This window comes from Xenopus laevis, chromosome 3L (genome assembly GCF_017654675.1).
Source record: "Xenopus laevis strain J_2021 chromosome 3L, Xenopus_laevis_v10.1, whole genome shotgun sequence".
Lineage (NCBI taxonomy): Eukaryota > Metazoa > Chordata > Amphibia > Anura > Pipidae > Xenopus > Xenopus laevis.
The window spans coordinates 148284468-148389627 of NC_054375.1; the positions used below are offsets into that span (position 1 = coordinate 148284468).

General features: G+C 41.6%; 2 protein-coding genes across 6 annotated transcripts; one reads left to right on the forward strand and one right to left on the reverse strand.

Moving 5' to 3' along the window:
* Positions 1–9684: 9684 nt before the first annotated feature.
* dnm2.L (dynamin 2 L homeolog) lies at positions 9685–82284 on the forward strand. 5 transcript variants are annotated; one of them, XM_041584790.1, is made up of 22 exons: positions 9685–9992; positions 27537–27610; positions 30871–31020; positions 38618–38821; positions 39924–40022; positions 43621–43781; positions 45385–45527; positions 46487–46622; positions 47837–47904; positions 49056–49194; positions 55184–55270; positions 56175–56245; positions 59001–59030; positions 60446–60497; positions 63142–63153; positions 66957–67070; positions 69038–69147; positions 70214–70325; positions 71713–71874; positions 71961–72196; positions 72790–73044; positions 81592–82284. In XM_041584790.1, the coding sequence occupies exons 1-22, from the start codon at positions 9832–9834 to the stop codon at positions 81632–81634; spliced, it is 2619 nt and encodes an 872-aa protein (XP_041440724.1). In that variant the 5' UTR covers positions 9685–9831; the 3' UTR covers positions 81635–82284.
* Positions 82285–88557: 6273 nt separating this feature from the next.
* On the reverse strand, positions 88558–96572 carry tmed1.L (transmembrane p24 trafficking protein 1 L homeolog). The gene is made up of 4 exons (XM_018251322.2): positions 96204–96572; positions 90233–90330; positions 89936–90119; positions 88558–89829 (listed from the first exon to the last, which is right to left on the reverse strand). The coding sequence occupies exons 1-4, from the start codon at positions 96555–96557 to the stop codon at positions 89611–89613; spliced, it is 855 nt and encodes a 284-aa protein (XP_018106811.1). The 5' UTR covers positions 96558–96572; the 3' UTR covers positions 88558–89610.
* Between the last annotated feature and the right edge of the window lie 8588 nt (positions 96573–105160).

Sequence of the window (105160 nt, forward strand, 5' to 3'; positions counted from 1 at the left end):
GCAAATGGGTGCAGGCCGAGGGCTTTTTTTAAAGGATATTACAAATTACCGGCAACTGCATTGCCGGTAAATTTGTAATACCGGCCGGGTGGCAACCCTGTGTACATAGGTCTGGCTCAATATTCCTTCCTATTACTGCTTAGTTTGGATCTGTGAAACTGAATGTAAAGTAGCAGGGATGGTTTTCAGCAGTTCATTCAGGGTTGCTGATCCTCCAAAACAGCCCAGACCATTAAATAACCATTGTCTATAGGCACGTGTATGAAATGTGACCCAGTGCCTAATAAATTAGAGAATTATTCCTGGATAATAGTTTTATGACTCATTTTTTTATCTCATTCAGCCCTAGAGCATTAATAACGGACTGGCCCAAGCGGGTCTATTTATTCATTGTAATTGTAAAACAACAATCACCGTTGTCCGCCTTAAAGGAAAAGCTGTACCAATTGTTCACAATTAATGTCTTACTGCAGCCTTTTGTCTAATGTACCGCTACTTAATGCTCAGTGAGCTACTGCTATAGTTACGGTTCAACATTTAGGAAAAAAACAAAAAAAGAAAGAAAAAAAGAAAATCCAAGTTACAGTTGTCCATTCGTACATTTACTGCAGAAGGAAATCTAGTTTTGGTCATGGGAATAACATAGTGAGTAGAAATTTAAAAAGCTGTATAGTGGAACCTCAATTTTACATCCCTTGATTTTAAGGGGCACATTTACTAAGGGTCGAATTTCGAAGTTAAAAAACTATGAAATTCGACCATCGAATTTGATACTTCGTTAGTCGAAGTATTTTTTGATCGAAAACGGCCGTTTTCGATCGAAGTAAAAACCGTTCGATCGATTAAATTGTTGGAATGAACGATTCTACAAAAAAATACTTTGACTACTTAAAACTTAGCCTAACACTCAGAAAGGTTATAGGAGGTCCCCCATAGGCTAAACAGCAATTCGGCAGGTTTAAGGTAGCGAAGTGTGGAATTCAAGGTTTTTAAAGAGACAGAACTCTATTTTCGAATGGTAGAAGTTTTAAAAAAAAATATCTAACTTTGGCCTATTCGATGGTCGAAGTACCCAACAATTGCTTTGAAATTCTGAGTTTTTGCATTTGAAAATTGACTTCGACCCTTAGTAAATGGGCCCCTAAGTTTTCCCTCATTTTACATTGTTGTTTAATGGTCCCACCTATATAATATGCATAACACATTTCCCTGATTTTACATTTTCCTGGATTTAACACCATTTTTGCTGGTCCCCTGAAAAACATAAAATGGGGGTTCTACTGTATTTATAAACAATAGCAACCCGCCAGCTTTCATTGGCCATCGAGAATATATGTTTTTGTACCTTTTTCATCAATGTCTAGGTACCCGTTTGGGCGGCGCAGCTCAGACACAACTTGCTCATCGGAACTTCAAAGGAAAGTATCAAATTTTATCACCAAGGTGGAAAGATTCAATAGTTGTGACTCAGTCGGACTCTCAACAGACGATGAGAAAGAGATCACAGGAGAAAAACAAGACTTGCGGGTTACGGGGAAGGCCCGTGCTGAGATCACTTTAGAAGACGTTAAGAGTTGCAGGTACATCCGTCACAGACACTCAATCCCAAGATTTGAACGGGAGCTGAGTCTGGAAGAAATATTTAGCAAAGATGAATTAGGCTTGGACTAACAAAGCTGCATCATGTTGCTTCTTGATTTCTATTCAGGAACATAACATTGCACCCCTGGGTCCTTCCACCACCTCAGGGTGGAGCAACGGGAATGTGTATCCAGTGTGGCCATGGGGGTTTCAGGCTGGAAAGTGAATTATTACAGTAAAATTTATATTTATTTTTTAATATTGGCACTGAAAGGTAAGATACAGTAGACCAAGGGAACACCACACTTTGCCTGTAGAGGTTTATTAATGGGTATAAGGCTGCTGTACTATTTCCCCAAACATAAAGATATAACCTAAATCAGTCTGCTTCCCTCGTCTGCATGATGTCACGGTGGGATGTAAATCAGATGGAATTTACAGGACAAGGAAAGCTTAAAGGAGAAGGAAAGCAACCAAAACAGTTTATTGCCAATAGATTAGCCACAATAGTGCAATCTATAACACTATATTTATTCTGTAGAATGCTTTACCATACCTGAATAAACAGCTCTAGAAGCTTTCTGTTTGTTTAGGATAGCAGCTGCCATATTGGTGTGACATCACTTCCTGCCAAAGTCTCTCCCTGCTCACTCATAGCTCTGGGCTCAGATTACAGCAGGGAGAGGGGAAGAAGAGCAAACTAGTGATGTGCGGGTCGGGAATTCTGGGCACACGCCCGCCACCCGCGAAGTATCGGGTCAGCCCACACACCACTAGAGCAAACTGAGCATGCTCAAGTCCTAGCCATGGTGGTTTAAGCTGAAAACAGGAAGTCTGATACAGAAGCCCATGAGTACACAATAGAAGGAAAGAAATGCTGTGTTTCTTTTGACAGAGGACTCAGAGTAACTACTTTGAGGGTTTACTGGTGTATTTATATAGACCAGGCATGTCCACGTACTGGCACGTAGAGACACGCTGTTTTCAGATACTTCTTTAGGGCTGAAGGTGTCAATAGACGTACTGACGTGCCAGTACAGTAATCTAAAGAAGTATGGCGTCACTACGTTCCAGTACGTGTCTATTAATAACACCTTCAGCACACAGGCAGCAGTATAGATCAAGCGGCAGATCATTTCACTAATGTGCCCAAATATTACGGCTACGCGATTTCTTGTTTAAATGAGTTAAATGTTAATGGTTCAAAGAATGTCAGGCTGAATGGTCGGCCCCCCACACATTTTCACCTCACCAAATCTGGCCCTCGTTGCAAAAAGGTTGGCCACCCCTGATATAGACCTTTCTGATAAAACGTACTTAATTTTAGCCTTTCCTTCTCCTTTAAATCAGTGCCAATAAATTAGACACACACACACCAGTGACTATAGCCACTAGACTTCTGCCCTGGGCTGGAGCACATCGTCTATGCACGTGGAACATTGCCTGGTGAGTGCACTGATGGCCATCTTTTTTCATCTCCCAGGTAGTCCTAGGGGGGTCATTTATCAACACTGGGCAAATTTGCCCATGGGCAGTAACCCATGGCAACCAATCAGATTGCTGCATTCATTGTTCTACTTGCAGCTAGCTTTAAAAAGCGAATCACTGATTGGCTGCTATAGGTAAATGGCAAATATGGGCAAATATGCCCAATGTTGATAAATGAGCCTCCTTGTGTTTGGTTGAAAGTAAGAGTGCTTAGTGGAATTTTATTGCAGACTTGAATGACGCAATGTTTTCTCAGTGCCTTTTATCTGCAATAAAGTTCCACAAAGAATCTAGTTTGCACACTTCACACTTTCTCCACACTTTATCAGTTCATGTGGTTCAAGGCAAGTGGCTCCCCTTTCTGAATAAATGATGTCTGTGTGACTGAGTGTCTATCTACTGATTCTGTTGAGTCATTGATTGGGCTTGGGAGTTGGTGCAGTACATAAGGACATACCGGTACTAAAATATCTATAATGTGCATGTGTTCAGCCCATTCCAACACAGGGGATAGCCCGGAGATGACAAAATATGGTGCCAATACACTCCTAAGCCAAGTTCCACTGGCAGGTTAGTCTTTAAAGAGGTGCACTGGCCTGGGGCAGAAGGCCCTTTAAAGAAATCTCCTGGGGGGTGAAATGTATGGACATTTAGTTACATTGGGCTGACTTACTAGGAAAGAGGCACAGACGTATTATTCACTTTAATGTATGTACTTCACCCAGTATCAGTGTCTGAGTGTAAGCTCTGCAGAGCAGGATTCCCTTCTCCCAATGGTTCCCTCTCACTGTATTGTATCCGTGTCTCTCTGTATATTAGAGTGTAAGCTCTGCAGAGCAGGATTCCCTTCTCCCAATGGTTCCCTCTCACTGTATTGTATCTGTGTCCCTCTGTATATTAGAGTGTAAGTTCTGCAGAGCAGGATTCCCAATGGTTCCTTCTCCTTTCATTGTTCTGTGTCCCACTGTGTATTAGAGTGTAAGCTCTGGAGGGCAGGATTTTCTTCTCCCAGTGGTTCCCTCTCACCCTGTACTGTATCAGTGTCTCTCTGTATATTAGATTTAAGCTCTGCAGGGCAGGATTCCCTTCTCCCAATGGTTCCCTCCCTCTCCTTGTATTGCTCTGTACATTAGAGTGTAAGATCTACATGGCAGGATTCCCTTCTCCCAATAGTTCCCTCTCCTTGTATTGTATCTGTGTTCCTCTGTACATTAGAGTGCAAGCTCTACAGGGCAGGATTCCCTTCTCCCAATGGTTCCCTCTCCTTGTATTGTATCTGTGTTCCTCTGTACATTAGAGTGCAAGCTCTACAGGGCAGGATTCCCTTCTTCCAATGGTTCCCTCTCCCTGTATTTTATCTATGTCCCTCTGTATATTAGAGTGTAAGCTCTGCAGGACAGGATTCCCTTCTCCCAATGGTTCCCTCTCCTTGTATTGTTTCTGTGTTCCTCTGTACATTAGAGTGCAAGCTCTACAGGGCAGGATTCCCTTCTTCCAATGGTTCCCTCCAGGCCCGGACTGGCAATCTGTGGGTTCTGGCAAATGCCAGAGGGGCTGCTATAAGGTCCCATAGAAAGTCAGTATTTAGTGGGCTGGTGGGGGCTAGGTGGGCCTCTGTGTCAGCTTATTGGGCCTCTGTGTACCTGAAATGCCAGGGCCTATTTTAATTCTCAGTCCGGACCTGGTTCCCTCTCCCTGTATTTTATCTATGTCCCTCTGTATATTAGAGTGTAAGCTCTGCAGGACAGGATTCCCTTCTCCCAATGGTTCCCTCTCACCCTGTATTGTATCAGTGTCTCTCTGTATATCAGTGTAAGTTCTAAAGGGTAGGAGAGCTCTCCTCTTCTTGTGTCCCTCTGTATGTTAGGGTGTAAGCTCTGCAGGACAGGATGTCTTCCTCCCAATAGTTCCCCCTCCCTGTATAGTATCTGTGTCCTTCCATATATTAGAGCGTAAACTCTGCAGGACATGATTCCCTTATCACACTGTTTCACCCTTTCACTGTAGAGTATCCTCGTCCTTCTGTATATAACTGAAACTCTCCTGGCCCAGTTGAGTAACTATAAAAAAGGAAACCCTGCAGCAGGCCTGGTGAGGAATGGTACATGAGTGGGTGAAGTGATAATTGGCTGGAGAGCAGGTGCATGGATCAGTGTTGTGATAATGGCACGGCGGAGGCTTGGAAAAATGTGTCTGCTGGGGGCCCTGTGTGCACCATGTTACACCCCTGTCAGGGCCCATCAATTTTTCTCACATATATCATTCGTTATCCTTCTGCCTTTTATCTTGAAGTGTTTCAGTACAGAGCTAAAGTTAACTGTACTCTGAATAAATATTTGTACACATGTCAAAGAAGCAAGGTTCTGCCCAGCTGACTAAAGCCTATTTGTAGAAGAGATATGGGAAAACTAAGGAAGAAAGTTTTCCAATTCTGTGTGCAAACGGGACATGTTGAAGTGGATCAGGGTGAGTAACTAAATAAATAGTAAAACACTGCTTTGGCAACAACTGCCTGCAGATGATGACATTTAACATTTTATTTTGCTTAATAATAAATAATGTAGAGGGATGGCCCCACAAACAGTTCCATGTGTCTTGTCCCCATTTTTGTAAGAACTTCCGCAAAATGATCTTCACCCTTTGTAATGAAGTTATTCATTAATAACAGTTTTGTAATGACATACCTTGGTACAAATAAACCTCTCCCTTTCCCCAGCTGCAGCCTCAGAGAAGGACAAGACCCGTGGGGGCATATTTATCATAGGTCGAAGTTAAAAAATCTTCGAATTCAAAAAGAGCAATCGAATGGAGGTCGAAGGTTTTTTTGGGGTCGAAGTGGGCCGAATTCGGCCTACTTCGAATCGTACTTCGATTCAAAGTTTTTTTAACTTCGACCTTCGATCTCCCAAACTCCCCCAATTGCCTCCATACAAGTTGTAGGAGGTCCCCCATAGGCTTAAACAGCACTTCAGCAGCTTTTAGGTGGCGAAAGGTCAAAGTCGAAGTTTTAAAGAGACAGTATTTACCTTCGAATTTCGAAGTTTTTTCAAATTCGAATCGAAGTATGACTATTCCCTAGTCGAAGTACACAAAAAATAGCTCAAATTCGAAGTTTTTCACTTCGAAACTTCACCTCGACCTTTGATAAATCTGCCCCTTGGTGTTGGGTTTTGAGATATACATATATATATATATATATATACACACACGCAAACCTCAAGCCCTATTCATTGTCCCTTTAAAAGAATTTATACAAATGCAATACAGGCATAAGACTTTTAGTTCACCTTTCAGTTCACTTTTAATATGATAGGGTAATTTGGCCCCTAGCAACCAGACTGCTGGAATTACAAACTGGAGAGCTGCTAATTAAAAAGCTAAATAACTCAAAAACCACAAATAATAAAAGATGAAAACCAATTGCAAATTATCTCAGAATATCACTCTCTACATCAGTGATCCCCAATCAGTAGCTCATAAGTAACATGTTACTCTCCAACCCCTTGGACGTTGCTCCCAGTGGCCTCAAAGCAAGAGCTTATTTTTGAATTCCAGGCTTGGATGCAAGTTTGGGTTGTATAAAAACTAGGGATGCACTGAATCCAGGAATCGGTTCGGGATTCAGCCTTTTTCAGCAGGATTCGGACTTATCCTTCTGCCCGGCCGAACCAAATCCTTATTTGCATATGCAAATTAGGGGGCGGGAGGGAAATCGTGTGACTTTTTGTCAAAAAACAAGGAAGTAAAAAATGTTTTCCCCTTCCTACCTCTAATTTGCATATGCACATTAGGATTTGGTTCAGTATTCGGCCGAATCTTTCACGAAGGATTAGGCCAAATCAAAAATAGTGGATTCGGTGCATCACTAATAAAAACCAGGTGCACTTCTAAACAGAGTCTCAATGTAGGTTGACAATCCACATAGGGGCTACCAAATGGCCAATCACAGCCCTTATTTGGCACCCCAAGAACATTTTTCATGCTTTTGTTGCTCCCCAACTCCTTTTACTTCTGAATGTTGCTCAGGGGTTCAAAGGATTTGGAATCTCTGCTCTACATCATACCAAACGGAGTTTTATTTCAGTGATCTTTAGGGATGCACCAAATCCACTATTTTGGATTCGGCCGAACCCCCTAATCCTTCACGAAAGATTCAGCCGAATACCGAACCCGAATTTGCATATACAAATTTGGGGTGGGAGGGGGAAAACATTTTTTACTTTGTTTTGTGACAAAAAGTCACGCAATTCCCCCCCTCTAATTAGCATATGCAAATTAGGAATGGGAAGGGGGAAAATGTTTTACTTCCTTGTTTTGTGACAAAAAGTCACACCATTTCCCTCCCAGACCCAAGTTTGAATATGCAAATTAGGATTCGGTTTGGCCGTGCAGAAGGATTCGGCCAAATCCTGCTGAAAAAGGCCGAATCCTGGATTCGGTGCATCCCTAGTGATCTTCTGCCCATAAATGACCTATTACTGTCTGCTGGGTCTTATTATTCTATTTATGCCAGTCAGTCGGCATCCAATCAGAATATTACAGGTAGGGATGCACCTAATCCACTATTTTGGATTCGGCAGAACCCCCGAAATCCTTCACAAAAGATATTGGCCAAATACCGAACCCAAATTTGCATATACAAATTAGGGGTGGGAAGGGGAAAACATTTTTTACTTTGTCTTGTAACAAAAAGTCACACGATTCCCCCCTCTAATAAGAATATGCAAATTTGGATTCAGTTCGGCCGGGCAGAAGGATTCAGCTGAATCCTGCTGAAAAAGGGTGAATCCTGGATTCGGTGCATCCTTAGTTACAGGCAGGCCTGGACTGGCAAGCTGTGGGTTCTGGCAAATGCCAGAGGGGCTGCTGTAAATTGCCATAGACAGTCACTATATCAGGGGTGTCCAACATGCGGCCCGAGGGCCGCATGAGGCTCAGGATGGATATGAATGCGGCCCAGTTTGAAGGAGAGAGAAAAGGAAGAGAAGTGAAAAAAAGAAATTAAGAAATAAATGTATGGAAATACAGGGAAAACGAGAGTGAAATAACACTTTGTGCTCTCTAAGTCCAGACACATTAACCACCTCAGTCTGTCGTCTAGTTAGGAACAGGCTTACTATGCCAGGTTGTAACAATGTGGGGACCTATGGAGTAGGGAGGATGGGGGACTCTGTCCATTGCCCAGTTAGTAATAATAATATAATAATAAGTCTGTTTAATATCCAGGTGTCCCATATTCCAATGTATAGCTCCATATGGTTATCCAACTGGTACTGTAGTTCTTTTCTGTGTATTTTCTTTAATTTTACAAATCAAAAGTGTTTGTGTATTTCATGTGTGGCCCCAGACAATTTCTTTTTCCAATGTGGCCCAGAGAAGCCAAAAGATTGGACACCCCTGCTCTATATATTGAGCTGGTGGGGGGGGGGGGGCTTTTTGGGCCTCTGTGTACCTGAAATGTCAGGGCCTATTTTGAATCTAAAGTTGGCCATAGATGCAAAGATCCGATCGTTCGAATCCTCGAGCGATCGGACTTCCCCATCTCCCGACCTGCCACTAACCATCCAGATCAAAGTCTTACCATTCCGATCAAATAAAGTACAAAAGAACAGATCAGCCGATGTTCTGCCCCTGACAGCAATCGTACGAAAGTTATGGCCGACCAAAGCTGGTGACAGTCTCCCTCTGAAAATCGTACGATCGGCAATACACGCAGAGATATTATCAGCAGCGCCGATTCTAATGAAGACGCCGCCTGAGGCGGCTCCTTAAATGCCGCCCCTCCCCTCGCAGAAACACTAGTGCGGAGAGCGCAACTGCGCTCTCTCGCACTAGTAAAGCCGAATTTCCGGTTTCAAAACCGGAAATTCGGCTCTTTAAAGTGACAGGAGCGACTTTTTGCCGCCCCTGGAAACTTATCTGGCGCTGCCGCCTGAGGCGAGCGCCTCAGCTCGCCTCATTGGCGGAGCGCACCTGATTATCGGCAGCCGACAGAACTTTTCTAACTGTCCGATCGACCAAATGATCGATCTCCGCCGGACGAAAAATGTCGGAACTCTCCAAACACGGTCCGAAAATTTGTACGATTCGTACGATGGGATCTTTGCGTCTATGGCCGGCTTTAGTCCAGACCTGATTACAGGTAACAAATAGGACAATTGCCCTCAGAAGAGGCCTAGGGAACGTTCTCTTTCTGCCTTGCTCTAAATGAGGAATATGATGCTCAGAGCGTCGTGTGGAGCTTCTCTAGGCTTCTAACCAGTAACTTACACCCGTTTCTGACAGACTTTTTTATAAGGTTCAAGCCCCACTTTTGGTCGTCACCTCAGAATTTACACAAATGAAACTCCACTGACGCAATTAATTAACCCTTAACCAGGACTTTCGGGGTATCTACAGGGAACAGAGGAGCCGCTTCACTTTTCAATGGCTTCTCATCAACCAGCTACCGAGTAGTGATCGAACTAAGCGACAATGTGAAACACAACCAATCACAATCCCTTCCAATTAACCCCCACCCACGTCATATAGCTGACCAATCAACAGCAAAGGCCTGCCCTTGCTTTATATCCCCGCCTCCCTGCTTCTCCGCCCTTGCCCCGAAATGACGCAACGGTGGTTTCACGCAATCAGGGAACAAGTGATATTGATTGACACGACCGGCGGCCAATGGAAGGTAGCGGGTGGCGGCTGCTGGGTTAAGCGGATGGGCAGAGGAAGCTGAGCGGTAACGGAGAGAACAAGCGGAGACCGAGTGCAGCCATGGGGAACCGGGGGATGGAGGAGCTCATTCCCCTTGTCAACAAGCTCCAGGACGCTTTTAGTTCCATAGGACAGGCCTGCAACCTCGACTTGCCTCAGATAGCCGTGGTGGGAGGACAGAGTGCCGGCAAGAGCTCAGTTCTGGAGAACTTTGTAGGCCGGTAAGTGTTTCCCTCTGGCTTCCTGACAGGCGGTGCCTGAGATCTGCTCTGCTTCTTCTTAGCTGCCCTGACTTGCTAATTGATAGGCACAGAGGCGCCTTTTTCTTCCTCTATCTCCCTTTCTCTCGCTTTATGATCAATGGGCGACGTCATGCCTCTACGTCATATGTGGCTGCACTGACGTCGTAAAGCTGCCCCTGTCGACAGGCTGGAAGTCATAAAGTGATGCCTGCGGGTTGTGCTTTATACCCAGGGCTTCATGAGCCAAACGTGCCCTCAGATACAAAGCCTTTACTGGAGGCAATTCCTACTGTAACTACCCTCAGCTACAAAGCCTTGTGGGGCAATTCCTACTGTAACTACCCTCAGATACAAAGCCTTAACTAGAGGCAATTCCGACTGTAACTACCCTCAGATACAAAGCCTTGTGGAGAAAGTCCTACTGTAACTACCCTCAGATACAAAGGTTTGTGGAGCAATTCCTACTGTAACTACCCCTTAGATACAAAGCCTTTACTGGAGGCAATTCCTACTGTAACTACCCTCAGATACAAAGCCTTTACTGGAGGCAATTCCTACTGTAACTACCCTCAGATACAAAGCCTTGGGGTGGACAGAATTCCTACTGGAGCTACCCTCAGATAAAAAGCTTTGGGAGTTACAGTTTCTAATGGGAGACCCTCAGACAGAAAGTTTATGGGGCACTTACTGATATAGTTACCCTCAGACACAAAGCCTTTGAGGAGGGGTTAATAATGTGGCTTCCCTTATATATAATGTCTTGGGGGGCAGCTTTTCATAATTTAGCTACTCTCAGAAAACATTTGGGGGGGGGGGGTTGGGAATTCATAATGTGGTTCCACTGGGATAAATGGGGTACGTTAAATTATAGTTTTCTACTGGTAATGGCACAAGTCAGGAAGGATTAGGTCAATTCAGATTGTAGTTACATATGTGTGATTTTGGGGGATATTAAGTGGTTGTTACTGCTTTGGAAAGGGTGATATCCGTGGGTAGGGGTAATTTCCTTTACACTGGCCAAAATGTGCCCTGTGCAGTCAGTGGATAGTCTGATTACCGCTAATGGCCCATTGGTTGATCTTTGTTCCTGCAATGGGGTAGATTTGCCCACTTTTAGTAAAAGACCTTAGATAAACCTTAGGCAAAGCCCTGTGGGAGCCCCTGGGAATGTAGTTCAAGGGGAAAGCCAAAATGTGTGAGGGGCAACCCATAAATATGTAGAAGGGACAGTAATGATGGGAATGCGGCCAAATGTCCTGAAGCTGTTTATATGCAGCCTTGAATATGTGTAGGTGCTTCATCAGATGAGCTGGAATTTGTAGTTCTGCAAAATCTTGAGCGTTTACGCTATAAAGGCATGGACAAAAATACAGTATTTGTCACTACTTTCAGCTCGTGAGTTTAAATTCCTGTACAAATTAAAGGCAAGGGCACCCTGCGAGCATCGTTATCTGCCCTGTGACCTCGCCCAGTTGTTGAACCGGAATTCCCGGCGTCTGACAGGAGACACTGTGAGTTGTAAGTTGAACAACAACTGCTTTAGGGCTGCACTTTGGACAGACCTGCACACTGTATAGGTGTAGTCATATTTGTGTTTGTAGGTAATTGTTTTAATTTGGAATATTCTATCTGAATAACATTCACTTAAAGGGCAACTAACGCAATTTGTGATAGGTGTTCTTTTATGAGCTGCCTACTATGAAAATATGATACAGGTATGGGACCTGTAATCCAGAATGTGCGGGACCTGGGCTTTTCCGGATAATTTATCTTTCTGTTATTTGGATCTTCTACTAGAAAATCATGTAAACATTAAATAGACCCAGTAGTATGGTTTTGCTTCCAATAAGGATTAATTATATCTTAGTTTAGATCAAGTACAAGCTACTGATTTATTATTGCAGAGAAAAAGGAAATCATCTTTATGGATAATTTGTTTATAATGGAGTCTATGGGAGCCTTTCCGTAATTCGCAACTTTCTTAATAACGAGTTTCCAGATAGCTTTTTATATAGGCATTCATGCAGTGTCTATTTTAAAATTTAAAGGGGAAGTTAACCATAAACCCAGACTGAATGTGATTCTGCTGGTAAGCAAGTTCACGGGGTGTGAAGGAAGCCTGTACTCCTGCTATCGGCGTACCTGGCTGAGGTACTGGTATGTATCTCAAACCTGAACTTGGGGGGTTCGTGTCAGGGCATACTCCATGTTCGGCCACTAATTTCATGGAACAAAGAGTAAGCATGGTGGCTGATTAGATCTATAGTTAATTACTAACTGTAATAAGTTACAGGCGAATGCCCTCGTGTTAAATCTGCCAATGGGATTAGAGTATGCTTTACCAGCCCAGCAGCCTATTACCGTACAGAATGCATACCCTGGGCGGTAGCCTGGTACTACAGGGTCTTATCCAAAACTGTACCCTCTTCTTGATAGTTGTGCAAACTTTGTGTGTACTTGGTCACAGTATAAGGCAATGCCAATGACTTCTGTAGTAAATATTGTGCATGTGCCCATAATATTGAATTTGATTTTGGGGTCAAGGGAGGGCGAGCTCTTGTTATAGGGCTGCTGCATGTTTGATCTGGCACAGCTTTAGTTGCCCTTTAACAATAAGTCACATTGCTAATGTTGGCCAATAAATATCACATTTCCGTTTGTGTTGGTTAAACTGTGGCCTGTGGTTATGATACTGGTTTGTTTTTATTTACAACAATTAATTTGGGTGTGCTGCGAAATATAGGTGAGATATCCGCTTCCCAAGAAGTGCGTGGGTCTGAAATATTATTATTATTATTTCACAATTTACTGTCCGAGGAGCTTACAGTCAAAAGCAGGCCGAATAAAAACATCTGTGTTAGTAGGGAAGCAAAGGGTCTGTTGCCATGGGTATCGTACAGCAGATCCCTGCAATTACATGGTTCATTCCAGTTCCACTCGATTGTCTTTTCGCCCACTGGCGATTTTTGTTTTTTTTCTCATATGTATATAGCACACACATAATTGTTAAACGCTCGGTAGTGAGCTATATTGCAAACAAGCTTTTCCTGCTAATGCAAAGGTATTTAAAGTGTCAACTCTTTGTTACAGATCACAAAGCTTTGTAACTAGGAGCACAAAGTAAAGGGAAATACAAACTGTGTGCATATTCTGCATATTGATACTAAGGGGCAGATTTATCAAGGTTTAAATAGTAAATTCAAATTCAAATATTCGAGTTTCAAAATTCATACATTCAAATTTGAATCCCCTATTCGAATGTAAATTGGAATGTGAGAGTTATCACACTTCGACCATGGAAATCGTCCTAATTCAAATATTCACCACCTAAAACCTGCCGAGTTCATGGACAAGTCACTGGCCGAGGTCGGTTGAGCCATTTGGAGATGTTAATTGCCTTCCTGACATTTAGGTTTCGTACGAATCAAATACGAATCGAATATGATTCAAATTTTTGGGTCTGAACCATTTAATGGAATATTAGCAATTTGATTTTTTTCTTAAATAACCTCCCAGTTGAATTGTGAGTATATTCTAGTTTAAAAAAACTCACATGAATTCAAAATTCAACCTTTGATAATTGGGCCTTCCCGGACTTAGCAGCGTTTCTCTAATGGTATCGGACATTCAAGCTATTCTGGTACCTGCTGAAATATATCTTGTGCATAAATCTCTGTATAAATAATATATGTACGTCCTGTAGTTATTTTGTCATTGGAAGAATGCTCCATGGCAACTTAATGACTAAACAGTTCTCCGTTTGCACCATGTAGACCATTTGTTAGGGGAGGACCTATGCTACTTTAGCTTGTATGCTCTGTGGCACTCCCATGGTATATGTTGTTACAGTTTGAGGTCGAAACAGGCAGATATAAGCTACCGACAGATTAAGTCGGCAGCTTATTGGGCAGTTTATGGGGGCCCTCAGATGGTCTTCCCCGGTCGATATCAGGCTGCAAGTTGAACAGATCGGGCGGGTCTAGATATCAAGGCTGATCAAGGACCACATCGGTTTGTTGATGCAGTCTTCGATCCAATCACTCATATTCTCTTCGTTGTGGTCCGATCATTGGGCCCACAATCAGATCAGCCCAATATTGCCAGATCGGATCAGCCCGAGGTCTCCAAACGAGTAGATTTCCATATGTATGGCCAGCTTTCGAGAATTATCGATCTGTCCTAGAATTCTATAAGGCAAGCCTTGTTTACCCTTTTACCATTTGTGGCAGCAATGATGTCTCTTGTTTTATTGGTAGGGCCTTCTGGTGATTATTATTATTACTACACAGGTTTTTATTACTGTTTTTTTTTTTTCTGTTCATCCACCTCTTTGAGTTCCAGCATATGATTCGGGCCCCCTACAGGGACCAGTGTCAGGACGCTAATTTAACTTGTGGTGACGTCCAAATCGAAGAACGATTAGAAACGACTGAGAGGTAAAAGATATTCACAGCCGCCCACCATAATACCGGCTGGAGGATATGGACAGTATGGAGCTGCTGCATGGTCATCACGGCTACCTGGCTGAGGTGGCCCAGGCATATTGAGAGGATGAATGAAGAATGCATTTTGATGAAGATTGTCGTGAAAGGTCTACAGTATTCATTAAGAGGTGGCTGGACGAATCTGATCTGGACCAGCGGAAGCAGAATAAGACTTGGGTAGTGGACAAGACCATGGTCATTTGAAGGCTGTAATGCCAGGAGGGGGAGTGTACTGTTTGGCCTTTATCACACGGAACAGTCTGAGCATTTTATCCACCATTTAATTTCCTTGTCCAAGCTCCCAATCTCTTTTGATGTCAAAGACAATTTCCACATAATTTAGTGAGTCGGGCACAACAAATGGAACCACTGTTTTTGCAATCGCATTTTCTCTACTGCCCTACTAGTACCGCTTTGGGGCATGGAAAATGTAGGCCACTTACGTTGCGGCCCATTCCCACCTTCCACGTTTCGTAAAGCAATACATTATTTTGCCCAGGAAACCTCACTGATCTGCATTTATTCATATGAGAACCAGAAACTTCAAGAATGGATCAGTGTTGTAGGGGGTGATACTTCATCATACTGACATATAAAAATCTGCCCATGCCAATGGCACTTTCTGATTTTCTAGTAGAGTTCTGTGCGGAACCAATTTGTTAAACCCGCAACCCGCATACTTACCCGCTTGGCCCTGCTACCCGACCCGACCCACAAGTACCTTATCTGCGACCTGCTGACAATCAAGAAACAGGAAGTACTGTCATTGTAAACCAGAAGTGACATCATTAGAAGTAGTTGCAACCAGAAAAAAAGGAGTAAAACAGGAAGTACTATCATTGTAAGCCGGAAGTGACTTAATTTGAAGTAGGTGCGATCGGGGGGAAAAAAGGAGTAAAACTCGCCATTGAGAAGACCCGCAAACCCGAAGAACTGCTGTCCCGCATGGTGGGTCCAGCTCTCTGATATGGCAATGCTGAGTTGCTCCCAGCTTTCTACTATGAGCAGGCAGCGACGTGACTAAAGCTGGCCATAGATGTTGAGATTTTTAAAAGATCAGATCCTCATCGTGAGACCACGATTTTCTCGGAACGATCGTACAAATTGACCATCAACAAAAAATACCAATTTGCCAGGTAAACAAAGGGGAGCTGCCTGCTTGGCCCTGCAAACATAGATAGATTGCACTGGGGCCGACAAAGATTTTTTGACCTGGCCGAAAAATCGTAAGATGTACGATCGTTCGAATCCCACTAACCGCACAATAATTTTTGAAGGATTGGTCTGACTTCCGTAAAATCGGTTGTTCGGCAAGAACATCGTTGCGTCTATGGGTTACTCTACAGTGTAGTTAGGTTTCAATAATTTTTATTGAAAATTTTTTCCAGGAAAATAACAATCATCATAATGACATATCATCAATATTAGTAAGATTTTTACATCAACATACAGTATAAACTTGACTGTTTTAATCAGAGACCTTAACAAATATCATTTGCTAACATATAAAGATACATAGATAAAAATATAAAGTTATCTTCTGTTGAGAGCAATCTATGTTTAACTATCTATTGTAGTTTCTTAAACTTTTCTAATGCGTATTTTGCGTATTCTTACACGTAATACTAAATTGAATCAAAGAGTGAGAGTTGAAGTAACTTACACGTTACTCGTTAATTATGCGAAACATTTTATTTTTACACGTATGTTGTTGATGCGTAATGCGTATTTATCATATGCTCCATTCTCGTATATCAATTTCTTGATTCTTTTATTTCTCTTGCGGAATTTAACTTAGTTTTAATACACATTACGTATGCTGTAATTTACGCGTTAAATCCGTTTATGCGGATGAACATGCGTATAAATCACCAAGCTGGTGCAATTGATAGAGTTGATGCAATAAACGCGGATTTCCATGCGTACTTTCAACGACATGCGCGTAAATGTCTAATTAGCTTTACAGTGTAGTTAGTTGCACAAAGGGGTTAGGCTGATGTACTGGCCAAAGTGGGTCCTGCGGATGACATGGGGAATATTTATTATTTTAAATAGGGTGTTGGTATCCTTTTAACTACCACTTGAAGTACCAGCTAACATAGTTAAGGAACAGGGCAGCTTTGTTTGTGTTGCATTTGCTACAGTTAATAATAGGCGTGTGGGCAGGTGCAGAAACCACCGTCCTTTCCTCCGTCCCATCGTCACTGTCGGCAGTGCACTCACTGTGTGTGACTAAATAGGAGCACACCCATTGCAGTTATGCACATTCTTATTCGCCTTATTGTCCGCTCGGCAAACACTCGGCTCAGGGCTAAATAAGCAGCTGTCTTAGCGAATCCTGTGTGTGGTCAAACTAAACGTCTCGCCCATAGGTCATTGTGTGCAACAAGACAGCCCTGAGCAAAGGTTACACTTAGAGACAGACACACACTTACAGTTACACATTATTCGGATTCTCCACCCCGTTAGCAACACCCAAGTGCACCTTAGAGGATCCCCTTACAGCAGTGACTCATCACATTAGCAGCCCGGCCGTGCTCCTGGGAAGACACGGGCCCTTGGGGCAGCCATGGAGTATAAACATTAGCATTGTTTATTTCTGCTCTGTGGATTTGCCTTTTACCTGCTGATGGTGAAGCTTAGCATTTATACTAGAGATGCACCGAATCTACTATTTGGGATTCGAATCCTTATTGAAAGATTCTGCCGAACACCGAAATGAAGCCGAACCCTAGTTTACAAATGCAAATTGGGGACAGGAAAGGAAAAAGTGAGGAAAAATTAGCTTCCTTGTTTTGTAACGAATAGTCACGTGATTTCCCTTCCCTGCAAATTAGGATTTGGTTCGGCGATGCTCAAGGATTTGGCAGAATCCTGCTGAAAAAGGCCAAATACCAAATCAAATCTGAATCCCAATTTGCATATGCAATTTGGAGACGGGAAAGAAAAAAGTGGGGACTTGAGTACCCGTTCAGTTTTTCCACGGGCCAATCAGTACTCTGTATTGCCAGCTTAATAGCACCCATGAGATTTCTCCTTGTGGTTGGGATATTGTATGGCCAATAAGTATGGAGACTCTCAGTGTAAAATCATTTTGATCACTTGCCTCCTTTATCACTTAGATCGGGTTGCAACGTAAACTGTTCTGATTCTTATGTACTGCAGGACTAACTGCCTGATGTTCTTAGATGGCAGGCCTCACCCAACTACCACTTTAGGTCCTAAATTCCTCCTCATCTTAGTACAGGTATGGGGGATCCCTTTTCTGGAAACCTGTTATCCTAAAAGCTCCAAAATTACGGGAAGGCCATCTCCCGTAGACTCCATTTTAATCAAACAATTACATTTTATCCCCTGTAATAATAAAACAGTACTTTGTACCTGATCCCAACCAATATTTAATGAATCCTTATTGGTGCCAAAACAACCCCATTGGTTTTAATTCATGGTAAAATAATTTACTCGACCTGCACATCACTAATTTGTAGGACTTCTCTTATACAATAGACAGATTTGTATATCCAGCGCTATGTAACTCATATTGTTATTAGAGGGTAACACTTTTGCATGTGGCACCTATGGGGAGAGCGTATTGCCCAGATCTGGGGTCTTTGCTAGACATTCTCTATATTGTCTGTCTCTATATTGTCTGACCAACAAACACTGAACCTGTGTCACATTCTCTTTCCCTGTCTCTCAGATGTCTCTTCTCAGGGAAAGCTTTTACAGGCAGGGCTACAAATAGCCTGCCGCTCATCACCCTCGCCAAATGGCATCTTCAACCTGTGCCTAATTATGTCTCCTATAGCTGCCCCTGTCAGATTAGAGCGTTCCCATTCCACGACAGCTGCACATACACATTCCTGCTATAGGAGACCGCAAGGCTTCCCTCTTCTGCCATATGTCTTCTCTTTCCTCACCAGAATACTAGCTCATTTGCACCCCTCCCGAAGCTCCCAAAAAAAAAACTTGCATACAATGGGAATATAGGTGTGGGATCTGATATCTGGAAACCCATCATCCAGAAAGTTCAGAATCAGGGATAGGCGAATTTGACCCGTTTCGTTTCGCCAAGAATTCGCCGCCGGCGAAATGTCGCAGACGCCCATTAAAGTCTATGGGCGTCAAAATAAATTTGTCGCGCGGCGAAATTATTTTGTCGCGCGTCTTTTTTTTTTTACGCACGTCTCCATACAAGTCTATGGGCGTCATTTTTTCGGCGAAATGAGGCGAAAAAATTCGCCCATCCCTATTCAGAATTAAGCAACAGTAACACCAAAAAAGCTGCTGTGGAGCAATGGTGGAAATTGAAAAAAGTCTATATGGCACAGGTTAAATAGTGGATAACAGATAACACCATTATGTTCTACAGAGCTTATCTGCTGTGTAACCTGAGCCTTTTCTCCTTTGAATGGCTGCCCCCATTGCTACACAGCAGCTTATTTATATAAACTATAGTAGTTCTTATCTGTTATCTACTGTGTATCCTGTGCTTGAATGGCTGCCCCCATTGCTACACAGCAGCTTATTTATATAAACTATAGTAGTTCTTATCTGTTATCTACTGTGTATCCTGTGCTTGAATGGCTGCCCCCTTTGCTACACAGCAGCTTATTTATATAAACAATAGTAGTACTTATCGTTATCTACTGTGTATCCTGTGCTTGAATGGCTGCCCCCATGGCTACACAGCAGCTTGTTTATATAAACTATAGTAGTACTTATCTGTTCTCTACTGTGTATCCTGTGCTTGAATGGCTGCCCCCATGGCTACACAGCAGCTTGTTTATATAAACTATAGTAGTACTTATCTGTTATCTACTGTGTATCCTGTGCTTGAATGGCTGCCCCCATGGCTACACAGCAGCTTGTTTATATAAACTATAGTAGTACTTATCTGTTATCTACTGTGTATCCTGTGCTTGAATGGCTGCCCCCATGGCTACACAGCAGCTTGTTTATATAAACTATAGTAGTACTTATATGTTATCTACTGTGTATCCTGTGCTTGAATGGCTGCCCCCATTGCTACACAGCAGCTTGTTTATATAAACTATAGTAGTACTTATCGGTTATCTACTGTGTATCCTGTGCTTGAATGGCTGCCCCCATGGCTACACAGCAGCTTGTTTATATAAACTATAGTAGTACTTATCTGTTATCTACTGTGTATCCTGTGCTTGAATGGCTGCCCCCATGGCTACACAGCAGCTTGTTTATATAAACTATAGTAGTACTTATCTGTTATCTACTGTGTATCCTGTGCTTGAATGGCTGCCCCCATGGCTACACAGCAGCTTGTTTATATAAACTATAGTAGTACTTATATGTTATCTACTGTGTATCCTGTGCTTGAATGGCTGCCCCCATTGCTACACAGCAGCTTGTTTATATAAACTATAGTAGTACTTATCGGTTATCTACTGTGTATCCTGTGCTTGAATGGCTGCCCCCATGGCTACACAGCAGCTTGTTTATATAAACTATAGTAGTACTTATCTGTTATCTACTGTGTATCCTGTGCTTGAATGGCTGCCCCCATTGCTACACAGCAGCTTGTTTATATAAACTATAGTAGTGTTTCTGAAGCAAACACACCAGTTTTACCAGTGCAGGGCAACACTGCATTATTTTTTTCATTACTCTAAAACACTAATTCTAAGGAAAAGCTTTCTCCCATAGACTCCAAGCTTTTATCCGAATACAGGTATGGGATGCATTATCTGGAAACTCGTTATCCAGAAAGTTCCTAATTACGATAAGGCTGTCTCCCATAGACTTCCCTTTTATCCAAATAATTCACGTTTTTAAAAATGATTTCCTTTTAATCTGTAATAATAAAACCGTAGCTTGTACTTGATCCCCAACTAAGATGTAATTATTATTGGAAGCAAAAACACCCTGTTGGGTTTATTTAATGTTTCCTAGTAGATTTAGGTACAAAGATCTAAATAACAGAAAGATCTGAAAAAGCCAAGCTCCCGTGCGTTTTGGATAACAGGTTCCATACCTGTACTCTAAATTTTTTAAAAATGATTTCCCTTTTCTCTCTAATAATTAGGGATTTACCGTATTCGGCCGTTTAAAGCAGGATTCGGGTGAATCCTCGTGCCTGAACCATAATTATATTATTATATACAAATTAGGGGCAGGAAAGGAAATTGCGTTACGTTTTGTCACAAAACAAGGAAGTAAAAAATGTGTTTTCCACATTTTCCCATCCCTCATTTACATTTGTAAAATAGAATTCGGATTGGTATTCGTGAATACTTTCGTGAAGGATTTGGAGATTTGGCCGAATCCCAAATAGTGTATTTGTTGCATCCCAACTAAGATATAATTAATCCTTATTGGAGGCAAAAACCTGCCTGTTGGGTTTATTTAATGTTTACATGATTTTTTAGTAGACTTAAGATATGAAGATCCAAATTACGGAAAAGCTGTTATCTGGAAACCCCAGGTCCCAAACATTCTGGATTATAGGTCTCGTACAGGTACTCTGTTTAATGAATGACGTCTGTATGTCCGAATCCTGCTGAAAAAGGCCGAATCCAGAACCGAATCCTGGATTTGGTGCATCCCTAATTCTATGGGGGTATTGCACATTGCTAATCTGACCCAAGGCCAGAAAAACAACACTGCACGAAAGGTTTCAAATGTTCGAGTCTCCAAATGTTTAACTATTACCACTTAATTTGTCACCAACTGTAAATATTTAGCTGATTCTCTTCCTACTGCTGTGGCAGATAAGGCCGACCCGAACAGGTTACAACCTGCTCACTTGCTTCTTGGGAGTGAACTGCCGTAGCGACTTCGACTCTCAATGCTTCCCGAGAAGCGCTAGCAGGAAGTGGAGACATCACCTGCATATTTCACAATGATAAACATGTGAAGTTCTCTTTTAAATCCGTTTCCTTTAGATGTGGTTCGACTGGGCACTAAGGATTGGCCAAATCCAAATTCCAGCGTGCACTTTCACCATATTGTTATTTTATGTTCCTTTACAAGGGGTGGTTCACGTTTTAAATTATCTTTTAGTATGTTATAGAATGGCCAATTCTAAGAAACTTTTTAATTGGTCATTTTTTTATAGTTTTTAATCATTTGCCTTTTTTTTTCTGACTCTTTCCAGCTTTCAAATGGGGGTCTCTGTCCCCATCTAAAACCAAATGCTCTGTAAGGCTACAAATGTATTGTTATTGCTACTTTTTATTACTCCTCTTTCTATTCAGGACCTCTCCTATTCATATTCCAGTCTCCTTTTCATATCAATGCATGGTTGCTAGGGTAGTTTTGACCCTAGCAACCTGATTGCTGAACTGGAGAGCTGCTGAATAAAAGCTAAATAACTCAAAAACCACAAATAATAAGAAATTAAAACCAATTGCAAATTGTCTCAGAATATCAGTCTCTACATCATACTAAAAGTTAATTTGTATGGAAAGCACCCCTTCAAGCCCAGGGCTTTCTTTTTTTCCTCCCACTTCTGCTCTAAAGGCTTTTGTTTTGAGGTTCCCCGCTGTTACAGGATACATCATACAAAGACACTGCCGTCATAGACTTGTGTTTTTAAGACAGGCAGGAAAGACTCTCCTACTGGTTTCATGACAGTTGTGCGACCCAATATTCTCTGCTTAAAGTGACACACAACTGAAGAACTCAAAAGAATTCTGATGAGTTAGCGAATTATTACTATTCTCCCTAAAATTTTAAGATGTTGTACCGTGTTAGCCATTGCAAAAATGCAGAAAATGTAAAGTTTGGTGATACCTTTTATTGGCTAACTGAATAAGTAACAATTGCAAGCTTTTTGAGCAAACAGGCCTAGTAGTAACCAACTTTTAAATGGGTTGTTCACTATTTTTATGTATGGTGTAGAGCGTGATATTCTGAGACAATTTGCAATTGGTTTTCATTTTTTATTATTTGTGGTTTTTTAGTTATTTTAGCTTTTTAATTAGCCGCTCTCCAGTTTGTAATTCCAGCAGTCTGGTTGCTAGGGGCCAAATTATCCTAGCAACCATACGGTGATCTGAATACGAGACTGGAATATGAATAGGAGAGGCCTGAATAGAAAGATGAGTAATAACAATACATTTGTAGCCTTACAGAGCATTTGTTTTTTAAATGGGGTCAGCGACCCCCATTTAAAAGATGAAAAGAGTCAGAAAAAGAAGGCAAATCATTTATAAACTATAAAAGGCCAATGGAAAAGTTGCTTAGAATTAGCTGTATAACATGCTAAAAGGTAACTTAAAGGTAAACCACCCCTTTAAACTTCTTTTGTTCGTGTTTGTTTCCCCTTTGGTCCCATGTCTTGCTCCAGCTTTTACTTTCTGTTCCCTGGTACACTGAGGAGTCAAGGGCAACTAGCAGGGTTTATAGGGAAAGTGGTTCCATTAATATTTCATTAGTCTGGGCTGGTTTCGGCTCTCACCAGGTATTTATATAGCACCAGTATAATTAGCAGTGCTGAGAGATGTGATTATTCATTATATAGATATATATATTAAGGTAATAAAGAATTCCCTCTCCATGTGACTTTATAGACTGTGAGACAAGGAACAGGACAAAAACAAGATGCGAGTTTGGCACAAGTATGTAGAAAACAGGAGGCCAAAACACGAGGGCCTTAAAGGGGTGGTTCGTCTTTGTAGAATGGCCAATTCTAAAGAATTTTTCAATTGGTCTTCATTATTTATTTTTTAGTTTTTTTTAATTATTTGCCACCTTCTTAAGGGGATTCTGGCGTGATTTTTATGGTGTAGTTTCTTTTGTAAATTACACTGTTTACACTGCAAATAATTCACTCTACCAGGTAAAATATTATTGCTGAACCAACAAGTGTATTTTTTTAGTTGTAATATTGGTGTGTAGGTGCATCTCAAGTAATTTTGCCTGGTCATGTGATTTCAGAAAGAGCCAGCACTTAAGGATAGAACTGCTTTCTGGCAGGCTGTTGTTTCTGTTACTCAATGTAACTGATGTGTCTCAGTGGGACCTGGATTTTACTATTGAGTGCTGTTCTTAGATCTACCAGGCAGCTGTTATCTTGTGTTATGGAGCTGCTATCTGGTTACCTTCCCATTGTTCTGTTGTTTGGCTGCTGGGGGGGGGGGGAAGGGAGGGGGTGATATCACTTCAACTTGAAGTACAGCAGTAAAGAGTGACTGAAGTTTATCAGAGCACAAGTCACATGACTGGGGACACCTGTGAAACTCACAATATGTCCAGCTCCTTGTGTCAGATTTCAAAATTAAATATTAGAAAATCAGTTTGCTCTTTTAAAAAAACATATAACAGTGCAGAATTCTGCTGGAGCAGCGCTATTAACTGATGTGTTTTGCAAAAGAAAAAAAAAAGACTCTTTCCAGCTCTGAAATGGGTCACTGACCCCATCTGAAACAAATCCTCTGTAAGGCTACCTATTTATTGTTATTGCTACTTATTGCTCTTCTTTCTATTCAGGCCTCTCCTATTCATATTCCAGTCTTATTCAAATCAATGCATGGTTGCTAGGGTACTTTGGGCCTAGCAACCAGACTGCTGAAGAGCTGCTGAATAAAAAGCTAAATAACTCAAAAACAATTGCAAACGGTCTCCAGATATCACTCTGTACATCATACTAAAAGGTGACCGACCTAACCCTTTAAGGTGCTCCCAGAGAAACAATTAGGGATAGTGCTAATGTCCTGCTCTAGAATCCTGCTCTAGAATCCTGCTCTAGAATCCTGCTCTAGAATCCTGCTCTAGAATCCTGAAGCAAAGCTATGGAGTGAGTTAAGTCAGATGACGGGGTACAAGGGCACTTTGCAGAATTTTCTGCCCCCCAGTCCTGACTCCTCTTCCCTCATAGTATTCCAGTAGAGGAGCCTGGGATGTGCTGCACACTCTGTGACCTTCCCTTTCCTGTGTGTATCCGTTGCTTGTGCTTCCTGCTGGGTATGGGCCAGGCTGTATAATATTAGGATCAGCTATCACAAGCCTGACGCAGCACATGCCTTGATAAACAAGCACTTTGTCCCATTCAGGGTTAACCCCTTCCCAGCTGTATGCATCTTAATGGTGGGGTTCCCGTGGGAACTGTGCATGCAAGCAGCAAGGCTATGTACCTCTGTGGCTTTAACATGCAAAAAAAACCCGTCTGTAGTGGCAACATATTGTACTGGGATTTAGCAGGGAGACAGTCGGAAACCAACTTATTATCTAAGGGCCCAGAGTCTAAACAGAGATCCATACATTGATATACAGTATATACGTTTTTCATTGGACCAGGAAAAAATGATGTAAAAAATGGGAAAATGTAAAATCAGGGAAATGTGTTAAAGTAACTTTTTCTTCAAGTACCGAAAGGATATAAGCACAGGAGTCTGTTTTGTTTTGAGAGTCCTGCCCGGGTCTATTTTTTTGGAACCAGTACCCGCAATTTGACCCACATGTAACCGCTACCCACATCCAACCCTCGTACTTGCTTCCTGGACCAAGTATAACAGCCACGTGTGAAGCAGGCACAATGTGGCACTGAGGCAGTTGGTATGGTACTGGTGCTAGGCGGGGAGTAGTGATGTGTGGGTCGGGATTTCCCTAGCCCCCCGGGTTGCTTTTATTGCCCCGCCGATGACGTCACAAAAGGGGCAGGACGAGCAGGCGCAGCGTGTATAAAATCCACCTAAATATACCAGTAAACCCTCAAAGTAATGCTGCTCTGAGTCCTGTCAAAATAAACACAGCATTTCTTTCCTTCTATTGTGTACTCATGGGCTTCTGTATCAGACTTCCTGTTTTCAGCATAAACCTCCAGGGCTAGGGCTTGAGCATGCTCAGTTTGCTCCTCTACCTCCTCCCCTCCCTGCTGTTATCTGAGCCCAGAGCTATAAGTGAGCAGGGAGAGACTCAGGCAGGAAGTGATGTCACACCAAGCTAATGCTGCTGCTGCTATCCTAAAGAAACAGAGAGCTTATAGAGCTTTTTACTAGGGATTCACCGGATCCAGGAATCGGGGTTTTTCAGCAGGATTCGGATGTGGCCGAATCCTTGTGGCTGGCTGAACCGAATCCTAATTTGCATATGTAAATTAGCAGCGAGTAGGGATATCACGTGACTTTTCGTCACAAAATAGTTTTTTCCACTTTTTCCTTTCCTGCTACTAATTTGCATATGCAAATTAGGATTTGGTTTGGTATTCGGACGAATCTTTCACAGAGGATTCCGGGATTTGCCCAAATCCCAAATGTAGTGGATTCAGTGAATCCCTACTTTTAACTTTAAGGTAAAACATTCTACAGAATAAATATAGCATTCCAACTTGCACTAAATGCAGCATATCTATTGGCAATAAACTGCCTCCATTGCAGCAACAAAGTACTGTAGGCCGACACCAATGTAAGAGTGGACAAATTCAGACAATCTTGACCAGTCTCTCTCCTCTAATCATATTAATACTACTGCTAAAATCTGCCATTTTTTCCTCAACAATATAGCCAAGATACCCCCTTCTTTCACAGACAACATCTAAAAACACTAATCCATTCCCATATCCTATCCCATTTAGACTATTGCAATCTTCTACTAACCAGTTTAGCTGACTCCCACCTTTCTCCCCTCCAATCAATCTTAAACTCTGTTACTAGGATCCTCCTGCTCTCTCCAAAAAGGGAACCTATTTAACACCAATTAAAATCGTTCGCATGGCTGCCTGTTTAGCAAATGAAATACTTCTGCTTGCATTCAAAGCCCTTCACTCCTCTGCTCCTCACTACATTTCTTCTCTTGTTTCGCTCTACGTTCCTCGTCTTCTCCACTCCCCTCAGAGCCACCTTCTCTTCACACCATCCACATCCAGTCACCTCTTGTCTTAAAGGAAAACTAAACCCTCAAAATGAATATGCCTAAAAATGACATATTTTATATAGTGAACTTATTGCACGAGGCTAAAGTTTGAGCTTGTCAATAGCAGCAATGATCCAGGACTTCAAACTTGTCACAGGGGGTCACCATCTTGGAAAGTGTCTGTGACACTCACATGCTCAGTGGGCTCTGATTGGCTGTTGAGAAGCTAAGCTTAGGGCTCGTCACTAATTATCCATCAGAAAATGAGCTTCCCTGGCTGTAATATAAGCTGATGCTACAGGTTTGCTGATTATTAAATTCTGATGCTAATTGCACTGGTTTCTGTGCTGCCATGTAGTAATTATCTGTATTAATTACTAATCAGCCTTATATTGTGACATTTCTATTCTATGTGTACTGTATATTGTGAGTGGGTCCCTAAACTCAGTAAGTGACAGCAGCACAGAGCATGTGCAGTGAATCAGCAGAAAAGAAGATGGGGAGCTACTGGGGCATCTTTGGAGACACAGATCTTTACTGCTAAAGGGCTGCGGTTGCCTTGGGCTGGTACAGAAGCACAAAACATCATTTACAACATTTCTAGCTACTCCTTTAGTTCTTCTTTAATGGTGGGGTTCCTGTAAGAACTGTGCATGCAAGCAAGGGAGGCTATGTACTTTTGTGTCCATGTATGGGTTAACTTGCACAAAAAAAAGCAAAAAACAATATGTATTGCAAACATATACTGGGATCTAGCAGGGAGACCCATCTGAGGTCCCAGACCTTCAGAGTCTAAACAGAGATTATAAATTATATATAAAATGAATATATATTATATCCAGACATAACAGATATATTGCATTCTCTGAAATGGGACCGGTTGGCTTATGCAAGTTTTTGTTGAACAGAGAGAAGTGACGTGCAGGAGAGAGAACTTTGTTTACTGTTCACTATAGGCAGCCTCTGAACCACACATTCAAAACAGGTGGCTGAGATAAATAAACTAGTCTGCTTTAATGAAATAATATACAGCGACACATGTAAAGATGGACAAAGTTGGACATACTCACCCTATTTAGCTGCACATACTCCGTCAAATTCAGGCTGTTCTCATAGTTTGACCCTATCAGCCTATGCCGACCCGTTGGGAGAGGATCGGTGTGTATGCATATGATATATTTAACCCTTGTCTGCCCATTTTCTCTTGCAGGGATTTTCTGCCACGTGGATCCGGAATTGTCACACGCCGCCCCCTTATCCTTCAGCTGATATTTTCCAAAACAGGTAAACAACTATTTCACTAATGCTCTAACCTGTCATACTACTATAGTTCATATAAATGAGCTGCTGCATTTAATTCTTGGGGCAAGATGGTGTGGGAGCAGTTAAAGGAGAATTTAACCCTTAGTTTAAAAAAAAAAACCCTCCCCTTCTACCCTGGGTAGACTCCCCCAGCCATCTTCTTTCTTCGGTCTTTCTCTGAATTTTCGGCGCATGCGCAGTTGCGCAGATTTCCAGTCCTGAACCACTGCGCATGCGCTGAAAGTCACAAAAAACTTTCGGCGCATGCACAGTGGTTCTTCGTGTAGTGACGGCAATTGGAGGAAATTTCCGGTCCCGAACCATTGCGCATGCAATGAAAAGTCACAAAAATTTCCGAAAAATTTGCCCGAAATATACTTCAACTGCGCATGCGTCGAAACTTCCGAAAAAGACTGAAGAAAGAAGATGGCTGCCATGAACTCTGAGGCCAGAATCTGCACAGAGGGGTAAGTAAAAAAAAATTAGGGGTATTTGCCCGGGGGGGGGGGGGGCAGGTAGGCTGGGGGAGGAGGGAGGGGGGTCTAGCCAGGGTGGGGGGGAGGTTTTTTTTTTTATTACGGGTTGAATTCTCCTTTAATGTATACATGGATTTCAAGCAGGTGACTGGGGTTGGGTTTATGTATACATATTCTGTAAGTATTGGAACTAAGCTGTCTTAAAGGAGAAGGAAAATCGTCTTGCACTTGGGGGTGCCAAATGTTAGGCACCCAAAGTGAATGTATGGACTTACCTGAAACCCCGGGCCTGTGCTCCTATCATTAGAAAACAGCATCAGCCCGGGGTTATACCAGTGAGCACCACGGAACGATCCTCTTCTGTCTTCCTCTTTCCTTTGCGTGGCTGCACATGCACAGTAGAACGAAAAGAGTCTGATTTGACCCAGAACAAGAGATGCTGAATTATATACTGCACTGCTACATAGAAACGTATCTGAGCCATAATAAATAAGAATGGGTTAACGGGGTGGTTCACCTTCAAGTTAACTTTAAGTATGTTATAGAATGGTCAATTCTTAGCAACTTTTCAATTGGTCTTCATTATTTGTTTATTTTTTTTCATTCTTCAGACTCTTTCCAGCTTTCAAATGGGGGTCACTGACCCCCCCCACCTAAAAAACAAATGCTCTGTAAGGCTATAAATGTATTGTTATTGCAACTTTTTATTCCTCGCCTTTCTATTCAGGTCCTCTCCTATTCATATTGCGGTCTCTAATTCAAATCAATTAGTGGTTGCTATGGTAATGTTTCCCCTAGCAACCAGATTGCTTCAAATGTAAATTGAAGAGCTGCTGAATAAAAAGCTAACTGAAAAACCACAAATAATAAGAAATGAAAACCAATTGTAAATTGCATCAAGATATTCTCTACATCATACTAAAAATGAACAACCCTTTAAAGGGGGTTGTCATTGACTGGGGCCTACCGGGAATTCCTTGGGTTCTCTAGCAAGAAAGTCTGACCCTGCAGGGCTTTGTTTCGTTCTTATAAACACTACTCTCCCTCTCTCTCTCCCCCTGTAATGAGGATAATGGAATGCAGTTTTTGAATAGATTTGTCCTAATAGAAAATCAAATGTTTCACTTTTTACTTTCCCTTTGAGCTCAACCTTTTGTTCGCATTCGTTCTAATGAGTCAATAGAATATATTTTCTACAGGTAAAACCTGTTTGGCATTCTTTCTGTTTTATCTGCCTTGTGAAATTGTACATAACCTTTACAACTCATGACTGACATTATTATTGTATTATCCTGTGTGCATGTGGGTCTGTGGGCTCAAGAGGGTAGAGAGCTTATTATGGAACAGGAGATCCCTGCCTTTTCATAAAGTGTTACAGGAGGGAACTGTGGGACATGAGTCTGTCCCTCCCACTGCAGGGTGATACAGTGACACAGACAGGAGGGAACTATGGGACATGAGTCTGTCCCTCCCACTGCAGGGTGATACAGTGACACAGACAGGAGGGAACTATGGGACATGAGTCTGTCCCTCCCACTGCAGGGTGATACAGTGACACAGACAGGAGGGAACTATGGGACATGAGTCTTTCCCTCCCACTGCAGGGTGATACAGTGACACAGACAGGAGGGAACTATGGGACATGAGTCTGTCCCTCCCACTGCAGGGTGATACAGTGACACAGACAGGAGGGAACTATGGGACATGAGTCTGTCCCTCCCACTGCAGGGTGATACAGTGACACAGACAGGAGGGAACTATGGGACATGAGTCTGTCCCTCCCACTGCAGGGTGATACAGTGACACAGACAGGAGGGAACTATGGGACATGAGTCTGTCCCTCCCACTGCAGGGTGATACAGTGACACAGACAGGAGGGAACTATGGGACATGAGTCTGCCCCTCCCACTGCAGGGTGATACAGTGACACAGACAGGAGGGAACTATGGGACATGAGTCTGTCCCTCCCACTGCAGGGTGATACAGTGACACAGACAGGAGGGAACTATGGGACATGAGTCTGCCCCTCCCACTGCAGGGTGATACAGTGACACAGACAGGAGGGAACTATGGGACATGAGTCTGCCCCTCCCACTGCAGGGTGATACAGTGACACAGACAGGAGGGAACTATGGGACATGAGTCTGCCCCTCCCACTGCAGGGTGATACAGTGACACAGACAGGAGGGAACTATGGGACATGAGTCTGTCCCTCCCACTGCAGGGTGATACAGTGACACAGACAGGAGGGAACTATGGGACATGAGTCTGTCCCTCCCACTGCAGGGTGATACAGTGACACAGACAGGAGGGAACTATGGGACATGAGTCTGTCCCTCCCACTGCAGGGTGATACAGTGACAGACAGGAGGGAACTATGGGACATGAGTCTGTCCCTCCCACTGCAGGTGATACAGTGACACAGACAGGAGGGAACTATGGGACATGAGTCTGTCCCTCCCACTGCAGGGTGATACAGTGACACAGACAGGAGGGAACTATGGGACATGAGTCTGTCCCTCCCACTGCAGGGTGATACAGTGACACAGACAGGAGGGAACTATGGGACATGAGTCTGTCCCTCCCACTGCAGGGTGATACAGTGACACAGACAGGAGGGAACTATGGGACATGAGTCTGTCCCTCCCACTGCAGGGTGATACAGCTATATATACTGTAGGTATAGGTAGTTTCTGTTCAGACTTTTAACCTTCAATGCAAATTCTAGATTCATATTTTCTAATTATATTTTTCCTTTCATTACAGAATATGCAGAATTTCTACACTGTAAATCCAGGAAATTCACAGACTTCGATGAAGTTCGTCAGGAAATCGAAGCAGAGACAGAGCGGGTGACGGGATCAAACAAAGGCATTTCGCCAGTGCCCATCAACCTGCGGGTGTTTTCTCCCAATGGTAAGGAGAGTGTTTGAAGCTGAATCAGAGGGTCGCTGAGTCATTCGTTTTTGTAGGGAAGTGGGGCCGACCCCTCAGCGGGGTCATGAAGGTCAGTTTGGGAGAAATTTGAGGGGTGAGTGCTTATTTACTGTATTGGATAAACGTGGAGCTGTAAGAGAGTGACTATTTAAATATATTTAAACTCAGGCTGTCTGCCATTGAAGTGAATGAGTTTTTTTTCTGCCAGGAATGCAGCTTTTGGGCAAATCTCTGGCCATATTGGTCGTGCAGGCACCATACACTGGCCAATAAGCTGCTGACTCAGTCTGGAAGCTTTTATCGGCCCATGTATGCCCAATTTTAGTCTCAACTATTGTGAATGCAAAAGTTTACAAATGCACTTCTTCCCATGGTGCTTATACACTTGCCTGCTATAAAGGAGAACTAAAGCCTAACTAAAGAATTAGGTCGAAATGTTGTACATTATGTTTTGTGCTTCTGTACCAGCCCAAGGCAACCACAGTCATTTAGCAGTAAAGAGCTGTGTCTCCAAAGATGCCCCAGTAGCTCCCCATCTTCTTTTCTGCTGATTCACTGCACATGCTCTGTGCTGCTGTCACTTACTGAGCTTAGGGACCCACTCACAATATACAGTACACATAGAATAGAAATGTCACAATATAAGGCTGATTAGTAATTAATACACATAATTACTACATGGCAGCACAGAAACCAGTGTAATTAGCATCAGAATTTAATAATCAGCAAACCTGTAGCATCAGCTTATATTACAGCCAGGGAAGCTCATTTTCTGCTGGATAATTAGTGACGAGCCCTAAGCTTAGCTTCTCAACAGCCAATCAGAGCCCACTGAGCATGTGAGTGTCACAGACACTTTCCAAGATGGTGACCCCCTGTGACAAGTTTGAAGTCCTGGATCATTGCTGCTATTGACAAGCTCAAACTTTAGGCTTTTCACTATATAAAATATGGCATTTTTTAGCCACTTTCATGTTTCCGTTTAGTTCTCCTTTAATTAGCTCTTAAACAGAATCATGTGCACTCCAGCAAAATATTTTCAAATGGCACACAAATCTGTGTAAAAACAGTTTTCCCCATCCCACCCCTAATTTGCATGCAAATTAGGATTGAGATTTGGTTTGGTATTTGGCCGAATCTTTTGCAAAGGATTCGGGGGTTTGGTCGGTGCATCCCTACTAAAAATCTATAGGAGAAGTGCCGAAGATTTTCGCGCAAAAATCAGAAAAAATTCATACAATTCGGATTTTTGTACAATTTCCACGAGTTTTTTTTCCCGCACTGTCATTTTTCGGGAAAAATGTATTGATAAATAAGGGGAAATAACCCATGCGGATTTGGTCGGAGTATATTTCAGAAAATATGAGATAAATTCGGATCATTCTCTAAAGTATTACTATTATTTTTATTATTATGATTATTTTTATGGACCATTTCACCCAGTCAGCTGCAGCTACAACATGTACACAAGGTAACTGATTACTAAAGCCCTTTCTCTTTGTGTGTTATGTTTCTGGTTGTTATGAGCTACTGCTCCAGAGTGAAACTTAACCCTGTTTATGAAATTCCACCCAACATTAAAGTGCCTTGTCCTTTGCTCGAGTGCGTAAACCTATACCCAGCACGTGATTGGCCCAAGATAAATGAGCAGATCTCGCCATGTATGGGCAGCTTTATACAGGGCCGCCATTAGAAATCACGGGGCCCCGGACAACAACAGTTTCGGAGGCTCATAAGCCCCGCCCCAGATCCACATCAAAGTTAAAAGACCACACAGACATCAGCGCTAAAAAAGGTAACCCCCCTCCCACACACACACATACAGTTATAAAAAGCTATTGGGGACCAGGGCCCCCCTATAAGTTTAAAAAAAAAAAACATTGGTGTCAGGGCCCCCCATAAAAGTTTTTTTTAAAAAGCGTTGGTGCCAGGTCCCGTCCCCCCTTAAAAGTTAAAAAAAAAAATTGGGACCCCAAAGAACTTTTTTTTTTAAAAAAAAAAACATTGGTGCCCCTTACCAGTTAAAAGTAAACTGGGGCCCTAAAGAATATTTTTTATAAAACATTGGTGGCAGGGGCCTATAGAGTATTAAAATAATACATCAGTGGCCAGGGGATTAAAAAAAAATAAAAAAACAGACATTGGTGTTCAGTAGAATTGAATTTGTGGTTTCAGGCCTTCAACTTTGCCTCCTATAGTGACTTCAGGTCTTTTCGGCGCTTCGGGACTTCAATTCCGGCTGTTTTCTTGACTTTGGTTTTTTTTTTTTTTTGCTGCTTCGGGACTTCAGTTTCGGCTGTTTCTGTGTCTTCGGTTCTTTTCAGTGCTTCAGGACTTCAATTTCGTCTGTTATAGTAACTTCGGGTCTTTTCGCCGCTTGGGAACTTCAATTTCGGCTTTTTCTGTGACTTTGGGTCTTTTTGCCGCTTCGGGACTTCAGTTGTTCGGCTTTTCTGCACTTCCGCTTTTCCAGGTCTTCGGAAGGAGGAGGCACGGCTTCGGTGCTGCCAGGGGGGGCCAGGCTCTTTCGAAAAGTTCAGCACTGCCGGGCCCCCCTTCAGGCCCCGGTACACTTGTACCCCCCCTGATGCCGGCCCTGTGTGTCATTTATAATCATGCTGAGAAGGTAGAATATTCAGCTTTTAAAGATTTGACAGTCATAATTTTTGTTGCATATTTATTTAAAATACTTCCTATTGGCTGTGATCCTGATGCATTAGATCATCTGTACTAGACTGACTATAAAGGGCAAATGAATTGTGGTTTTGTTCACTTACTTCCTCCTTCTATGATCAGAGTTCACTCACATCTGACCCTTTTGCAGTCTCCAAAATTGTAGTTGCTTCTACTCAGTAGTAACATTAAAGGAACAGTAACATCAAAAAAATAAAGTGTTATAAAGTAGGGATATATGGGATTCGGCTGAATCCTTGGTGAAAGATTCGGCCGAATTCCGAATCCTAATTAGCATATGCAAATTAGGGGCAGGAAAGGAAAAAGTGGGAAAAATTCTTATTTTGTGACGAAAAAGTCACGTGATTTCCCTACCCGCCCCTAATTTACATATGCAAATTAGGATTTGGTTCGGCCACAGCAGCTTGTTTATATGAACTATAGTAGTGTTTCTGAAGCAAACACATCAGTTTTACCAGTGCAGGACAACACTAAATGATATTTTTATTACTTTAAAACTCTTTCATTTTTGGTGTTACTGTTCCTTTATGGTGTTTTTTTTTTTTTAATCAAAGGTCTGCTTTTTAGAGCTTTGTGAGCTTTTTTAGACCTCAAATGAACTCACAACTCGAATGGTTTCTAATTTAAGGAAAAACTGGAATCCGTGTAGTCTGGGTCAAAAACACAAATACTCGAATTGATGACCTCGACAGGTTCTAGACGGTGTAATGTCAGATTTGAGCTATTTCCAGCCTCAGAAATATAATAAATCTTAAAAATTCAAGTTTTTTTCTTTTTTTTTTTTACACCAAAGTTTTGACTGAATACCATCTAAAACTCAAATTTTTCCTGCAAAAAAACAACTCGACCTCTAATAAATCTGAAGAACTTCAGAGTTGAGCATATGGTGTAAAATGAAAAATGTATTTCTATATGGTCATTACACAGTCTTACTGGTTTAAAGTTATTTGTCATTATAATTGCTAGTAAAAGTAGTATAGTCTGCACTGCTAGTTCTGACTCCCAAGGCAATGTACCAGAAGCCATTGAATCAGTAGAAAATCCGCCCTCCAGTTCTTGTACATGGTCAAACACTTGGCTATAGTTCATCAGAATCCCGTGCAGAGTGCAGCTTGTTGTATAATATCCAGGCCACGTATGAAACTCAAAGTCAAACCCAACTGATTAATTCTACGTATTTTATTGCAGAGGCTTTCCCCGAGAAATCCCCACGTCTTACTTTTAGTTTTCTTATCTCGGCAATTAAGGGCTGAGACACTTTTATTGGCGTTGCTCTGAAAAGCGGAACTTTTCATTAAAGGTCACGTGTGTAATCCCAGCTACTGGTGTATTGGGAGTGAATATGTGTTATATAGTCATATGAATAAGTTTGGGAACCCCTCTTAATTCTTTGGAGTTTTGTTGATCATTGGCTGAACTTTCAAAGCAGCAACTTTCTTTTAATATATAACATGCCTTATGGAAACAGTAGTATTTCAGCAGTGACACAAAGTTTATTGGATTAACAGAAAATATGCATCATAACAAAATTAGACAGGTGCATAAATTTGGGCACCCCAACAGAGGTATTATATCAATACTTAGTTGAGCTCCTTTTGCAAATGTAACAGCCTCTAGACGCCTCCTATAGCCTTTGATGAGTGTCTGGATTCTGGATGTGGCTATTTTTGACCATTCGTCCATACAAAATCTCTCCAGTTCAGTTAAATGTGATGGCTGCCGAGCATGGACAGTCTGCTTCAAATCATCCCATAGATTTTCCATGATATTCAAGTCAGGGGACTCCAGAATATTGTACTTCTCCCTCTGCATAAATGTCTTTGTAGATTTCCAAGTGTGTTTAGGGTCATTGTCTTGTTGGAATATCCAACTCCTGCAGCATAACTTCAACTTTGTGACTGATGCTTGAACATTATCCTGAAGAATTTGTTGATATTGGGTTGAATTCATCCGACCCTCGACTTTAACAAGGGCCCCAGTAGTCCCTTAACTTGCCCCACAGCATGATGGGACCTCCACCAAATGTGACAGTAGGTAGCAGGTGTTTTTATTGGAATGCTGTGTTCTTCTTCCGCCATACAAAGTGCTTTTTGTCCAAATAACTCAATTTTTGTCTCATCAGTCCAAAGCTCTTTGTTCCAAAATGACTGTGGCCTAAATGAGCTTTTGCATACAACAAGCGACTCTGTTTGTGGCGTGAGTGCAGAAAAGGCTTCTTTCTCATCCCCCTGCCATACAGATGTTCTTTGTGCAAATTGTGCTGAATTGTAGAACGATGTACAGATACACCATCTGCAGCAAGATGTTCTTGCAGGTCTTTGGAGGTGATCTTTGGGTTGTCTGTAACCATTCTCACAATACTCCTGTATTTTTCTTGGCCTGCCAGACCTGGGGTTTACAGCAACTGTGCCTGTGGCCTTCCATTTCCTGATTACATTCCTTACAGTTGAAACTGACAGTTTAAATTTCTGAGATAGCTTTTTGTAGCCTTCCCCTAAACCAGTGATCCCCAACCAGTAGCTCGTGAGCAACATGTTGCTCTCCAACCCTTTGGATGTTGCTCCCAGTGGCCTCAAAGCTGGTGATTATTTTTGAATTCCAGGCTTGGAGGCAAGTTTTGGTTGTATAAAAACCAGGTGCACTGCCAAACAGAGCCTCAATGTAGGTTGACAATCCATATAGGAGCTACCAAATGGCCAATCACAGCACTTATTTGGCACCCCAACAACATTTTTCATGCTTGTGTTGCTCCCCAACTCCTTTTACTTCTGAATGTTGCTCACGGCTTCAAAAGGTTGGGGATCCCTGCCCTAAACCATGATACTGAACAATCTTTGTTTTCAGATCTTTTGGGAGTTGCTTTGAGGACCCCATGCTGTCACTCTTCAGAGGAGAGTCAAACAGAAGCACAACTTGCAATTGGCCACTTTAAATGCTTTTCTCATGATTGGACACACCTGCCTATGAAGTTCAATCCAACCAATTTGCTGTTGCCAGTAATCAGTATTGAGCAGTTACAAGCATTCAAATTAGCAAAATTACAAGGGTACCCAAATTTTTGCACAGCCAGTTTTCACATTTGATTTAATTTCATACAACTGAATACTGCTTCACTAAAAATCTTTGTTCAGAAAACACCCCAGTACTCAGATGTTCCTGGGAAATGAAAGACATACCACGCTTATCTTTTTTTTGTTGAAAGTGGAGTCAATTATTATGCAGGCTGAGAGGGGTTCCCAAACTTTTCCATATGACTGGATGTATATTACATTTTCCCAATCATCTATAATTCAACACAGTAGTAGAGCAACGTTAATCAGGTCTGCACTCACAGGACATGTAAGAATTAAAGGAAACCTGTTATCCAGAAAGCTCCTAATTACGGAAAACTGTCTCTAATAGACTCTATTTTGAAAAATTTTGATTGTTTTGGAATATGATTTCCTTTTTCTCTGTAATGATAAAAGAGTAGCTTGTATCCCAACTAAGATATAATTAATCCTTATTGGAAGCAAAACCAGCCTATTGGGTTTATTTAATGTTTACATGATTTTCTAATAGACAGAGTTTTGTCTCAAGCTCCGTTTAAGGTACACCGTTCATGGTTTATGATGAAGGAAAACATTGTTAAATAAGCCACATCAAAATATCTGTGAGTTATCTGGTTGCTAAGGGCTCCTTATCCTAGCAATCACAGAGCAGAATCAAATCAAAATGGAACACGAGTCAGAGAGAGAGACTGAACTGAAATGTGAGATGTGAAAAAAGAAAGAATAAAACTGAAACTTTACAGTCGTTTTTTGTGTGTGTGTTGCCAGGGTCGTTGACCCCCCCCCCCCCCACAACCTAATGATAGCAGATTGGGAAGAGGCAGAATAAAATGGCTTCTTAAATAGAAAGTTTTTTGGAACAGAAGTGTTGCTCTGATTGGCCGTCCAGCTGGGCAGAAAATAGGCATTGTGTTTGGGATTAGAGCTGGGATCTCTTAGAACAGGAGGTACTATTTGGGGTTATCTCTGAGTGGGTGATATATAAATAGAGTTTGTGAGTTCTGCTGTGTATAAAGCCTGTCTGATAATAGCTGTAATGCAGATAGAGCAGGAGGGGCCAGGTAGCCTTTAAATGAGCAGCATGAATTCAGTCCCGCAGAAAGGATTTTAGTGCAGGAACGTCATGCTTCAGATGTTAAAGGGGAACTACCCCAAAAAGAATTTAATGTAGGCTTTGGAATACTGAAATAAGAAACTTACTAAATACAATCAATTAAATATTCTGCATCGTTTCTGAAATAATCAAGTTTATATTCACTATCCCTCTCTCAGCATCTGTTTCTCTTCATTCTGTCTTCATGCAGCAGTTGGGTGTCAGATATTCATTGACAGTTAGATCCAATATATCTTATAGGGGGGCTCCTTTTGCCTAGAAGATGTATTAGAGCTCACTCAAATAACTGATTCCAGTACAAACAAAATCTAACAAAATAATTTTGCACAAATCCTGCATGTAGAGAGACATGATGTCTGGTCATTTTAAGAGTGAGCTCTAAAACATCTTCTAGGCAAAAGCAGCCTCCCTATAAGATATATTGGATCTAACTGTCAATGAATATCTGACACCCAACTGCTGCATGAAGTCAGAATGAAGAGAAACAGATGCTGAGAGAGGGATAATGAAGATAAACTTGATCATTTCAGAAACAATGCAGTAGAAAGTTTCTTATTTCAGTATGAAGAAGCTTATATTCAATGCAATAGTTCCCCTTTAAACTGCAACTGCCAACTGTCCTAGACAGCCACAATGTAGGAGCTGTGACAAATTATAGTGTGAAATGTCACTTGTTGGGGTGGAATGTAATTTTACCCTTTTACCAATGTTCTTTTAGTTCTGAACCTGACGCTGATCGACCTCCCGGGCATCACTAAGGTTCCAGTAGGTGACCAGCCCCACGATATTGAGTATCAGATCAAAGACATGATCCTGCAGTTCATCAGCAGAGACAGCTGCCTCATCCTGGCCGTCACGCCCGCTAACACTGACCTGGCCAACTCCGATGCCCTGAAAATGGCCAAGGAGGTGGATCCGCAAGGTAAGAACAAAGTAGGATTCCCCTGAGTGCCATTTAATGCCGATAAGATCCGTTCTTTTTAAAGGAACAGTAACACCAAAAAATTAAAGTAATGAAAATATCATGAAGTGTTGCTCTGCACTGGTAAAACTGATGTGTTTGTTTCAGAAACACTACTATAGTTCATAATTATGAAGATACTATAGTTCATATAAACAAGCGGCTGTGCAGCCATGGCGGAAACTGAAAAATGGGTATATGGCACAGGTTAAATAGTGGATAACTGATAAAACATCATTATGTTCTACAGAGCTTGTCTGCTGTGTACTATTAGGGTTGCCACCTGGCCAGTATTTCACCAGCCTAGCCAGTAAAATACCAGCCAAGGCCGTGACCGGTATTACAAATTTACCAGCAATGCATTAGCCAGTAAATTTTTAATCCCTATTGTTCTGTCCCCCCTACCTCAAATCTGCTCCTGGTCCACCTCCGATCCACCCCTTCTCAGCTCCCCTACTCACCTAATCCAAGAGCTGCCGTCCCTTCCTTGCCAAACCGACTTTGGAACGTCACAACCCCACCTCAAAACGTCACAACCCTGCCTCGAAATGTCACAACCTAGGCCCCAAAATGTCACAACCTAGGCCCCGAAACGGCACAGCCTAGGCCCCCCGAAACGGCACAGCCTAGGCCCCCCGAAACGGCACAGCCTAGGCCCCCCGAAACGGCACAACCTAGGCCCCCCGAAACGGCACAACCTAGGCCCCCCGAAACGGCACAACCTAGGCCCCCCAAAACGGCACAACTTAGGCCCCCCGAAACGGCACAACCTAGGCCCGAAACTGCACAATCCCACCCCTCTCTGGCCCACCCTCATCCTCTATGTCACAGGCTGGTAGGGCTAGATCTATAAGGTGGCAACCCTATCTGCTGTATAACCTGAGCCTTTTCTACTTTGAATGGCTGTCCTCATTGCTACACAGCAGCTTTTTTATATAAACAATAGTTTTACCAGTGCTGGGCAACACTGCATTATATTTTTATTACTTTAAAACACTTACATTTTTTGATGTTACTGTTCCTTTAAGTTCACCTGCTAATATGAACTTGTCTTTGGTTTAAGGTCTGCGGACAATTGGAGTTATCACCAAGCTAGATCTAATGGATGAAGGCACAGATGCCAAGGATATCCTGGAAAATAAGCTGCTGCCCTTAAGAAGAGGTACACACGTCTCACCATGTTGATGTGTAAATAATCTATGCTCCACGCTTCACTTAAAGGGGTTGTTCACCTTTGAGCCAACTTTTAGTATGTTATAGAATGGCCAATTCTAAGCAACTTTTCTATTGGTCTTAATTTTTTATTTTTTTTTAATAGTTTTTCAATTATTTTCTTCTACTTCTAACTATTTCCAGCTTGCAAATGGGGGTCACTGACCCCATCTAAAAAACAAAAGCTCAGTAAGGCTACAAATGTATTGGTATGGCTGCTTTTTATTACTCATCTTTTTATTCAGGCATCTCCTATTCATATTCCAGTCTCTTATTCAAATCAGTGCATGGTTGCTAGGGTAATTTGAGCCCTAGCAACCATATTGCCGATTATTGTAAACCGGAGAGCTGCTTAATAAAAAGCAATAGAGCTCAAAAACCACAAATAAACAATAAAAAATGAAAACCAATTGCGAATTGTCTCAGATTATCACTCTCTACATCATATTAAAAGTTAATTCAAAGTTGAACAACCCCTTTAACAGAGATAACAAATGGTGAATTACCAGTACTTAATACAATTCAGCAGGAACAGCCTCCTAGGTTTGTTCATAGCCTGTACAAAGAGAGGATACAACTACACCAGCATAGGTAGTCCCTTGTATTGAGTACAGTCTAGCAGGAACTGTCCCCTCACTTCCTACAGCCTGTACAGAAAGATACCATGAACTGGCAAAATGCAGAATCTTTAAAGGAGAACTAAAACATAACTAAAGAAGTAGCTAGAAAGGTTGTATGTTATGTTTTGAGCTTCTGTACCAGCCCAAGGCAACCACAGCCCTTTAGCAGTAAAGATCTGTGTCTCCAAAGATGCCCCAGTAGCTCCCCATCTTCTTTCACACATGCTCTGTGCTGCTGTCACTTACTGAGCTTAGGGAGCCACTCACAATATATAGTAGAATAGAATAGAAATGTCACAATATAAGGCTGATTAGTAATTAATACACATAATTACTACATGGCAGCACAGAAACCAGTGCAATTAGCATCAGAATTTAATAATCAGCAAACCTGTAGCATCAGCTTATATTACAGGGGAAGCTCATTTTCTGCTGGATAATTAGTGACGAGCCCTAAGCTTAGCTTCTCAACAGCCAATCAGAGCCCACTGAGCATGTGAGTGTCACAGACACTTTCCAAGATGGTGACCCCCTGTGACAAGTTTGAAGTCCTGGATCATTGCTGCTATTGACAAGCTGAAACTTTAGCCTCGTGCAATAAGTTCACTATATAAAATATGCCATTTTAGCCATATTCATTCTTGGGGCTTATTTCTCCTTTAAACTGGTTTGTGGTGCCAGTGTCTAGAGTTGTATTTTCTTTCCAATCACTGTGAGGCAATCACCCTTATCTGTCATTCTGACTCCTTCTCCTATTTATTAACCCGTACACTGATACCTCCGGATTGTGACCATTTTAATAAGGTGTTGGAACGGAGCAAAGGTGGATCAGACTGCAGATACATATACACCTTTTCCAATGACTAATGTCTCGTGCACATGCAGAACTAAAAATAACCCTTATCATGGCACGGCTGATGAGCCGTAATATAGATTTTTATCTTATCAGGTTCATTTTCATTGCCTGCTGTCGCTTCCACACCACACTCTCTGGCCTTCTCCTCCCCATTTGTTTTACAATTAAAGGTGGCCATACACAGGCTGATCAGGTTTGGTCTCCAGTTAATTTGGTCCAGAGATTGAACAGACTGAAAGGAGAAAGAATGACTAAAACTAAGTAAGCCTTATCAGAAATGAATATATAAATACACCAGTAAACCCTCAAAGTAATGTTGCTCTGAGTCCTCTGTCAAAAGAAACACAGCATTTCTTTCCTTCTATTGTGTACTCGTGGGCTTCTGTATCAGACTTCCTGTTTTCAGCTTAATCCTCCAGGGCTAGGGCTTGAGCATGCTCAGTTTGCTCCTCCCCTCAATGCTGTAATTTGAGCCCAGAGCTATGAGTGAGCAGAGAGAGACTCAGGCAGGAAGTGATGAAGTGATGCTAATATGGCAACTGCTATCCTAAACAAACAGAGAGCTTCTAGATCTGTTTACGCAGGTATGGTAAAGCTTGTTGTATTAGACAACAAGCTAATATGGCAGCTGCTATCCTAATCAAACAGAAAGCTTCTAGAGCTGCATGGTAAAGCATTCTACAGAATAAATATAGTCTTATAACTTGCACTATTGTGGATAATCTATTGGCAATAAACTGCCTCGTAGCTTTCCTTCTCCTTGAAGAAGTACATGGATCAGTATCACTGCCTTTCAGTTGTTCATGCAAAAAAAGCCCGATTTGGGTACACTCTCCAGTGACTGATGGGCCTATAGGCTGAATAGACAGAGAGGCTTATTTATAAACAGTATGCAGTAATTGATTGGTTGCTATAGTGTATACAAGTTACATAATCCATAAACCAATAAATGATTAGCTTTTTTTAAACCAGCTGCAAGCTGGACACTGGAAGCAATCATCTTATTGGTTGTCATGGGTTACTGCAACTTTGCCCACTGTTTATAAATGACCCCCACAGTGTGTACCTTGTATAGCGGCCTTTCTAATGATACTATTGTTCATGCAAAGAGAAGCAATTCTTCTTCACTCCACTCCTCTATGCACCGGCAGATTTAATCTTTAATCATAACTCATACCCAAACCAACTGATATCCATAATGCGTGGATATTGCTCTGGATCAGCCATCACAGGAATGGCACTTGTTATCCAGAATGCCCGGGACCTGAGGTTTTCTGGATAACAGATCTTTCTGTAATTCGGATCTTCATACTTTTTCTACTAGAATATCATGTAAACATTAAATAAACCCAATAGGCTGGTTTTGCTTCCAATAAGGATTGATTATATCTTAGTTGGAATCAAGTACAAGCTACTGTTTTATTATTACACAGAAAAAGGAAATCCATTTTAAAAATTTGGATTATTTGGGTGAAGTGGAGTCTATGGAAGAAGGCCTTTCCTTAATTTGGAGCTTTCTGGATAACTGGTTTCCGAATAACAAATCCCATACCAATAATTTTATGATTCGACAAGTCCTATGAACTGCCCTCTGTCGCCTTTACGTTAACTTATAGTATGTTATATAATGGCCAATTGTAACAACTTTTCAGTTGGTCTTGATGATTTTTTTATAGTTTTTAAATGATTCGCCTTTTTCTTCTGACTCTGTTGAGCTTTCAAATGGGGACTGGTCCCATCTAAAAACAAATGCTACAACTGAATTGTTATTGCTACTTTAGTACTCCTCTTTCTATTTAAGCCTCTCCTATTCATATTTCAGTCTCTCATTCAAATCAGTGCAACGTTGCTAGGGTAATTTGGACCCTAGCAACTAAATGGCTGCAATTGCAAACTGGAGAGCTGCTGAATAAAAAGCAAAATAACTCAAAAACCACAAATAATAAAAAATGAAAACCAATTGCAAATATTCTCAGAATATCACTCTCTATATCATACTAACTCAAAGGTGAACAACCCCTTTAAATATTGCTCCCTCTCCACAGATCCTCATATGTTCTCCTTTCCCATAGGTTACATAGGGGTCGTGAACAGAAGTCAGAAGGATATTGATGGGAAAAAGGACATCCGAGCGGCCCTTTCTGCAGAGCGGAAGTTCTTCCTCTCACACCCGGGCTATCGGCACATTGCAGAAAGGATGGGAACGCCGCACTTGCAGAAATCGCTCAACCAGGTACGAGAATCCTGCAGGCCCAGAACAGAAGGCAGTTGTGCAAGTGAATTACCTGTCTGGCCAATTATATATATAGACACACAAACACAAACACACACACAATGTGGAATGGACTGCTTTGCATCCCCCCCAAACCCCCCCCCCCAAACAATGTAGTTCTCTTTAAAAAGATATTGCATAAAACAGCTCATATGTAAAACCCTGCTTCATGTAAATAAACCATTTTCATAATAATATACTTTTTTAGTAGTATGTGCCATTGGGTAATCATAAATAGAACATTGCTTTTTAAAAAATAAGGGCCGCCCCCTGGGATCGAGGATTCACGGTGCACACAAACATACCAACAAACTATACTTGTTGGGTCACCGGAGCCAATTAACAGACAGAGTTGTGTCTTTTGCTTCCACACTTGTTCCTGTTACAGTTGAGCTGCAGTATTTCTGGTCAGGTGATCTCTGAGGCAGCACAGAGACCAACACAAATTGTGGCTCAAGGCAAGAGATGTAAAAGGGCAAGATTTACTTAAATATATATTTCAGTTTGGTAAGATTCTTTAATATGATATAAACTTGTATCTTATGTTGCTTAAGTGTTCATTTTGGGGTATAGTTTTCCTTTAAACGGGTTGTTCAAATTTACATTAACTTTTAGTATGATGTAGAGAATGATATTCTGAGACAATTGGTAGTTTTTTCATTTGTGGGTTTTGAGTAATTTAGCTTTTTATTCAGGAGCTCTCAGCAATGTGGTTGCTAGGGTCCAAATTACCCCAAAAACCATGCATTGAATTGAACAAGAGACTGGAATAGGAATAGCAGAGGGTCTGAATAGAAAGATGAGTAATAAAAAGAAGCAATAACTACATTTGTAGCCTTACAGAACAGAAGGCATATAGTTCAAAAACTATAAGAAAGAAAAAATGAAGTCCAACTGAAAAGTTAATTTGAGTTAGCCATTCTATAACATACTAAAAGTTAGTTTAAAGGTGAACCACTCCTTTAAGATGTATCAGTAACAACAAAAAAGTAGCCTCTCAGTAGTGATGTGTGGGTCGAGAAAAACTCGACCTGCACCTGACTTCCACCTTCCATTTATAGACCCGCCCTGCCCACGACATCACAAAAGGGGTGTGACAGGCGTGAGCTCATGAAACAGGAAGTCGGACGCTGGCAATCTAAGGTCGCTGGCGTGGAGAGCAGGCGGAAGAGCTCAACACATACCCGCGACCCCAGCGAGGTCGGCCAACCCGCGGGTGAACCATGGGTATCGGGCCGCCCCACACAATATTGCCGCTCAGGGAATCCATTTTTTGGTGTTACTGGTGATCAGTGACCCTGCCCATCACATTACTTGTGAAATTGCATTCTTGAGAGAGGCAGAATAGGAAGTCAAATCATTTAAAACCATACAAAATGAAGACCAGTTGAAAAGTTGCTAACAGTAGGCCAAGCAATATCATAGGAGGGAGTGATACCCGTGGGAGCGGGTGTCGGGTGCTCACATGTCCCAAGTTACACCACTGCATCTGTTTTTGTTTTTTCTAACTGTTATTTTACAACCCCTTTGTCTCACACATGTCTCTGCCAATTTTTTACCTTAGCAACTAACCAATCACATCCGAGACACACTGCCTGCCCTGCGCAACAAACTGCAGAGCCAATTGCTGTCTCTGGAGAAGGAAGTAGAGGAATATAAGAACTTCCGGCCAGATGACCCCACGAGGAAAACCAAAGCTCTGCTGCAGTAAGTAACCACCAATTTCCCCTGGGACACTTTGAATTCAAGACCGCATGATATTTGGGTTTTGCATGGGATTTCATTGATACAGAGGGGGTAGAGAGGAGCAAACTGAGCATGCTCAAGCCCTAGCCCTGGAGGTTTAAGCTTAAAACAGGAAGTCTGATACAGAAGCCCATGAGTACACAATAGAAGGAAAGAAATGCTGTGTTTCTTTTGACAGAGGACTTTGAGGGGTTACTGGTATATTTATATAGACCTTTCTGATATAGCTTACTTAATTTTAACCTTTCCTTCTCCTTAAGGGGGACCCATCACCCAAAAAAATTATTAAAAATCCTATTTTATCACATTAGTCAAGCAAAATGAACTTAAATTACACTATATAAATTATTTGAATCTTGTTTCCTTCAGTCTGGGAATTCAAAATGATAGCAAACAGGCAGCAGCCATTTTGTGCACACTGTTATTAAGACAAGGCTTGCATCATCTCAGAATCTTGTTTGTGCACCAGAATGGGGGACCCGATGTCCATCCCCATGTCCTGGCTACACAATTAAATGGTGAAGAGAACTTGGGGAATGTGTGGAGAGCAGTGACATCTAGGAAGTGCTGAATGGAAAGTGAAAGTAATTGTCTGCCCCGCCTCTATGCCCATGGCATAGAGGAGGTGCAGACAATATTTGATTGACAGCTGAGATTTTTAAATAAATAAAGCCTCGTCGTATAGTCAAAACTGTGACCCTGTGCTTTTCCCCCCCTCTAAGTTATGATATTTAATAAAGATATGTTTTTATTCTGTCTACATGACGTAATAAATTGCAGATAATATCATCCGCCAGTCTGTGTATACGAAGGGTAATGGGAGGGTTTGTCAATCCATTAGTTCTCACCAATCAGAACAGCTGAACTAAGCAGAAGTGATGCCTGACTCATGCCTCGTGTTATGTCTAATTCGTCCACAGAATGGTCCAACAGTTTGGAGTGGATTTTGAGAAAAGGATTGAGGGCTCCGGAGATCAAGTGGATACTCTGGAGCTTTCAGGAGGTGCCAGGATTAATCGGATATTTCATGAGCGGTTTCCATTTGAGCTTGTAAAGGTGAGTGCTTTTATGTAATCCTTTTCTATCATACCCATTTGTTCTATCAAACCCATTGCTGTAATGCATATTGCTCCACATACCTTTCCTATTGCTTAATCTAAACCAGGGATCCCCAACCTTTTGAACCCGTGAGCAACATTCAGAAGTAAAAGGAGTTGGGGAGCAACACTAGCATAAGAAATGTTTGGAGAGCAACATGTTGCTCACGAGCTACTGGTTGGGGACCACTGATCTAAACCATCCCAATAACTCCTCCTATTGCTCCATATAACCCCTCAATATAATTCCTCCTATTGTTCCATATATCTCCTACCTGTAACTCCTCCTATTGCTCCATATAACTCCTCCCGGGAACTCCTACTATTGCTCCATATAACCCCTCCCTATAACTCCTCCTATTGCTCCATATAACTCCTCCCTATAACTCCTCCTATTGCTCCATATAACCCCTCCCTATAACTCCTCCTATTGCTCCATATAACTCCTCCCTATAACTCCTCTTATTGCTTCATATAACCCCTCCCTATAACTCCTCCTATTGCTCCATATAACCCTCTCTATAACTCCTCCTATTGCTCCATATAACCTTCCCTATAACTCTTCCTATTGCTCCATATAACCTTCCCTATAACTCCTCCTATTGCTCCATATAACCCCCCCTATAACTCCTATTACTCCATATAACCCTCCCTATAACTCCTCCTATTGCTCCATATAACCCCTCCCTATAACTCCTATTGCTCCATATAACCCCTCCCTATAACTCCTACTATTGCTCCATATAACCCCTCCCTATAACTCCTACTATTGCTCCATATAACCCTCCCTATAACTCCTACTATTGCTCCATATAACCTTCCCTATAACTCCTCCTATTGCTCCATATAACCCTCCCTATAACTCCTACTATTGCTCCATATAACCCTCCCTATAACTCCTACTATTGCTCCATATAACTCCTCCCTATAACTCCTACTATTGCTCCATATAACCCCTCCCTATAACTCCTACTATTGCTCCATATAACCTTCCCTATAACTCCTCCTATTGCTCCATATAACCTTCCCTTTAACTCCTCCTATTGCTCCATATAACCTTCCCTATAACTCCTCCTATTGCTCCATATAAACCTCAGTTGCTAAGAGGCATGTATGTATGTATTTTCCTTGTTGTTCAGTACTTAACTGCTGTCCTGACTTTTTCCCCTAAAGATGGAATTTGACGAGAAGGATTTACGGCGAGAAATCAGCTACGCCATCAAGAACATACACGGTGTCAGGTAAGAGTCTTCATGCAGCTTCCTAGGTGACAGATCGAATGGATAGCAGCCTATACAGGTTTGGAATCCAGAAAGCTCAGAATTATGGAAAGTCTGTCTCCCATAGACTCCATTGTATCCAAACAATCCAAATTTTTAAAAATGATTTCGGTTTTCTCTGTAATAATAAAACAGTAGCTTGTACTTGACCCCAGCTAAGATATAATTAATCCTTATTGGAAGCAAAATCAGCCTATTGGGTTTATTTAATGTTTAAAGGGGTTGTTCACCTTCCAAACACCAATGTTTTTCAGATTGTTCGCCAGACTTTTTCAATTACTTTCCACTTTTTATTTTTTTACAGTTTTTTCCAAAATCTAAGTTTGATGTTTGTGTCTCTGGTGTTTGTCTGGCAAATCTATACTATTACAATTTTGCAACATTTAGTTGATAATTTCTCAGCAACGGAATATTAGCAACTATTGTATCAATTCTAACAGCTTTTAAAGGGGAATTCCGGCTTCCAAACCTAAATTTGATCAAGAGGCCCACACAACATAGAAACCCCTAATATACCCATCACAGTTACCTGTTTCTTCAAAAAGTATGAATAAATGCTATCTGAAAAACTATCTATAACTATAAAAAGTGTTGGATGGTGAATAACAACTAGAAATGATTTTCTAGTAGACGGTTAGATCTGTTATCCTGAAAACCCCAGGTGCTGTGCATTCTGGATAGCAGGTCCTATACCTGTGATTTAGGGTACATGCACAAGACGCATTTGGTAAGACTGTTTATATGCGCTCACCCTGCAGCAGTGGAAGCAGTGTGTGTGTGTGTATCTAAGGCTCAATTAAACCAACAAAGAGGTGGAAGCTTTGCTTCAACATTATATAAAAGATGGTCGAACAGGGAAGTGTTGATGACAAACACTTGGCAGTGACTCCCAGGACTTCTGTGTGTGTATAGGATAGCCGTTGCAATACACAGAACAAACCGTGCAGAAACTGACAGACAAGCTACTACTTTCAATAGCAGGGGAATACCTAGAAATTGTGGGTAGAGACCAGTAAAAAGGCTTGTAGGCAGTTTGTTTTACTTAATCTCTCCACTAAAATATATGGATCTGGCCTCTGATCTGTCACATCCTTCTCTCCTCCCTCCCACAGGACAGGGCTGTTCACACCAGACATGGCTTTTGAGGCCATTGTAAAGAAACAGGTTGTAAAGCTGAAGGAGCCGTGTCTGAAATGTGTGGATATGGTCATCCAGGAGCTCATCAACACTGTGCGACAGTGCACCTCCAAGGTAATCATATAATATATTATACGCATGTAATCCTAATTTGGTTACTGTCCCTTTAAATAGCAATTAACCCTTGGCAATCCAAGGACCCTGAGTCCCTTTTGCGTATGAAAAGTACTGGGAACTGGGATTTACAGCGCAGTGCCTCCACCTATGCAACACTGAGGAGCACACCTCATGGGATTTCCACTAGGAAAAATAAAACACAGTTTGCAAATGAAACAGATAAACTTTATATAAACAGTAGTGAAAGAACTTTGGAAATATAATACACTCCTGCACTGGGGACATGTGGGTCCTATCTAACTCACTATTGGGTACCTGACTGTTTCTACAACACTGTCCTTTTTATTATCAAAGGGGTAAATAACCACACATTTCAGTTCAGCAGAAATGTCCCTTCCCCAGAGCTCTTTTACCCCAGGTAGCGCTGCCTTTCCCAAAAGTGCCTCTCCCTTTGGAACTTAGCAGTTACTCCCACGTAACAGGTATATACACAAGACCTGTCCTCAAATTGGGGCCCCACATTTGTATCCTTGCCAGTATCCTCCCTTGGGTGCTCTCTGAGGCAGTCACACTGGAGATTACAGGCAGCTCTGCAGCAGGATCATTCTCACCAGTGGCACCTTTCTCCTCCTGAGTCTCTAGCAGCTTGGCAGGGAACAGGATGGGCTCTCTCTGTACTTCCAGAGTTGCAGCAGCTTCTCTACACTGGTCAGTCTCACACAAACTGCTTCTGGCTGGATGTTGCAGCATACAACCCCTGTTAAGCTCTGTTGGAGACCCTGTACAAAAGGCTCCAAAGTCAGGCACTCCCTTTCTCCCAAGGATGCACTGGAGTGCTCAGCCAATCGGATGGCTCGCCAGCCTGTAACTAGGCTGGATGATGTCACAGACAGAAAAACAGGAGAAGGATTTGTTTAAACCCATACACGCATATAATAAACACATTATCCAGTCTATTATGTGTGGCCCACCCAGGTACCCTTTTCCAATCTCCATCTGTGGGATACCGATGACTAGACATTTTCCCCGATGTTGGGCTTTCTCCATCTCACTAGTATCACCTGGGCTCTATCCTTGGCATAGACTTAGACACTGAAGTATTAAGGCGAATCAATCGCGAAAATGAAAATGTAATATAAGCTTCATCTCTCTCTGAAGTAAGAGACATCTTATGGGTTTCATACAGACGCTCATCACTGCAGAACATTTTTCCAGTAAATTACTTTGTGTTCCTCTGAGCTCTATATCAGGCCTTAACCCTCATCCCTGCAGTAATAAAAGTTCCCCCTAAATTTAGTCTGTGTGCTCCACCCAGTGACTCTTTACTGGGTTCCATCTGTGAGATAAGCATGACCCCTCAATGCTGGAATACTAACAGCTTGCACCTATTTCAGACTTACTTAAAGGTGTTGTTCCCCTCATTAGTATGTTGTAGAGAGTGATATTCTGAGACAATTTGCAATTGCTTTTCTTTTTTTTTTTTTTATTATTTGTGTTTTTTGATTTATTTATTCAGCAGCTCTTTGCAATTTCAGGAGTCTGATTGCTAGGACCAAAATTAACCTAGTAACCATGCATTGATATGGATGACAGACTGGAATATGAATAGGAGAGGCCTGAATAGAAAGATGATTAATAAAAAGGAGCAATAACAATACAGAGCATTTGTTTTTAGATGGGGTCACTGACCCCCATTTGAAAACTGGAAAGAGTCAGAAGAAGAAGGAAAATCATTTAAAAAATAATGAAGACCAAGCGAAACGTTTTTTAAAAATGACCAATCTAAAACATACTAAAAGTTAAAGGTGAACCATCCCTTTTACGGTGGCCACACACACAGAGAGATGCACTCGTTTGGTGATTTCGCTAAACCAGCGGATCTCTCTCCGATATGCCCACCTTGAGGTGAGCGATATTGGGCTGATCCGATCGTAACGAAAGGAATATGGGCGGTCGGATTGCGGGATCTCATCAACGAACGACGGGATTTTTAGCCCTGTCCGATCTACATCTTGCCCATCTTTCAGCCAGATATCGATTGGGAAAGCTCGTCGCAGGGCTCCATAAGCTGCCGGCGTGGTCTGTCGGCAGCTTTTATCAGCCCACGTGTGGCCACCTTTACTTTTTGCTGGACTACATCTGTGTGATAGGCTTTGACTTCTCATGAACAGTGTCTGCTTGTATAAGTGCAGTACTGCGGCGAGCCAGCAGAGGGCGGAATATTCTGAAAGCCACCGATTTACTTATTCCCGATATTTCCCCCTGTGCTAGAAAATCCAGTGGAGGCTGCCAGACCCTGAACAATGAAAGGCCTCAGCCAAATAAAAGTGCCAGCTAATGCTGGGAAAGGACTGTGAGTGGGGTCAGGCTGGTGGAAAGGAAAAATCACTTTGTGTGGGAATGATACAGACTTTTTTATACAAGATAAATATCTGTGTTTGTCGACTCCTGAACAGATCTTTTATTCTTTTTACTCGTACACCCTTTATACCATTTACGCCCACTAGATGGTGCTGTTTGGGTAGTAGCCACCACAGGACAAATATACAGAGAATGAATCATCTGTGAGCACAACAAATAGCCTTGAGCAAAATAATGCAGTGTTTGTTTCATGGCAGAAATCCCAGTGTATCACTAGTGACTAATACTTCCTGAATCATTGCTGGATTGTTCATACCACCAGGGCAGCTAATGCAGTACATTCTGCTGGTTTTTATTTGCTTTGCGTGGTTATTCTTGCTAAATAAAACCCGGCTACTCCCTTGTCCCATGACAAAAAGCACTTCCTAAAGTTTTCCTCCTATCTGACTTAAAGGGGTGGTTCACCTTTAAACTGACTTTTAATAAGTTATAGAATGGCTAATCCCAGGCAACTTTTCAATCGGTCTTGATTTTCTGTCGTTTTTGAATTATTTGCCTTCTTCTTCGAATTCTTTCCAGTTTTCAACACCATCTAAAAACAAATGCTCTGTAAGGCTACACATTCATTGTTATTGCTACTTTTTATTACTCATCTTTCTATTCAGATTCAGATAACAGATATCAGATATATTAAGGCGATACAGTGCTATTAAAGTGATGGTTCAGCTTTAAGTTAACTTTTAGTATGTTCTAGATTGGCCAGTTCTAAGCAACTTTGCCATTGGTCTTCATTATTTTTTTTATAGTTTTATAATTCTTTCCCTTCTTCTTCTGACTCTTTCCATCTTCCAAATAGGAGTCACTGACCCCATCTAAAAAACAAATTCTCTGTAAGGCTACACATTTATTGTTATTGCTACTTTTTATTTCTCGTCTTTCTATTCCTCCTATCATATTCCAGTCTCTTATTTAAATCAATGCATGGAGGCTAGGGGAATTTGTAGGGATGCACGAAATCCACTATTTTGGATTCGGCCGAATCCTTTGCGAAAGATTCGGCCGTATACCGAACCGAATCTGAATCCTAATTTGCATATGCAAATTAGGGGTGGGAAGGGGAAAACATGTTTACTTCTGTGTTTTGTGACAATTTGCATATGCAAATTAGGATTTGGTTTGGCCAGGCAGAAGGATTCGGCTGAATCCTGCTGAATCCTGCTGAATCCTGGTTTCGGTGCATCCTTAGTAATTTGAAGCATAACAACCAGATTACTGAAATTGCAAACTGTAGAGCTGCAGAATAAAAAGCTAAATAACTCAAAAACCACAAATAATAAAAAATGAAAACCAATTGCAAATTGTCTCAGAATATCACTCTCTACATCATACTAACAGTTAAAGCAAAGGTGAACAACCCCAACAAAAATGTAATGTATAAAGGCTGGAGTGACTGGATGTGTAACATAATAGCCAGAATACTACTTCCTGCTTTGCAGCTCTCTTGGTTTACACTGATTGGTTACCAGGCAGTAACCAATCAGTGACTTGAGGGAGGGGGGCACATGGGTCATAACTGTTACATAGTTACATAGTTAAATTGGGTTGAAAAAAGACCCAACCCCTCCAAATGAAAACCCAGCATCCATACACACACCCCTCCCTACTTTTAATTAAAATTCTATATACCCATACCTATACTAACTATAGAGTTTAGTATCACAATAGCCTTTGTTATTATGTCTGTCCAAAAAATCATCCAAGCCATTCTTATAGTCATTAACTGAATCAGCATCACAACATCACCCAGCAGTGCATTCCACAACCTCACTGTCCTGACTGTGAAGAACCCCCTACGTTGCTTCAAATGAAAGTTCTTTTCTTCTAGTCTGAAGGGGAGGCCTCTGGTACGGTGATCCACTTTATGGGTAAAAAGGTCCCCTGCTATTTGTCTATAATGTCCTCTAATGTACTTGTAAAGTCTAATCATGTCCCCTCGCAAGCGCCTTTTTTCCAGAGAAAACAACCCCAACCTTGACAGTCTCCCCTCATAATTTAACTCTTCCCTCCCTCTAACCAGTTTAGTTGCACTTAGTCTCTGCACTCTCTCCAGCTCATTTATATCCCTCTTAAGGACTGGAGTCCAAAACTGCCCCCCATACTCCAGATGAGGCCTCACCAGGGACCTATAAAGAGGCAGAATTATGTTTTGATCCCTTGAGTCAATGCCCTTTTTTATGCAAGACAGAACTTTATTTGCTTTAGTAGCCACAGAATGAATCTGAGCTGAATGCTGAGGATCAATTGTAAACTCACTGAACAGTTATGTCCCATATGGGCCCCCTTATAGTCGCTGACTAACTCAGAGTTAGAGAGCTGAAAAGCAGGAAGTAGTGTTATGGCTATTATGTTACACCTCCAGTCACTCCAGCCTTTATACATTACATTTTTGTCTGACTAACTATATTAGAGACATTTTTTTATATTGCACAGACTGTTTGTGTATTTTTACACTAAACTGTTCCTTTAAACAAGGCTGGTGTTGCTGCAAAACACGTCTGGCCTTTTTTTTTTTTTTATCCCGGGCTTTGTCTATCACTTTTCTCATTCTGTCTTTTACTAACCGTTTCACTGTATGTTACTGGTTCTTCTCTTCCCTCTGCTTCTTCCCTTGCTTTTCTTGTTCTCCCTTCGACCTATGACACCACGGGGTCAGAGGGCAACGTCTGAAGCCAAAGGGTAACCGTCCACTGCTGTTTCCGTTTTTTTAATTTTATTTTATTTGTGCCAGCAAAGGGTGTGCATCTGCTCCTTCCTCTCACACCAATAGTAGGGCCTTTAAGCTAACGTTTAGTATGTTATAGAATGGCCAATTCTAAGCAACTTTTCATTTGGTCTTCATTTTTTATTTCTTATAGTTATTTGCCTTTTTCTTCTGACTCTTTCCATCTTTTAAATGGGGGTCACTGACCCCATCTAAAAACAAATGCTCTGTAAGTCTAAAAATGTATTATTACTGTTCATTTTTATTACTCTTTCTATTCAGGCCTCTCCTATTCATATCCCAGTCTCTTATTCAAATCAATGCATAGTTGCTAGGGTAATTAGGACCATAGCAACCAGATGGCTGAAATTGCAAACTGGAGAGCTGCTGAATAATAAGATAAATAACTCAAAAAACACAAATAATAAAAAATGAAAACCAATTGCAAATTGTCTCAGAATATCACTATCTACATCATACTAACAGTTAATTTAATGACCCTTAAGCCGCTCACACACAGCCAGATCCTTTTCGATGGCCCCAGTACTTTTTGGTCTGGTCATTAACCACAAATACAAACAGGAGAATCTGATTTTGCCTCCAGTGCACTTTAAATGCAGCATGGATTTTATTTCGGCAAACAGATAATTTGGGGGAAGGGGGGTCTGCACAGAAAACAATCATATTGGCCAATCGTATCTGCCAGTGTGTGACCAGAGATTGTCAGTGATTGTGTTTAGGGGGTGTAAAGAAATTCAGGTTTTTGTTTACCTCCATTTCACCCACCCGCAGTTTGTTGCACTGTACATTATGTTTAAATTGATGTCTGCCCAAATCGCTCACCGCCACCTTTACGTTTGGCAGCTGGCTTCCTACCCGAGGTTACGTGAAGAGACTGAGAGAATCGTCACCACTTACGTCCGAGAGAGGGAAGGCAAAACGAAAGATCAGGTGAGCTCTAGCACTGAGTACATGCATAGGGGCTGCCCTCAGCAGTGACCTGTGTATTCAGATATTCCGATTAATCCAACCTGATCTCCTGATAATTTATATATACAGGTATGGAACCTGTTATCCAGAATGCTCGGGACCTGGGGTCTTCCGGATAACGGATCTTTCCTTAATTTGGATTGTCATACCTTAAGGGGAACTATCATGAACATTTAATATGAGCTTCATCATACAGAAATAAGAAGCTTTCTAAATACAATCAATTAAAAATTCTCTACCGTTTCTGAAATAATCAATTTTATCTTCACTGTTCCTCTCTCAGCATCTGTTTCTCCTCATTCTGTCTTCATTCAGGAGTTGGGTGTCAGATGAATGATCCAATATATGTTATAGGGGGGCTCCTTTTGCCTAGAAGATGTATTAGAGCTCACTCTTTCAGCAGACATGTCTCTCTACATGCAGGATTTATGCCAACGGCAGTTATTTTGTAAGATTTTGTTTGTACTGGAATCAGCTTTTTGAGTGAGCTCTAATACATCTGCTAGGAAAGGCGCCCCCCTATAAGATATATTGGATCATTCATCTGACACCCAACTGCTGCATGAAGAAAGAATAAAGAGAAACAGATGCTGAGAGAGGAATAGTGAAGATAAACTTGATTATTTCAGAAACAATGCAAAATGTTTAATTAATTGTATTTAGAAAGTTTCCTACTTCAGTATGAGGAAGCTTATATTAAATTTTCATTTTCGCGATTGTTCCCCTTTAAGCCTATTAGCCATACCAGTACAATGAGAGACTTGCACGTGACAGATCTATGTGTGCAATGCAACATTGATAATAGTGCAGCTGCTTAGCTCAGTGATCATGATCTGATTGGCCTATACTCTCTTTGCTTCCTCAGATCCTCCTGTTAATAGACATAGAGTTGTCCTACATCAACACCAACCATGAGGATTTCATTGGATTTGCAAAGTAAGTCTCCCTCCCTCCTACACTTGATGGTGTCTCCAGATTTCTCTAATATGTTCTGCAGAGACCGTATGTATCGACTGCATGGACTGCAGTGAACAGAGCTGAAACTCCGCCTTCTGCTGATCCAGCCCCTCATTAGCCTTTTCCTTACTAAGGGTAGGGGCACACGGGCAGATTCGGGGAGATTTCGTCGCCTGACGACTAATCGCCTCTTCTGCAGGGGTGACAATCTCCCCGAGCTGCCTTCCCCCTGCCTTCCGCTTGCTAAAATGAAAAATCGCCTGCGCCAATGTACTCGCGGCGCTTCGATTCCGAAGTCGCCCAAAGTTGCCTCGTGAGACAACTTCGGGCGACTTTGGAAATGCTGTTGCTCTGGCTTTTTCTCATTATAGCAGGCGGAAGGCAGTTTGGGGAGATTGTCGCCCCGCAGAGGAGGCGATTAGTCGCCAGGCGACTAAATCTCCCCAAATCTGCCCATGTGCCCCTGCCCTAACGTGGAGCTGCCCAGTCCTGATAATGTCAGGCCAATGGCTTCCACTGACCCCTTTTGTCAGCTCTTGTGCTGCAGCGTGCCGGTACTGTCATTTAAAGGAACAGTAACATCAAAAAATAAGTGTTTTAAAGTAATAAAAATATCATGTATCTATAGTGCCCTGCACTGGTAAAACTGTTTCAGAAACACTACTATAGTTTTAGCTGCTGTTTAGCAATGGTTGAAATTGAAAAAATGCTATATGGCACAGGTTAAAGGGGAACTATAGTGAAAATTAAAATGTAATATAACCTTCATCATACTGAAATAAGAAACTATAAATACAAGCAATTCAATATTCTGCATCATTTCTGAAATAATCAAGTTTATGTTCACTATTCCTCTCTCAGCATCTGTTTCTCTTCATTCTCTCTTCATGCAGCAGTTGGGTGTCAGATGTATTAGAGCTCACTCAAATAACTGATTCCAGTACAAACAAAATCTAACAAAATAACTGCCTTTTGCACAAATCCTGCATGTAGAGAGACATGATGTCTGGTGATTTTAAAAGAGTGAGCTCTAATACATCTTCTAGGCAAAAGGAGCCCCCCTATAAGATATATTGGATCATTCATCTGACACCCAACTGCTGCATGAAGACAGAATGAAGAGAAACAGATGCTGAGAGAGGAATAGTGAACATAAACTTGATTATTTCAGAAATGATGCAGAATATTGAATTGCTTGTATTTATAGAGTTTCTTATTTCAGTATGATGAAGCTTATATTACATTTTAATTTTCACTTGATTATTTCAGAAACGGTACAGAATTTTTAATTGCTTTAGAAAGTTTCTTATTTCAGTATGATATTACATTTTAATTTTCTCTATAGTTCCCTTTTAAAGGGCACCTGTTGGGTAAAAATGTTATTCCAAACAGGCTAATAGAGCCCGCATTACGTTTTTTAAAAAAAAAAAAAAAAAATGCCCCGCCAGTGCTACGCTACCCACACCGGAAGGGAGCTCCTGGTGCAAGCAGCCATGTCCGGTCACTTGAACGTGCATAATGAATAGATGCCCTGAATTGCTTATTAAGCTCATGCGCGTGATGCCACATGCACGTTCTGCGCATGTGAGTGTCCGAACATGGCTGCTCGCACTGGGAGCTCCCTCCCGTAGCGTAGCGCTGGATGGGAGGCATTTTTTAAAAAAAAATTACTGTTATCCCCAACCAGAATGCGGGCTCTATTAGCCCTCACCTTTGGTTGGGGATAACATTGTTACCCAACAGGTACCCTTTAAATAGTGGATAACAGATAACGCCATTATGTTCTGCAAAGCTTATCTGCTGTGTAACCTGAGCCTTTTCTCATTTGAATGGCTGCCCCCATTGCTACACAGCAGCTTATTTATATAAACTATAGTAGTACTTATCTGTTATCTACTGTGTATCCTGTGCTTGAATGGCTGCCCCCATGGCTACACAGCAGCTTGTTTATATAAACTATAGTAGTACTTATCTGTTATCTACTGTGTATCCTGTGCTTGAATGGCTGCCCCCATGGCTACACAGCAGCTTGTTTATATAAACTATAGTAGTACTTATCTGTTATCTACTGTGTATCCTGTGCTTGAATGGCTGCCCCCATTGCTACACAGCAGCTTATTTATATAAATAATAGTAGTGTTTCTGAAGCAAACACACCAGTTTTACCAGTGCAGGGCAACACTGCATTATGTTTTTATTACTTTAAAACACTTTCATTGTTTGATGTTACTGTTCCTTTAGCCATAGTATAAACAGGGCTGTTTGATTGTGGGAGGCCTGTGGAGTAAGTTGCTCGTTTGTGCATGTGTGTAAAGCATTACAAGGTATCCGTGTGGGGTCGCATTAGCCGCATTAACTTGTTTCATATATTGATTTCATTTGCCTCAAGTCCTATTACTCTGCTTATTCTTTCCAGTACACTGCTGCCATGTTGCATGTGTTACACTAGTTTTGCTGCCTGCATTTACTCTTGCTTCTAACACCACCATGTTGCATGCTTATTATACCATACTTATACACTCTACTGTCTGCTGCCACATTGCACTAGCACCGCCATTATGCTTGTGTTTCCGAATCCTGACGTTGCTCTCCACGTTCCTTTCCACGTTTTTTCTTATTTTGTTAATTTCTTTTTCTCTTCTGTTTTTATTCTTTCTGCCCCTTTTGACCTGCACTTTCTGCCTCTCTGCGTTCTCATATCCACCACTCGCTCCCTCATTTTCTCACATCCCAGCGTGTACTATACAGAGCAGCTCATTCCAGGGTGGGTATTCTCTACGGCAGCCTGTGTTTCCAGAGGCCTAATTTGGTATATCTTATGATTATAGATAGATAGATAGATAGATAGATAGATAGATAGATAGATAGATAGATAGATAGACGGTAGTCTCTGTTATTTTAATAATACATTTTGTTTATATATTTTTAAGACCTGAGAGTGCTGATCTTTTTGGAGATAGTTGTGCTCACCACTTATTTTTAAAACCATTAAGACAAATACAAGAGTCCTCTGCACTCAACCCATTATCAATATATTTAAGACAGAGACATTTTGTGCATACTGCTACTGAAAAATGCCTTACCCTTTAAACAAAACAGGGATTGTTTGTCCATATATTGCAATATATTTAAGCTGAACAACTACGTCACAGTCATCCCATATCTGGCCAGTCCTACTCTCAATTTTATCTGATTCATTAAGAATTCTATTCAGCTCTCTAACTCTTCATTATACATTTTACACAGGGACTAGGATTTACCTGCAACTTACTTGCTGCTTTCAAAGTAAAACTCCCAAACTTGGCTGCCCTTTTATTAGACACCAGTGGGATCACCTGACTATAGTTGGGAAGGGTGGTAGCTACAACATGGAGCTGGTCACTGCTCCTGTATAAACTATAACAAACAAGGGGGTGCAATGAGGCTGTGACCACAAAATACATATAGACAAATACAAGAGTCCTCTGCACTCAACCCATTATCAATATATTTAAGACATCATCTTAATAAATCAGATGAAAATTGAGTGTAGGACTGGCCAGATATAAGAATGACTTTGACGTAGTTGTTCAGCTTAAATATATTGCAATATATGGACAAACAATCCCTGTTTTGTTTAAAGGGTAAGGCATCTTTCAGTAGCAGTATGCACAAAATGTCTCTGTCTTATATATATTGATAATGGGTTGAGTGCAGAGGACTCTTGTATTTGTCTATATGTATTTTAGGGTCACAGCCTCATTGCACCCCGCCTAAAGGTTTTAAAAAGTAGTGGTGAGCACAACTTTCCCTTGTTTGTTACAGCCCATCATTATTCCCCAATGTGGGCTCTTCTATAAACTTATCCCATTGGGCACTATCCATATCTAATAGCTGTGAAAGTGGACTCTGCCAACACTCTGTGTCTGTTTATTTTATCCTGTTGAGCAGAGTTCAGGGTGCAAAGAACATCTGGATAATGCCATGTATCTTCAGCGGCGCCTCTGCAGTTCTTGTAGGTCTGTGTATCTTTAGGATATATAAGCACAGATGGTTGCCAGTTGATTACACATAAATGAAAGTTGTGCTACTTGACGTATCCTTGATTTGAGGTATAATGATCTGTTCTAGAAAAGCCTATGTGAGGGACTAGAGAAGTTGCTAAATTATATATATTTATTTGTTTTCTCTTTCCTCTAGTGCGCAGCAGAGAAGCTCTCAGCTCAACAAGAAGCGGGCTGTTCCCAACCAGGTAATCCAGCCCCACACTCAGCAGTGTCTCATACTATTTTAGTTGGAGAGGAGAGGGCATCACACATTTATCAGTGAAGGGACTTCTACCTCCACTGTTGCCTATTCTGGGGCAGAACAAACAAAGGTTTCCTACCTTGTCGTATGCTGGTTGATGATTAATGTCTTCCAGGCTTAGGGGCAGATTCATCAAAATGTGAGATTTGAACAGAAAAACTCACTTTCTATTCATTTCTATGGGAATTTTAGGGTCAGGGCACACAGGCAGATTCGGGGAAATTAGTCACCTGGTGTTAAATCTCCTCTTCTTCGGGGTGACTCCAAACTCCCCGAACTGCCTCCCCGCTAGCTAAAATTTAAATTGCCGGTGGGATGGCACTCGGAGAGATTCATTTTTCAAAGTTACCTGACGAGGAAACTTTGGGCGACTTCAGAAAACAAATCGCTCCGAGTGGTATCCTGCCAGCAATTTACATTTTAGCCGGTGGGGAGGAAGTTTGGGGAGATTAGTCGCCCCGAAGAAGAGGAGATTTGTCGCCGGGCGACTAATTTCCCCCGAATCTGCCTGTGTGCCCTGACCCTTAACGGCATATTTATCAGATGGTAAATAAGATTCTAAAAATCCCATAGGAATGAATATCAAATAAGTGAGTATTTATCACATTTGGATAAATGTGCCCCTTAGTGTTACTTTACGTGGAACCTGTGATTGTTGCCGATAGGGTACGGGACACACCCACACCCACCCCTCAGATTGGGTAAACTCATTGTCCCTACATGTGCTGTGTATGGTTCCTGTTTTCTGATAGGATAAGCTCCGCTTCTTCTCCCACTGACATACACCGAAAAGGATTGCTATTCTCTAATAGGATAAGCTCCTGGTCTCCTCCATCCCAATTACAACAGGCTTTCTCTGGAAGATACGGAGAGTTGCTTTCACATTGATATCCAAGCCCCCCCCCCCCCATTTGTCAATCAAGGAATAGAATTGGTTTTGTGAAATGGGATATCATCGGTGGCCCTGATCATTTACACAATCAGCTTGATTGGTCGCCCCTCATACACAGGAAAAGCTTGATTTTCTCTTATACATTCAGTAGCTTTAGGGTCAGTCCACACAAGCAGATTCGGGGAGGTTAAGTCGCCTGGCGACTAATTGCCTCTTCTTCTGGGCAACAATCTCCCAGAACTGCCTTCACGTGTCTTCCCGTCCGCTATAATGAAAAGTCTCCTGCGCTAAAGCACACGCACCGCTTCGTTTTCCGAAGTCGCCTCACGAGGAAACTTCAGGCGACTTCAGAAAACGAAGCGCCGCATATGCTTTACTGCAGAAGACTTTTCATTATAGAGGATGGGAAGACACGCAAAGGCAGTTCGGGGAGATTGTCGCCCAGAAGAAGAGGCGATTAGTCGTCAGGCGACTAAACCTCCCCGAATCTGCTCGTGTGGACTGACCCTTAAGAAGGGGTTGGATGGTGTTTAGCAAGTGAGGGAATACAGGGATATGGGAGATAGCTCATAGTACAAGTTGATCCAGGGACTGGTCCCATTGCCATTTTGGAGTCCAAAAGGAATTTTTTCCCCTCTGAGGCAAATTGGAGAGGCTTCAAATGCGGTTTTTTGCCTTCCTCTGGATTAACTGACAGGCAGGTTATATATTGACTTAAACGGTTGAACTTGATGGACATGTGTCTTTTTTTTCAACCTAACTTACTATGAATAATGTTGTGCAATATATATAAGGACAGGGATACCTTTCAATAACACACTTTTGTATCCTTAAAGGGGCTGTTTGCTTTTTATGTTAGTATGATTTAGAAGGTGATATTCTGAGACCATTTGCAATTGGTTTTCATTTTTAATTATTTGTGGTTTTTGAGTTATTTGGCTTTTTATTCAGCAGCTCTACAGTTTGCAAATTCAGCTGAATGGTTGCTATGGCTCAAATTACCCTAGCAACCATGCACTGATTTGAATAGAAATGGAATAGGAGAGGGACTGAACAAAGTAGAATTAATGATAAATGTGTAGCCTTACAGAGCATTTGCTTCTAAGAGGGGCTCATTTGAAAGAGTTAGAAGAAGGCAAATAATGCAAAAACTATAAAAAAAAAAAAAAAAAAGAAAATATGAAGGTCAATTGAAAAGTTGCCTAGAATAAGCCATTCTATAACATACTAAATGTTAACTTAAAGGTGGAAAAAACACCCCTTTAAGTGTGGGAGGTGCTTGCATGGCAGTTTCCAATAAACCTTGAGCTACTGTGTGACTTGCACCCACAGTAAGACCTGTCCCTCTACATCCCCTGGTGTAATTGTTCTCTGTCGCCCCTTCCCATCTTTTGATTTTCCTGAAGCCCCCCCTCTGTTCTCTGCACGGCCTGCACCTGCATTTAATATCCAATTGGCATGCACTGCCCTAATTTACTACTGACTTTGTTTTATCTTTTGTATTTTATTTTAACTGCTACAATTTAAATATTAACTGTTATTAATTGCACGTCATTTTCTCCCCCCTCTTCTTCTTCTTGCCATTTCATGTTTGTTTGTTTTTTATCATCCGCCGTCCTGCCTTTTCTATTTCTATAAACTCCCTGTTCTATACTGTGTGTCTCCCTAATCTTGTTGTTCCGCATCCTAAACTAAGGGAGAGATATTGGTAAGTACCCAAATATTTGTGTGGCCTGAGCTTTCATGGCATCAGCATAGAAAATCTACTTCACCCGTTAATATTTAAAGGGGAACTATTGCGAAAATAAAAATGTAATATGAGCCTCCTCATACTGAAATAAAAAACTTTCTAAATACAATCAATAAAAAATTGGTACCGTTTCTCAAATATATATTCACTTTCCCTCTCTCAGCATCTGTTTCTCTTCATTCTGTCTTCATGCAGCAGTTGGGTGTCAGGTGAATGATCCAATATATCTTATAGGGGGGCTCCTTTTGCCTAGAAGATGTATTAGAGCTCACTCTATTAAAATCACTAGACATCATGTCTCTCTACATGCAGGATTTGTGCAAAAGGCAGTTATTTTGTTTGTACTTAAATCAGTTATTTGAGTGACTTAATTTCTTTTTATTTAGGGATGCACCGAATCCCACTATTTTGGATTCGGCCAAACCCCTGAATCCTTCGCGAAAGATTCGGCCGAACCCCTGAATCCTTTGCGAAAGATTCGGCCGAATACTGATCCGAATCTTTTTTTTTTTTGCTTCCTTTTTTTGTGACAAAAAGTCCTGTGATTTCCCTCCCATGCAAGTTAGGATTCGGTTCGGCCAGGCAGAAGGATTCGGCCGAATCTGAATCCTGCTGAAAAAGACCAAATCCCGAACCGAATCCTGGATTCTGTGCATCCCTACTTATATTAAATTTTCATTTTTCGCGATAGTTTCCCTTTAATGGTTGTTCATTTGCAGATAAAAGAAGTGCATTTATGTTCCTTCATTTATTTCTCCTTCGTGCTGACTAAAGCTGCCCATACGTTAGAGACCCATTTAGCAAAGGTCGAATTTCGGAAAAAAAAAATTTTTTTTCTTTCTTTCTTTGCACTAATAAATTCGAATATACACTGGATGTGTATAGCCAGAACACTACTTCCTGCTTTTCAGCTCTCTAACTCTGAGTTAGTCAGTGACTATAAGGGGGGACACATGGGACATAACTGTTTAGTTACTTTACAATTGATCCTCAGCATTCAGCTCAGATTCAAAAGCAACAGATATGACCCATGTGGCCCCCTCATGTCACTGATTGGTTACTGCCTGGTAACCAATCAGTGGCAAGCTGAAAAGCAGGAAGTAGTGTTCTATTATGTTACACATCCAGTCACTCCAGCCTTATATACATCATACATTACATTTTTGCCTAACTAACTGTATTAGAAACATTTTTTGTATTGCGCAGCCTGTCTATTTACCCAGTTTTTATACTGAACAATTCCTTTAATACCCAAATGTGTAATGGCTTAGACAGTGCTATCCCCCCTGCAGCTCTCTGGCTCTTGCTGAATGACAATTATCCTATCCACCTAGCAGGACAGTGGCTGTAATGGATCAGCAACTGCTGCCTGTTACAGGTATATTCGCCCTCTCCTGACAGCATTTGGCTGGGAGTTATAGTTCGCCGACAGCTGGAGGGTCACTGTTTGGATATCCGTGGCCTAAGGGCTATTCCACACGGGGAGATAGCGACGCGTTTGCGGTCGCGGCGACAAAGCGCCGCGCCAGTCGCCGCGACCGGCGCAGGCGACAGTTTTGTATGGGCGCCTATGTAAAAACGCCTGTGCTAACCACACGAGGCGATGCGCTTTTCAACAGTCGCCTGAAAATGCCTCGCCAGGCTTTTTCAGGCGACTGTTGAAAAGCGCATCGCCTCGTGTGGTTAGCACAGGCGTTTTTTACATAGGCGCCCATACAAAACTGTCGCCTGCGCCGGTCGCGGCGACTGGCGCGGCGCTTTGTTGCCGCGACCGCAAACGCGTCGCTATCTCCCCGTGTGGACTAGCCCTAAATGATGTTCATATTAACACCTTTAATTAAGCCTTTCGCTCTCACGCTACCTCACTAAGAAAACTTCCTTTGCAAAAATAATAAATGTTTACTTGCCCCTGGCTACCGTGGCTGATACACATGTAGGGCATTTGGAGTCCAGTCTTTATTCCTCCATTACTGTGTGTTCCCTTTAATTCTTGTTTGTGTGATTTGCTTTTAAGGTAATATACACTATGTAAGTATAGTTTATCTTCCATTTCTTTTCCCTTATACCGGCCACACAACCACCGCTATCCCATACAGTTCCATTGATCTGCCCCCTGTCAAATGATTGGCCAAGACAACCCAATACCCACTTAGGTTGACCTGCAGCTTTTATAATGTGTCCGGCTTGTGACAATAGGTAATGGGCAGGACTCATTCCTCTGCTAAAGTATTCTCACTATAGCTCCAAAGCTTTATCATGAGCTATATGGCAGCTCCCATTCACATGCAGAGAAATAATGAGTTTTCCCTGCAATAACTTAAGCCCATACACATTAAAGGGATTCTGTCGTGATTGTTATGATGTAGTTTTTATTTCTACATTACACTGTTTACACTGCAAATAATACTACAATATAAAATTTCATTCCTGAACCAACAAGTGTATTTAGTTGTAATATTGGTGTGTAGATGCATCTCAGGTCATTTTGCCTGGTCATGTGATTTCAGAAAGAGTCAGCACTTTAGGATGGAACTGCTTTCTGGCAGGCTGTTGTTTCTCCTACTCAATGTAACTGAATGTGTCTCAGTGGGACCTGGATTTTACTATTGAGTGCTGTTCTTAGATCTACCAGGCAGCTGTTATCTTGTGTTAGGGAGCTGCTATCTGGTTACCTTCCCATTGTTCTTTTGTTAGGCTGCTGGGGGGGGGGGGAAGGGAAGGGGTGATATCACTCCAACTTGCAGTACAGCAGTAAAGAGTGATTGAAGTTTATCAGAGCACAAGTCACATGACTGGGGGGAGGTGGGAAACTGACAATATGTCTAGCGCCATGTCAGATTTCAAAATTAATTCTAAAAAAATCTTGTTTGCGCTTTTGAGAAATGTATTTCAGTGCACAATTCTGCTGGAGTAGCACTATTAACTGATTTTGAAAAAAATATTTTTTCCCATGACAGTATCAGTAAACAGAATTTATTCTCTCTCTTCTTAAAGGGAAAATAACTGGAAGTGAAACCATACTTACTTTGTACATTACTGCTATATCCAATCCATATCTTGGAACTGGGGGACTATGAGGATTCTTAGTTGTGTTACATAAAGAGGATATAAATGTGCCAATGAAATTTGTTTACTACCCAATTTCAAAACAAGGTGCCTCCCCTTCCCCCAAGCGATAACTGACCAAATGTTGGATGAACCGGCTGGAAAATCCACTGTGACGTTTAGGTCCTCGCCCAATGGGTGGGCATAGTGATGCGACAGTTAGCGGGAACACAACCTTGCCAAATTGTGTAGTGTATGGTCAGCTTAACCCACATCAATCAGTTAACTGCAAGTTAGACTGCAAATATCTGGCTGCTGCTCTGGTATAGGTTAAATATGTTACTAGAGGGACCCATGGATGCTTTGATTTTCTTCCTATTCTTGGATAAAAGCACAATAAAGATTGCCATTGATTTGCCATATGTCTGGAATGTATTAGACAACCTCCTTTTTCCTACTTAGGATACAAAAGGTTGAGTCGTATTATACCAATCGTGTGTAACTGTATATGCCACTTAGCCTACAAACTGCCATCTTACAGGTGGCACAGTCTGAAATGTCATCTTTGTAATAGACCTCTCTCTATTAAGACCCCCCCCCATCATACATTGCCCCCCGCAGCCTTTAATGTCGCCCGTTAGTAGCTCGTCTTTTGTCTCCTTCCTTCCACTTCGCCCCCATCTTCCACCTTTCTCCCCCTCTTTGTCTCCTTTCAGGTCATCAGGAGAGGCTGGTTAACCATAAACAATATCAGCATCATGAAAGGGGGCTCGAAGGAATACTGGTTCATCCTAACGGCAGAGTCGCTCTCTTGGTATAAGGACGAAGAGGTGAGTAAATCGCTTTGCTTTTTATTTTATCATTTATTCGTGAAAGTTGTAACATCACAGTGAAAAAAAAAAAATGGCACGTTTTCTATGAAGATGCTGTAGGAAACATATATTCTCTATGACATGTGTACGTAGGGATAAGAAGTGGGTGCACGTGCCGTCCTTTGTTGTGGATAGACCAGACAATAAAGCATGGCAACCTCATTGCATGGTCCAGCCCTTGCAGCCATTATCCATTCTCCTTGCATCAAACCAGTCGGGGGGGGGGTGCAGCAGTTGAGCGTGTGGCCCAGTTTAACCAGTGTGTAGACTACTGTTCACGTACTGACGAACGAACACGTAGTCTGAACACTGGGGGAACGGGACCAACCATCTCTCCTGATCTTCATTTCCAGCCTCCTCCATTCATTGTCTTTTTCCCTCTATTACTGGGGGAATGGTCAGTTTGGATATAACAGTTTCTCCCCCCTCATACTTTTACAAAAAAAAAACTCTCTCCCTCTCCCCCCCCTACCCTTGGTAGAACCCCCAGCCTACCTCCCCCCCCCCCCGGGCAAATGCCCCTAATTTTTTACTCACCCCTCCGTGCAGATTCTGCCCACGGGGTTCATGGCAGCCATCTTCTTCTTCTCCAGTTATCTTTGTGTATTGACTGCATTTTCGGTGCATGCGCAGTTGGAGTAAGTTTCCGGTCCCGAACAACTGCGCATGCGCTGAAAGTCACGGAAATTCAGATTTCAGAACTTTCGGTTATTTTCGTGAATTTCTGGGGGAGAGGGTTTTTATTTTATTACGGGTTAAATTCTCCTTTAATACCCTTTCAAACTTCCTGAAATGCCCTTTTTATATGAAACACTGCCCTTTCAGTTTCTTGCTGCCTTTGCAGTGCCCTAGCACCCATCTACCCCCATATTCAATATCAGTAATGCTACTCCCGTTCATCCTTAAAAACCCCTCTCATTCTATTATTTCCCCCCTTCTCTTGTTGGCCCAGCCTCCCTATAAATACCAGCATCTCACCACCTCCATGTACCTCCGAACTGGAGTTTCTTTATGTTGTGGGAACGTCTCATCCTCACGGTATGAAATTCGGAGCTACCCACCGGATTCTGAGCCCCGGCCTCGCTTGCAGATTTGGGGAAGAGCACTCGTAAGCATGGAGCAAGGGAGCATCTCCAGCACGAGAACTTCCATTCGTAGTCCAGGGTATCCAGGCTTCTGTGACGTGGCAATGAAATGCCTTTAGCCTCAGGAGCATGGATTTGGCTTTGCAGGAAGTTGAAGAGGAGGGGTTTGGAGAGGGGGGCCCCGTATCCAGATCCCTCCATTTGGAAGGAGTGCAGCGGTGGGCCAAAAAATCCTCGCAGACACATAAACTGTTCCAGATGTTGCATCTCTGCCCAAAGCATATACTCATTTCCTTTAACTCTTTGCCTGCAAGACTACTGAGAACTCACGCGCTAAATGCCAGCACGGCATGGCCCCTAAGTGCTTTGTGCAGCTTTTTGGAGCCCCATGAGCACATTTGTAACTGTAGAACTATTTACTTACTTTCCTTACTATGTGCAGAAATGCATTCAGCTACAGGCAGGGGACCCCCCCACACATGGGAACATGCCCAGCAGACTTCAACCTGTAAACCTTTTACTCCTCTTTAGTTTGAGGCACAGGAAGCAGTTAGTAAAGTAATTTATTATAAAAGAACATGATCCAAGTTGCTGTCAGTGCAGCCGTCTGCATAGCAGAATATTAAGTGTGGTCGGAGGAGGTCGTTATTATCTAAATTACTAATGAGCACTCGAGTGATGGCAGCTGTCCGTGGGAGTAATTGATAAAGATGTTTTCTGAAGTTTCAAATAAATCACTTTACTGATGTGTCGGAATGTGCTGATCCAGTAGCAGCAGCAGCAGCAGCGCCTTCTCCATTCTGCTTCAGCACCGACTTCTGTTTGTCTTTCCCCCTGCAGGAAAAAGAGAAGAAATACATGTTACCTCTGGATAACTTGAAAATTAGAGACATAGAGAAGGGTTTCATGTCCACAAAACACATCTTTGCTATTTTCAACACAGAGCAGAGGTAAGAAAAGATGCAGCTTCTGTTGGAGCTGACTGGGCTTGTGATACACATAGGGGCAGATTTATCAAGGGTCGAATTGAAAATTAGAATTTCCGCGTTTTTTTTTTATGGTCGAAACTGTCAAATTCGACTAGGGAGTTCTTCAAAATCGATTTGAGTCATACTCTGGCCCTTTAAGAACTCAAATTCGACTATTTGCTACCTGAAACCTGCCAGATTGGTCAATGGGAGAGGTCCAGGGAGTTGTTTGCAGTCTTCCTGACATTTACGTTTTTCGGGTCGGTTCTAAACATCCGAGTTTTAAAGGGATGGTTCACCTTTAAGATAACCTTTAGTATGTTAAAGAATGGCCCATTCTAAGCAAATTTTCAATTGGTCTTTACTATTTTTTTTAGTGATTTGCCTCCTTCTTCTGACTCTTTCCAGATATAAAATGGGGTCACTGATCCCATCTAAAAAACAAATTCTCTGTAAGGCAACACATTTGTTATTTGTACTTTTTTTTTTTACTAATTTTTCTATTCAGGCCTCTCTTATTCATATTCCATCTCATATGTAAATCAGTGCATGGTTGCTAGGGGAATTTGGACCCTAGCAACCAGATTGCTGAAATTGCAAACTGGAGAGCTGCTGAATAATAATCTGAACTCAAAAACCACAAATAATGAAAACCAATTGCAAATTGTCTCAGAATATCCCTCTCTACATCATACTACAAGGTGATGTTAAGGTGAACAACCACTTTAAAAATTTGAGTTTGATTTTTTTTTTTTTTTAATAAATTTCGAGTTCATGGCAGTTTATAATTCATAGTTACATAGTAAGTAAGGTTGAAAAAAGACACACGTCCATTAAGTTCAACCTTTTTACTTTTTTTTACCCTGCCTAACTGCCAGTTGATCCAGAGGAGGGCAAAAAATCCTCATTTGAAGCCTCTCCAATTTGCCTACAAGGGGGGGGAAGATTCCTTCCTGACTCCAAAATAGCAGCCACATTAATTCGAAATTCGACCCTTGATAAATGTGCCTCTTAATGTAACCACTGGATATGTTTGTGCTTCTTGCAGAAACGTCTACAAAGACTTGCGGCAGATAGAGCTGGCATGTGATTCCCAGGAGGATGTAGATAGCTGGAAAGCGTCCTTCCTCCGAGCTGGAGTGTATCCCGAAAAAGACCAGGTGATCCCATTGCACTTTGACCCAAATTCAGTTGTTCATTCGTAGTTGCAGTCAAGCGGCAGTTGCAGAGGGGATCGGTGCTGCCACTGCCTGTGCGGTGTATTTGTGGCATAGTGTAATAGTAGTAGTAGTGTGTGAAGTGTGACTGTATTAAAGGGGAGACGTTTACACTGCAAGGTGGGACAGCAGGACTGTTATTATGTAAAAATAAATTGGTGGCCAGGGCCCCTACAGGTTACATAAAAAAAATTGGTGGCCAGGGCCCCTGCAAGTTATATTAAAATTTGGTAGCCAGGGCCCTGTTATTTAAAATAAATAAGGGCCAGGCCCCTACAGGTTACATAAAAAATGGTGGCCAGAGCCTCTTTAAAGGGGAAGTAAAGTCTAAAATAGAATAAAGCTAGAAATGCTGTATTTTGTATACTAAAAATAAACATGAACTTACTGCACCACAAGCCTAATCAAACAAATGATTTATGCTTTCAAAGTTGGCTACAGGGGGTCACCATCTTATAACTCTGTTAAACATCTTTGCAAGACTAAGACTGTGCACATGCTCAGTGTGGTCTGGGCTGCTTAGGGATCGTCATGAATTGTCAAAACATCACAAGTCAAATAATATCTGCCAGAAGCCGATACAGCAAGACTGATTAATAATCAAAATATACAGACTGCACTGGGTCTGTGGTACAAATCTACAGAGTTGTTACAGGGAAACAAACAAAGCTGCTCGAGTTCTGGGAAGTTACCCCCCTGTCGTTTGAAAGTATGATCATTTCCCACAGCAGGTAGGGACTGTCTGAAGTTTCCTAACCTGAAATGCCGGGTGAATTTCACTGCATACAGTCAGATTTCTTATAAATAACGGTACACATTTTTTTAATTAAAGTGTATTGCAGATAGATTTCTTTTTCATTAATAAACTAAAAATGGGATTTTTTTTTTCCTTTGCAGCTGAGATAAGTACACTTATTTATTTTAAATAACTTAAAGGAGATCTAAACTTCAGGGGGAGCTCAGTTGTCTGTCTTCAGCTTTCCTGTGCTCTGATTTGTCAGTGAAGTGTAAATCCCGGTAATGCTCTATGATGATTGGAGAAGCTGGAGGGGAGGTTCAATCTTCACCCATCCAATCACCATGCAGATTCACCGGGGCTTACAATTCATTGGTGAATCAGAGCAGTTAGGTATAAAATGCAGGCACCGGAGCTCCCGCCCACTCTCCTCTCCCTTCCAAAATCTCCAGCTCAGTGACAGCGGGGCCAGCTATCCAAGTCTCACCTTAAGACCTAAAACCCTCCTGGTCTGGGACAGTTCTCCCCCCCTCCCCCCAACGGTGGCCCTGTGGGACAGCAGTATTTCTATTTACCCATTCCCTTCATTCACAGAGGGAAGAGGAGGAGACACAGGAGAACACATTCTCAATGGATCCACAGCTGGAGAGACAAGTGGAGACCATCCGCAATCTCGTAGACTCCTACATCTGCATTGTGAACAAGTCCATCCGGGACCTCATGCCGAAGACCATAATGCACCTCATGATTAATAACGTGCGTATGCCAGATGTACTATAAAAGCACTAGAGCAGCGGTTTGAGAGTCTCCGGTCTGTATATATTTTTTTTCTTGTCCTTTAGTCAAAGGAATTTATCCACTCCGAGCTGCTGGCCTACCTGTACTCGTCCTCCGATCAGAACAGCCTGATGGAGGAGTCTGCCGATCAGGCCCAGCGGCGAGAGGAGATGCTCAGGATGTACCACGCGCTGAAAGAGGCTCTGAAAATCATTGGTGACATCAGCACGAGCACCTCTACTACCCCAGTGCCACCGCCAGTGGACGACACGTGGCTTCAGAACTCCAACAGCGGCCACAGGTGAGTCCAGCACAGTCCCTCGGAGTAGCCTGAAGATGATGTGAGAATGTATCACAGTGAAGGCAAAAAGTACCTAGAAAGGAGGTTTTCCTCCTGTTAAAGGAGACGGAAGGGCTAAAACTAAGTAAGCTTTATCAGAAAGGTCTATATAAATATACCAGTGAACTCTCAAAGCAATGCTACTGAGTCCTCTGTCAAAAGAAACACAGCATTTCTTTCCTTCTATTGTGTACTCATGGGCTTCTGTATCAGACTTCCTGTTTTCAGCTTAAACCTCCAGGGCTAGGGCTTGAGCATGCTCAGTTTGCTCCTCTCTCCCCCTCCCTTTCCCCCCCTCCCTGCTGTAATCTAAGCCCAAAGCTATGAGTGAGCAGGGATAGACTCTGGCAGGAAGGGATGTCAGAATAAGCTACTATGGCAGCTGCTATCCTAAACAAATAGAGCTTCTAAAGCGGTTTACTCAGGTATACTAAAGCATTCTGCAGAATAAATATATTCTTATAGCTTGCACTATTGTGGCTAATCTATTGGCAATACACTGCTTTGGTAGCTTTCCTTCTCCTTTAAATTATTTTTATTTCTTCTTTTTTTAGCCCGACAGCGCAAAGGAGGCCCGTGTCCACTGTCCTCCCACCCAGCCGACCGCCTGCTGTCAGGGGTCCAACTCCTGGGCCTCCTCTGATTCTAGTGCCTGCTGGGGGATCTTCCTTTATTGCTCCTCCTATCCCTTCCCGCCCTGGTCCTCAAGCCCCATTTGCTGCTGCAAACAATGACCCCTTCTCTGCGCCTCCACTGATCCCATCCCGACCGCCCCGAATCCCACCCGGCGTTCCACCTGGCGTGCCTAGGTAAGCACTGTGTATTACAATATGTATGTTGTGATTAGGGTTGCCACCTTTTGCCAAAAAAAATTCCGTCTGGTGGGGGCGCGTACACAAAGGGGGCATGGCGTGACATCAAATGGGGTGGGGTTGTGCCGCAAAGGGGCGGGGGCACGGCCAGGACAAGAACCGAAGGACAAGGTAAGTTTACAGGGGATTGGGGGCTGGCCGAGGGGGTCTTTTTAAGGGTATTACAAATTTACCGGCAGCTACATTGCCTGTAAATTTGTAATCCCGGCCTTGGCAGGTGTAAAATACCGGCTGGGTGGCAACCCTAGTTGTGATGCCTATTCAGTGTCCGCACTCTGATAAGTGAGCTGCTTGCACTGGGCAATGATTATACGCTTTATAATAATGAACATTTCCATTGGCTGCCATATGCTGCATGCTGGTTGGTTTTAATAATGTCATAATCTGACTGCTTTGCGGTGCAAATTACACTGGCGACGTCTAAACACTAATCATAAACAATCTGTACTTAAAATGTAATATAAGCTTTGGCATGCTGAAATAAGAAACTTTATAAATACAATCAATTAAAACTTCTGCATTTTCTTTTGGAATAATTAGGGATGCACCGAATTCAGGATTTGGCCTTTTACAGCAGAATTCGGGTTCGGTCGAATCCTTGTGCCTGGCCGAACCGAATCAGAATCCTAATTTGCACAAGGAAGTAAAAAATGTTTTCCCCTTCCCACCCCTAATTTGCATATGCAAATTAGCATTCGGTTCGGTATTCGGCTGAATCCAAAATATTGGATTCGGTGCATCCCTAGAAATAATCGAGTTTATTTTCACTATTCCTCTCTCAGCATCCGTTTCTCTTCATCCTGTCTTCATTCAGCAGTTGGGTGTCAGATATTCATTGACAGTTAGATCCAATGTATCTTATAGGGGGGTTCCTTTTGCCTAGAAGATGTATTAGAGCTCACTCTATTAAAATCACCAGACATCATGTCTCTCTACATGCAGGATTTGTGCAAAAGGCAGTTATTTTGTTTGTACTGGAATCAGTTATTTGAGTGAGCTCTAATACATCTGTTAGGAAAGAAGCCCCCCTATAAGATATATTGGATCATTCATCTGACACCCAACTCCTGAATGAAGACAGAATGAAGAGAAACAGTTGCTGAGAGAGGGATACTGATCATAAAATTGATTATTTCAGAAACCATGCAGATTATTTAATTGATTGTATTTAGTAGGGATGCACTGAATCCACTATTTGGGATTCGGCTGAATCCCTGAATCCTTTGTGAAAGATTTGGCCAAATAGTCAGGTGATTTCCCTACCTGCCCCTAATTTACATATCCGTATTCTGTTCGGCCAGACACGAGGATTCGGCTGAATCTGAATCCTGCTGAAAAAGGCCGAATCCTGAACCGAATCCTGGATTCAGTGCATCCCTATTATTTAGAAAGTTTCTTATTTCAGTATGATGAAGCGTATATTAAATTTTCGTTTTCGCGAGTTCCCCTTTAAGCAGAATCATGCTTGCATGCCGTGCTTTATAAACATACTGTTCCTGCAGAAAGCATGCGACTTCCCTAATTTGACTCTGCCCTTTCTGTCTAATCATCTCAGCTGTTTCTCTCGCCCTCTCTTCCTTTTTACAGCCGGAGACCTCCCGCCGCCCCAACCCGGCCCACCATAATCCGACCAGCGGAGCCTTCCTTACTAGACTAAGCCACGGGAGGGGCGTTAGAGCGAGATTGAGAATACAGCGCTTGTCTTTTTGGGAAGAGGGAGTGGGAAATAATATGCAGGGTGTCCCTGTGCCTGTCCAGCCCTGTATTCAGTCTGCGCCGTAACTGACCCGTCAAATAGTTCATAGACTTTTATATAAAAATATAATAATGAAAATCTCTATGTAAAAAAAATAAATAATGGGTCATAGAATTGTTTTGTTGATTTAACATCAGACATGGGTCGTGTTTAAGTGGAATCAAACTGGGAAGAAAGAAGCTTCCATATTGAACCTGTGGAATGGCAGAGGGCAGGTGGATATGAGCAAAGACCTCAAATCTGCTTCTGTTTCTGGCATGGCCGCTGTACAGGAAGTCATCATGGGCGCCCATTTCTGACCCTTCTTCAGTTCCTGTACAGCGAGTTAATTCAAATTCAACATGGCGGCTTACATTGCTTCCTGTACGGAGTAGCATAACCGCTATCGGTTTGAAACTCCATTAAAAATGGTGGAATCTCAGCGGGGATACAGTATGATCCCCCACCCCCCAACAATATCTGCCTTAGAAAGGCTTCGGCCAATAGCAGCGGGTAAAGAGAGCGCATTTAAAATCTGAATCTATTGGCTGTAAAGGTGTGTATAATATATATGCAATATAATATCAAATACACCAGAATGATGGACCCAAGTATTTAAGCACTTTCTACATTTTACACCTGTAGAATTTCCTTTTTTTGTCTCTTTGAATTAATGTACAGTTTGGGCACCTTGGAAAAACAAGCCATGTTGATTTTCCTATATATTTAAAGGGATACTGTCATGGGAAAAAAAATGTTTTCAAAATGAATCAGTTAATAGTGCTGCTCCAGCAGAATTCTGCACTGAAATCCATTTCTCAAAAGAGCAAACAGATTTTTTTATATTCAATTATGAAATATGACATGGGGCTGGACATATTGACTTATGCTCTGATAAATTTCAATCATTCTTTACTGCTGTACTGCAAGTTGGAGTGATATCACCCCCTTACCTCTCCCCCCCCCCCAGCAGCCAAACAAAAGAACAATGGGAAGGTAACCAGATAACAGCTCCCTAACACAAGATAACAGCTGCCTGGTAGATCTAAGAACAACACTCAATAGTAAAAACCCATGTCTCACTGAGACATTCAGTTACATTGAGAAGGAAAAACAGCAGCCTGCCAGAAAGCATTTCTCTCCTAAAGTGCAGGCACAAGTCACATGACCAGGGGCAGCTGGGAAATTGACAAAATGTCTAGCCCCATGTCAGATTTCAAAATTGAATATAAAAAACTCTGTTTGCTCTTTTGAGAAATGGATTTCAGTGCAGAATTCTGCTGGAGTAGCACTATTAACTGATGCGTTTGGAAAAAACAAGTTTTCTGATGACAGGATCCCTTTAACTGCTGATAAATTCTTTTATCTCCCTGTACAGTTGTCCTGCAGAATGTTAGTGACTTTAATTCTCTTTTAATCAGTGCCTTTATCCTGAGGGGGTGGGGTTAACAGACAGGAACTGGGGGCGGGAGGGGCGTGGAGTTTTACATTTAAAGGAACAGTAACACTGTTTTTAAAGTAATAAAAATATATAAGCTGCTGTGTAGCAATGGGGGCAGCCATTCAAAGGAGAAAAGGCTCAGGTTACACAGCAGATAAGCTCTGTAGAACATAATGGTGTTATCTGTTATCCACTATTTAACCTGTGCCATATAGACTTTTTTTCAACACAGCAGCTTGTTTATATGAACTATAGTAGTGTTTCTGAAGCAAACACACCAGTGCCAAGCAACACTACATTATATTTGTATTACTTTAAGGGTGGTGGCATACGGGGAGATTAGTCGTCCATCGACAAATCTTCTTTACTGCGGGCGACTAATCTCCCCGAAATGCCTTCCTGACGGCAAGAATACGAGTCGACTGCGAGATGGCATGCGTATCACTTCCTTGTGAGACAACTTCGGAAAATGAATCGATTCGTATGCCATCCTGCCGGTGATTTTCATTCTTGCTGTGGGGAAGGCATTTCGGAGAGATAAGTCGCCCGCAGTAGAGAAGATTTGACGATGGACGACTAATCTCACCGTCTGCCGCCAGTCTTAAACACTTTCTTTTTTTGGTGTTACTGTTCCTTTAGCAACATGTAAATCAAAACTTCGGGCGACTTCGGAAAACGAAGCGTTCCAAGTGCCATCCCACCGGTGATTTACATTCTAGACGGCAGGAAGTCAGTTCGGGGAGATTAGTCGCCCGAAGAAGAGGAGATTTGTCCATGGGCGACTAATCTCCCAGAATCTTAGCGTGTGTCACTGCCCTAAACAGGAACATCATACTTGTCCTCTGGGAAATGTCTGGGTTTTTTGGGGTGACAAGTGTGATGTTGCTGTTGTGACTGATACCGAGTCTGTCTGACGCACACGGAGCTGTGACAGACAGACGCCTTTGGAGGTCAGCCAGTCACTATTCAGTAGGGATGGATTGGCTCCGTGCTTGAAAGAAAGAGGGTCTCCTATTATTATCTGGGATGAATTGTATAAAGTGCCTCCCCCCACTCTGTATCTTATTAATAAACTAAAAATAAAGGGAACCTTATTTTTCTGGTGATTTCACTTTTGGGTGTCTGTTTCTGGCTCTTTTATTTGGGTGAAGTTTCTCTGTTACATGTGGCCTTTGTGGTTTTTCTTCAGTTTCTTGCTGGGCTTTCCTTCATAAGGGGGATTGCTTATTCTCTGCTTCAGTGCACCCACTTAACCCTGCTCTCTATATTAGGAAGGGGATGCCTCGCACAGGCCATGAGAAGGGATGACACCTGTCCTTACAAGGCTTTGCTTCATTAAATTACATTTTCAGCCCTCACAGACCAAACAATCTGAATAATCACAGCATGGCCATTAGAATCCACCCTGTGACACCAGACATACCCAGACTATCCAACCAAATCTGAGCATGTATGGACAATTAAACATTCACTGCTCCTTATGGCAAACATTCTTGCTCCCTATAACTCCTATTTCTATATTATACCCATCCTTATATGTTTCCTCATTGGTCCATATAACCCCTCCCTATAACTCCTCCTATTGCTCCATATAACTCCTCCCTATAACTCCTCCTATTGTGCCATATAACCCTATAACTCCTCCTATTGCTCCATATAACCCATAACTCCTCCTATTGCTCCATCCCCTCCCTATAATAACCTCCTCTATTGCATCCTCCATCCCCCTCCCTATCTCCTCCTATTGCTCCATATAACCCTCTCCTCCTATGCCATACCTATAACTCCTCCTATTGCTCCATATAACCCTCCCTATAACCTCCATATAACCCTCATATAACCCCTCCCTATAACTCCTCCTATTGCTCCATTATCCCTATACTCCTCCTCATATAACCCCTCCTATAACTCCTCCTATTGGCTCCATATAACCCTCCCTATAATCCTCCTATTGCTCCAATATAACCCTCCTATTCCTCCTATTGCTCCATATACCCCTCCCTATAACTCCTCCTATTGCTCTATAATAACCCCTCCTATAACTCCTCCTATTTGCTCCATATAACCCCTCTCCTCCTATTGCTCCATATAATACTCCTCCTATTGCTCCATATAACCCCTCCCTATAACTCCTCCTATTGCTATATAACCTCCCTATAATCCTCCTATTGCTCCATATAACCCTCCCTATAACTCCTCCTATTGCTCCATATAACCCTCCCTATAACTCCTCCTATTGCTCCATATAACCCCTCCCTATAACTCCTCCTATTGCCTCCCTCCTAATAACTCCTCCTCCTATTGCTCTATATAACCCTCCCTATAACTCCTCCTATTGCTCCATATAACCCTCCCTATAACTCCTCCTATTGCTCCATATAACTCCTCCCTATAACTCCTCCTATTGCTCCATATAACCCCTCCCTATAACTCCTCCTATTGCTCCATATAACCCTCCCTATAACTCCTCCTATTGCTCATATAACCCCTCCCTATAACTCCTCCTAAAGCTGCCCCAGTGCGGTTAGTGACGCTGGGCTGGGGGAAGCGAGATCCCTCCATAGACTAATAAATGAAAGCAGAACTACAGCGTATGGAGGGATCTCGCCTCCCCCAGCCCAGCGTGACTAAACAACTCCGCAAGATGATTTAATGGTGTCTGAAGGTCGCCTTTACTAAGGTTTGCCGGGCTGTGGGCGGCTTTGGGGAGTTTTTAGCTGCTTATATTTATTTCTTGTGCAGCTTCTTTTCTCTGATGGCGACACGGAACGTGTCAGTATCATTTTTAGCCATTGAAGGGGGATTTTTGGTGCATGGAAGCACTCTTATGTATGTGTAAATGTGCTCTCTGTGTTACGGGTGGGACTTCCCTGTTGCACAAGCTGTGAGCTTTAACATAGGACTATGTACCTGCCAATCAGAGCTTAGCACTGACCACTGCTTGTGCAACTGTAAGTCCTTCCCCCGATGCACAGACAAGTGTCAGATGGTCTGGTGAGCTGGGGAAAAAACTATTTTTGGATGAAAAAATAAAAATAATGACACAACTTAGGGGTATTGTCAGGAATTGAATGCTGATAATAGGTTAGTAATACCCCTATCAGTTAAACTGGAGCTGCCATATTGCTGGTCTACACTGAAGCAATAAAGAGAAATCTCTATAAACCGCTATAGTAGCAAATACATCACATACATAAGTAATAGTCACCCCAAAACATGCACAATTTTACTTGGATATTTCCCTATACATGTCAATATAATGAAGACCTGTTTATCCATATGGAAAAGTATATTATGGGCCCCAAACAACAACAATTCTAATGGGCACTGGCTGTTTTTTTAATGACTAGATCTCATAAATCATGTAAACATGAAATAAAGCCAATAGGCTGGTTTTGCTTCCAATAAGGATTAATTCTATCTTAGTTGGGATCAAGTACAAGCTACTGTTTTATTATTACAGAGAAAAAGGAAATCATTTTTAAAAATGTTGGATTATTTCGAGTCTGTGGGAGACGGCGTTCCCTTACTATGTACGTTGTGTCAATAGTCAGAACTGGCAGTGCAGAGAATAGCCAGACACACACTGGTGCTGCTTTCAATAGCAACTACATTTACACATGTGTTTGTGTGTAGTGAAGGGGAGACATGAAGGGTTTTATAGGAGCCGTGAAAGTGAAAAAGCAGGGGTGGTTCAAGTTATTTTTTACTTTGTTATAGAATGGCTAATTCTAAGCAACTTTTCAATTGGTCTTCGTTTTTTATAGTTTTTTAATGATTTGCCTTGTTCTGACTCTTTCCAGCTTTCAAATGGGGGTCACTGACCCCATCTAAAATCAAATGCTCTGTAAGGCTCCACATTTATTGTTAGTTACTTTTTATTACTCATATTTCTATTCAGGCCTCTCCTATTCATATTCCAGTCTCTTATTCTCTTATAGTGTTTATAGGTTTTATTATAAACAAACACAAAATACAATTGATCCCTTCTATTTGCAGTTAATAGCAGTTTTTTTTTTTTAACTAAAGGAATTAAGTAGGTAGACAATTGTAGGTCAATCTATATCCTACTAAATGTTAAAGGTGAACTTTCCCTTTAATGTCACACTGAGCACCACCCTCAGCACCGCAGGGCAAAACAAAGGGCATTAATAAAGGGGGCACAATGATTAAAGAGGTTGTTCACCTTTAAATTAACTGTTAGTATGATGTAGAAATGTTTTTATTATTTCTTATTTTCCAGTTTGCAAATTCAGCAATCTGGTTGCTATGGTCCAAATGACCCTAGTAACCATTCTTTGATTTGATTGAGAGACTGGAATATGAATTTGGAGAGGCCTGAATAGAAAGATGAGCAATAACAAAACATTTTTAGCTTTACAGAGTATTAGATAGGGTCAGTGACCCCTATTTTGAAGCTGGAAAGTGTCAGAAGGCAAATAATTCTGAAACTGTAAAAAAGAATAAATGAAGACCAATTGAAAAGTTGCTTAGAATAGACCATGCTATAATAAACTAAAAATCAACTTAAAGGAGAACTAAACTTTAAGAATGAATGTGGCTAGAAATGGCATATTTTATATAGTGAACTTATTGCACGAGGCTAAAGTTTGAGCTTGTCAATAGCAGCAATGATCCAGGACTTCAAACTTGTCACAGGGGGTCACCATCTTGGAAAGTGTCTGTGACACTCACATGCTCAGTGGGCTCTGATTGGCTGTTGAGAAGCTAAGCTTAGGGCTCGTCACTAATTATCCAGCAGAAAATGAGCTTCCCTGGCTGTAATATAAGCTGATGCTACAGGTTTGCTGATTATTAAATTCTGATGCTAATTGCACTGGTTTCTGTGCTGCCATGTAGTAATTATGTGTATTAATTACTAATCAGCCTTATATTGTGACATTTCTATTCTATGTGTACTGTATATTGTGAGCGGGTCCCTAAGCTCAGTAAGTGACAGCAGCACAGAGCATGTGCAGTGAATCAGCAGAAAAGAAGATGGGGAGCTACTGGGGCATCTTTGGAGACACAGATCTTTACTGCTAAAGGGCTGTTGTTGCCTTGGGCTGGTATAGAAGCACAAAACATCATGTACAACATTTCTAGCTACTTCTTTAGTTCTCCTTTAAAGGTGAGCCCCTATCTTTAAGTTGGACTCCCTGGCATTTATAATCTCAATACATAGTGTTCCATACCCACTTACAGCCGGGCACCTCTCGTGCCTATTTTTCACCCTCGGCTTCTTTGTAACATTGATTTAGTCATTTTGCCAATTTTATTCTTATTTTCCCTTTATTTCTCTGTGCAGGAGGCCTCCCCCCACTGCTCCAGCCAAGCCAAATTTTTGGTGAAAACACCTGACTTGCCTCTGTCTCTTCTCCTTTTGCCCTTGGTTTCATACCCGGGTGCCCACCTTGGTCTTGCGCCCGGCCCATGTACTGCAATGAATCGCTGAAGATGGCGGCACACAGGCCTTGATGGAGGGGGTGGAGCAGCCATTTAGAAGATTGTGGCTTCCTTCTTCCCATGGAGCTGACACCTCTGGGCTGAAAAGAACCTTGTAAACCATGGATCATACTGGGACCCTCCCCCATCATTTCCTTGTTACCGGGGACTTTTGGTGCTTTTTGTAAAGCCCCTGACCATTTTCTGATTGGTTCTGCCTCCCCATCAGGACACTCTCATTGGCTGCTATAAGCCCATTTCCTCCTGGTGCCTGGGATTCCTCATTACATTCTCTCCTGTTTAATTGGGGGTCACAGGGCACAAGGGACGAGCCCTTCAGTCTGGGATAGGGACATAACAATGTATAGGAATAGACCGCAGCCAAGCTAATGTGTATGGGAAGAATTTAATGGGGGTAAATGAGCAAAACGGATCCTACTTGTCTGATTCTGGTAATGCAGTTGTTCCCCTTTAAATTAATTTTTAGTATGACGTAGAGAGTGATATTCTGAGACAATTTGCAATTGTTTTTCACTTTTTATCATTTCTGTTTTTTGAGTTATTTAGCGTTTTATTCAGCAGCTCTCCAGTTAGTTTGCAATTTCAGCAATCTGGTTGGTAGGCTGCAAATTCCCCTAGCAACCATGTATTGATTTGAATAAGAGACTGGAATATAAATAGGAGAGGCCTGAATAGAAATATGAGTAATAAAAAGTAGCAATAACAATACATTTGTAGCCTTACGGAGCTTTTGTTTTTTAGAAGGGGTCAGTGACCCCCATTTGAAAGCTAGAAAAAGTAAGAAGAAGAGGCATATTAATTGAAAATGATAAAAAATAGAGTGGTCCAATTGAAAAGTTGCCCATTCTATAATATACTAAATGTTAACTTAAAGGTGAACCGCCCCTTTAACAATAGCTTACATGCTGGTCCCTTTAAACCCTTGGACCCAATCCAGGTTTCCATTTTTGGATTCCGCCCAATTCCAGCCGTTGATGCGGGAACTGTACTCGGCTGACTCACGAGTGCCCGGCCGATCCAAATGTACATCCGTAATCTCTTGGACTAATAAAGGTAACAATATTTGGGGAGTTTTGTTAGAACTTATTAGGGACAGATTAGGATCCTTAGGTATTCCAGCAGATCTGTTTAAAGGAACAGTTCAGTATAAAAATAAAAACTGGGTAAATAAATAGGCTGTGCAAAATAAAAAATGTATCTAATATAGTTAGTTAGCCAAAAATGTAATGTATAAAGACTGGAGTGACTGGATGTGTAACATAATAGCCAGAACACTTACTTCCTGCTTTTCAGCTCCCTAACTCTGAGTTAGTCAGTGACTATAAGGGGGGCCACATGGGACATAACTGTTCAGTGAGTTTGCAATTGATCCTCAGCATTCAGCTCAGATTCAAAAGCAACAGTTATGACTCATGTGGCCCCCTCTCAAGTCACTGATTGGTTACTGCCTGGTAACCAATCAGTGGAAACCAAGAGAGCTGAAAAGCAGGAAGTAGTGCTCTGGCTATTATGTTACACATCCAGTCACTCCAGCCTTTATACATTACATATTTGGCTAACTATATTAGAAACTTTATATTTATTTAGCACAGCCTATCTATTTACCCAGTTTTTATTTTATACTGAACTGTTCCTTTAAGAGAATTCAGTCCAAAACTGACAGATGGTGCATTCCTAAGTTGCCCGTACAGTACATGTGGGTTTGGAGAGACTGCCTGTGTATCCAGTTCATAACTTCTTGGCCCACAGTCCTTGTTATAATCCATTATAGTCGGCGGCAGACGTCTCGCTATTTCCGTATTGAGACGGTTCTGCAGCCACATAATTCAGCTATATTGTATTGGGGTACAGGATATACACGGCTTAGTTGAAGCTGCTCCCCTTATCAGGAAGGGGGTGTAGTTGGGTTCCGGTGCTGTGGGTTAGTGCTCAGAATAACTTGTCCAATCAGATTTTTTGCTTCAGTTGTTGCTATGCGCCAGGGAAGCCCAACTGGAATCCTGTGACCCTTCAAGAGATTTTTATGGCCCCAGTATACTATTATATCGTTTTATAATAATTCTGCCCCCATGGCCAATTCTAAGCAACTTTTCAATTGTTTTTCATTATTTATTTTTTTATAGTTTATGAATTATTTTCCTTCTTCTTCTGGCTCTTTCCAGCTTTCAAATGAGGTTCACTGACCCCATCTAAAAAAAAAACAAATGTTCTGTAAGCCTTACAGAGAATTTGTTTATTTTTAGACGGGGTCAGTGACCCTCATTTGAAAGCTGTGTAAGGCTACAAATGTATTGTTATTATTACTTTTTATTACTAATCCTTCTATTCAGGCCTCTCCTGTTCATATTCCAGTCTCTTATTCATTCATATGAGTGCATGGTTGCTAGGGTCATTTGGACCCTAGCAACCCTGCTGAAATTGCAAATTGAAGAGCTGCTGAATAAAAAGCTAAATAACTCAAAAACCACAAATAATAAAAAATGAAAATTACAAATGATCTCAGAATATCACTCTCTACATCATACTAACCGTTCATTTAAAGGTGAACAATCCCTTTAAACCATGGAAATCTCTCTAGAAAATGTATTTATACCCTAGAAATCATTGCACGTGTGAATAGGGTTAGAAATAGCGGGTGCTGAGCCGTAACTTCTCGACATTCACACTTGAGAGAGATGTCACAGATTTACCCTGGAAACAGACAATTTAAAGATCACTGTAAGGGCTGCGGCCCATGAAATCAATGTATTGCCCGACTGCACTGCTGGACTGACTACTGACAATGGACATAAAGCCATACTGACACTTTTCTTTAAAAATCAAAGGAACGTGTCAGTATCAAGTAGTTGCTGCACCCGGAATAGTTCCCCTGAAAGCCGCCCCCAGCCCCGCGAACCTTTGCACAGCCGACCCGCTGACGCTACTAACTAATCTTCTGCTTTGCTTCCGTTCCGCTGGGCTGGGGGTGGAGCCATCCTTCCATAGGCTGATTACAAATAAAAACTTGATTTAAGCCTATGGAAGGATGGCTCCGCCCCCAGCGGAACGGAAGCAAAGCAGAAGATCAGTTAGTAGCGTCAGCGGGTCGGCTGTGCAAAGGTTCGCGGGGCTGGGGGCGGCTTTCAAAGGAACTATTCCGGGTGCAGCAACTTTTTCGATTTTTAAAGGAAAGTGCTCGTATCGCTATAAACCCTGTAAAATGCCTTTAAGGGGTGATTCATCTTTAAGTAAAATTTTAGTATATTATAAAATAGCCAATTCTAAGCAACTTTTCAATTGGTCTTATTTTTTTATAGTTTTTGAATTATTTGTCTTTTTCTGCTGATTCTTTCCAGCTTTCAAATGGGGGGGGGTCACTGACCCCATCTAAAAACACAAATGCTCCGGAAGGCTTCAGCTTTTTTATTACTATTCAGGCCTCTCCTATTCATATTCCAGTCTCTCATTCAAAGCAATGCATGGTTACTAGGGTCATTTGGACCCTAGCAACCAGCTTGCTGATATCGCTAACTGGAGAGCTGCTGAATAAAAAGCTAAATAACTAATAAAAAACACAAATAATAAAAAATGAAAATCAATTGTAAGTTCTCTACATCATACTAAAAGTTAACTCAAAAGGTGAACAACCCCATTAATATGTTAATTACTGTGGCCTCAGTCTCTTCCCCTTTATATACATTAATTGTTTCCTTCTGTCACTATTCTGTGTTTAACGTCATGGATTCTTCTTCTTTCGCTGGACTCTGGGATCTGAATTTTGCCTTAAAAGTAATACTCCCCCCTCCAAAGGGTAAATGTGCTGCACTTTTGGGTAGTATTGTAGTGATTATGCTTTATCCTATAGAGCGAGATTCTACAGAGAGATTTTATTATTAGGAGACTTTGTATTTAACACCTTAATGCTCAAGCATGTTAATAAAGGCAGCCGTGTATTTATGGGATACTTTCTCATGTCTCGCATTCTCAATATCCACATATTGTCTCAGGACACAGCAACACCGCCCATTGGTCCAAGCCCCTCCCTACACAAGCAATATGGCATCCACCAAGTGAAGTCTAGTTACCCTTTAATAATGTGTATTTATACCCAGCATATGGATAACCATAAGGGTTCTAGTTCTTATATCTTCCAACACCAGCTGGCGGCCCTTGAGCTCCATTGCGCTTTTCTGCGTGGATATGTGAGACTCACAATTAGGGACACATTTTTTTACTAATGCAGGCAGGGGGCAGTATGGAGGGTAGTGGATGGTAGAGTCCTGCAGCGGGATGAGGGGATGATTTTCAGGTATACCCGGGGGTAGGGTTGCGGGTCTCAACTAAATGTCTTGTGTAATATTGTCTATATTTTACTTGTTTCTGTCCCCGCCCACTTTTGATGACATCACTTCCTGTTTGATGGTGGTTGGCGGGTTGGGGATAAAACAGTTGTGTTGGGTAGCGGCTCAAAGTGGCTAAATATGCAGGTCCGGGTCTTAGAAACTAGTTCTGCTCAGGACTAGTGATGGGTCTTTTCACATTACGGGGGGGTTTAGTTCTCCTTTAAATGTGAACCACGCCTTTAACATCCACTCATTTGGTGGGTCACCAAACGAGCCAGATTTTAACATGATACGGCTGTCAACAAACTGAGCCAAATCGTGATGATCCGTTTGGTCAATTATCATTTCATAATGGGAGTCAGTAAAGACCACAACATTCGGTGCAAACCTGCCCAATATATAATCCGTCTGATTTACAACCAGATACCAGTTGAGCTCATCCAAGGCCCAGTAAACTGTCGACTGACTCATGCACCGGGCATGGGCGGCTTTATTTATTTATTTTTTTAAATAGAATGAAGACTAATTGCAAACAGTCTTCTGCTAACTAAAGGTTAATTTTAAAAATTAGTAACACTAAAAAATCCATTCTACCCACTGATAAGATATACCCTGCATAAAGTTTAATAATATCAATGTTTTATTAAAAAAATACTGTTAGAAAACACGGCTTCCTGTCTACTGGAAAACGGCGATAGGGCGACTCACTTTGCAGCTCTGCGCTCCGCATCTTCCCCCCTAACCCGACTTCTGCTAAAAGCGGAAGTTGTAAGCCAATTCAGCTGTGGCTTGCCAGTTTCCCAGTCCCTAGAAGAAGAAAAAAGGCTCTATGGTGTATTAACCTTTTTGCAGGGATTGAGGGCAAAATCAACACCTTTGTCAAAAAAAAAAAAAAAAAAAAAGCAACACACAAAGATCCAAAAGTGTCATTTATTTAAGACAACTTGCCTGTTAATCTCTCCATTTGGCTTTTTTTAATGATATTAATCACATGATGTGGCCACACACAAATATATATATATAAAAACAATTTCCATTTAAAAATCACTAATGACAATTTAAACCAGCACATGTAAATGGGAGGGGGGATTGTTCTGAGCAACGCAGGGGGGGGGGAACTAATGAGGCACGGATGAAGTCTTATAAAAAATATAAAATCTTTTCATAGCAGCAACGTGGTTCTACAGAGAGAGATATTATACCAACTGAAATATTCCTGTAGCTCTGAGACCTGATTGGCTGTCCCTATGCTTAACGGGGGGGGGGCACCTTTTGTCTGTATAAAAGTATCCAATGCTCCATGTTGGGGGGGGGGGGGGTCAAAAATTTCATATTAAAAACTTTCCCCTGGGCAGGTCTCCCCATACTCACCATATAAAACAGAAAGTGAAATAAAAGTAAATCAGGTACTGCATAGTAAAATAAACTGGTGACTTATATGTAAACATCAGCAGCCTATCAGAACCTTGCAACCCCCCAGCGTAACTGCCGAATGTACAGGCCGAGGGTCAGGGTACAAAACAAGCACTAGAACCACAAATTGGAGGGAGGGAAGGTAAGAGGGGCTCAAGCCAGGGAAGTCTTTTGGGCAATACTGTTACAATTGGCAACCAATCAGATATCTGCTTTTACTGCAGCGGTTTTCTTTTTTTTTTTAAAAAAAAAAAGGCTTATTTTATCATTAATTGGTTGCCCAGGTGCAGAATTACCCAGGGTTTAGAAATGACCCCTATTGGTTTCCAAGCACAAAAAATAGACATGGGCTCAGACTTGCTATTCATGGACCAATAATATCTGCCAACTTGGCTTCTCTAGGCTGAGTCTGCAGGTGATTGGTCAGTGTATGAGGCCTGCTGTCTGCCCAGCTAAAGGGGAACTATCGTGAAAATGAAAATTTAATATAAGCTTCCTCATACTGAAATAAGAAACTTTCTAAAAACAATTAAAAATTCAGCATTTTCTTAAATAATCAAGTTTATGTTCACTATCCCTCTCTCAGCATCTGTTTCTCTTCATTCTCTCTTCATGCAGCAGTTGGGTGTCAGATATTCATTGACAGTTAGATCCAATATATCTTATAGGGGGGCTTCCTTTCCTAGCAGATGTATTAGAGATCACTCAACTGATTCCAGTACAAACTAAATCTAACAAAATAACTGCCTTTTGCACAAATCCTGCATGTAGAGAGACATGATGTCTGGTGAGTTTAATAGAGTGAGCTCTAATACATCTTCTAGGCAAAAGGAGCCCCCCTATAAGATATATTGGATCTAACTGTCAATGAATATCTGACACCGAACTGCTGAATGAAGAGAGAATGAAGAGAAACAGATGCTGAGAGAGGAATAGTGAAGATAAACTTGATTATTTCAGAAACCTTACACAATCTTTAACGGATTGTATATAGAAAGTTTCTTATTTCAGTATGATGAAGCTTATATTACATTTTCGCAATAGTTCCCCTTTAGCTGGGCAGACCAGCAGGCCTCATACACTGACCAATCACCTGCAGACTCAGCCTAGAGAAGCCAAGTTGGCAGATATTATTGGTCCATGAATAGCAAGTCTGAGACCATGTCTATTTATTGTGCTTGGAAACCAATAGGGGTCACTTCTAAACCCTGGCTAAATCTGCACCTGGGCAACCAATCAATGATAAGCCTTTTTTTTTTTTTTTTTTTTAAAAAAACAGCTGCAGGTAGAACAATAAAAGCAGATATCTGATTGGTTGCCATGGGTTTCTGAACGACCCCAGTGTCAGTAAGGCAGTGCAGAAAGAGAAGAAAACAACTGGTTGGGAAATGTGTAGGCACATGACTTTTCTCTCCAAAAAGCCGCTTTGCTGCTGTTGTAGGGAACTTTTGGGAAGAAGCCCAAACCAGCATTGACCCCATTCATCTTTGGCTCCTTACTGAGTCCCCAGCCTCTGTGAGCATCTCAATGAGGCAGAAGTCCCGTTGTACCATCCCTTTAACTGAATTGTGTCTTTTATTGCAATCCTGGTGCTGCCTTTCAGGCTCTGTGTAATAGCGTTACACTTGCACCAAGTCTATTAAAGAAGAGCCTCTGATCCAGAGCCAGAACAGGACCGAGCAGTTCCTGGAAAGCTGTTACTACTGTATTTTCCCTGAAAGTGGCGAATCTGGGGGTACAGACACATATATATATATATATATATAGATATATAGATATATATATATATATATATATATATATATATATATATATGAGCTTTCTGCTGCTACAGTACTGGCTGTGTTGTGGGACTGATAGGTCGGACATCAATCTAAGGTGTTCAGGTAAACAGGATAATTACACGTCATTATTGCTTTAAGATCTCTGCTACAAAAAAAAAAAAATGGATTTCCACCCATTTGATAAATTTGTTCTAAAAAGTTGTACAGTGCTTCCCAGAAAATCATATCCACGATCATGGGAGGTGTTTCATCCAATGTCCTCAAAGTTGAACGGAAGACTTCAAAGGTGCCGACGAGGCGGAAGGGCCGGTGTTTGGCTCCCGCTCGGAGACACCACAAGCATTAAGTCCGGATCTTGCGCTTGTCGTCGAAGAGGCTTTTCAACATGTACACCTGGAGGAAGGCCACTGTCACCAGTACGCCTACGTTTATGGCCGACCAGAAGTTTACTCTCTCGAGGTTACTGTCCTGGAGGTTCCGGTCTCGTGCCTCGAAGGCACGAAGTACCGTCTGCATTTGGATACTGCGCTCCAGCCTGGACTTCACACTCTCTATGGACTCCTAGGAGAGGAAGAGCATAAAGGGATTGAAACTTAAAGCATTAATGTATCAACCCCTGGATCTAACAACACATGACAACTCCAAGCCAGTTGGGCCAGTATCTCACCTTAATGTCCTCCAGCTTTATGTCTAGAAGCTCATCAGGTTCTACAACGTCCGCCCAGCTGTCAGGATCCTCATCCCCCTGCTGATTGTCAAATATCAGCTCAAAGAAAACCAGTTTCTCCGAGATGGTGCTGAAGGAGTTATCGAAACAGATCATGTAGTCCCCAGCATCGGTCGGCTCCACCCTGCAAAAGACACCATGGGAGAGTAAGTTATGAACATCCCCAGTACGTGTCAGCAAGCGAGGATAATTATGGAGAAGGCCTTTCTAGGATGTGTGTGTGTGGCCACCACTCACGTATGTACACCGTCTGATCTCCGTCTCTCCATGATAAGCAAGATCCCCGACGGAGTTGTGACTGAGAAGTCCACATCTAGGCCAGCGCCACCGATCACCTGCCCAAGAGAGAAGAGACTTGGACTCAGTACTTAACACTCTGGGTCATATAAAGTGTCACCAATTCTGGAACAAAGTTCTCCTTTTCATAACTGGGAGGGTTTGGTCTCTCTAGACCAGTGATCCCCAAACAGTAGCTTGAGAGTAACATGTTGCTCTCCGACCCCTTGGATGTTTCTCCCAGTGACCTCAAAGCAGGTGCTTATTTTTGAATTCCAGGCTCGGAAGCAAGCTAGACATATTGTCAGTTTCTCAGCTGCCCCCAGTCATGTGACTTGTGCTCTGATAAACTTCAGTCACTCTTTACTGCTGTACTGCAAGTTGGAGTGATATCACCCCATCCCTTTCCCCCCAGCAGCCTAACAACAGAACAATGGGAAGGTAACCAGATAACAGCTCCCTAACACAAGATAACAGCTGCCTGGTAGATCTAAGAACAGCACTCAATAGTAAAATCCAGGTCCCACTGAGACACATTCAGTTACATTGAGTAGGAGAAACAACAGCCTGCCAGAAAGCAGTTCCATCCTAAAGTGCTGGCTCTTTCTGAAATCACATGACCAGGCAAAATGACCTGAGATGCACCTACACACCAATATTACAACTAAGAAAATACACTTGCTGGTTCAGGAATGACATTTTATATTATATAGTGAATTATTTGCAGTGTAAACAGTGTAATTTAGAAATAAAAACTACATCATAAAAATCATGACAGAATCTCTTTAAAGGATAAGGAAACCATACAGCCTAATTCCCTAATATTTAATTCAGCCCCCCTTGCTCTAGCTGATCTCTAGGTTTTTTTTCTGCAAAAAAACTGAACATTTCACTAGCGGTGCGTTCTCTTTGACCGCTCCGTCACAGGCACCATTTTTCCTTTTTAGACATCATAGAAAATAGGTGTCGCAACTGTTATGTGCATGCACAAAAATAGTCTTGCACACTCCTGCTCAGGCAATACGAATCGCGTTCATGAAGGTTTTTTATTTTACGCATGCGCGGATACGAATACTGCACTGTCTGCATGCTCCTGGTCTTGGTGAAGGAGAGTGGCATGATGGGATTCTTTTTCTTCAAGTGAGCGCTATTTTCTAAACTGTGGCATTTGAATAGATTATGGACTGGAAATGCAGGACATCTAACGGCACTACAATAAAGACTAGAGGTACGCCTTTCAAATGAGCTACACTTAAACTTTCCTTGTCCTTTAAGGGTGGTGGCAAATGGGGCTATTAGTCACCCAGCGACAAATCTCCCCTACTTCTGGCACCTAATCTCCCCAATTGCCCTCCCGCTGGCAAAAATAAGAATCGCCTGCGGCATGGCATACATTTCCAAAGTTGCCTCATGAAGCAATTTGTATGCCATCCCGCCGACAATTCGTATTCTTGCCGACGGGATGGCATTTCTGGGAGATTAGTTGCCTGAAGAAGAGAAGATTTGTCGCTGGCTAGGCCAGACATCAGCCTGCCAACATCCTCAGGCTGATTTCAGCCCCGACCACTAGCCACTTCTTATCTGATTGCTCCAGCGCCAACAGACTTGGCAGAATTTGGTGAAAAGATTAAAGTCTTTGCATTTCGAGACTAAATCTGCCAAGTTTGTTTGCTCCGGAGCTGACACAAGGCTTCTGAACACGGGCAGACAAGAAGATTCGGCTAGCGGTCGGCAGGCTGATTTCTGCCCCTAGCCTAAGAGTAAAGTGCAGAGACACACTGCACACAAACATATAGCAAGTACATTTAGACCCAACATTAAAACCACTAAGAAAACAGAACTGATGTATTTTGGAAATTTGATTACAATGACAGTTTCTGTCCTCGGGAAAAAAGGTTATTTTTTTACCCTTTTAAATTCTGTTTTCAAAAGCAGTTGGTGTGACTTAAAAGCACACAGCAATGACCGACATTAGCATGGTTATGGTAGAACACAATACACAGCCAGTTAACCGTAATCAAATCCAAGCTCACTAAATCTTACTCGTGCAAGGATCACTGAGCTCCATTCACTGAGGTTCACAAGAGCGTGTCACGGCTTAACACTCACTTGTGCGCCATATAATTGTCACCCTGGAACTGCCAGAAATTCCAGGATTCCCTTAGTGGGTTGTACCCATAACTCAAGCTGGGGATATTATATAGTGAATAAAGTACCCCCTCTTGTAAAATATAAGGATATTATAAGTTACTGAGGAGTTTCATGACCATATAAAAACACGAGGCGGAAGGCCGAGTGTTTTTATACAGGTCATGGGACTCCAAGGTGACTTCTAATATCCTCATATTTTGCAACAGGGGGTACTTTATTTATTATAATACACAAATTTCAGTGAGTTGTGTGACAGAAATAACATCAGAACTCACCGTTTATAACTGATGACATCAGAACTCACCGTTTATAAGGATTTAATTTACAGGATATTCATGGCTTTTGTGTATTATACATGAATACATGCACTGTATTTATCCTGCTGTGTGTTCTGGGGTATTATACATGGAATTGGCACTGTATTTATCCTGCCGTGTGTTCTGGGGTATTATACATGGAATTGGCACTGTATTTATCCTGCCGTGTGTTCTGGGGTATTATACATGGAATTGGCACTGTATTTATCCTGCTGTGTGTTCTGGGGTATTATACATGGAATTGGCACTGTATTTATCCTGCTGTGTGTTCTGGGGTATTATACATGGAATTGCCACTGTATTTATCCTGCCGTGTGTTCTGGGGTATTATACATGGAATTGGCACTGTATTTATCCTGCTGTGTGTTCTGGGGTATTATACATGGAATTGCCACTGTATTTATCCTGCCGTGTGTTCTGGGGTATTATACATGGAATTGGCACTGTATTTATCCTGCTGTGTGTTCTGGGGTATTATACATGGAATTGGCACTGTATTTATCCTGCTGTGTGTTCTGGGGTTTTATACATGGAATTGCCACTATATTTATCCTGCCGTGTGTTCTGGGGTATTATACATGGAATTGGCACTGTATTTATCCTGCTGTGTGTTCTGGGGTATTATACATGGAATTGGCACTGTATTTATCCTGCTGTGTGTTCTGGGGTATTATACATGGAATTGGCACTGTATTTATCCTGATGTGTTCTGGGGTATTATACATGGAATTGGCACTGTATTTATCCTGCTGTGTGTTCTGGGGTTTTATATATGGAATTGCCACTGTATTTATCCTGCCATGTGTTCTGGGGTGTTATACATGGAATTGGCACTGTATTTATCCTGATGTGTTCTGGGGTATTATACATGGAATTGGCACTGTATTTATCCTGCGGTATGTTCTGGGGTATTATACATGGAATTGGCACTGTATTTATCCTGATGTGTTCTGGGGTGTTATACATGGAATTGGCACTGTATTTATCCTGATGTGTTCTGGGGTATTATACATGGAATTGGCACTGTATTTATCCTGCAGTGTGTTCTGGGGTATTATACATGGAATTGGTACTGTATTTATCCTGCGGTGTGTTCTGGGGTATTATACATGGAATTGGTACTGTATTTATCCTGCGGTGTGTTCTGGGGTATTATACATGGAATTGGCACTGTATTTATCCTGCTGTGTGTTCTGGGGTATTATACATGGAATTGCCACTGTATTTATCCTGCTGTGTGTTCTGGGGTATTATACATGGAATTGGCACTGTATTTATCCTGCGGTGTGTTCTGGGGTATTATACATGGAATTGGCACTGTATTTATCCTGCTGTGTGTTCTGGGGTATTATACATGGAATTGCCACTGTATTTATCCTGCTGTGTGTTCTGGGGTATTATACATGGAATTGCCACTGTATTTATCCTGCGGTGTGTTCTGGGGTATTATACATGGAATTGGCACTGTATTTATCCTGCTGTGTGTTCTGCGGTATTATACATGGAATTGGCACTGTATTTATCCTGCGGTGTGTTCTGGGGTATTATACATGGAATTGGTACTGTATTTATCCTGCTGTGTGTTCTGGGGTATTATACATGGAATTGGTACTGTATTTATCCTGCGGTGTGTTCTGGGGTATTATACATGGAATTGGTACTGTATTTATCCTGCGGTGTGTTCTGGGGTATTATACATGGAATTGGCACTGTATTTATCCTGCGGTGTGTTCTGGGGTATTATACATGGAATTGGCACTGTATTTATCCTGCTGTGTGTTCTGGGGTATTATACATGGAATTGGTACTGTATTTATCCTGTTGTGTGTTCTGGGGTATTATACATGGAATTGGTACTGTATTTATCCTGCCGTGTGTTCTGGGGTATTATACATGGAATTGGTACTGTATTTATCCTGCTGTGTGTTCTGGGGTATTATACATGGAATTGGCCCTGTATTTATCCTGCTGTGTGTTCTGGGGTATTATACATGGAATTGGCCCTGTATTTATCCCGCTGTGTGTTCTGGTGTATTATACATGGAATTGGTACTGTATTTATCCTGCTGTGTGTTCTGCGGTATTATACATGGAATTGGCACTGTATTTATCCAGTTGTGTGTTCTGGGGTATTATACATGGAATTGGCACTGTATTTATCCAGTTGTGTGTTCTGGGGTATTATACATGGAATCTGGGGTATTATACATGGAATTGGCCCTGTATTTATCCTGCTGTGTGTTCTGGGGTATTATACATGGAATTGGCCCTGTATTTATCCCGCTGTGTGTTCTGGTGTATTATACATGGAATTGGTACTGTATTTATCCTGCTGTGTGTTCTGCGGTATTATACATGGAATTGGCACTGTATTTATCCTGCTGTGTGTTCTGGGGTATTATACATGGAATTGGTACTGTATTTATCCTGCTGTGTGTTCTGCGGTATTATACATGGAATTGGCACTGTATTTATCCTGCCGTGTGTTCTGGTGTATTATACATGGAATTGGTACTGTATTTATCCTGCTGTGTGTTCTGGGGTATTATACATGGAATTGGCACTGTATTTATCCTGCTGTGTGTTCTGGGGTATTACACATGGAATTGGTACTGTATTTATCCTGCCATGTGTTCTGGAGTATTATACATGGAATTGGTACTGTATTTATCCTGGGATGTGTTCTGGAGTATTATACATGGAATTGGCCCTGTATTTATCCTGTCATGTGTTCTAGGATATTATACATGGAATTAGCCTGTGATACTATGAAGGAATCTATGTAGAACATGCCTTTAACTTGCTTCTTCCTCTGCCCAAGGACCAAGTCAAAACACAAATGCAACGGGACAAAACGCGTACCACAACTCGTGCGTGATTTAACACGTGCCACTATGCAACTATTTTGTTTAAAATCACACTGCAAAGAGGAGAAAATTAGGAAAGCTCCGAATCCATCATTTTTGAATTTGCCCAAATATCAAGCTGAACCCCAAACGCTAATTTGCACATTCAGATTTAAATATCTAAAAGTGTGTTATAGAAAGGCTAAGTCTAAGCAACTTTTCAATTTTTTATTTAGAGTTTTTGATTGAATTGCCTTCTTCTTCTTCTACTGACTCTTTCCAGCTTTCAAAGGGGGGTCACTGACCCCATCTAAAAAAACAAATACTCTGTAAGGCTACACATTTTTGTTATTGTTTCTTTTTATTACTCATCTTTCTATTCAGGCCTCTCCTATTCATATCCCAGTCTCTTATTCAAATCAATGCATTGTTGCTAGGGGAATTTGGACCTTAGCAACCAGATTGCTGACACTGCAAACAGAAGAGCTGCTGAATAAAAAAACAAATAAATAAAAACATACAGAGGTAGAGAAAGATTTAGTTCCCAGCAGCAGATATCCAGAGGCCGTTGCCAATAAGTTCCAGTCAGCAGGTAAGTTGTGAGGGGAGTTCAATTACCTGATACTCTATCTCCATACTGCCATTGTACAACGTGCTCTGGTAGAAACATTCTTGTCTCCCCGCCGGCAGCAGGAACGTGAGCTCGGTGTCCTGAGGCTGAACAGCAACGGCGGCCGCCAGCGAAAGCACAAGAAATAAGAAGCTGCTCGGCCAAGCCATGGAGGCGTATACGTGACCCTTCCAACACCGACTCCGCTTCCGCAGGCATTGCCTCGCGCTCTCATTGGCTCCTGCGCACATCGGGGATTGCAAACTTGCCGCCGCATTGGTGGAAGACGTGACCGTTCCGAAGTTATTCCGTTTCTCATTGGCTGCCTTACTACTAAGCACCGCCTTTCGGCTCGCCGCCATGTAAGGGCAAGAAGCTGACCTGGACCAATCACAGAGGCAGCACCTCAGCCGCCTCAGGCTATAGGCATTTGGGACAGGGCATTACACACAGTTATGGCTCTGAAAACAATAAATGAAGGAAAACAATTCAGATTTCTGTGGGTCATGTGACAATAAGTGACACCAGTGAGCTCCACATATAGGGACGTCTATATGACATTATTTGTGTGAGGTATATTAGTTATTTGTGTGAGGAATATTAGTTATTTGGGAGCTGTATTAGCTATTTGTGTTGTGTATTAACTATTTGTGAAGTATATTAGCTAATTGGGAGGTATATTAGTTATTTGGGAGGTGTATCTGCTATTTGTGAGGTATATTAGCTATATGTGAGGTGCATTAGCTATTTGTGACGTATATTAGTTATTTGTGAGGTATATTAGTTATTTGGGAGGTGTATTAGCTATGCTGGAGGTAAATTCACTATTTGTGAGGTATATTCACCAGTGGCGTAACTAGATATTACTGGGCCCCACAGCAAATTATTTTTCAGGCCCCTAAAATGTTTAGAGGTTGACTTGTTTCTCCAGTATTTATTGAAATTGTATATGAATTAGGGCCTCGTGGGGCCCCTATACCTCCTGGGCCCCCTGCAGTCGCAGGGTCTGCTTCCTCTATAGTTACGCCCCTGATATTCACTAATTGTGAGGTATATTGGCTATTTGTGAGGTGTATTCGTTATTTGGGAGGTGTATTAGTTATTTGTGAGGTAAATTCACTATTTGTGAGGTATATTCACTACTTGTGAGGTATATTGGCTATTTGTGAGGTGTATTAGTTATTTGGGAGATGTATTAGATATGTGGGATGTGTATTAGCTATATGTGAGGTATATTAGCTATGTGTGTGGTTTACTAGCTATTTGTGAGGTATATTAGTTATTTCTCAGGTGTATTAGCTATTGTTAGGTATAAGCTATTTGGGAGGTCTATTTGCTATTTGGGAGGTGTATTAGCTATTTGGGAGGTGTATTAGCTATTGGGGAGGTATATTATCTATTTGGGAGGTATATTAGCTATGTGTGAGGTAACATTGCATCAATGGGCCCCCTACCCTATATTTCCTTACACCCCACTGGTCCTTACTGGGACCCCTTTCCCCCAGCTACCCCAAATAGCACCTTTTTAGACATAGTTACATTGGCATCACATATACATTTTACTAGAGGCAGGCAAAAGGTAAATCAACCAGGGATTACACATTTTCTGCTAAGTACATTGCCTTTTTAATTTGTAATACCAGCCCAGACACTAATAAACAAGACAGGGGATTGGTCCCAACTGGACAGTTCCAGCTCTTGTTCATAAAAAGTTCAGGTTCATTGCAGTTGCCCACAGATGTCCATTTGATATTCATATTATTATGACATATGCTTTATTAGCCTTCCTACTTGATAAAGGGGATCTTCACCTTTAAGTTAGTTGTTAGTATTATGTAGAGCGTGATATTTGCAATTGGTTTTCATTTTTATTATTTGGGGTTTTTGAGTTATTTAGCTTTTTATTCAGCAGCTCTGGTTGCTAGGGTCCAAATTCCCCTAGCAACCATGCATTGATTTGAATAAGAGACTGTAATATGAATAGGAGAGGCCTGAATAGAAAGACGAGTAATAAAAAGTAGCAATAACAATACATTTTAGCTTTACAGAGCATTTGTTTTCTTGGAAGGGGTCAGTGAACCCCATTAGAAAGAGGCAAAAGAACGGGCAAATAACTCAAAAACTTATAAATAACGAAGACCAGTTGCAAAGTTGCTAGAAATTGGACATACTAAAAGTTACCTTAAAGGTCCAAAGTAAAGGATTGTTGGTGATCTGTACAGTCGATGAGGAATTGAATGTTCTGCTTTCAATTATTCAAATTCCAGCAGACTCTGCAAAACATTTATTCCAGGTTGTGGTTACACGACATGTTTCGGGTCGATACCCTTTATCAAGTGTACAAAGACCAAGGCACATGGTAATGGTCTTTGTACACTTGATAAAGGGTATCGACCCGAAACATGTCGTGTAACCTGGAATAAAAGTTTTTAGCAGAGAGTCTGCTGGAGTTCTCCTTCCTTTACTATTTTGATTTACTTACCTCAAAGGTCAGCAACCCCTTTAAATGCTATCTGGTTGTCAGGGTCACTGACCCAGCAACCAAAAAGACACTATCTTTAAAATATAGTTTTATTGTTGTTAATGACATTTCTATTGTGACCCCATGCTACCTGTCTGCCATTCTAATTCCAGGCGGCTCTAGAAACCAGATATCAGTTCCAAGCTGAGCAAGAATGGTTCTATCTACAACATGTTAAACATCCATTGTAAGCTTATAAGAAACATTACTTGCTATTCACATTGTATTTCATAATCCTGCGGCTGAAACCCCCTCAGGTCTGCATGGTAGTTCCTGTTCTTTCTTTCCTATGAAGTTCTGAGTCATTGTATTCCTTCAGAGAACTTACTGAACAGCAATAACAGATCCTTATTGTCAACCACAAAGAGATAAATAAAGATCTTAGGCATAGTTGCCACATGGTGTTAAAGGGGTTGTTCACCTTTAAATGAACTTTTAGTATGATGTAAAGAGTGATATTCTGAGCCAATTTGCACTTGGTTTTTATTTTTTATTATTTGTTGTTTTTGACTTATTTAGCCTTTTATTCAGCAGCTCTCCAGTTTGTAATTCAGCAATCTGGTTGCTAGGGTCCAAATTACAAGAGCAACCATGCACTGATTTGAATAAGAGACTGGAATATGAATAGGAGAGGCCTGAATAGAAAGAGGAGTAATAAAAAGAAACAATAACAAAAATGTGTAGCCTTACAGAGCATTTGTTTTTTTAGATGGGGTCAGTGACCCCCTTTGAAAGCTGGAAAGAGTCAGTAGAAGAAGAAGAAGGCAATTCAATCAAAAACTCTAAATAAATACGACGAATTGAAAAGTTGCTCAGACTTAGCCATTCTATAACACACTTTTAGTGTGTAGAAATCTGAATGTGCAAATTAGCGTTTGGGGTTCAGCTTGATATTTGGGCAAATTCAAAAATGATGGATTCGGAGCTTTCCTAATTTTCTCCTCTTTGCAGTGTGATTTTAAACAAAATATTTGCACAGTGGCCCGTGTTAAATCACGCACGAGTTGTGGTACGCGTTTCGTCCCGTTGCCTTTGTGTAGCAATAACAATACTGTCTATAGTCTTAGAAAGCATTTGTTTTTTAGAGGGGCTTACTGACCCCCATTTGAAAGCTGGAAAGAGTCAGGAGAAAATGGTAAATAATGAAGATCAATTGAAAAGTTGGTTGGAAGTGGTGATTCTATAACCTACTAATAATTAACTGAAAGGTGAACCACTCCTATAACTGGACATTCCTGGGGTCCAGTGGGGATAGAGATCAAAGCTGAAGGCTGATTAGGGAGCTTCAAATGTTGCCATGCAAGAGAATGCAGGGACACTAGTGCTTTCCTTCCCCTAAATCGGTTGCCCAAGTTGGGCGTCTGCCTTACTGTATCTCTTGCCAAACCCTCCCCAGCTATTCCCCTGAGAGCCTGAGACACCTTATAGGCCACTGTTTTTTTCACCTTGAGTCCCCAGAAGTCACTGAGCTGCATTTTCTTACACATAACATTAAGGCATGCTGGGAGTTGTAGTCCAACAGCATCTGCGGTCCTAATGTTAAAGGGGTGGTTCACTTTTAAGTTAACTTTAAGTAGTTATAGAATGGCCAATTCCAAGTAATTTTCAATTGGTCTTCATTATTTATGCTTTTTTTTTTTAATTATGAAAATGGTTTATTTACATGAAGCAGGGTTTTACATATGAGCTGTTTTTTTGCCATTTGTTTTTATTAGAAATCCAGCACAGATACATAAATGATTTCACTTTCATTCATGTTATTAAAGGTTGTATACATATACATATTCAATAAAATATTGATTTATATAAAGATCTTTAAGGTTCATTTTTCCAGTATGTATTTCATGAACAGTTGTAAAAGAAAAGATATTTGGTGAGATCCAAGATCTATTAGAATGAGGTGATGGTGTTTACATTTTCATATGCACCATCACACCTGAGCAGGATAAGTGCTGGAGAATCATTTATTTTTATTATTTTTTTGGAAACAATAACAACAGCACAAACAAAAAAGTTGACTTACAATTAAAATTAAACATGCCCATTATTTGCCCTGATCACCCAAGTTTATAGGCGTTGATAGACCGTGATGATTAACACGCCGGGAGAACCAATAAGGGATGATACTGACTGTGCGCATTGATGTGCCCTGCTGGTGTGAGAATCTCGCAAGATCTCAATGATGTCATACGTGGAGGCTTTAAGAAGCCACGCGACGGATCGAGAGCCCATTTGCCATGATAAAGCGTATCCGAAAAGCGCGTCAGCAGTTTAAAACCAATTATAACCATTGGAAATCTTTCTCCTTCTCTTTTTTTAATTGATTCTTGGATCTTGGATTTACAAGACTTGATCTGTCGGCAGCTTTTATCGGCCCGTGTATGGCCACCTTTAGTCAGTTCTCTTTCAGAAGCCAGTTAAATGTAGTATACGAGACCACAGTCCTCAGTGTCCTGCCTTTCTCCTACGTGTGGTGTCCTAGTGCTTAGAAAAATTGCAGCTAGTTTCTGTGGGAAAGCTCCACCTCTGAACTATTTTCTGTTTCCATTCTTTTACTCATGAATTGCTGACACTTTATTTATAACCTTTTTACTATCATGAGCTCACTTTGAAATTAATATTTATAGCACCAGCACTTTATTTAAAGTATACATAGAATCAATGGATTTTTGATATTTTTAATTGTACATAAGCATAAAATCAATTGAAAGTCACAGTATATGAATTATAGCACAAGCACTTTAATCAAATAATTTATTATACTCGGTAACAATCAATTGAGATATTATGTATTAATTGTGTGTTGGCAGGGGATGTGGGGGGGGGGTTTACTGCTAATTCTTTTTCCTAGATGCTTCCAACCATGTGGAATAAAAAATGCAATTTATTTCTAGCCAAAATGTGTTAAAGGGGTTGTTCACCTTTGAGATAACTTTTAGTAAGATGTAGAGAGGGATATTCTGAGATAATTTGCCATTTTTTTTTAATTTCTTATTATTTGTGGTTTTTGAGTTATTTAGCAGCTCTTCAATTTGCATTTTAAGTAATCTCGTAGCTAGGGTGCAAATTCCCCTAGCAACCAAGCACTGGTTTGCATAAGAGACTGGAATATGAATAGGAGAGGCCTGAATAGAAGGATCAGTAATAAAAAAAAGTAACAATAACAACAGTAGCGTCACTAGAGGGGGCGGGCCCTGGTGCGTGACGCGCAGCCGGGCCCCGCCCCCTCCGTTTGGTCGCATTTGTCAGTGGCGTGTGAGCTGTCGGGGGGCCCTGAGGGGGTGCGGGCCCTGGCCCGCTCGCACCCCCTGCTCCCCCGGTAGTTCCGCCACTGAATAACAATACATTTGTAGCCTTACAGAGCATTTGTTTTTTTAGAAGGGGTCAGCAACGCCCATTTGAAAGCTACAAAAATCCAAAGAAAAAGGCAAATAACTATAAAAAAATAAACAATGACGACCAATTGAAAAGTTGCTCACAATTGGTTGTTCTATAACATACTAAAAGTTACGTTGAAGGTGACCACCCCTTTAATGATTGAACAAGACCATATACAATGTAACAGGGAAGCTTCCGTTTCTGAGCATCTCAAGCATGTTGAATTGGGCAGTACGCCCGTTTTAAATCTCCCTAGAGGGGTCAGCCATGATTCATGTAACAATTGTAAGGCCCTGATCTGGTATTGACTGGAAGGTATTATTTTCATTGAGTGGGAATGAAGTTTAATAACGTCATGTGTAGTGATAATTGATGTGGTGTCTGACCATTTCCCAAAGTGGGTGTCATTTGTTGATGGGTCTGGAGTTATCCTAATTAGTTTATGAATGTAAGATGTGGGGGCCCATTTACTTAGCAGGAGTGAAGGAATAGAATAAAAAAAGGGCTACTTCGACCTTTGACTACGACTTCGAATCGAACGATTCGAACTAAAAATCATTCGAATATTCGACCATTCGATAGTCGAAGTACTGTCTCTTTAAAAAAAAACTTCGACCCCCTAGTTCGCCACCTAAAACCTACCGAAGTCAATGTTAGCCTATGGGGAAGGTCCCCATAGGCTTTGCAATCTTTCGTTCGATTGAACTATTTGCGGTAAATCCTTCGACTTCGATATTCGAAGTCGAAGGATTTTCATTCGGCAGTCAGATATTGAGGGTTAATTAACCCTCGATATTCGACCATAAGTAAATCTGCCCCGTGGAGTGTAAAGTGTTGACTCCTTTCCATACATGGTTTAGAGGATTAGACCTGTCATCCTATGAAGGACATCTCGCGCATAGTGAGAAGCTTGTAAATAATAGAAGTATTGATTACAAAGGGAAGGGAATTTGGCTGAGGCTTCTGAGTGTGACATGACAGTTAGATTTTTGGTAAGTAAATCTCTGATGCAGTATATGCCCTCTTGTTAAAGGTGTTTGTTATTGGGCCACTTAAAAATTCTTTGTTACCAGTCCATGGTAGATATAGTGAAAGAAATTGTGTGGTTTTTCCATATGTGGCGGACATTCCTCCATGCTTTATATGTATTTATGAATAAAGGATTCATATTTTGTATTTTATCATTTTTGAATAATTTGCCCCCTCTTTTGCAGATTTCCAGCTTTCAAATGGGGGTCACTGACCCCATCTAAAAAAACAAATGCTCTGTAAGGTTTCACGTTTATTGTTATTGCTACTATTTATTACTCATATTTCTACTCAGGCCTCTCCCATTCATATTCCAGTCTCTTATTCAAATCGATGCATGGTTGCTAGGGTCATTTGGACCCTAGCTACCAGATTACTGAAATTGAAGACATAAGAGCCGACGAATAAATAACTCAAAAACTACAAATAATAATAAACTTTTCAATTGGACTTCATTATTTTTTTTGTATATGCTTTTTTAATGATTTGCCCTTTTCTTCTGACTCTTATCAGCTTTCAAATGGGTAACACTGACCCCCATCTAAAGCACAAATGCTTTCTAAGACTACAGACTTTATCATTATTGCTATTCCAGTCTCTTATTCAAATCAATGCATGGTTACCAGGTTTACTTGGACCCTAGCAACCAGATGACGTTGCAAACGTGAGAGCTGCTGAATAAAAAGCAAAATAGCTCAAAAAAACAAATAATAAAAAATAAAAACCAATTGCAAATTGTCTAAGAATTTCACTCTCTACATCATAGTAAAAGTTAATTTAAAGGTATACACCCCCTTAATGCTGTTGGGTCACAGTCCATCTGGCATAAAGCTGAAGGGCATCACCCATTGTGGTAACAACTGTAGAGTCATCAGGACATACCACTGAGCAAGAATTTCCAGTTGCACCAGCTCTGCAGACACCAGGCAAAACACTCCCAGCAGCAGATCAGGTTTTCCTCTGTAGGCTCCAGAATGGGCCATTAGTAGAATCAGTGAATCCGTCTGGACAGAAACAGGACTAAAACCCTACAGCTCTAACAGGCTGTGGAATTTTCTCTGTGTAATGGCAGATACATTAGACAGCTTCACGGAGGGGCTGGATGTCATTAGCAAGTGAGAAAATACAGGGTCACCAAACTTAAAGGTTCACCTTTAAATTAACTTTTAATATGATGTAGAGAGTGATATTCTGAGACAATTTGCAATTGGTTATCATTTTTTATTAATTGTGTTTTTTGAGTTATTTAGCTTTTTATTCAGCAGCTCTCCGGTTTCAAATTGCAGCCATCTGGTTGCTAGGATCTAAATTACCCTAGCAACCATGCATTGAATAAGAATATGAATAGGAGAGACCTGAATAGAAAGATGAGTAATATATAGTAGTGATAACAATACATTTGTAGCCTTACAGAGCATTTGTTTTTAGATGGGGTCAGTGACCCCCCCCCCTATTTGAAAGCTGGAAAGATACAGGAGAAGAAGGCAAATAATTAAAAAAAAAGAGGGAGAGACCAATTGAAAAGTTGCTTAGAATTAGCCATTCTATGACATAAAAGTTCACTTAAAGGGGTTGTTCACCTTTGAGTTAACTTTTAATATGATGTAGAGAGCGATATTCTGAGACAGTTTGCAATTGGTTTTCATTGTGTTTTTTTTTTTAGTTATTTATCTTTTTATTCAGCAGCTCTCCAGTATGCGATATCAGCAATCTAATTGCTAGGGTCCACATAACCACAGCAACCATGCACATTTGAATAAGAGACTGGAATATGAATAGGAGAGGCCTGAATAGAAAGATGAATAATAAAAAGTAACAATAACAATAAATGTGTAGCCTTACAGAGCATTTGTTTTTAGATGGGGTCAGTGACCCGCACTGGAAAGCGACAAAGAGTCAGAAGAAGAAGGCAAATAATTAAAAAAACTATAAAAAAAAAATAATGAAGACCAGTTGCAAAGTTGCTTAAAATTATATATACATATTCTATAACATACTAAAAGTTAACTTGAAGGTGAACCACCCCTTTAACTATTA

Bases quoted from the DNA above. Each gene is read 5' to 3' on its own strand.
- dnm2.L (XM_041584788.1), top strand. From the start codon at position 9,832: ATGGGGAACCGGGGGATGGAGGAGCTCATTCCCCTTGTCAACAAGCTC. The intron at 59,031-60,445 runs GTGGGTATTCTC...TCTTTCCTCTAG, and splicing joins ACAGAGCAGCTCATTCCAGG to TGCGCAGCAGAGAAGCTCTC. The intron at 71,875-71,960 runs GTGCGTATGCCA...CTTGTCCTTTAG, and splicing joins TGCACCTCATGATTAATAAC to TCAAAGGAATTTATCCACTC.
- tmed1.L (XM_018251322.2), bottom strand. From the start codon at position 96,557: ATGGCGGCGAGCCGAAAGGCGGTGCTTAGTAGTAAGGCAGCCAATGAG. The intron at 90,120-90,232 runs GTGAGTGGTGGC...TGTCTTTTGCAG, and splicing joins AGATCAGACGGTGTACATAC to GGTGGAGCCGACCGATGCTG. The intron at 89,830-89,935 runs GTGAGATACTGG...TTCCTCTCCTAG, and splicing joins TAAAGCTGGAGGACATTAAG to GAGTCCATAGAGAGTGTGAA.